This window comes from Thunnus albacares, chromosome 1 (genome assembly GCF_914725855.1).
Source record: "Thunnus albacares chromosome 1, fThuAlb1.1, whole genome shotgun sequence".
NCBI classification, from domain to species: Eukaryota; Metazoa; Chordata; class Actinopteri; order Scombriformes; family Scombridae; genus Thunnus; species Thunnus albacares.
In genome coordinates, this window is record NC_058106.1 from 1,560,210 (window position 1) to 1,685,003 (window position 124,794).

General features: G+C 41.0%; 3 protein-coding genes across 4 annotated transcripts; all 3 read right to left on the minus strand.

Moving 5' to 3' along the window:
• Window positions 1-6,426: 6,426 nt before the first annotated feature.
• On the minus strand, window positions 6,427-82,136 carry chsy1 (chondroitin sulfate synthase 1). The gene is made up of 3 exons (XM_044345576.1): window positions 81,209-82,136; window positions 76,140-76,635; window positions 6,427-9,680 (listed from the first exon to the last, which is right to left on the minus strand). Exons 1-3 carry the CDS (start codon window positions 81,517-81,519, stop codon window positions 8,088-8,090), a joined length of 2,400 nt encoding a protein of 799 aa, XP_044201511.1. The 5' UTR covers window positions 81,520-82,136; the 3' UTR covers window positions 6,427-8,087.
• A 6,210-nt stretch (window positions 82,137-88,346) lies between these two features.
• On the minus strand, window positions 88,347-93,789 carry selenos (selenoprotein S). 2 transcript variants are annotated; one of them, XM_044345790.1, is made up of 6 exons: window positions 93,500-93,789; window positions 92,289-92,417; window positions 90,622-90,728; window positions 90,438-90,527; window positions 89,439-89,511; window positions 88,347-89,007 (listed from the first exon to the last, which is right to left on the minus strand). In XM_044345790.1, the coding sequence occupies exons 1-6, from the start codon at window positions 93,597-93,599 to the stop codon at window positions 88,928-88,930; spliced, it is 579 nt and encodes a 192-aa protein (XP_044201725.1). In that variant the 5' UTR covers window positions 93,600-93,789; the 3' UTR covers window positions 88,347-88,927. The 2 variants fall into 2 exon arrangements, with proteins under 2 accessions (XP_044201725.1, XP_044201646.1); XM_044345711.1 differs by having other exon boundaries at window positions 92,289-92,420; window positions 93,500-93,788.
• A 2,972-nt stretch (window positions 93,790-96,761) lies between these two features.
• snrpa1 (small nuclear ribonucleoprotein polypeptide A') lies at window positions 96,762-108,218 on the minus strand. The gene is made up of 9 exons (XM_044345902.1): window positions 108,025-108,218; window positions 106,788-106,935; window positions 104,396-104,474; window positions 103,533-103,579; window positions 103,332-103,434; window positions 100,416-100,495; window positions 99,769-99,844; window positions 98,615-98,708; window positions 96,762-97,062 (listed from the first exon to the last, which is right to left on the minus strand). The coding sequence occupies exons 1-9, from the start codon at window positions 108,104-108,106 to the stop codon at window positions 96,872-96,874; spliced, it is 900 nt and encodes a 299-aa protein (XP_044201837.1). The 5' UTR covers window positions 108,107-108,218; the 3' UTR covers window positions 96,762-96,871.
• Between the last annotated feature and the right edge of the window lie 16,576 nt (window positions 108,219-124,794).

Genomic DNA, 124,794 nt, shown 5'->3' on the forward strand with positions numbered 1-124,794 from the left:
CATGACATAGCAGGAACAGTAGACCACCTGTTGCTCATGATTCATCTGTTAACACCTTTGTATCACTCCCCAGGAGGATTGCTACCCTTCCAAGGGAGAGTGAGCGCCAGAGGGATTCCAGGTCAGCTCACCCCTCCATAATCCTTACAGCCCAGTCCTGTGTTCCCCAGCATGCTGCATCTTCCACTGGCCCTGCACCTGTAACAGAAGACTTTGCATGTTACCTAGCTCTTTGTGACTTGGTGAGCACAAGTCTCTTCTGTTTTGATGATAGGCCTGAAAGCTACAGTGCATGGCAGTCATCATTCAACAATGCAATAAGAGGTCTCGGTCTCAGCTAGTGAGGAATTAGATCTGCTGTCAAAGTGGCTTGGCAAGGAATCATCTGAGCATGTCAAAAGTATGCGCTCTGTGCATATCAGGGACCCTGAGGCAGTGCTAAGGAAGGCGTGGGGACGGCTTCAGGACTGCTATGCTTCACCGGAAATTAAAGAGAAATTATAGAGAATGCTCTATTCAAAAAAAAAGACAATTTCCCTAGAATTTACATCAAGATTACATCAAGTTAAGGGAGCTGGGAGACCTTCTTATGGAGCTTCAGCATGTCAAGGAGGAAGGCTACCTGCTGGGTTTGGTGTACCTGGATACAGCCCGTGGCATCAGCCTCATCGTTGAGAAACTTCCTTATGGCCTCCAAGAGAAGTGGATCTCCCATGGCTCACAGTATAAAGAAGAGAATGGGGGCTGTTTCCCTCCATTTGGCTTCTTTGCTAAGTTCATTTGTGATGAGGCATGTGTGAGAAATGACCCCAGTTTCTTTCTTCCAAGTAGCAGCAGCGGTACCCTTGGGAAACCAGACAGACCCCCACTAAAGAACTCATGCACAAGGCACCCAATATCTGTCCACAAGACAGATATCTCAAAGGTTTGGGACCCTGACAGAGACACCCACTGAGGAAATGTAGAGGCTTCAGAGCAAAGACTCTTGATGAAAGGAAGGCCTTCCTCAAGAAAAACGGGATATGGCAAGGAGGAAGGAGAACACTCTTCTAACATACCAGCAGTAAATTCCCAGTGCACTGAAGTTTGCGGTGTAGGCCAAGCAGCTAGGTCCTGCTCAAAGATTTGTCTAGTCAGAGTGTATCCTCAGGGTCAGTGCGACAAGGCCATCAATATGTATGTCATACTGGACATCCAAAGTAATCGTTCATTGGCTAGGTCAAACTTCTTTGAGCTGTTCAACATTCAGAGCCACCCATCCTCATACTACTTAAGAACCTGTGCTGGTACTGCCGACATGTCTGGAAGAAGAGCAGAGGGTTTTCAAATTGAATCGCTTGACGGAAAGGTCAGTCTTGCTCTCCCGGCACTTATTGAGTGTAATGAAATACTCAATAATCACTCTGAAATACCAACACCGGATGCGGCTCTCCACCATCCACATTTGAGAAGTGTGGCAGCCAACATTCCAGAGCTTGACTCTGTTGCTGAGATTCTCCTGCTGTTTGGAAGAGACATTGTCAGAATGCATAAAGTCAGGCAGCAGATCAATGGGCCACACAACGAACCTTTCGCTCAAAAACTGGATCTGGGCTGGGTGCTGGTGGGCGATGTGTGTTTGGAGAATGCGCATAAGCCAACTGTGAGCACACTTAAAACTAATGTGTTGGAGAATGGCCGCCCTACTATCCTAACTCCCTGCAAAAGCTTCCTGCAGCTTAAGGAGAAAGTCTGTGATGACGTGGAGTCACAAGATAATCCCTTCAAGCTAAGGAAAGTCACAGAGCAAACACTGTTCAACAGGACAAAATTGGACAATAAGCTTGCCCCGTCCATTGAAGACATAAACTTCCTAAACATTACAGACAAAGAAGTTTATAGAGACGAGACACACCATTGGGTTGCTCCCCTCCCATTTAGAGTGCCAAAGCAGCACTTACCCAACAATTGTCAGCAAGCACTCAATCGACTCGCCTCACTGCAACGCACACTGGGTAGGAAACCCGAAATGAGAGAGTAGTTCATCACTTTCATGGGAAAGATTTTTGAGAACAGCCATGCTGAGCTCCACCGCTGAGGGACAATGAAAAATGCTGGTACCTGCCAACTTTCGGCGTCTATCATCCGCAAAAGCCAGGTCAAATCAGAGTGGTGTTTGACTCTAGTGCCAAGTGTTCTGGTGTCTTTCTGAATGATGTGCTCCTCACTGGCCTGGACCTTAACAACTCTCTTCTGGGAGTTTCTTCAGAAAGGAACAGGATGCAATCCTTGTGTACATCCAACAAATGCTCCATTGTTTTCTCGTCAAGACCATAGGAATTACCTAAAATTCTTTTGGTACAGAGACAATGACATGGCCAAGGATATCATCGACTATAGGATGAGGGTCCATGTTTTTGGCAACAGCCCTTCTCCAGCTGTTGCCGTCTATGGGCTAAGAAAGGCTGTCCGGGAGGGTGAATGAGAATATGGAGCAGACACTGTGCAGTTTGTGGAGTGCCATTTCTATGTGGATGATGGGCTTCTGTCCCTACCTACTGAAGCTGAGGCCATCGACCTCCTACAGAGGACTCAGGCATCCCTCAGTGACTCAAACCTGCGGCTACACAAGTTTATTTCAAACCATCAAGCTGTAATGGGTGCATTCCCACCTCAAGACTGCGTGGCAGGTATTGAGAACCTGGACCTCGGTGGAGAAATCACAACCATGCAGCGCAGTTTGGGACTCTGTTGGGAGTTAGTATCAGACACTTTCACCTTTGCAGTGTCAACTAGTGACAAGCTATTTACTCGGCATGGAGTCTTGTCCACAGTAAACAGTCTTTTCGACCCCCTTGGTCTTGTGGCTCCAGTCACTATCCAGGGAAGAGCTCTGCTGAGGGACCTCATGGCAGACATGAGTGATTGGGATATGCCACTCCCAGAGGAGAAACTCCATAAGTGGGAAACGTGGAGAAACTCATTACAAGATTTGAAACAGCTGTCTGTCCCACACACATACACATCAATCTCTCCTTGTAAGGCAACATATACAGAACTGTGTGTGTTTTCGGATTCTTCCATGAGGGCAATTGGTGCAGTGGCATATCTAAGGGCCAAATATGAAGATGGACGGATGAATGTGGGCTTTGTTTTGGGAAAGGCAAGGCTCACCCCTCTTTCTGAGCCTACTATTCCCAGGCTTGAGTTGTGTGTCACAGTGTTAGCCGTTGAGATGGCAGAGCTTATTCAGGAGGAGTTGGATCTCAAACTGGATGCTACCAGGTTCTACTGTGACAGTAAAGTAGTGCTTGGGTACATCTACAATGAGACCAGGTTCTCGTATGTGTATGTGCACAATAGGGTCCAGCGCATCCACCAGTCTACAAAGCCTGAACAGTGGTCCTATATTTACACAGAGAAAAATCCTGCTGACTATGTGTCCAGATCAGTCCTGGCATCATGTTTGGCGCATACAACATGGTTTACCGGACCCACTTTTCTGCACAGACTCCCTAAAGATGATCCAGCAACGGAAGAGACCTTTGAGCTAGTTAGCCCAGAGAAAGACAGAGATTCGGCCTTAAGTGAGCAGTTCAATTACAAAGATTCAGGAGAGAAATCTTACTCTCAAACGTTTCCAGCGTTTCTCCAACTGGAAGTCACCATCAGAGCCACAGCATTCCTCATCCACATCACCAGATCTCACAAACACTCTAAACAGCCTAACAGATGTAAGGGGTGGCATTGTTGTAACCTTCCTCGTACTCCAGATGAGTTGTCTCAAGCCAAAGATGTCATCATTAGGGCAGCTCAGAGAGAAGCCTCCCCCAAAGACTTCATGTTGGGAACTGTAGCCAAAGACAGCACTCTTTTAAAGCTCAGCCCTAGTCTTGAGAACAATCTCATCTCTGTTGGAGGCCGGCTGAAACATGCATACTTGGACACAGGAGAAAAGAATCCACTTATCCTCTCTAAACACAGTCACATTTCTGTGCAGCTGATACCGCACTACCATGACCAGGTGAAACATCTGTCGTCACCTGACAGAAGGAGCCATCAGAGCAGCAGGGTTGTGGACCATAGGGGGTAAGAGGCTCATCAGCTCCATCCTACACAAATGTGTGACATGATGAAGACTCGGTGGCAAATTTGAGGAGCAACATATGACAGATCTACCCCCTGAGCGTCTTCACACATGTCCACCTTTCACATATGTAGGGTTGGATGTGTTTGGACCCTAGTCAGTCATGGCCAGATACACAAGAGGAGGCCAAGCACAAAGCAAGCGATGGGCACTGTTGTTCAGCTGCATGAGTTCAGGAGCAGTCCATATTGAAGTACTGGAATCCATGGACACTTCAAGCTGCATAAATACACTCAGGCGTTTTTTCACCATCTGTGGGCCTGCAAAACAGCTCAGATCTGACTGCGGCTTTTGTGGGCGCCTGTAAGGAACTTGGACTACAAGATGGACAGCAGAGGGCTGCAGAACTATCTGAGCCAACAAGGCTGCACATGGGAGTTTAATCCCCCTCATGCTTCTCATGTGGGAGGATCATGGGAGCACATGATTTGGGTTACTTGAAAAATCCTTGACTCAATGTTGCTTCAGGAGAACACGCACCTTTCTCATGAAGTCTTGTGCACTCTTATGGCGGAAGTTACAGCAATAAAGAATGCAAGACTGCTAATCCCAGTCTCCATAGACCCCGACTCACCATTCATCCTTACACCTGCAATGATACTCATGCAGAAGGTCAGGGTCCCACCTACTCTTGGGGACTTCATAGACAAGGATCTTCTCCGCAATCAGTGGAGACAAGTTCAAGCTCTTGCCAACAAGTTTTGGACTCACTGGTGCCATGAGTGTCTTCCAACTCTGCAAAGTCGACAAAAGTGGACCGAAGCTTGCAGAAACCTACGTCCAGGTGATATTGGGCTGTTGAGAGACAATCAAACTGCCCGTAATGAGTGGCCTATGGTTATGGTCTGGTCTGTTTTCCCTGAAAGAGATGGAAGAGTCCGCAAAGTGGAAGTCAAAACCACAAATCAGGGCTCTGTAAGGACTTAGCTGAGACCAGTGTCAGAGGTCGCTTTGCTTCTCCCCAAAGACGACTCTTGTTAATGATGTTATGTAATTTCTTGGTAGTGACCTTACAAAGGTCAGGTGGGGAGTGTTTTGCCTTTCAGGCAATTTGTTTTCTAAATATTTTTTGTGTGTTTCATGTAGTTTAGTGCTTTCTACTGTTCAGTCAGACTGCATCACTTCCTGTGTAGACCGGAAATAGGAAGTTGGTGAACAACGGTCTAGTTGAAGGAGAAGAAATAATTTGTAGCTGGGGTTCAGTTGTCAATCTGGTGTCATCTGGTTGTTCCTCCCAGCAGAAGCATTACCCCCCCCCCCCCCCCCCCCCCCCCCGTGATAATACATTGAGTGACCGCTTGTAATTTAATATATTACGGCAGTCCTGTAATATATTAATGTAATATTGTCTTTGTAAAACCTCTTATCAATTTATTATTTATTTAATTTTTGTTGACACTTTGTCAGATAGGTTTTTTTTAATATTTCTGCTCCTCCACACACTTGTAATCTTATGTGCTTTTGTGTGTGATGTTATCACAACTGTGAGTATATGCAGTCATCTGCACTTAATGAAAGAACTCAATCAAACATTACCTTTAAAGTCTGGGTCAGTAGAAACACAGGACTTAGACAGTGCTGACCTAACTCCTCCTCCCTCACTACCCCCTGCCCTGCCTGTCTTTACAGCCCTGCAGCAGACACAAACGCATGGTACTGACTTATCCCAGCATTTGCTTTGGAGGCCCTGTTTTATTGTCCCTGCAGGGGCTTCCTGACTGTCTAAACTCCAGTGGTCCAACTACAAGATCTGGCCTCCCTCCGCACACTCTCCCTAAGCACTGCTAACGGAGGCAGAAGTGTGTTTTGTGTCAGGAGTGCTTCACTCTGCTACCTTTTGTCTTTTAAGGACAGGGGGTTACACACAGTACGACCAACGAGCTTCAACTCAGCTGCATCACACTTTACTTTAGGATTGATGAGATTCATTGTTGTTATAAATAATTGCATAATTATTATTTGTACGATTAGAATCATAACCAGTAAAACTTTACTTTCAATTGCAAGGTGATGGTAATTTGTCTTTGAAGTGGCTCAATTATGGGGATGTCTGTTGTGAAATTATTCTTTTCTGGACTGGTTATGACAGCTGGCACAGGAATGTTCCCAAGGCTGGATTACTAACAAGGCAAAGTGAAGAACTGCCCCACACCCTCAGGGGTCCTGAAGATCCTTGGTTAGTTGTATTTGTGGATCAACTGCGTTATGTCTGGCAATATGCAGCACTAAAGCACAATTAAAGGCTGAAATGATAAGGACCCTAATAATGTGACTCAGAAAAACAACACAAAAGATTTGGATACTTTTCCCCCATTTTATTTATTTTCAAATAGAAAACATTTCCCACTGGACAGAATTGAAAGAACAAAAATTACAAAAAGTCCAAGAAAATGAAAAAACAAAACAAAAAACACTATGACAGATGACAGCAGTCATTCATCATGTCACATCAGTCTTAAAAATCAGCTGTTCATGTTGTAATGCTGAAAAAGGAACATTAACCTAATGGAGTGCTACAACATACAGTACCTGCCTATAGGCAACACAGGCAGGAGCAGGAAAGTGATTCAGGGTGACCATGAGGAAATCTTCTGCCCTCAAACCTGTAATGCAGGACTAGACCAGGCCAGATCAGAATGTGGGTTTTCAATCACAGTTCAATGAAATCAGCATTGAAGCCACACCTATTTAGACTGGGACCAGCCACAACACTTTATTTCAGCATGAAAGAAAGTAATTTATAAAAAGAGACAGTGATGTGTGAATTGAGCTGGTCGACCAGAGCGCTGCTCCCATTTCAGCCCACTAGAATAAAAGCCAGACTGGTTCCCACTTCACCCATCAGAAAGGCCTGGGATATGTAGAGCTTTGGTGTTTACTCTCCATTATACTGCCAGTTTCATGTTTGTGCCTGCAAACCACCCACCACACACACACACACACACACACACACACACACACACACACAGACACATACACATACACATACACATACACATACACATACACATACACACACACACACACACACACACACACACAAACAGAGGCAACATGATACCTAGAGCAGACTGTGCAAAACTCTTTGGTGATAATGAGTTTAAGAAAAAGTACATGAAAACAAAAAACACTGTCCCACAACTGACATGGTTATACAATCTTTCCAATATACATATTTCAACAGTCAGAGAGTAGAAAATGGAGTCTGCAAATTCAATAAATTAGACAGCAAAAGATGATTTGCAGATATCAAATCCAGCAGTTGGGTTCACAGAAATTAATAATAGAAAAATACAAAAAAATCCTGGAGAGACAGTAACAGTGTTATGTCGTATTACCAAAACCATAACAGCAAACAGAAAAGAAAAACATTGTAAATTAAAGAAATCAAATTAAATGGCCCTTAGTAATCATTAAGATAGCTGTGATTTGAGTTTTCATTGATGAAATGTTGTTTAGAATCAGTCTTTTGTAAACATTCGCAATCGGGAGTTTATTTCGAGCACTGCTGGTCAGAGAGTACATGGACACCGGTCTGTTTTCTGCACACAAGACAAATGGAATATTAAAGGACCATGATCGTGTACTTCACTGAGGTACACATCGATTACCCCTGCCTCCCCTCCTCCCACTGTCCTTACAGATAACATTTAACAGTCTAGAGGAACCTCGAGCCCCAACTGTAATCAGGCTCACTGAAGAATATTGCTCAATATTCTTTCTATCATTAATTGAAACATGTACTTCCATATTAGAGCCAACACTGTCTCTATGAATTGTTCATTATGGGGTTTCTGTATATTTTCTTAAAAAAAAAAAAAGAAGACATATTTTCAAAATATATCCATGTTGCTGTGTCTTTCATTCAGTAAAAAATAAATTAGGTAGTGAAAACACCACTAAGAGGAGGAGTGAGGCCAGACCAGGTTCAGGTTTATGATAGTCTGCGGCCTGGCCTTTCTCATGCTGTCCTAACTGAGCCATTATTGCTGGCCAGTCTCCTGAAGCCGTGGTCGTTCTTCTCCAGCCAGAGCTCGGCCAGCTGCTGGGTGGAGCCGTGCGACGAGGCTTTGGAGCCCAGGCACATCTTATATTGCTTTGCCTCCAGGTTCGGGTCACATATGACCGGGTGGTGGACATGCACTATCCCTGTGTCTGTGCTTCTGAACAACTTAATCCCTGACTGGACAAATTTATTAAAGAGGTCCACATCCTCCAATCCCCACCCCTGTATGGAGGTGTCAAAGCCTCCAGCTCGGATCAAGTCCCCTTTGTAGACGCAGACGATCCCAAAGCCGTAGTTCCTCCACAGGCCTGTCTTGGAGGTGAAGACGTAGTGGTTGTTGCTGGGGACCTTCCCTGCGTATACCACCTTGGGGTCATACTGGCTGAAGATGATGGGGAAGTAGGTCTGCACCCCCAGGGCAGTATTGGCCCGGCAACGCTTGAGGAAATCGCTGGTGAAAAGCAGGTCCACATCACAGTAGAAGAGCAGTGAATCGTTAGTGAAGTGCGACGAGCCCACTTCTAAAGCCAGAGCCCTGGAGAAGGAGCCGGCGACCGGCTTTATCTCCATCTCAGCCCGGGGATATTTCATGTGATACTCCCTCATCAGCTCCACCTGCTTAACCCGCTCAGTGTTGTTGTCTGTGCTGAAGAGCAGGATCAGCAATTTGACATTCTGGTTGGGCATCAGACAAACTCTTTCAAAGTTGGCCATGAAGCGCACAAAGATGTCATAGCGTCCTGACAGAGGTACCAAGATGTTGACTTTCTTCTCTTTTGGTTCCCTCTGTTCCTGGCCTGATGTAGCAAGTTTGAACGGCACCAGCATCTTGAGGGAGTTGGACAAGAATGAAAGGGAGTCTGACTCCTTGTTGATATGGCTGGCCAGGGCTCTTGCATCCATCTCCTCCTCCTCTCTGAACTGGATCTGGCTGAAAGTCTGCTGCAGGTAGGCATGCCTCCTCACAGGAACTGTCATGGTCTTTCCTTTGTGCTTCTTGTAGAGCAACAACAGATCTAGCACGTACTCGGCCCCATATAAAGGATTGACCCTCCGGTAGCCGTACTGGATTTCTTTGAAATCGATGACCCGCCCCCGTGTCTTGGCATTGGCGTTGATCATCTCCATTACCTGCATGATGATGTCATCCAGGGCTTGCCTCTGGGAGGAATCCATCCCCCGGCGGGGTGGTTGCCCGTCAGACGATGAGAACAGGTACTTGCCCGTAAGGAACTCCCACTCCAGGACCTCCTCTCTCTGCCGTGGGTGGAAGCGCATAAATGAGGGTGGCATGCCAAGCTGGAGGTCCTCTCGGCTGGGCTCAGCTGCTCCATAGCGCCCCATCTGGACGATCTCCCGGTGAAGCTGAATGGTGCGATGGCGCAGGTCTGCAATTTTGCGGCTGAGCATGTAGCTGTGTAGGCGATACTGGTAGGGAGGGTTCTTGTTGGGGTGGAGGGTGATGGCTCGATGGATCTTGCTGTTGTGGAGATCTCGTATGTAGCCTTTCTTATTTGGTTCATAGTTCTCGTAGAAGAGCTGCTGCATCTGTGGGGACAATAGACAGACCTGTGTTAGTGGGACTGAGGCCATGTTAAGTTGGAACACTAGATGTTCATTACTTCATATGCATATTCCAATGCAAAATATAACTTTTGCCATGTCTGCCACAAGTACACAGTTAATAGTGACATGATAAATGAAGGTACAGGGATGACCTGCAATTTTTGTTCCCAGCTGCTCCAGACCAAGACCATGATAAGCACTTTGCTTTAAGTACCAGTCTGCTGAGCTCCTGGTCTTCCATAAAGCAGTGTTTCTCATGTACATGATTAAGGCGGCCCACCCAAACAGTTTTAACTTAAAAGTATTTCTTTAGACTTTGGCTTTTCTTAGTCATCATTTCAACATTTTAAATGTCTGCTTGGAAAAACAGAGGAGGAGACAGAGGAGGACGGCCTCCTGCTGTCCTCCTTAGGGCAGGATCTCTTACATCAATTATCATCTATGATTGGCCAAGACACGTAAAATGACGCTCCAGGGGAGGACATCCTCCCTAACCAATCAACAACCAGGATGAAATATTGACATCGCATTGGTCCAATGACAGTTTCCACATTTCATCTTCAATTCTCTACCACTGTAACATACGTGAGTGTGATGAAATGGTAAGAGAAGAAGAGCAGTAAGATATAGATTGATTGTTAGAGTAGCATATTAGAAAATAAATTATGACATGTAAATTGTGAACTATATTTTTAAACACATCAGTAAAAGATGACATCTTATTTAGACCCTTTCAACAACCAAATTTCCATTTTTCAGATTTAGATGTTATGTTTCACTTCTTTTATGGAGCAGTAAATAGCTGCTTCTGTTAGCCAATGCAACAGTTGGCTTGTTGCAGCAACCCTGAAGGACTGTCAAAGACTGTTGTTAAGCTAACTAGAGAACGGATTTGGACTGGGCAGTGCAGCAGCGGCAGGATGTGCTGGGGAGCGGCTGGAGAGAGAACCAACTGGAGAAACAACCAGGAGAGTTAGCTTGTTTGTCATTGTTGCTAATGATATCAGACTGGTTAACTAGCAGACACAAAGTTCTGTTAACTAACAAACTAGATGACCAACAGCCACAAATGGATGTTATGACATGAATACTTCATCTACATGAAAGAAAGAAGAAGACATCAGATAACGTCAGATACAGCTTCTTTCTTTCTGTCTCTTTGGTCGCTAGTTTCATCTCTGATGGTTAAATGTCTCTGTGTGGTTGTTGTGTGAATTTATCTCCTTAACAAGAATGCAGCAGAGATCATATAATGTGTTGTAGGTAGTTTGATTTCTGATGTGAACCTACAGAAAGAAAATACACAGGAAACACATGTAAATCATGTGATATGTTGTCTGTTTTTGATGAGAACATAAATCTGTTGTCACAATATAACATTACTATAAATTTGAATTTCACTTTGTTGGTAAAATGACACATTTTATCCACTCCATGGCTAAAATGAGCACTTCTTTGTTTAGAAACAATACGTATATGCTAAATGTCTTTAAATAACCAGCCTATTCACCACTCAGGGGTTTTTGTTTTTGAAAGCAAATTGTTTTATTGGCATATAAAATTGCCAATGGGACAATGATATAGTTTGATGCGCTTTGTTGTAAGATTCCATGTTGGTTTTCCTCTTGCCCTCCCCAATTTTTTGAGTCACCAGCCGCCACTGCTGTAAACCAATGGAAATACTCTTTCCCCTCTATTCTGCCAATGTAAACTCAAAATTAAGGGCCCAAAAGAGTGTGCTGTAAAGCACCCACTGTACAGCACACTGCTGACAACTAGTAGGTGAGTGAGTGTTTACTGGAGACCCGCTGAAGCTTTACAAATCTACTGTTGCTCAAATTGCAGAAAGCTAAAAATGTAAACATTGGGACAGCTGCTTCAGAGCCGCTGGCAGGAACTCAACCGTGGTCAAGAAGGCAGGGTTTGTGTCATTGCCTCCCAATGAAGGGAGCATCAGAACGGCCGCACCCCAAAGAAAGTCTGATTTGAGAGAACAACTCTGGAATGTAGCCACAAGCCTGCTCCCCATAGAAAAGCCATACAGGGGATAAGACAGGACAGCCCTGAGAGCTATGGAAAGTGATACCTGAAGCTGAATACGATCACAGGAACTGACTGAGTAAGTCTTTGCTTTTCTATGGTTTTAACCTGCATTCCACTGCACCTAAGAGAAGGCAGCCTGCCAATCAAAACACACTGTAACCTTGTCATTAATGGAAGGTTTGAGCCAAGCTGCGCATGCAGATGTGAAGGATCAGCCTTCACATTTGAAACCAGGCCACTGCATTTGCAAAGGCTAACAGAAATTCATGTGTAGTATTCTTTCAAACAGAAAACATTTATTGCAGTTTTTTCTGTCAACAAGTAGGCATCATTCTTACACTCTGCAAATAAATAGCTTCCACTTACTTCCACATCTCTTTGCCTGTATTTGTTTTATCTATATGACAAAGGTTGAAGTCATACAACGAACCGAGTAGTTTCCCTCCCTTCCCCACAGTAATCGTCCTGGCTAGTCCAGTTGCTAGTGATGCTGGGGGAGAGCTCTGTGCCAGCTCAGACTGTTTCCAGCAGGGTAACACCAGTGGTCATCAGCTGACTGCTCAGGATGTTTATGTCTCTCTCCTGTGGTTTCATCATCATTATAACCCTTCGTAATTATATGACCTCCACTTTTGTGGGCACCGTTGTAACTTATGACTCATTAGTGCAATTTCTTCACAGTCATTAACCTCATAACACCCCTGCCTGCTAATCAACTGGAATGGTTCTCTAACACAAGCAAGACAAAGATAAGTCACATGTTATTACTGTGATCTAACACCGTGTTATGGAGACAGTTCTGGGACCTGATGATAAGCAGAATGGAGGATATAAGATCTCAAATCTTTTTTTTAAAAAAAGCACTGTTAACACTATATAAGATACAGCCATGGACATAGTCAAGAAAGACTTGTTCTTGCTTTACACTGAATCCTCAGACACTGAAGAGCCATGTCTTCTGTTTGGTAACAACATACTCTACTGCCATACGTCTCCATTAATCAATCAGTATCAATACAAACACAATAATCGATGTAAAGCAAGAGAAACAACATTATCAAACCAACAAAACAGTCAATGACAAAGGATAAAGTTATCTGAAGTGAAGGGAGACGCCAAAGCAATGAGCCTGAGTCCATGAGAAGGGACTGTGCTGTGATTTCATTAGTGAAATGATAACATTATCCTGCAAAGGTTCAGAGCCTAAATAAGCACACTGCTAGAGTCAACCAGATTGCAAATGCCCCTGAAACTGATTCTGTACAGAGAATCCCTCTCCAGCCTGGCAACCCTCAAGACTCACTCAGAACATCCTACTGGAGGAACTTAAACCAACTACTGTACACGACTAAAAAGAAACACCAGATACCAACTCAGTTTACTATTTAAGATCTATTAACACACAAGAAAGATGATCTGTGACTGGTATTGGTTCCCTAAAAGTATGTTCCTCCACTGTAAATTGCAATTTCAATGTTTTCTTTTAATGATCTCCAAAATGCTCCTCAAGATAGGACCACAGGAGCCATATCATAGGTTTATGTTCTGACCATCAAGTTGAATTATTTCATTATGAGTGCTTCCTTGTTGCATCTGGGAATAAAACATGTTGTCATAGTCGCTGAATTCATCCCAAACTGACCCCACTCTTAATTTGCCTGATGTTTTAGCGCGACACATTGGCCGTGTTGCAGCATGTCATGTCCTTTGCTGTCTGTAGCACCAAATGTGTTATATGTGGGATTTGATGATCTGTGTAGCAAATCTGATTGCTGTTTTTTTGAGGTTGACATAAATCGCTGGTGGGACAGTATCCTGATCAGCTGATGAATGTCAAGCCTCATTGACATGCAGCAAAACAACGCTGGTGTGTGGGCTTTCATAGAAAACAATGGGTGTGGGTTATGTGACTCTTTTTTTTTTTTTTTTTTTTTTTCTAAATCAGGTGTCTACAAAGTCAGCTTGCCTTTAGCCACAGACATAACAGAATTTTGAGTTTGCTGAGTGTTATGAGGATGTTTCTTACTGAAGTTAGTTGAAGTTAAATTCTCTCCTTTAGTTTTATGTCTACAAGCTTTTTTGCTGGACTTTTTAATCAAAGAACCAGATATTTTGCCAAATCCATCTCAATGGTAAATGGTGAATGGACTGCACTTTTATAGCGCCTTTCTAGTCTTCCAACCACTCAAAGCGCTTTTGCACTACAAGCCACATTCACCCATTCACACACATTCATATGCTGATGGCAGGGGCTGCCATGCAAGGTGCCAACCTGCTCATCAGTAGGAACTAACCATTTACACACATTCACACACTGATGGCACAGCCATCAGGAGCAATTTGGGATTCAGTATCTTGTCCAAGGACACATCGACATGTGGACTGGAGGAGCTGGGAATTGTACTGCCGATCTTCCCATCTTCCCTGCCACAACCTTGAAGTGCTACAACTATCAGTCGCCAAACATTGTCTATGATAAAATAAAAAACATTTTTACTTCTGGGACCCTGAAGGTTTGAGAACTTACTCCTCAAACTTCACAAAACAATTCAGCTGCCATTCAGATGCCTCCAGTGCTCATACATTTGTCATAATGTGACAGAATCACATCCCAGATTTTAAGACTTTCACTTTGAACAGACAGATGTCCACGTGCCATATCAACTCTGACGGACATTAACCCTATTGTTAATGTTTATATACTTGAATGACATTATGGACTTTCCAAATATGTCTGCAAAAAGAAACCTAATGTCAAGAGCAAGAGTGTTTAGCTAGCTCTTTAAAGAGGTGTAATGTTAAATGATGCTCCAGTAACACAGATACATGCTAGCAGTCAACTATCAGCACTAAAACCCTGTTTACACTTAGCACTAAATGTGATCTGTAACTGGATACATTATCTGGATAAAGGAAAACACATTTTTAATGCAGGTGTAAATGCAAAACTGAAAGCGATCAGATTGACCAGACTCCATTTGGAGGTGGTCAGGCTCGCATTGTGATCTGATCTCAGCAGGTGTAAATGCAATCTCTACACTGTGACCATATTCATAGGAAAAAAAAAAAACAGTCCAGTAAGTTGAAAGGTCACCCTGCTCCACCTCCTCCTGTCAGCTAAAGCAAGCCCTGCAAAAACGACAAGTAGTAACAACAGCTAAAAGTCTTCAGTTGCAAAAAAGTTAGTGAGTTAGAAATTAACTAAGTCCATTTGTTTCTTTGATCTGGAACGTGCCATGTTTGTTAACAAGTCCACCAGCCCCACCTAGCTAATGCGCACACTGAGGTCCAATCTCAATGCAGGCACAGCTAAGAAAATGAGAGGGCATTATGATACCAGGTGTAAATGCAAAGACCCATTGATCTGATATCATTATCCAGATAAAGATCACATTTTAATACCAGGTGTAAATGAGGCCTGCGTGAGTGTTGCATGTATAAAGGCTTGTGTGTGTGATGCTAGGCTTTGGTGCAGCAGAGGAAGTGAAGCCTGTGACTCAGTCAGAGCAGTAGGTGAGGGATGGCAGAGCAGCATGGCTGCAGCTCTGGCTGGGTTTAATCTGCAGGACAATGGGCAGCGCCTGCCTCCAAGCAGGCCATGCAAATCTAATTGGAGACGGCATTATTCTGCTGTAATTGGCTCTTTTGTAAACAAGGGTGGTCTGTCCAAACTAATTTCTCCACTCAGGGAAAAGCTTGTGACACTGAACACAGCTCCACAAAACGTCTGGTATTCATGTGTGTGATGGGAGGCAGTCATAACATTAGGCAGTATCAACTGCATCATGACACCAGATGACTTCATTAATATTAGCTTTCTAGCTTGTTGACTGCCGGTGAGGGAGACCATGCAGTCCACAGATCAGACAGCTCAAGCAGAGAACTACACTGAGCTGACCACATTCCATTAGATCAGAGGTAAGCTGATTTACACCTGACTGCCCCCCATCAACGGCTAAAATCCTCCAGATTCTTTGCTGGAACTTTGGTAAGCGTTCATTATAAGCAGAACTCCAGTAAGATAGATCTTCTGAAAAATTACTGAAAAAATTCTGAGCAACCATTTTTTTTTTCATAGTGATAGTTAGGGAGCACTGCTTTAGCCTCTGTTCACATATACAGATTGGAGAAGTGACAGGATGCCAGTCATTGCACGTTGATTGTTGAAACCTATTTTAAGAGTGAAAAGGCACCCAGCGGTGCGATGTGGGGAAGCTGAAAAAACGTTCAACTTTATGGAAATGTCCTCTGACATGCAGAAGCTTGTCATGCTTGTTTTGATTCCCTTGTGAAATGGAGGCACAGAGTTGTTTTCTACTTCACTCATGTACATGAAAAAACTTCAAACAAAATGGAGCTGGTCAATCGTGTGAATTGACTTAAAAAGTGAATTTTTAAGTGAAATCTTTATACTGAAGGCATATTTGAGATTTCCACTGTAGTGCAATATCTGCAATAAATGACTAAGAATGAAAAGTCATGACTTATATTTTCCTGTTTTTTCTCTGCAATGCCTCATCTAAAAACTGTGACTCCAGCACAAACCAATTACAGACTTTATTTATTCTAGAACTTCTCTAGCTCTTATTTCATGCCTTGTTTGTGTTTAAACTATAAAATGTATTTATAATTCAATCTGAATCATGTCCAGTAACATTCTGTGACACCAGTAATACTATACTGGTAACAGTATTGTAGGTCTAGGCTTAAACCAGTTACTGTGAATTGTGTAGAAATTCCTTCAGTTATCCTAAAAAAAAAAACAAAACAACTGACAGCACGGCCGATGTACAGTACCAAAAGTTTGGACGCGCTTTCTCATTCATGAGAATGGGAAAGCGCGTCCAAACTTTTGACTCATACCGTAGTTCAACTCACTATGAAACGAGAAGGGTCAGAAAAAATATAACACCCATGAAATCATAAAACTGTGGCAAGAGGGTGATTCAGAAGAAACAACTGATTGAGTCAGCAGAGAAACTGGAGAATAAGTGAAAGTTGTGGCCTCAAATCATTTGATGAAGCAGCAAACAAAGACAAGGTGCAGTTTGAACAGGGCCAGGTCAGGATATTACAAAGGCAGCAGGCAGGATATGAAAACAGAACTACAGACTCAGTCCTGCCAAACAGAGAAAGGAAAGCAGAATCACTTTGTTCTAGGCTCATACTTATACTTAAGTACCTCATAGTAGGAAATTCATCCTAACTGGCCCAAAACTGACAAATATGTCTTATACATTTAGGCAGAGGACAATTTTTTTTTTTTTAACTTATGAAAGTCTGCTCCAGGATAGAAGAGCTGCAGAAATGTTCTGGCCTGTGAGGAGTTCCCAGCAGGTAGAAAATGGAAATACAGAATGTAAACCTTAAATTTAAAATAACTAAAAAATGTAGTCAGCTTTTTCTTATTACTGATGAAAATGATTCGGGTCCCAGACAGCTGTGATTGTGTCTGCAGTATCAGACATAGGCTTCGTTCACACACTGTAAGCTTTAGTGCTCCATTCAGATTTATTGCTCTGATCTGATTATTTTTAGTTTTTGTTTGGCTGTTCTTATTATTTTGAAAATGTGGCCAATATCAGATTCCAGCATGAACTGATCACGATTCTGAATTGACCTGCATGCACAAAAGAACAATCACAAAGATGTCACACACAGTATGCTGTAATACGGAAAAGAAACATGGAGGCCGCTGAAGTCAGTGTTTCGGTTTCATTTAAAAGTTGATGTGCAGTGGAAGCCTGCAAATTTGTGAGCAGAAGTGTCACTCCAAATACTTATGAGGTCTAATCGTCGGCTGTGATTGGCCACCGCAGTTTTCAGATGCAGTGACGTCAGGTTGCCAGTTGACTCTGGCTCAATTTTCCAGTCGCAGTCTGGTGCGGTGCCGCAGCGGCCAAAACACCCTCAGCCGAAATGCACTACCTCCATTCAAATGAATGGGAGGACTGGCGTTTTCTCTGCACTGCCTGATTTGGTCTGAATACGGCCTAACACCTCACTGTCTCTCCACTGACTACCTCCACTGCAGCTGTCTTCCATGTCTGTATCCACTCAGTGACTCTTGCCAGAGCTAAATTGTGACGAATGTCAATCTAGAATGACCTAAAAGTCGCATGAATTCAGATATGACTGTGCATTGCAAAACCAAATGAGAACTGTATCTGATTTAGCACCACATATGAAAGTGGTCCAAATCAGGATTAAAAAGATCAGATTCCATGTGATTTGTGCCGTTAACACTGTTACAAAAAAACAGATCTGAGTCACGTATGAGCAAAAACCAAAGATTTGGTTCACTTTTTCCTGCAGTCTGAATGTAACCATACAGAATCATTTCCTCATCAACAAACACTACTGAAATGTTTCAAAGCAAATTGATGGTTTCCTTGCAATTGTGAATGCCATAAGCATCTCCAAACATAAACACTTTAAAGTTACTACAAGCAACATTCATTTTGTGTTGATTTCAGCAGCCCCTGTGGACAAAAGCAGAAGTGTTTTCCTGGAATGAAGACTGCATTTCCCATGAGCACCACTGCCTTGTGTCATAAAGTTCTTGGCTAGTGTGTCTATTTGTTTTGGAAGCAAGTGAAAGAAAGACACTACTTATTTTTAATACTTTTTTTTTTTTTTTTATACACAGCTGTTTGCAGGATGCATGGTGATGAGGTACTGTACCTGTGGCTATGTACGATTAATAATTGTGATATGACAATGGTGAAACAAAGTCAACTTTGTTTAGTATCCTTCATACAGATAGGTTACATGTAAGGCTGCATTCACACGAATGGAACCACTATGAAACAATCAGAAAATGTTTTATATCTCAGATTCCTTTGCCACACCACTGATCGCTCTCTTCATTCAGTCTCTCGCTCGCTTGACCTCTGCTGCTCTCTCTCTCTCGTGCTCTCAGCTCACTTGTTCTCTATCTCTCTTTTTCTCTCGTCTTTTTAAAAATGACTCGGGAAGCTGACAAGTCTAACTTTACTTTTAATGTCATCAAACAAGAGAAGAGAATATACTCCCCTTGTCCAAGTAACGTCTTTGTCCTCACTTATGCTACAATGCTACATGTAATGTAAACACAGGCTCTTTCCGTCTGCGTGCCGTAAATTGTTTCGTCTGATTTTGCAGGGAATCTGATGGTCTCATTTGCTTATGTAGGTCATATAGAGGCATCATGAGACTAATTCATAACCAGTTAAAAACTCCTTGTATTAACTTTAAATAACATACTATCAACATACATAATCATCCTACATGTTACATTATTTTCTAGATGAATACAATGGACACTGGTTGAAAATTCAATCTTTTCCTTTCTTGTGGTTCTTAGAATAACATCACCAAAGCTACTGGGCTACAAACTGCTCAAACAGAGACATTCCAGTTGCAACATTACAACTCGGATGGAAACTGATCAAATTAAAAAAACAAACATGCTGACAAATGTTTATCTTTTCCAAACCGTTTTTCCAGAACATAGCAGCAGTCTGTGTGAGTAAGCAGGCTGTGTTGTTTTTCTAGAAAAATGACCGCAGGGATACGACTCAAACGCTGACATGTTCCTGCAGCACAGCCAGAAGTATCTGACTTATTCAAATCACAATCACTTTATCTAACATTATGCAAGCTTGGTGCACTACACTGTATTGAATTTACTATTGAATTCTTCTACTACAGTCATGTTTCCACTTAGGTCACTGCTAGTCTTGATGATTCAACATATTGGCAGTGCTTCCCAGTCCACATACCAACTGGAGAAATCTAGACAAGGAAACTGACAGAGCAGCACTATCCCCTCCTCCAGCAACTAAACTCCACTGTTTCCATGACAAAAAACCTCTGGGCCTGTATTTTTCTTTTTTATACTTTATTACAGGAGTTACTAAAAATCTAAATTTACTTACATATGATGTTGTTCATATTTACATCATTCCTCCAATATTTATGTATTTTATAGTGAAAAAATAATATTAGTAGTAAAAGTATAAAAAAACAGATTAATAATAATAATAATAATAATAATAATAATAGCAATAAAGAAAAAGGAAAAGGAAAAAGAATGAGAAAAAATGGAATTAAGTAGGCTTGTATAATATACAGTATATATATATATATTTAAAGTATTTTTAGTTCCACTTAAATCTGAGGTTTGCTATAGAATCATCTGTCAGTCGTGTACCTATACATAGAGACTAACTTTCATTAATTTTATCTTCTGAATGATTACTATATCATTTTATTGTTTTCATTAGTTCTGGAAATGAGAGTTTGGGAGAGGTAAGACATAGAATGACATTGTCTGCATAAGTGCTAATTTATGGCGTTCCTGGCCTATAGTTAGTTCCTTTATTTTATCTTGCTGTCTGATCTCTTCAGCAAGTGGTTCCATACACAGGGTGAAGATCAGTGCAGACATTGAATCCCCTTGTCTGGTCTTCTTTTGTATATAAAAGCGTCTTGATAGAGTACCATTGAGTCTCACTCGAGCGACCAGGTTTTTATACATTAATTGTAACCATGAAACAAATGTAGGGTGAAAACCAAATGCTTTTACTGTTGTAAAACTAAATGACTCTATCAAAAGCTTTTTCTGTGTCAAGTGTCAACAAAAGTAGATCTTTCCCATTTTTTTTTTGTGAAGAGTCAATTATATTTAGACTGTATCTTATATAAAAATCTATGATAAAAATCTATTGGAAATAAAACCAGGGCCTGTATTTATCAAACTGCTAAAAGTGACATTTTGGACTTCAAATGAAGGGGCATGCATTTGACCTTAAGCTTCCACTTCCACACTCAAAACCTCAATAAGTCATGTCAATTACACTGTAGTCTTAAGAGGCCAGCATTAAGACATTTAGATCATAACATAGTGCATACTGTATCACTTAATGTGATTCAGAGGGCTCTATTTCCATGGAGGTGCAACAGCCAGCACAAGCAGCGCTTGTTTGGTATTTTTCCTGACCATGAAACTAATTTTGCCTGTCTGTGTGGTATTTTGGTGACCAGCGCAGAGCCACACACACACACACACATCAGGCTGGTTAGTTATAACTTGCCTGTTTATGTGGGAATCATCTGGTTACCAGGGCTCATAATAGCCTCTTTTCCAACTTTCTTTTTAGCAAAAGTAGCGTCTCATGTATCACTCTTGAAATGTGTTGTGGTATGTGAAATAGCTTAAATTTGATGTGATCATATAAATGGCTTCATCAAATTTAGTTATTTATTTCTATCGTCATTGTACAAATCAACATTTAAAAAAACCCACTCTGCCATTGGCTGCAGATTTGTGGTGCTGTGTGTTCACGTCCCGATGCTCTACATTTCCAGACAACAATAATATAACTTCCTGAGGAAGCATATTTCCATTTGATGAACTATTACTGTCATGCTTCACTGTGATTTGCTCAGTGGTTTCAGAGTTATGAGAACAGTGAAGTGACTGGCAGAGAGTATATCTATTAATCACCACACCCTCTGATCTTTATTCACCTTCATCCAGACCTTTCACATTTCGTGCTGCTGCACATACATGAACCAAAAAAGCAGATGCTCACACAGTTGATGCGTCCAAGACCTACCACTTAGCATGTGTCGTTGTGCTTGCGCGGTTAAAATAGGACCCAAAATGTTAAAGTATAATGCTGGTGATATTCTATATTTTACTGAAAAAACCAACAATGAATTGATCTACTAACAAGTATTGTGTATCAAAGCCTGATTTATCTTATTCCTCTGTGCCATAGACCTCCATTGTTGTCCAAAAACTATTCATAACACGTCAATGAGCCACATCGTTGCACGGGGTGACATGTTCCTTCATCAAGTTTATTTTGACTCAATCTCACACACACCGTCCTGCTGCCAGAAATACTCACTGGAACACCAAATGTGGATTAATGCGCCACTGGAAGTAGTGCCCAACAAATGCGCTACTTCCTCCTGTTCGAGATACGTTTGCTAAAAATTTCAGTGGCCAGCTGTTTTAGGAAATTACTTTTGAAAATGAATGTATAATTTGTGAGGTGTTCTTAAAGATTTACATCTTGAGTAAGAAACAGTGGGTTTTGGGCTTAGTCATAGAAATGGATAGAAATGGAACACGTTGGTTTGGGTTTTTTCATGCAATTTGTTGACAATAAGAAACACATAGCACATATAATACCAGTCTTATCCTTTAAACTGTCAGTACATTATTGGAGAAAGGTGAATGTCTGAAAAGGGTTTACCTTTATTTTCTGTGACATTTAATCAGGTCATTTCAGTCAATCATAAATCAGTGTGATCAATCTTCTGATCAAGCTTCATGTATTGTACATCGCAATAAGGAGACAATCACAACCCGATAAGTGTCATTATCTCTTAGTGCTGCCACTGGATATGAGCTCTTATTACCCCGGCATGCTGAGAGCACTAATAAAGGAGGAATGTGAACAGGCACTTTGGTTTGTGTGTCCACTGAGGATTGGACAGGACTGGGTGACAGGGAACAGAAAAGGCCCTTTGTTCCCTCCAGCGAGTTCCTCTATCCAGATGTCTTCTGTAACTCAGGCTCCCAGGGAGAGATGGGAGATATGCACTGTTACATGGATTAAATTACGGAAGAGAATTAAGGCCATGTGAAAAAAATGTTTTCTCAGATTTCTTGCAGTTCTCAGAAAAAAACAAAACAAAACAAAACAACAAATTCTGAGAATAAAGTCTGAAGCGATATCAAAACTGTGAGATGAAGTCACAGTTTTGATGTCCTGGTTACCACCTTCATAACCCATTCAGACCAACCCAGTGACACAAGTTAGACCCACTGCGGGGGTCTATCTGTATGGTGGGTCAGAGGCTACCTGGCTCTGATGACCTTGTTTTGCTACCAAGAATGGAAATAAATTCAATGATACCAGTGTTTAAATGTCATTTGACTGACTCACCGAAAAAAGTGAGAGAAATAGAAAGCATGTACATTTTAAAACAGTTCCTGATGACATCTGTTGACAGCGAGGGTTTCCGTTTACATAAAGACCTTTTATCTGATTTTTAAAAAATGTTATATGAACCAACAGGCACAGATCAAAAAGTTGAAACACCTGTGGCATACAAAAACACTGTAACGTAATAGATAGTGTATATATTCATCCCAACTCTTCATTTTCCCATCCTGTCCTGATTATCGTGACACAGCATAATCCAAACATCCTCCCAACCAGAGGACTCACAGACATACCATCAGATGTCAGCCTCTGGTGGAGGACATGGCTTCAGCCTGAGGTCTCTGCCAAACAGTCCTTAACATAGCAGCCTCTGCAACCATGTCGCTGGACAGATGTGAGTGGAGGCCTGAGGGACAGCTGATATTATACCCAAACACATTGGGAGTGGTTCAAATAAGCATACAGTGTTTGAGTAAAGCTCATTGAAAACTTATCAGTTAATGATGGAGTAACAGCTCTCCTTGTGATAAGTAACATCATCTGTGCAAGTAAACTGTAGAATACCAATCTAGTGTATGTTTTCATGGTATAGTCTGAAAATGCTGCATAAAAAGAGCTTTTGTCCCAATGTCAGTATCTCTAAAGTATCTCCCCTATTTGTTCTCACTATAGGAGTGCTGAAAATGAGCCCTCTAAAAGCTCAGAGGTGAATTTCTACCTTTGGCAAAGAATCCACAGACAAAGCTCAGTCAAGTGTAACACAACAGAACAGAAGAGCCTTAAACTAAAAGGACATTTATACTCAATTCAGACTGACCCAGTGACGTACATTAAACCCATGTTGGACATCTGTCTGTATGAGTCAACCCTCGACTAGGGTTGGATGCCCTCAAAGCTACCCAGCTTTGGTGACCTTGAGCTTCTGCCAGGAATGGAAATAATTCAGTGATACTGTCACTTAAAGCTATAATATGCAACCATTCCGCATTAAAATGTCTAAAAACGACTAGACCTATGTTATATATTTTGTTGACTTGCGTACTTACATCATCCCAAATGTTTCCAACAATTTTCAAACCCAGAGAAATCTGTAATTTTAATCAAGGTAACTGTCCGTTTCATTTGGTCACCTGTCAATGGTGTCACACCCCCTCTACCAAAGAGTATACAAACACAAGATGTATGCGTCAGCGTTGTAGTAGTCCGCCACAATAGCGTCTACCAAAGAGTATATGCCTACAAGATAATATGTCAGTGGTATGGCTGTCATAAGTTTGGATCTCAAGTTATCAGAGAAACAGGCTGAGCAAACATTAGCAGCAGCTCAGCTAACAGCCCTTCTCGGATGTCCTGTGCCTGCCAAATAGCGTTGGAGAAACACTGATTTTTTTATGTGAAACAGCTGGATTTTTTTTGCTAATTTCCATAAACTGAAAAACAGTAAAATAAATAGAACTTGTTACATTTTGACTCTACCAACACCAAATTTGGTATACAGCCTTGCAGGACTGAAATACAAATTTCTATCATAAATGAGCAAGATCAGTTGAAAAACATGGCTGGCATCAACCAAAATATCTTAGTAAAGGGAGGAGCTTGGAGATTATTGGCCATAACTCATTAACTGTTTGTCGAATCTTTATAAATCATACACTTCAGTCCATCACTGGGTACAGGTCTACCAAAGGATTTTGAGCACGACCCATAAGGGGCTCCACAAATGCCACAAACGTGTATCTGAAAACCCGGTGGACAGAATTTCACCAAAATTAGTGTGCATGCTCTGCGGTTGAGTATTAACCAAAATCTAAAGCGCCATGTTGATTGGTACAAATTGGCATAGCCTATCGCATGTGATGAACCAAGTGTGTTATTAGTGCCACTCCTTCTATGAACAGTATTAAAGTAGCCGAAATGAGTTTGCTAAACTTAGTCAAGGGTGAGACCCACTCTTTGCTACTCACAGCTTTAATGGCCGATTGACTGGCTTCCTGCTGTTGAACACAAAAAGTTGTGAACCTGTGTAGTGCTGTTTGCGGCTATATTTATTGGATGTAATTCTATGGTTTATCAGTGAAGTGTATGAACTACACAGTAGACTGCAGTCTCTGCTAACAGAAACAGGGTGACAATAACATACACAGATGGAATTCCATCTCTTTCCTTGGTCTCAGTCATATAATTGACTTCGTAAAGATGAACATCCTTCCAAGATTTATTTCAAGCACTCTCCATAGAAATTTTCCAATACCAAATTCCCTTTCAATTTGCCGGGTGGAAAGATATTGAACTCTCTACTATGAATTATCCCCCAATTCCCATGGTATTGGCTGACAAAAATTTGGAAAGATGTAGAGATAAATTGCAAAATACATGGATCAATGCCCAATTACAAATCTGGAATATGATAATAGAAGAATATAAACTGGACCATAAATTACAAATAATTCAATGGTGTGCCTATGATCTTGAGTTCAAGCCTAATAAAATAGATCATAGATTTCAGTCCTGGATCTTAAAAGAAATAACTACATTCTTTTCTCTTACTGAAAAGGAATACTTAAAGGACTTTGAAAATTTGAGGAAAGAATAGCTACTATCTTGAAAAATTTGATATTTGTAGATACCTACAGATATGTAATCATTTTGAACATGACATTCAAAATAAAACAGACTTTAATGATCCCATATTGAGGATTTTTATTGGTGCCTACAAGAAAGATTCAAATAAGGCTATTATCTCTAAATTTTATAAAGGCCTTATGACAAAAAACCCCACTCTACAGAATACATGAAAGAAAATGGGAATAAGAAAGTTATTTTTCAATATTAATATTGGCTTGATGTATGTAAATTTCAGTGGAAATGCACAAACTTTTAAATGTAGCGGGAGTTCAGGTGGAAGTGTCTTTCTCAATTTTTTTTATTACACCAAAACAGAAAATATCAAATGTTGGAGACAGTGTGGACTTCAAAAAGCCAATCACTTGCATATATTCTGAGAGTACCCAGTGATAAGACCCTTCTGTGCAGAGTTTCACAAAGCATTGAAAAGCATACTGATTTGCCCTTGCAGTTTTCCACGCTATTCTTAGGAAATGCTGAATTGCAGGCAAGACGGCCTGGTGAATATTTATTTGGTATTTTGACATCCACTGGTAAAAAAGTGCTCACGTTGGTTACTTCTTGAAGCCCCCACAATACATGAGTGGATAGATATAGTAAATGACATTTATGTTATGGAACAGATTATATTTTTTCCTCATCTTCAGAAAAATGTCTTCATTAAATTCTGGACCAAGTGGGTCAAATATGTAAGGCCCTTATGGCCAGATTTTGTGGAGGTGTTGAATAATGTTGTTCTACTTTTTTGAATGAATGAAAGAATGGCACTGTAATGTTGTTTGATTTTTTTTATAACTTTATTTTCTCTGAAGTCCCTCCCTGATATACTTTTCATTGCTCTTACGTACATACTTTATACACAGTCAGAGAGCTCACACAACCTCTCTTTCTACCCTCACACACCTTTTCCCTACCACGCATAGGGAACCTTCACACTCTCTACCTTTGCCACACACTGAGAGACCCCTCACACTCACTCTATCATAGACCGAGAACCCTCACATCACCTCTTCCCCGCATAGACTCTTATGTACATGTTACCTCTCCCAAATTGTATAAAGTTTGCTTATTTTTGTATTGCTTATTATTTATTTACTCTTCCTTATAAGTGTAAAAAATCTGGATGGCAGAGGAAAAATGAAACTACAGTGTAAGCTTTGTAATATATACTGCTGTGCTAAAATAAGGAGAGAGAAACAGAGTGACAGCTGTCTCATGAATGGGTCTAACACAGGTCCAACACATGTTGATGAGATATGCATCATATGGGTATCTGCTGTTGAAAGTGGTGAACTGTGCCTCATCACTTAAGTCAACAGATGAGGGGAAGCATACAGCCAAACATGTGGCAGAAGCTCCATGATGGTGTCTCACACCAGAAGCACCCATTAATACAACCCTTCCTTCTTGTAGGCCGGTACCAACAACCTGACTGCCAAGTCATCAGACTGATCTCTGAAAATATCTCTTAGAACTAAAATGTCCTGTTTTCCACAGTGAGAACAGGACTTTGTTTTATCTATAGTATGGCAGCTTGCTAGAAGTGCTGAGTCACCAACACAGACATGTGCTAATTGTGTACATGCTGTACACATGATGCACATTATCAGCTCTATGTACAGAATATGTGCAGAACAGTATATGTTAAGTTGCTTGGTAAAAACTAATTTACACCCAACCCTACATATAGGGAAACAGAGAGAAATGACACACAACCACAATGACCTTACACAAGGCAAAAGCAGAACTAGAGACTTGCTTCACTTCCATCTAGATAAGGCTGCACTAACAGATATGCTAAGTGTTCAGTCAGCTAACAGAGGAGCCAGAATTAACTGAATATTCACCAGCAATAACACCTGTCTGCAGGGAAACCTAGTGCACACTGCACACATTGCATTGCAACTCAACAGAAAATTCAAGACTGTAACAGTTACTGCTACTTCTGATACTGTTGACACTACTACTAAATACTGCTAAATTTCAACAATAACTAAATAAGAACTTTGATATCTGTCAGAAAATGATATAGCTTTACAGTGTACTATTAACCCAATCCCACCTTACTGTTTCTAACCAGTCATATGGCAGTCCTTAAGGTACGGATGGCCTGCTTCCCAAAATAGCAAGGTTAGTTGAGTTGGCTAAATATATGCTACTGGTGTGGTATCACAAGTCTGATAGTTAGATGGGAGAGCAAAGTTCAGGAAACAAGATAGAAAAATAAAGGATCACAGTGCTGAAACAGTATGATGTCATCTGCATAAAGAGAAATGTGATGTTCATGACCATGGTAGTTATACCTGAAATGATCTCATGTGCTCTTATAGCCAAAGCTGAAGGTTCAATAGCTAAAATGTGATAAAGGGCATGTTTGTCTTATCAAATGTTGGAGATTAAATGGTTTAGAGACATTATTATTGGTAAATAACTCAGCAGTTGGATTTGTGTATAAAGTTGAATCCGCTTAAAAAAAACCTATACCAATCACAAATCATGGAAGCACATTGAAAAGCTACACCCATTCTATTCTATCAAAGACTTATCAAACACAGCTGTATCCTTAAACCATGTTTTTCATACAATATATTAAGCATTTAATACTCTAATATTATGAAATCCATGCTTATTTTGGACAAAGCTGCTTTGTGGGAGTCGGAGATATGACTCTAGTCTTCTGGCCATGGCCTTACAAAGTGTTTGAGTATCACATCCCATCAAACTAATTGGTTTGAAAGAACACTCAGTTGAAAGTTTGCCTGCCAGTTATCATTGCACGTCTCAAGGATGATGGAAGTGTCTGTGTCCTCACCCCCCACCCTCTTCTCTCTCTCTCTCAATCCAACCGGTCAAAGCAGATGGCCACCCACCTAGAGCTGGGTTCTGCTTGAGGTTTCTTCCCGTTAAAGGGGAGTTTTTCCTTACCGCTGTCGCTGAGTGCTTGCTCATGGGGGAATTGTTGGGTCTCTCTCTCTGTAAATTAAAGAGTATGGTCTAGACCTGCTCTGTGTGAAAAGTGCCCTGAGATGACTTTTTGTTGTGATTTGGCGCTATATAAATTGAATTGAATTGAATTGAATTGAACTGAATTGTTCCCTTCGCATAGGATTCCTCATACAGAGCTACAGGTGGAGCCAGAGGATTTTCCCTGAACTTCTTATAAAAATCAATAGGAAAGCCATCTGGTCCTGGTGCTTTTCCATCTGTATGCTGAATGGCTTCTAATAATTAATCTGTTGTTAAACTACGGTCCAATTCTTGCTTTCCACTTTCTGACAAGGTCTGCAATTGCAACTGATTTTAGAACAAATTTAGACTTTTTAAGTTGCTTGGGCATTCTGATGTGTGCAGGGACACACAAAAATTCCTGAAAGATTTATCATCTCTGATGGGACCAGCGTCCTGTCACCTGTAGATATCATTATGTTGTTGATTGACCTGTAAGACAATTTTTTTGTCGGTCATGGTTAGACTGTTTAAACCTGCAGTACACAACTTTTTCGTATAAATAAATGCCCGTTACATCCAAGCCCTAAACAAGTTCACGCAATGCTGATTAAGCCTATCACTGCCAGATAAATCTCTCTATATTTCACAGTATACAGAGTTTTTACATCTCATGTTGGGTGCTGGCTGTTTGGCTGTTAATTGTGTGGCTCTTCTAGACTTTCCAAATGTTACAGGACCAAATGGATCAAATTCCGATTCATTTTGTGGGGGTCAGGTGATGCTCAAAACAATTTATCCACCATTTTACAGCTGCAACAATAGGTTACGGCCAGTGTTGTATGGGCATACTGGGTCAAACTTCGGTGGGTCAGTGGACCGTCAAAACATCTGTTTTTACCAGCGCTCTATGTGCCTGTCATTTGGGGTGCGCATGAGAGTGTGCTGCAGCCAAGCACCCCCCTTTACTCTCAATGCCAGAATGGGGAGACAAAAGTCCCACACTCCTGCTTTAAGCCACATAAAACTTTTAGCAACTTTATTTGGCTCTCATAATTTGTAAGTCCTTTATTTTGGACACATTATAATCTTTATACAAGTCTCGCTCCAGCAGCTTTATTTGATTTTCTTAAGTTTCCATATGATGTTGTTTAACCTTGAAATTTGTATAACTGATAATTTCCCTTCTCATGTATACCTTGAATGCCTCCCATCTTAAACAAACATAGTTAGTTAGTCACTAATTGCATATCATAAAAACTTTAATATTGGTCAATAATAGTCAGCGGTGTAGTAGTATTGGTGAAAATTTCACACTCTTTCTCCGCATTACATGTTGACGTAGTTAACACTTACTGGGAAACTTTGATGATTTTGAACTGCAATATTTGGAATTAAATAAACTTAGCACAAAAAGTAAGGAAATTTGTGTTTAGTAGATTATTTCTTTGTTGTAACAATGCTTCTTGGCAATAAATTTTTTACTGTTGGAAAGCCTGTTTAATTCCCTTTTAAATGGGTGCCACATTTGTTAGCATTTGTTGCAAGTCAGCCAACTTGGTTGTGTTGGTCAAACTGGCAACAGCATGCCCAAGCTGATCCCACAAGTGTTCAATTGGGTTGAGGTCAGGACTGCTGGCAGGCCATTCCATCCTCTCCACTCCAAAATTCTGGAGGTAGTCTCTGATAAACCCTGCTCTGTGGGAGCAGCCTTGTCATCTTGGAGGATAGAGTTCCATCCCAGACTGTGGAGATATGGGTTTGCCACTGGTTGCAGAATCTCATCTAGATATCTCTCTGCATTGAGATTGCAGATGACAAGCCTAGTTTTTCTAGTGAGGGAGATGCCGCCCCACACCATCACAATGCGTCCACCAAAAGATGTTACTCTATCAGTGCAGCAATCAGCATAGCATTCTCCATGTTTTCTCCACACTTTGACCCTACGATCCTATTGCCATAGGCAGAATCTGGACTCATCGCTAAACTTAACGTTCCTCCACATGTTCAGGTTCCAGTGCATGTGTTGCCGACACCAGCGCAAACGGGCCTGATGGTAAAGGGCAGTCATAGCAGGCCTCCTGGCAGCCCTATGAGACCGGAGATTGGCGGCGTGCAGCCTGTTCTGGATTCTGGGAAGAGAGCCGTCGGCCATATCGTCCTGCAAACCTTGACTGCAAATCTGTAGAAGACAGCCTATGGTACATAAGTGCTGACAGGGTGAGGAAACTGTCTTCTTGGGGTGTCGTCTTCTTGGGATGCCCACCTCCTGGCCTGTCTCTGACGTCCCCCGTTATATGGAACTTGGCCTTCACTTTGGAGATGGTACTAGGGCTCACTCCAAATAATGTTGCAACTTGGTTTTGCGGAACATCAGCTTGAAGTTGCCTATCGCACAGGCCCTATCCAGATCATGGCATGTCAGTTCTTGGAGCAGACACCTACTGACCACTGTAGCAGGGCCCATGCTCACAGGTGCTGCCAGAAGCTCAAAACAAGAGTCAATAGCAACAGCAAAATAAGCTGTTTGACATTGGCAGAGAAGATTTGGCAAATTTTTCATGGGCGCAACCCACATACTCAGCTCTGCTGCTCATTCCACAAATGCATGTTCATTACAAATGTGGCACCATTTAAAGGGAAATAAACAGGCTTTCAAAGATTTATTGCCAAGAGGCATTGTTATAACAAAGACATAATCTACCAAACACAAATTTCCTTACTTTCTGTGCTAAGTTTAGTTCTTGTGCACAGCTAATTACAGTCTCTCAGTGATGTTGCCATCTCGGTCTGGGTCACATGATCATTTGCCACTGTTGCTCTTTAAATAAGGTGAAAACACAAGAGAGAACCTCATATCAAGCCTCATAAGGCTGTTAAAAGTTGAGGTTGAGAGAATCCCTAGGTTATGGTTGTTAAGTTCCTGTAGTGACAGGGCTAACAGGTCCACATTATGCTAGCCAGACATGAAGGCCTCCCCAAGTGATCTAATGTAAATATGACATCAGTGTAGGTGATAGATCAGGTGTGATCTGGACAAGACCCTTCTGTCACCTCAGGCCTACAGCATGTCACTTGACATTCTACGAAGAAGACAACAGCTGCCAGCTGCTTCATTACTGTCTGACTGCCTCCAGAGCCACCCATGGGCGGATCCACGGCATGAACTGCTCTCTGACATCAAGGCAAAAGCCTAAATTAAGACCTTCCATAAAAACGAAGGGAAAAACTACCCAATAGTGGTCAAAATTTTCTTTTTTTTATTGTTGAAGGTAATTATAGCTGTGTGGTGGGCAGCAGCATACTTGTGGAGTCCTGGTGGTCCATGGAGCTAGCATTTAGTGAGCACCGCCCAAGGAAGCTGGAGGAAGAACAGGAACTGGGATGTGGGTGTAGGAAAGCTTGGAGACAAGTGTTTCTACACACACATCGCCGACTGAAAGTGAATATGTTTATGCAAGCCTATAATCTGCACCTCAGTCCCTGCCCTAAACAATCCCTCCATTCCAAAAGCAAATCTCCCTTTGAAGTCCAATTTCTCACTCTGCCATGTTTAGTGCTCTTATCACAGAGTGTGTAAACGAGGTGAAGAAGTGCATGAAACAGCACTTAGTAAATAAGCAGTGGCCTCTGTGTGGCAGGCACAACCTCTCCAGAATCATCCTGTCTGAAGCTCAGATTTGATTTGGTCTTGGTGACTAGACTACTTCACTGTGAACAGTTCCCCCACTGCCCTGCATGTTGCACTGTGAGACAACAAGGCCATAGCATGAAATGAATCAAAATGCCATAAGAAGGCTGGAAGTTTTACATACAGCCCATACAATTAGTATTTGGACATTTACATGTTTTGTTCTTCAAGTTTTGTTCTTTAGCATATTAATATGAACTGAAGTAATGGATAATACATTAGAGTGCCACGTCTCAGCTTTAATTTGAGTAGGTTTACATCAATATAGAAAGAGCACTGTGGGAGATATAGCCCTTTCAACACATAGTGCACAAATTACAAGGGTTTAAAAGAAATTGGGCGCTACTTAATGTTTGTTGGGCAGCTGTGTGTGTTTCAAGATTAGTTCAGCACAAAAGAGCTCACAAATGGCTCAGAGTTGAGAGTTGCCATTTAGATTGATGTGGAGTTGTCTGTCAGTATGAGGAGTAGAGGCGACCATGCAAGTGAAGAAGATAATAATGAGGCTGGGAAAAAAACAAAAAATCTATCAGAAAGATATTAAAGGTAGTTGGTTTGCCAAACTCAACAGTTGGGTTCATTCTAAAAAAGCAGGTGTACACAGGAAACGAGCTGGTAGACCAAGGAGCACAAATCTTGTGGATGAACAGAAAATCATTTGCATGGTGAAGAAAAAGCCTTTTACGACTGTACAGCAAGTCAAGAATGCTCTCCAGGATGTAGGCAGGTTGCAGTTTTTCAACAACATAGATAACAAAGTTCTGTTGACTGATGAATCAAAAATCAACCTCTATCAAAATGATGGAAATGTCCAAAACTCCATCACACACAATGAAAGTAGTGAGTTTGACATTTCCACTGTGTTTGGAGTAAACAGAGGAAAACTAGTTTGTTTGTGCGTGAGTATGATAGACATACTGAATAGACAGAAAACAGTGCTGTCAAAGGAAAAAGATGCCACACTACTAATAACACTGTGGTGCAAAAACACCACAAAATCTGTTTCAACATCTAACAAATTAATCACAGATTAATTAAAGCAAAGAATCTTGCAGATTAAATCTGTAAATCAACCTGACTTTTAACCAACTGTTTATAATACTTCCTTCTGTAAATGACGGTTCCAAAGATATGAATTTCACTCAGATTTGATGTAAAATATTTATCCTACTGCTCCTTATGATGTTCCATCAATACTATGGCTACTTACACATGTAACCCACTCACAACTGAGGTTGAGTGACATGCGTTTCTTCGCCCAAAGGTATAACTGCCTCAAGGTCCAAACAGCATGTCCATGTTTCTCCTGAGTCCACCCTATGGATGTGTACGAAGCAGTAGGAGTGTTTGGGGAATTCAGCTGTGGAGCTGAAACATGCATACAGTGATCAATCCCTCCCCAGAACCCTGTGGCTTGCCCAGGAGGGGATGGTGGGAGTGGGGTACTAATTACAACCCTGTCACTGTTTGATCCCACCGACAGCATGGCCGTCCGACCCCTAGGTAAAGGGCCAACAGCTGTATACTGATGGTTATGGCTCATGGTCCAGATGTCACCACTGACACATGCAGCATGCCTGGGAAACTATCTAGGATCACCTCAGATTCTCCCCAGCATCCATCTTACAACCAATGCCTGCTGTCAGTGAGGGAAACCTTTTTCCCTTTCGCCTCTTTCACAACCCCTGGCAGTGTGTTAGTTGTTACCTATGAACTAAACCAAGGCAGTCAGATAAACCAAGAACACAGAGTTAAAACAATCTGTATGGTGAAAGAGCTGTTGCTTTGGGGACTTTTTGATCTAAATATCTTGATTCAAATCAGGGGAGGAGTATTTTCTTTGGGCATTTTAAAGCTTGTAATTGTCCTTTGTTCTAAATTAGGAGACATATAGTCTTTTTGTTGCAACACACAGTTTCAGTTTCATTTCACATGTAAAATTGATTGCATCACCTGGCAGCAAGGATCACTGTCAGTTGATCATATTATATTGTACATTGATAAACTGTATCAACATTTATTGAGAGGAAACACACTTACATCCTCATCATGCTCAAAAATCCTGGGGAAAACCCAGAGGTTTCTACAGTGTCATGTACTTTACAGTATGTCTTAGAAGTTCTTGACCCCGAAGCTGACAAAACACAGATCTGCTAAGAATTTACAACATTATTTTCCCTAGATGTGATATGAGAAACTCAAAGCCGATCAGGCCAGAACCACTTTGGTTCCTGCAGAAAAGTAAAGTCTTGGCCTGTGAACTAAAAAGACAAGAAGCTCTCTCTGTAATAAATACTGATGTTAAAGCCTCACAAGCTGGCACCCGCTCCCAAACACGTGCATTCAGGACATGAGTGTGACCACTTCTCAAAGAAGCTGGCCTGTGGTAGGTATCACTGCAATTCTAGTAAGTGAATGATCCTCCTGCCAAAACAGAGATGTTCTGACAGTAATGGTGCAGAGAGACACAGAGCCAGCCCAGGCAAACACTGTTACTTCAGAGCCCAGCTGAAGGGCAGGAGGTTGCCCGGCAGCACTGATGGGTGGCTGTGGGGGGAAGGTGCTGCCACTAACTGGATTTAAGGAGCTTTGTACTATCTTGATAGTGCCATCTAGGAAAAGAGCCTTTCCCATTCACACATACACACACAAACACACACACACACACACACACACACGGCAGGTGTAATGGTGCAGGACATTTGGTTCGGTTCATGATTGCTTATGGTCTGGTATGTCCAAATGAGTTGGTTTGTCAGTTTGTTAACCTTATTAGATCAATGTTTTGTGCCAGACATAAAGTCAAAAGTGGCAGTTCCATTCAGAAAGCCTCAGCAGAGTGTTGTCTGTTAGCTAAACCCAGCTAGTCAGATGAACTCATCTCATATATTTAATATATCATATGCTCTGCTTATCTATAGACATATTCTATATGGAGAACACGAATGAAGAGCATCTCATTTAGGAGCATAATGGCTCTCCAGTAAATTCCTGTCACATCTTTATGTCAAACACAAAGCTAAACTATTTGCACCAGAATCATCCAGGTGTGTCTCTTAGAGCTGCAATGCAATGTCATGTCATCCAGGAACACACTGCACTGGCCAGTCGAATATGTGCAATACACAATCATAAAGTTGCAATCATGCAATTATCATGTAATTATTGTGCTATCAGCTGCACAATACTAATACATCTTCTGAGTATCACAAACACTATTATCAGTTAGGGCTGTGCGATATGATGATATACAGTGGAAACCACTTATGGTGATCACGGTTACAGTAATCAACTGCTTATATGGATCAAAAAGCTCAGGACAGAATCATTCCTAAACAAATGCTGTGTAAATAATTTGCTTATAGAAATCAAGTAGTCCACTTACAGTGTTCATTTTGGGTATTTTCATACATGAAAACATATGGAAAAATTCTGTTTTACTCCCATGACACATGGATGATATGCAATTAGAGGCTATGGCACTGTTATCAGGCGTTGCAGCGCACCTCCGCAGGGTTGTGTGGAGGTGTGGGGTGTGGTTGTAGGCACGTTTATTTGTAACCGCTGTGAAACAATCAGAAATAATGTTTTATTTTATTCTTTTTTAAAATGAGTTGGGAAGACAACAGCAAAGCTTAACTTTACTTTTAATGTTATCAAATGAAGAGGAATGTTCCCCCTAGTAATGTTTTGTCCTCCCTCATGACAGGGTTACAGCTGTAATCAGTCTAATTGCCGGCTGTGATTGGCCACTGCAGCGTTACAGGTTGAGTTTCTCCAAAAGTTGATTCTGGTTCAACTTTCTTGCTGCGGGCCGCTGCAGCCCTCACCCCCGCAGCCTAAATGTGCAACCTGTCTGCTTCCAGCTGGTTATCTGAGGCTGGTGCTGCGTGCACATTGAAATCATGATGGGAAAAAGACAGTCTCTCAATGAAAAATGTAGTCTCCTTGAAACTTATGACATGTTATAAATGTCATGTAATAAATATAAAAATGTCAATTTGACGGTAATCTGCAAATAAAGAAATAAAGAAAAAGAAAAAATTGGTTATAATAATCATCTGCTTATAGTGATCAGTTTGACCCAGACAGATGTGATCACTATAAGCAGTTTCCACTGTATATCGTGTGACGATAGAAAAACATCTATTGTTTTACATTATACTCTACCATTTATTTAGTTGTGTCGCAAATCACGCTCTTTACGGCAATATTTTTTATCATTTGGAGTCTGGCCATCTTTTGCATGGATTACTTAAATAAATTACTCTTCTTGGCTTTTGACAGACCAGAAACTATTTATTCATTGAATTTACAGAAAATATGCTATACTGCACAGCCCTACAATCAGTTACGTCAAAGTAAGAATGAGCCACAATTAAATGTTTCAAAATAAATCACAGCACATTTTTTCCTTTTTTTGTTCTGTGCTGAAAATGTACTTGGTGTCAATACCAAGGTACAAACTAGACCAGGATCATTTCTGTCACAAAATCCATAAAGGCCACCAAGGCCACCTATCAAACAATGGGGATGTGATTGTTGAAGCCATGAGCACAGAATGCAAAAAAGCAATTAACTGAGTTAGTATAATGGTCCTGACATAGCTGCCCCCCCACGCCTGGACTCCCCATCACAGGAGGCTAATTGTCGATTTAATTCAACCTAATGTTGGCTTGTACTGTGAGGTTATTAAGGAAACAGAGAAGGAAAAGACAACATAATCACAGCTTGGCAGCATATCTACAAGTGTGTGTGTGTGTGTGTGTGTGTGCCAGTGAAGACAGTGAAGAGTATCTGTGTCAACAACAGCAAAGCTACTTTTCTCTATTGTCTTCTGTTTGGCCTGATTCCCTAAGTATGTTTCTGGTCACTTATTTTTATGCACATAGTCAACTGTACATAGTGGTAGACTAGATAATAAACAAGTCAATCTCACATTGTATGTGTGGACACAGATAGAGATACCATTTTAGGCGGGAAGCACCAATGAAATGCCACAATTTAATTAGTTTCAGAATACCGTTTAAGTGTGAGAGAGCAACATACAATCGTTAGCAGCTCGTAAGTTCTACCTTTTAGCCAATAAAATCCTTATTTTGATTCCGATCTCATCTTACAAAATAAACATACAACCAAAGCTTGGGGCAGACCCAACGACCTGCTGAAAACCTACAAAGACTGGACAAACCATTAAGCCATAAACCATAAACATAAAGATTTTGCACAGATTCTTTAAGTCTTTGACAGTCAGGTTAACAGTAAGTTGTCAGTCTGGCAGTAAATGTACAGTACAGACTCCAGTGTGTCAGTTAATAAATGCTACAGCTTGTCAAGACCAAGAAGAGTCACCTCTGTTATTTCCCCAACTGCCAGAAAAGCAAAGGGGGTTAGCTCCAAAGTTAGCAACAATGGGTTAGCCTAACCTGATGTCGCTTGACAAAGAAATAGAGAACGGAGAAATGTGTGGCTGCTGAGTCTCCCTACTTTTGCTGAGTTGCAGACATTCAGACACATTCATTGGTAGAAACAGCTGCATTTTAAAATCCAGTGTGAGGAAATCACTCAAGATACATTTGTAAGACATTTAGATGCCAGGAGTGAAATGCAGTCTGTCTCAACTAGATCACTAAACAAACCAGATATATCTGGAGCCTAAACAGTTCCTATGAAACCATGTGCGGTGATCACTGGTACTTCTGCCTAATTAGCTTCATCCACATCCTCATTCAACCTGGCCAAAGAATGTTAAGAGTGACAGCCACCAAAGAGCAAAACAAACAGTCAGTTCACAGACTGTAATCAGATCTCCAACTAATGAAATATTGTTGTTGGAAGAAGCTTGTGCTGTGCCAGAGAGTGCATTAGCTGGGGCTCAAGAGGAAGAAACCTTTTATTGTTCTCAGAGGAAACATCCAGCAGCCACAGTTAATACATGACAGCATCTACTGTACGTGGTTTTATTAGTACCAGCTGACTAGTATGTCTAACACTAAGGAGCAGTAGTGGTAGACATACAGAGCCAAATACCACAGGATAACAAAATGAAATGATGAAAAGTGAGAAGTCACTCAGTGGTGTGACATGCAGTGTGTTTACATGCTCTTAATATGTGTGTATGATGCAGTTCATACATTTCACTGATAAGTCTGTATGTCCATATGCATATCCCTCTCTTGATTGCCCACGTGCACACTTGCTATTTCTTTCTCTCTTTCTCTTGTTTTAGGAGAGTCAGTTAAACAATGTTAAAATCTTGGCATCATTCATTGTGTTTACATGTATTCAAGTAACCAAGTTACAGGCTTTCTTAAAGCTGATTTCTTAAAGGTTCAACATGTAAGTATTATGAAGGGATTTACATGTATTAATATTTTATTGCTGATGAGTGAACAGGTTGTAACGTAACTTAAAAACTGAGAGATCTTTGTTCTGTTAATGTGATGTTTTTATCTTGTGGACATGTTTGTGTTTTTATTTTCCTGAGTGAGACCAAGAACAATGTTCCTGCCTCAGTTGGACAATTAAGTTTATTCTAATCTATTCTATTATAAAATCCTGAACAGGCATGCTTGATTTTACCTGTCTGATATCCTTAAACCTTATACTCCATCTGGAGCTATCCCCTGTCAGAATGTAGGGCTCCTGTGTGTCCCAAGAGTTAAAAAGAAGACAGCAGGGCCTTTTCCTATCAGGCCCTGTTCTTATGGAATAACCTCCCTGCTGATGTCAGACAATCCCAGTCTGTTGAATCCTTTAAATCTAAACATAAACCTCCTCTTTTTGCCTTAACCTACAATTAGTTGCCTTTAATTGGGTCCTTCATGACCTTGTACTGCACGGTGGGTTTGTTTCTGTCTCAATGAATTTACTAAGTGCTGTCCTGCTGATGAGATTATTGATTATTGCGAATGTTCTGCTAACCATTGCATCTCTCTAAGCTTCTGTTTGTTTGTTCCATGAGCAGGTGAGCGTTCGAGCTGTGAGCCCCTCGCTCTTCTCTCCCTCTCTCTCCCTATCTTCTCCTCCTGTCCTCTCTTGTCTCTCGGGCAGCTCTTGCTGGACCAGTACCCATCCTGGAACCGCTCTACTTCCCTGGCTGTCGCTGCCACTTCCCGAGGTTTTGGATCTGGTTCCTCATCATCTTGCAGGAGTTCAGCCTCATCTCATGTCTGTCTTTCTCTGAATTATATATTTATCCTTCTCTCTCTCCTCAGTGAATAATGTCTTTTCTTGTCTCTTGTCCCGTGTATGTGAATGGTGTGATGTGAGTCTCCCGTGTGTGCATGTGTAGTCTGTCCTCCTGCCAGGTCTCCAAGGTGGTGGAGGTTGTGTGGCGTCAGGTCCTCTTCTGTTCTGGTGGCACCTGCTCTTCATCACATTCTTCATATATATATATTACAAATCCATTATAAAAAACAAATTCATTATAAAAAACAAATCCATTGTTCTATGCTGTATTCCTGTTCTATTCAGTACACACAACATCTATTGCATGTCTGTCCGTCCTGGAAGAAGGATCCCTCCTCTGTTGCTCTTCCTGAGGTTTCTTCCTTTTTTTCACCGTTAGTTTTTTTTTTTTTTTTTACAGTTAATGTGTGTTGACTGTATGTAAACTAGCTTGTATACAGAAAATTAGGGCTGTAGCGAACCAAAGAAAATCTTGGTCGACTAAAATCGTACATAATCTTCAACTAATTGATTAGTTGCTCGGGGGTTGGTTGTGTGTGTGGTTGTGTGTGTGTGTCTGTTCTATATTTCTCTGTTTTGTGTCTTCAGGTTAGGCTAACCCATTGTTGCTAACTTTGAAGCTAACCCCCTTCACTTCTCCAGCATTTGGGGAAACAACAGACGTGATTTTTGAGCATTTATTAACTGACACACTATAGTCTGTACTGTACATTTACTGTCAGACTGACAACTTACTACTAACCTTTTCCTCTGCTCCGCCCGCATCCACCGTCACTTCTCTGCTCCTCGCTCTTTCCCACTTGCTACGCAAACACACTCCTTAACAGAGCCACGCTACCAGTGGTTTCCCAGGCAACGACAGAGGTTGATTCGCGTACCAGAACAACGCTGCACAGAGACTCCCAAACGCTGTCGAATATTAACAAATATCATTTTTTTGGCCTGGCGGGGGTTCTCGTTGTGTCATTATGGAGAAACACAGATTCAGTAAACGTTCAGTACGTTCAGTAAACGTTGAGTAAACGTTGAGTACAGTCAGACCCTGCGGTCTCCATTAGGTTGGGCGAGTTCAAAGTTGTGAAAACAAGGGGGGTGTTTTGAATACACCCCCGTTTTCACAGGTAATTTGTTAGTCTGTCCCTCCCGCCGCAGGAAATAATGGATTAATCCTGGAAAGCTGTTGATGTCGCACTTTTCTCCTTATGAAAATAACACAGAGATTATTCAACCAATGAGAATTTAGTCGGACGAGAGCATATCGACCAACTAATCGACCAGTCGACCAGCAGACTACAGCCCTACAGAAAATAAATACATTACAAAGCACAGATGAAGCAAAAGATGACAAAATATTTTACACGCTTAGAATTTATCAAGCTAAGTACATTACGGAAATACACTTTAAATGTTTGCAGATTACTGTATTTTATATGATACATATTGGTGGGAGGAAAGTGGTCATACTTTATAAATCTGCTCCGCTCATGAGTGACAGTATACATTTCTATCTGGTTGATTTTATTTGATTTCTTTAGAAAAGCCCTTTTCAGAAATACCGTGTCAGTCAAAAAAGAGTTCTTAAGATGACTTTTACTATGATCTAAGCTTTAAGATGCTTTTTAGGAAATGGGACCCACATGAACCCCTGTGATTATCCTCCCTCTGGATAAATGATGTCTGCTGTTAGAACTCAAGCATAATTATTAGATGGAAGTGTTTTCTCATGGACTTCCTTCCATATTTGGTATGCTGCACACAACTGGTTTGTTAGGGGTTTATAGAACAGTGCTAACTCTGTGCTAAGCCTGCATCACATGACTTTCTGCTCGGTTTTAACAACTAGCATGATTAATGGTGGCAATGCATCAGTATGAAAGGGCTCTCAGGAGGAGACACGCAAGATGAGTGAAGGTGTGGCATGCGAGGCTAGATATCAGCAGCTGCGTGTGTGTGTGTGTGTGTGTGTGTGTGTGTGTGTGTGTGTGTGTGTGTGTGTGTGTTGGCGTAGTTAAAGTGTTCAAAGAATTACAGCAATTAGTCTCAAAAGACAAATAATTTGACATTAGGCATGCATTCCATCAAGCTTCTGCTACACACACACACACACACACACACACACAAGGCAGAGAGAAGGAAAAGGAGATGTCATGATTCTTGTCTGTTTTGCACTTGTGATTTCAGAGACAAATAATGCAATAAAGAAAACGGTCTCACTGCAGGAGGAATGAGGGAACTGGTGATTCAGCCATGGTACCTCATTCTAACACATCCTTCCAAATGGAATAATAGTTGTGTAGGGGTCTCATTCTGAGACACCAGCACTTCTCCCTGCTCTGAGAAAAAAAAAAGACTTTAAAATGGCTGCGATGAGTTAAAGGTTTCCATTCAGTCAGTTGATTTTGTTGCTACTATCTAAAAAAAAAGAGGCCACTTCTCCCATGGCGATAATATTCATCTCCCAGTCTAATTAAAAGTGTCTCTGTATGCTGCACACTAGTGGGAGAATATCTTGCCTTGCCTGAGGACAGACCGACTTTCATGTCGCTTCTCAAAACCCCGTACAAACAAAAGTGATGCTTCATAATCAAAAACACTGAATTCGCATTCAATCCCTGCTCTAATTAGAACATTCTCATCTACCGGCCACAATAACTGGCACTGCAACATTTACCACAGACGAGGGGGACCAGATTCTGTCAGAATGGTGTTGGATACAAATTCCACGGAACGCTAAAGCGCAGCAGAGCACATACCATCTTTCATCACTTGAATCACTGCTGGATGAGGGTTAGGGTTAACCCCTAACCCTAACCCTAACCCTAACCCTCTAACCCCCTAACCCTAACCCTAACCCTAACCCCTAACGCTGACCCTAACCACCTAACCCTAACCCTAACCCCCTAATCCTAACCCTAACCCTAACCCCCTAACCCTAACCCTAACCCTAACCCCTAACCCTAACCCCAGGTGTATGACTTGCGTAAGAGTTCCTCAACAGACAAGACTTGTGACTTGACTTGGACGTACCCCAAGGGCTTTAGACTAAGGACAAAAATCAGACTTGTCTTGATTGACTTGAGTCTCGACTTGGACTTGTCTCGACCAACCTGAGACGTAACTCAGATTTGTCTCAACTGATTTGATACCTGACTTGGACTTCTCTTTTTGGACATGAGACTTGACTCAGGCATGTCTCAACGCATAATTATCACACATAATTATGTAGGCTATAAACTACACGCTAAATGATAAAGGGTTACTACACACTTAGTTTTTGAGCAGCCTAAATAGCACGGCTTAAATGTAACAGAAACACACCATAATCCTCATGTTCACTACATATGGAATGAAGAACAGCTGTCTAAAAATAAATGTCACTGCCTCTCTCTCTCTCTCTGGCTGTGGTGATCATGATATTAAACAAAGAACATCATAGTTTATTTTTGTCCTCATTTCAAGGCAATTCTCCAATAATAAACCACAGTCTAATAATTACTTAGTAGTGAAATGAATAAATTTAAAGTTGGGTGTCAGGCCACTAACACTTGTACTCTGAAACCGCTGCTACTGTTACATCAGATACAACACTACAATTGTTCAGTAAGTGCTTCAGTAGTAATAATATGGCTGTATTTCAGGGCTCAGTGTAACAGCAGTGACATCCAAAGAATTCTTCATAGTATAGATACTAACAGAAACACAAAAGGCAAGAAATGGAAAGCCAGGATGCCTTGGATTTTGAAACAAGCTCAAGTATTGGGTTTGAGGATTTGCCTCGTCATCACCTGAGGATTTGGTGAGACGACTATTTCCACTGAGGAAAGTAGAGCAGAGAGAGAGAGAGTGAGAAGATGGAAAAAATGAGTGCACTTCTACATAGTCTGCACAGGTTGGAGAGAAAAAGAGAGGAGGGAGCTGAGTGAGGAAGTGGTGGATGGCTTCATTTGGGGGAGTGAGAAAACATGTCATGATAGATGTGTTGAGGCAAAAAAACAAAAAAAAACATATTGCTGCTCCAGGCAAGATGTTTAGCCGGGGTGCCTCCTTTCCTCACTCTCTCTCTCTCTCTCTCTCTCTCTGTAGAGCATATGCAGGCAGTCTGCCAGAGGGAGCTGCAGTCCTTGTGGCTGGAGTTACAAGCTAATAAGTGCTGTGATAAAAACAATTGCATTATTAAATAGCAGCAATACTGAGATATCAGTAATTGATGTGGATATGCACCAGCTGTTGAAGGAGCAGCTTAATGTCACACTACCACAAAAGACTGTAAGGACATACAGCTGCACCCTGTTAAAGATCCATAGCGTCAGAGAAATGACTACGCTCCAAGCAGGACCGCAAATCCCTGCAAGGAGTCATCAAAGCTGCTCACAGTGAATCACCAGGTCTGAACTGCCACCCATGCAGGACCTCTACATCCAGAGGAGCATGAGGGAAGCTGGAAAAATCATCAAGGACCCCAACTACCCCAGCTACAGACTCCAGCAGGCTCAGAGACAGCTTTTCTCTATCAGGCTGTTGAACTTTGGGACTTCTTTGTGAACACACATGCACACACACACACACACACACACATCTCTTCTAGGCAATATTTCTATTTATCAATACAGCACATGTTTACCCAGTGTGCAATATATTGTATATCTGTATTTTTTATTTTGTCTCTTTCTTATCTTTCTCTTCTTTCTCTCTCCTTTTTTTTATAATTATAAATATTTAGTTTGTACTCTACTTGGAAGAGCTTGAAACAGACACATTTTACTGCCTTCAATGTTTCCACCTGCTGTGTTGCTGTGCATGTGACAATAGAAGCTCTCGAATGTTGACCACTGCAAATGGCCATGTGCTGGCATTACACTCTCCCACATAAGAATCCTAGAAGCAACAGCGTGGTATCCTCTGCCTGCTATAGCCAGGCATAGCCTGCATCCCAGTCAGCACAGATGGCTGCGTAATGATGGATCACCTATTCAGGCCCAGCCAGACTGAAATGACAACATGAGGGACAGAATCCAGTCAGCACATAGTCAGTCAGTCCCACACACACACATCCATCACTGTTTGGCACAGTACAGCAACCTAACAGGACACTCAAAGGCTGCACCTCATCATTCACTCAGCTGAGAGGATCATCAGCTGCAAACTCCCCCGCATTGATCAGCCGCACTCCACCAGGGCCAGGCCCGACCCCCCCCCCTAGCTCCACCAGCAGACACAGGAACAGAAGCTGTTGCCCTACTAAACAGCTGAACTGTGCTGTTATCACACTGGACTTTACATCTCACATCCCTCTTTTAATTCCTACACCTGCACCTAACATTGTACATTCCATTCAACCTCCACCGTTACATAATTGAATTATTTATTACACATGTCACAGGTAAGTCTTGCACTTGTCACTATTTCTTGGTCTGTCGCACAGTCCATATTTCCTTTCTATAGTCAATATTTCATTTAAACTTTTATATCCCATATTCAAAACTATTATTATTCCATTCTGTAAATACATTTAAAATGTATTTCTATACTACTTTGTTTATTTCATAATTATTATTACCTTACTCTTGTTATATTTTTATTCATCTATGTTGTGTTTGTGTATATTTATATAGATATATAAATTGTATAATTATATCCCATTTTGTATTGTAAGGAAATCTCTGTGCTGTAGAACAATCCAAACTCCAGGTTTCCTGACAAGAGGCAGCTACATATTTTGATCATGGTTTCATCTAAGTAATTACATACAGTATGACATCTAAAGATGAATGCGATACTGATTGATTGATGTGCAAATACTGCACATAGCCCTCTGACACATGCCTGAAGACAATCGTCTCTTCTGTCTCCGGGCCCTGATCCCTTCCTCTCTCTGTGGCATCCTCACCTCTCCCGTCCAGTCATTCCTACAGCAGTTACCTGAGCCCTGCTCAGCTCCGACCTGCCGCAGCTCACAGACAAAGGCAGCTTTCTAATCCCACAGTCGCACATAGCGCTCTGCACAAGGAGCAAGAAATTCCTTCTCCTTTAAGTGCATGCATAAACACACACACACACCGACACTCTCAACTCCTATATCTAACTTCTTTCCAGTCCTGTATGCTAAGGGCTGCATTTAGAACAAAATCAGCCCTGCATTACAACAATGCAAGGGGCTGCGTTGTTTAAGGTACTGGTGAGAATGAAATACAATCCAGGAAGTTGAGTTGGACAGATTAATGCATTTAAAAGGTTTATAAAATGCAAAACACTGCATCGTAGTTTGCAACACTCACAGACAGGATTTTACAATTCTATAAAGTTATTAGGGTGGCAACCGTTTTATCGTTATCTGGACTTAAACAGCAGAAACACGGTGTTCATGTTACAAAGGAATCCACCAGAAATGTGTACTTGCATGTATGTGAGTGGACAACAAAGCGCCACAGTGGATGATGATGTATTGCAACCACAGTTGAGCCCAGTTCAACTTTTTTGCTGGACGACCCTGTAGAGCTAATGTCGGTCTGAACACCGCCGTAGACCTTTATCCCAAAATCTTATTACGGTCCTCCCCCCCGCCCGCTTAGCCCCCTGTGAGAAGGGACTAAGCTCGCTCTTTCTAACCTACACACACACATACACGTTGACCTTGGTCACCTTTGGAGACATTACAAAGACTGACATTCATTTTCTGGAGACTTACCTAACCATAACCACTACTTGCCTAAACCTAACTCTTACCCTAACCTTAACCTTAACCATTGACCCAAAAATCAGCTTTTTCCCAACTGGGGACATGGATTTTGTCCCCAGTTGAACAAGCTGTCCCCAATTAACTGATCTTTAGATCTTAGTAGCCTGTGACAGACACACACACACACACACACACAAGGTTATCTCCCACCAGCCTGGCCAGTATATAAGCTGTAAGCTAGCTAGCAATGGACAGACCAACCATGTCTGTGTGTTTGTGTTCAGTTTCTAACTGAACTCAGAACTCACCAGACTCCAGTTCTTTCTGTTATTTCCCTCCAGCTTCCAAATGTGTCTACTCACATCTTTGCATTGACTTTGTATGTAATCGCTCTGCAGCTAAAATTTGCTCCATGTTCTATCTGAACACACGGTAAGACAAAACTCTTCTAGAAGAACATGGGAAGAAGTGATAGGAGCTGCACACATCTCTCACTTCTCCAGATGATCCCTGGAAAAACAACCAAGAAAGGCCGCTGCAGAACCCCTCTAGGTATTTAAGAAGAAGCTGTTGTTTTTCCTTACAGCAGCATGCGAACTTTAAACCCATTATGTTCTCTAGAAGACAATAATATAGCTTGGTTTTTTGGGGGGGAGCTGAGGCAAACCAGTTCCTGTCTTGGGGGTTTTCTGCTCAGTCCAGGTTACAAACTCTCTCCAGGCGAGCCCAAAAAACCTTGAAATGGCATTGGTATGGTTTGCCTGGGAAGCTGCAGGAATTCAAAGAATGTCCGCATTTCATTTCTTCACCATGAATTCACACAAATGGCACATTTTTACATTACAGGGAGTAGTATTTCAGTGACAGCTCAAACAGTTTTATCTCCTCAAACACTGGAAATATTCATCAAGGACGACATTTCTTTTAATGTGCTCTCCATACCTCAGGCAGCACTTGACTATGATGTTAAGTACAAGGATGCCTGATCTTCAACAGGATATACCAGAAACTGAAGCATGGGCTAATTCATTTAACGTTGTTCAAACAAATCATTCAGGAGAATTTATAAGTACCCTGCTGCTGACATGCATGGATACGGTGCCTTTGCTATGGAAGGCTGTATTACAGCTTGGCTAATCCTTGCTTTGACATCCAAATCTAGCCCTGTCATCAATTATTTGCATACTAGACATGTTGATGTTCCCGGGAGTTTCCCACCTGAGTTGGGATAGACTACCCTGTCAAGGGGAGCTGACACTATGTGCCCACACACACCGAGAGGAGTGAATAATAATGGTGCAACCAAGTTTAAAAAACTGTCAAGAACTGATAGTTGACACAACATGTCTGGTGAGATTCTTTGTCTTTTTTTTACTTATTCTTTGAATAGGTAATGGGGGACCATAAGTTCATAAGTAGTATGAGCACCATTTTAGCAGTGGTGCTCATAATTCTGCAGTGGCGCAGATATTATGATTATAGGGGAAACACTGGTACAGTCAAGATGGTGGCAAAGATAACAGAAATGGAGATTTATTCATGTCGTATCGTGCCTAACTAGTGGATCATAACACATCAGGTGTGGAATTAATCAGCAGATGCTCCAGTTCAAGATGAGACCAAACTTTTCCATGGATGTCAGTTTTTGAGCCATAACAAAGGCCAAAATGTTGCCTGCAACAGACTAGGTAGGCCTTGTTTTTAGCCTAGCTAATTGCCGAAAATGCCTTTCGCTATGTCATAATGCATATCGTAAAATTCCGAGGACTGCTGACGGAAGACGAAAGTCTTTACTATAGGCTCATAAGGAATAGCATTATAAAATAGATGTCTGTGAAGATTCTCAGTCATCCAGGTCATGGTTATCCAAGGAGGGTTGAATCGAGGGCAGCTAGACTCGGTTGAAGATACTTGAAGATATTTGGCCTCTCATCCAAGAGGCTTCTTCAGTTCTAACTGATTGGTGGTGAGCCCAGGTGTAAGATAGGGTTTTCAAAAAACTGTCAATCACCGCAACCATGACAGGTCCTTGAGCATACAGTAATAAATGCACATGAAAAAAGCAAAACGACGGTGGGAGAAGTGGGCAAGTAATGTAATCAGTATATGACCGAACACCATGCATCAATGGCAACACCTTTACACACGGCAAAGGTACCTCCAGGCTCCAGGTTCTGTCACTGAGTGCAACACCATGAATGTCTTCAGGAAGAGACTCAGACCAGATATTATTAATTAGTAACAATATATATACTGTATATAATGATATTATAATGATAAACAATGAAAGTGATGCAAAAATGTGTCACTGTGAGGAGAGGTGGTCTCTTAAGCTCACTAGTGTCATTAATTCAAATTTCAACAGTAATATAAGTTTTAGAATCCATCAGTGATGTTGCACACCAGGTGCATGCACATTAGTAGCTCTGTAGATACTTCTCTCTGAATGACAAAAAGCCATCACTTTAACAGACAGATGAAGACAACAATATTACTTATTCAATGTTTGAGAAGCATGTGAACCTTTACCTCTATGTCCCATCATGACTGTATTACAGCTTTTGTAAGTGGGGTATGTGGCTGACTGTGCTCTAAAGTCTCTAAGCATCTCTCAGGTGTCATTTCTGTAAAGTCAACGATGACTCAGACATCAGTGTGCAGACAGTGGGTGGTAACTGCAGACTTTACACAGACATCCAAATGTCTGCACTGCTCCTGCTGTACACTGTACATCCCTAAGAGATGTGATCTCTGCTTTAGTTTTAGCAAAGTCAGGTAACATTCCATCAGTGAGAGTGGAGCAGTTTTTCCTGACCATTACTTTGTATCAGAGATGTAAAAATGCATTAAGAGCTTTGGCCAATCACATACGTACATGCCGGCACACATTACTGGTGGTGGTGGACCTTGTGATCATTGCAATGAAAGACAAAATTGCCACTGTGATAACTTTGCAGAGCTGTAAAATCCTGTCTGTGCGTATTATAAACTGCTGTGCTGTGTTTTGATGTGTGATAAACCTTTAAATTCATGGATCTGTAACTCACACTGGATTTCCTGGATAGTATTTTATGTCTCGCAGGTACCTGAAGCAACACATCCCCACCTGCGCTGTTTAACACAGGGCTGATTTTGATCAAAATGCAGAGACAATAACTGATCTGTATTTGTATGACAAAACCTTTCATGAAAGATGCATACTCTTAGATGTCATAACTCAGGCAACTGCTTTTCTTTTTGATTCTTATACACACATTATTCACAGTAACACAAACACGGGGACACATGTATGTTTTATTACACAGAATAAATACATCTAGCTAATGCATACAGTGTGTGTACACACACACACACACACACACACACACACAGTTGTCTTAGCTCTCCTGTATTTTCTACAGCACAGTTATCATCATTTTTCCTTTGTGCATGTTCAAGACCAGTCTTAAAATAAGTGTCATACATGTTATGCACACAATGGAGGTTGTTTGTAACAAAGCTAATTCACCAATATGTGAAGCTCATAGCAACAACTCTGCACACGCACATTTAGTTAACACACTTACACTCAGTCTCTTATTCTCTTCCCTTCACCATAACTGTATGATCAGTCATATCATTCAGATTTGAGTTATGCTACTAAAGAAGATAACAAGAAACAAAACGTATTCATTAGAGTTAGTTATTCATAATAGTTAGCGCCTCACACTGACTTCCTGTGACAGCCTAAATTACATGAGTCTCATGTTTTACCTGTAAGACTTGTGAAAACGATTTCCACACGGAGAAATAAAAAGGTGTGCATCCTGCTATTAGTACAGTTATAAAATCCTGCCAGCTGCTGACAGAGGTTTTTACCAGCGTATGGTCCAAAGTTAGCTTAGCCAGCTTTGCCGCATTCAACACCAGAGCTAAGAGCTCGGAGCAGGAAACAAGTTGATTTGCATCTCGCTGACCTCCGTTTCCATCATCCCTCTCTGTTTCCCTCACAGTTATGTATTTATGTCATTTAGCGACATGACTTAAAAGTTAAAGTGTACAACCTGTCATGCTGCCACCCTGTGTTACTCTGCCTTTTTTTTTTTTAGCTGCATCATTGTAATCATTGATTCGAAAAATTGTGAGTCGATTTCTTCTCGGCTGATGCATCGGTTCATCAACATTTAGGGAGCAGCCCTACAAACATACACATCAAATCCACAATATACAACAACACACAGTATGCAGGTAAAAGGCCATGCTGATGTGAACATGAAGTGGAATCAGTGCCAGCTCCTCTGTGATCCATCTATGAGGGGGAAACACATGGCGAGGACCTGTATGGTCATTGTAAGACTCTTAGAAACTAATCTCCTCTAATTGGATGCTGGAGGCTTAACAATACCGCTGTGATTGACTGTGATGGGTGTCATGATAGATCGAGCACGGTGAATGGACCAGCCTCAGGGCTCCTGCTACAGCTCTGCCAGGCCCCAGCTGCCTGCCTGCCTGCCTGCCTGCCTGCCTGCCGACCATAACCTTGTCTGATCACTGGGGATGCAGCAAGTCATTATTTTCATTATTGTTTCATTTATTGATCCAAAAAATCTGCTGAAACAGCGGAATCAGCTATACCTGATTCGGTATAAAACATAAACATTTTGAACCTAATCTAAAACAGGCCCGAGGAGAATCCTTCCTGAAAAAAAAAACAAAAACAAAACAAAACAAAAAGAAAAAAAACATCTGATCTTAAAGGAACTTGAGGACATTCAGACCTGCTCCAAAATAGACCTGAGGATAATTAGACCCGATTCAAAATGCAGTGAACCCGAACAGAGCAACAGCAACACTGGCAGCAGCATGATGTTCCACCAATTAACAGGAAGCAGTGGTCAGAAAGACCAATAATACGTTATCTTCCCCGAACAGTTCAAACTCTCCTTCTGCCTCAAAAAACACACTTTCTTCTGTGACGATGATGATGATGATGATGATGATGATGCACCATGTGAGTTCACTTGGATCCATCTGGGTATTAGACACTGACACACAGAGCAGTCAGTAGTGGCGATATGCAGCCCAATATGGACCTGTGAAGGAGACCTTTGCAGTGTGTACAAAGTCAACGTAACAATATGACCGGATGATGACATCTAACTCTGCTTTTCATCAACTACTCTTTATCGTCAGTGTGATATAGGAAATAGTGATTTGGTTTCAGATAAGCACTTTTAGATCCGCCTGCTCATTTATGTTTAAGTTCAAGTCAAATAGACAGAATACCCATGTGGCAGGGCCTTGTCTCCACCATGCCATGACATTTCACTGGTTTATACATGAAAACTGAGTGTTGCTGAGAGTTTTATCCTAATTATCTTAGTTCAACATGTAGCCACAATGAGACAAAGTGAAGTTTCAGTTTCTGTGTGTTGGGGGTGATAAAGACATTATGAAAAAAGATCTCACCTGAACCATTTTAGACATGATTTTTGAATGAACCTACAAACAGACCCTTGTAATGGAGTGTGTGTATGGGTGGGCTGCGATGAGGGCAATTAACATACAGCGAATGGACAATGGCTTCTGACAAACTATCATTAAACGAGCGAGGGGCTGTAGCAGAGGGGGATGAGTTATCAGGGCAGGAATGAGGAGGAGTGAGGGGGGAGGTGAGCCGAGACATCCTACACATCCAGATTCAATTCTACAAACTCAAGTTTTCAGTCTGCTAATATATATATATATATATATATATATATATATATACATATATATATATATATATATACATATATATATATATATATACACACACACACACACACACACACACACACACACACACACACACATATATATATATATATATATATATATATATATATATATATGTATATATGTATATATATATATATATATATATATATATATATATATATATATATATATATATATATATATATATATATATATATATAGCCAGAACAATAAGTGAATGTTTGGATGATGACAGGCAGGCAGACAGACAAATACGTCCAGGCATGATGGATAAAGATTATGGCTTACTGATTAGTGTTCTGCCCCCAATGTAGGCCAACGTCAACAGCAGAGCTTAAATCTGCTTTATCTGCCTGGCAGACAAGTAGCTGCTGCTGAGCAGAGAGCTGCTCTGAAGACGAGGAAGAGGAGGAGCCTCTGACCATTTCACAACAACCAGTACTCAAACCAATTTTGTTAAGTTCTTGCTGTTTACGTCAATGGACTAATCCATTGATTTAGTACTGTACTTCCATAAAGTTGGGGGACTCAAAAGAGACAAATTCAACAACAAAAAAGGATCAACATCTGTGCAGCAGAGGCTGAGACATCCTGACTTTTAGTCTCCAATATGGATCAAGCTCTAAAAACACTGCATCCTACAACTCAATAGACTCATCCCGCCAGGTACATGACCACGTCATTCAAACTTAACAGCCGCAGTATGTAAGAAAGTGTTCTGTGTAATCTCAGAGTTCAAGCTGAGATACTCAGAGATGTCACTTGACAAAGCTCCTCCAGAGCCACACAAAACATTACAGAACTGAGTAGTAGGCTACTCATTAAAGGTTTTTGTAAAAAAAATAAAATTCTAATTTTCAGTAAAGTAAGATATCAGAAAAAGTATGGTTACACATATGTGTTAAAATTCAAGTGTTATATTGGTGCTCACTCAAAGTGAATGTACTGTTTACAAGGGTAACACTTTATTTTATAGGTCCATAATAATTTTTCCTAAGAAAAGTTCTAGAAATACATTTGCAGTATGTTCATAAATACAGATGACATTGAGATTGTTCAATTGGTAAAATTCCATATTTGCACCAATTTACATAGATGTATCCTAAAAATATTACACTTACACTAAACAGAAGTATGATGTTGACTGATGCTTGCATCCTGATTCTTAATAACAAATCAAAACCAATCAGGGGACAGGAGACAGGAGCGCAACATGACGGACAACGTTTGGTCCAAGAACACAATGTTAGATGTTGATCCAGGAAGATGTCCTACTTGGCTAAATCACGTCATGCCCACTGCCACAGAGCAGTGATGGACAGACAGAGGGCTGAGGCAGAGGGGATCATGGAGAAATCAAAACCTCTGCTCCGTACACTGAGGCACATGATAACTACCTGAGACTTTTGCATTAGAACAACTGACATACTTTGAATTCCAGGCATAATGCATGCACTTGGAAATGCTCCAAACAAACTGACAATGCACTTGAAGGATAGTACCACACCAAACATAGTCCACATGCCACAAAATGATGTAAGTGTAGGAAATATCCAGAAAAAATAGAAAATAAGACAAGACAAGCTGCCATCAAGACTCTAGTGTTCTAGTACTAAAACTACACTTTAAAAATAATATTGGAGGCTAACTTTATACCTAAAAAAGTAGCAAGACCATCAGCCTTTATGAACTAACTTCAGTCAAAATATACTGTCAGCAAAGCGCAAAACAGTAAGATCAAATCTCTCAGCAATACTGGCTGGCATAAACAGAGAAGTGGCTGCTTTTTCATGTCTAACACAGCTTCTCATCTCCACACAACCAGAGCAACTGAGCACATATTGCTTTGCTCTTTAGTTTGTTCCTCTGCTTGTCGAGAGGAGCAGGAGTGTTGTACTTCACTTCCTTGAGCCAGAATTCAACTTTCCAGCGATCCTGCTGCTGCCGCCGCAGGCCCCAGAACTGCTGGTACTGCTACTGCTACATCCGATATATAAAACTGCCTCTCAGACCTCTCCCAAAACAACTTTTCTGTATCATATGGAAGCTGTTGAATTCAGGCAGCCCAACTCGTGTTACTGTTCACTCACGTGGAATACCCACCCTCACTGTAACATACAGTACATCTAACGCATATCATGGCAGTGCACTGGAGCTGTCAGTGCTCTGCTCACACTTTGCTGACACACCGCTCACACAAGCTATGCTGTTGCTTGCATTCATATAGTGTTTCAAAAACCAGCATCCATCTGTAGCCTCTAAGTCTACCTCCCTCTAGGGGGCTGTGGACAACCCACACTGTCTCCAGTGATATGAAGACTTTTAGTAGAATATTATCCTAGTAGTAGTCAATATAGTGCCAAACATGAAGAAATATGTAAAAATTGTTATTACTCAAATCATGATGCATCCTCATGGACCCCTGACGGGAGAAAGTACAGTATGCTGTTAAGCCTTGAGTCACCCACCCCTTAAACCTTACGTCTAATATTTTAGGTATAAATTCTGGGTCATATGCACACCATCCCAAAACTCTGATAGCATCTTTCAAATGATTTTGGGCTATTACATTGTTCCACAGCTTAAGCGGCAAACAAATGAATGACCAAGCATATTTATTTGAGCTGGACTACATAGAGAGGAGCTAAAACAACTGAAAGAGGAAAAACAAATGGAGGCAGAACTAAACAGTCATGAAAGTCAATGTACAATAATGGTTACCTGAGAGAACCTGCTGTACAATTATTAGTGTTACAAATTGTTTGTGTCACAAATTGTTGTGCGCCATTGTGTTTTGCTGTTAAAGAGAGTTAGTTGTACACAGCTTGACCCGACTGTAGTGCTCTTTGTGGTGATTATATAGTTTGCTGCCTATAGAAGAGTTATTTCAGCTACGCAGTGGTATGGCAGTGTATGAAAAATTCATATTGTACAGGAAATTAAAACTGGTATACCGGATGAATTGGTATACTGCCCAGCACTAGTTTAAGCAAAGAGGACTATGGTCTGACAACTACATAATGCCTAGGTCACAGTCACCAACCCTATGTAAGTCTTTGCCAAAGGTAAAAAAAAAGAATCTATCCTAGAGTATACCAAGTCTGGGTCGGAGAAATATGTGTAGTCCCTCTATTAACCCAATATCATTCATTGCAGAGTTCATTTTCTCGTTTATCGGTTTAGGCTGAGTAATGTGTGCATTTCACAAATCAGGACCCCAAGTTTCTGCTATTATCAATTCAAATAGTTGCCTAAAAAAATTCCATTCAGACTTAGGAGGATATGTTTAGTGAAGTTATCAACTATCCACCCATATTTCATCTTAGCAAATCATATCTCCCTTCTGTATCTTTCTTTTCAAATATGAGTTCAAAACTAACAGATTAGTGTCACCACTCCCCTCCTGTGGCTGACCAAATATGTAGATGATGAGACTGGTACTTAAAGCCCATTCTTTTTAATTTAGCACTCTCTATTTATGTGTACAGACATAGAGCAGGCTAAACGAAGGCCCTCAGCCTCCGACTGGTGGGAGAAGGCCTTCATTTGCTGACAGGCCTTTGTCCAAGCTGACATCCATTTAGGTGTTCGGCTAAAGAACAACCCCTGACCATTACAGGTATATTCTTAGTTATAGCCAACACGATGCTATTTTAATATGCCGTAACTCAACCTCTGTTCCCCTGGCTTGCCAGTAAGCGGCAAATTCCCAGTCATTTCCAGATTACTTACAGTCACACCGGGTCCTGGAGCCTAAAAGTCTGAAGCTTGTAGTCCAGAGTCATGCCAGTGCCTCCCTGGTTTCGCACTTACCTGCTCGAGCGCCATGATAAGCACTGAACCTGTTCCAAAAGAGACTGCGGGTGTTTAATGACAGCTCCTGGGAGCCCCCTCTTTGCCATGTCTTTGGGCGCTACCGCTGCCAATCCTTACAGCACTTTTCCCTCCTGGTAGAAAACTCTTAGCCTAGCCAGGAACAGAGTTTGAAATCAGATTTTCTTCTCCTTTAAGACCAATTTTGCTTTGGTGTATTCCCTTCGCTTCTACAAAACATCAGGTAAATAGTCATGATCTTCTTCCAAGATGTTGAAATCCCTGCTTCTGCCAAGTCAGTCTCAATATTTCTTCTTTCATTCTGTATCTGGAGGACTTGAGGTCTGATTGCATGTCATATTCTCCATAGTCCTGCTAGCCAGGGAAGCATGGTCAACTCCGTCTCCTTCGAGTAACTCATACTGCATTGACTTCTTATTCTTTCCTCTGTAGGCATTTTGCATTTAATCACAAAATCACAATCTTGCATTTAATTGTAGCAAAAAATTTTGAAGATTTGGGTTGTAGTGGGCTACTTTTAACTCAAAGTGTCAGAGGCCAATTTTTCTATGCCTCCATCTCCTGGCTTGCTAACCTGGAAGTCCTTGTGTTAGCTGGGTTTTCATTTGTCAGCAATCACTTATATTCATTTGCCAATTTGACCATGTTTTGTTGAAATACTGCAGAGATTAGAAAAAACTGTAATCTCTCAAAATGAAACAGTGGTTAATTGACTTTGCATCAGTTCTTGTGATTGCAAAATAACACATTCCTGGAGGGCCTGAAGTACACACCAACATGAGAAGAGGAGGAATAAGGAGAAAAAGTGGAGAACAGAGAACAATGGCTCATAGATATGCTGTCTGCTGTCCAAACCTGCCCAGGACACCCTGCCTGGTCACTGATTGAATAGTATTGACACACAGACACACACACCCTCAGGGCTAAACACAGCACCGAGATAGAGGAAGGGTTGCTGACAGATATCTCTACTAGATCAGTCACTGGCCTTCTCCATAACTTTACTAGATCCAGGCCAGAGGGGCTTTGGAACCCCACCACATCTACCCATCCTCATGGATAAACTCACTCCTGCTTCTGTTGATGACACATCCTCTCAATACTATAGTCACCATATATGTAATTACACGCACGCATGCATGCATGCACGCACAAGCAGAGCAGCCATCTGGATGAGACTATCTAGGACTAACCCTCTCATTGGTCATGGAACACATTAAGGTTATCTATATAGGATTATTGATCTTACTGGGGTTTGGTACAATTTACAAAATCACTGATTTATCTCCATCCCAACCAGACGTGTGCTTTCCAGTTTTTGGTTTGGTTTTCTTCTAAGCCCAAATTTGAAATCTGAAACCACTGATACTCATCTTTCTTCAACAGATGTAGTCCCATGTACACAGCAGAGAGGCTGACCTTCTCTGGGTCAAAATATTCTTGTGAGTTTTCTATGATTTCATGTCTTTTAAAGGATATCAATACATAGACATTTATGTATAACTTTTCAGTTTTAGTGAGGTATAAACTAACAATGTTACATTATGACACATTGTGTCCTGAACCAGCTGTGAGGCTTTAAATAGCATGAAAATACAAATATAGGTAGTAAGATTGTAACTGTATGAAAAATAACAGACTACTGTTTGTGTTTGTGCTCTTTTGTCTTATGTTGTTTTGTTGCTACACAAAGAACAAAGAAGTGATTTTACATGAACCTTTTTTTTTGCAACTTGTTTTATTGGGTGCAACATTTTACTGTACATTCCAGATATTACAGTGTTTCATATTGTAATACCTCTATTAGTGCTTTTATAGCCAGTTGCCAGCTGTCTTAGCAGTTCTACATAGGAACGCTCTAAAATACATGTCACATTAACCCAAAACTTTTTAGCAGTTGTGTCATTTTTCCAGAGCAATACTTCAGTGCTATTTGTGTACTTAACAGCCAGACAAGGTCAGCTTATCCTTGGTAAATAATGGTGTGCTTGGGGGTGTAACAGAAAAAAAAAAGGAACAGGGTAGATAGGATTGACTTTGATGAGTTAAATGTAAAATGTTACTAAAATGGGTCATACAGATAAATAAATGCTATGCTATACTTTTAGTTATCTAGGATCTCTTTATTAGTTATTACATAAAGCATGTTTGAGCATCTTAAAAAATGTTCTGTGTATAAAATGTATTATTATTATTATTATTATTATTTATTAGTTGTGAAAACCAAGCAGCTGAAGGAAGAAATTCAGATCTGCACCGCTCCCTATTGTTTGAGTTGTTTTAGGGCCCTAGACATCACAAGACTGACTAGAGACTGGGGCCCGACCGATACTGATGCCAATACTGATAATAGGGAGTAAAAAAATTCCGATATTGATATATATATATATATGTCGGCCAATAATCTTGTATATACGGGATCTATACATGAAACAGATATTTTTTGGGACGAGCCCCCAAATGTGGTTATCAAACACTTGTGACAAAGATATATAATGGTATAATGGAGGCATGATATTATACAGTTTAACAATTAACTTTATTGTATAAAATGACATCAGTGCACTGAAACAGTAAACTTGACAGTGAATTTAACAAATATAAATAACTATAAATTTAAAAAAAACACATAAAACATGTACATACAAAACACATTTGTAATAACACACACGCCAATACCGATATATCTGTGACAGGCCGATAATATGGGTTGACCAATATATCGGTCGGGCTCTACTAGAGACACAGAAACACATAATGAGGAGTAATGGCAACCAGGCTGAACCAGCAGCAAGCTGACAGCTGCTCAGCCCAATTAACCAAACTGAATGGGCTAATCCTCCCCTTAACACCAAACACAGGGAGATGATTGCCTGCTTGGCCAGCGTGCACGCATTTCTACAAGAAGATTATGGATTGGCATTAAAATGACAAGAGAACAGCGACTTGTCAAACCAGAAGTAAGAAACGTATCAGTCAGATCGAACGCTCGCTGAATAAAAAAAAGAAAACGGGCTAGAGAGCAAAAAAAAAGGTTACATGCAGTTTTGAAAGATGACTAAGCGGAGCCAGATGAGACACAGGAAACATGTTAAAAATACTAAGCATATCAAACATCAGGCTATGCCCTCACACACCAGCAGCCCATCTAATTATTATTATTATTCTTGTGTGAGGTCGAGTGGGGTCGAGTATGCTAGCCAGCTAATGCTTCAAAGGGCTAACCCTTAGTAGAGATAGATGGTAGAGGGAAAGATGCTCATGTGTACGACTAGAGAAGGGTGAGTTGCAGTGTGTCACTTGTCTATGGCTGCTGTCTTTGACATAGTGTTCACTGTCTGCTTCACTGTCAGCTTCCTCCAGCTTCACCAGGAACTGATGGATGGAAGGAAGAAGGAGAAATACTAAAGCAAGGTGAGAGAAAGCACCTTAAATCTAGACTGTGGTCAGTAGGAATTAAACAGGAAAGACATAAGACATTAAAATGTTTTATCAGTAAAACTATTGCTTCATTTTGAAAATATGAGTAAGAAATTCCTCTCTGTGACTGTAGGAGTATGACAACAAGGAGCTGACACACTTGGTTCTAGACTGAGACTGAACCTGGATCTGGGGAGAGGCTGACTCCTGTGCAGTCAGCAGATGGCGGAGAGAGGCTGGCCTTCCCAATTGGGCTGCTGGCCAGGGTTTCAACAAACCCATTTACCAGGGCAGCTTGATCCTGGTCCTGAACTAAAGTTTGTGACATTCGATGAGCTAACCCCACACCACAGCAGGCCTTACATGTCCCTGAAGTGTGTTTACTGTCAGTCGGGACTGATGTGAGGATTGAAAAGTCTTTACCATTACTGTTATCTTAGAATGAAGCTATGATGTGCAGCATTTAGTGCCTTTACATTTAATTGATTTTTATGTCTTTACATAACCAGAATTGTCCTACATTTCCCAGCAAAACCCTATAGTTTCAATCTTGTCAGGGCTTTGTCAGAGTTGACAGAGGGAGAAAGAAAAAATGTTAGGAGGGAGGAGGAGGAGGAGGCCATGAGCGTGACGCAGGCCTACAGTGGCAGAGCTTTAGAGAGCTCTAGAGTGCCAGTAAATGCCAGCAGCTTTGGCTAAGCAGACAGGAAAGAGAAGAGGGCTGCTGGGTATAAGAGAGACAAAGGAGGAGGAGGAGGAGGAGGAGAAAGCAGACAGGATCAAACCGGAAGAGAACACGTCTGAGATAAAAAAGAAGGATGAGTTGATTTAATAGTGCTGCAAAAGGTTGAATTCAACACTAAAATTCACAGAGGGCTACTAATTCACTAAATGTGTTCTGAAATTCCTCCTGAGAGTTTTCCTCTCTAGAGGAGGACGGCGTGTCTGCTGACTGCGCTCATGAAAAAAAAAAGCCAACGACTGTAGACAGAAGCAGACACACACACTGTTGCTTGACAGTGCACAGCTACAAAGGCACCATTCACGTTTATCGTTCCATGTGTATCATATCAGATATGATTTAATACACATTCTTTCACAGTTAGACACATATCCAGTGTCTCCATGAGCTTGATAAGAAATCTCAATGCCCTAACCCGCCAAAACATGCAAGAAGAAGCAGCAGCAGCAGCCACCTAACATTTCTGGATAACTTCTGCTTAAAGCAGTCTAGCTAGCTACCTAACAACTGAGCAGCTAACACGAGAAGAACTTGAATGCATGGACTACACTTTGATTCTCCACAAAAAGAAAATCCTGTGTATAGTTGAATAATGTAAGAGCTATTTACTATCACATGTTATTATCATCTGGTTAGAATGTGTCTCAAAACACCTCCCGGGGTTCTGGGGAAACAACTGGACCATTTTCTGTCTTCATTGTTGTATTTACACTTGGCTTTTTGATATTGGATAGCCATCTGTTGTAGTTGTAACACACACACACACAGTAAAAAAAAAAAAAAAAAAGAGTACAAATGCCAGTCATGTGGTTCAACAGTCCTGGCAGAGTTAGTAAGGAGACAATTACAGAGAAAGAGAAAGGAGGAGGTGGTGTAAAAAAAGGAAGCATGAGTCAGCAATGGGTGGACACACAGAGGGGAGCCTGTCTCTCTCTCTGTCTCTCTCTCTCTCTCTAGTGGGTGTTAAGTGTCAGTTTTCAGTCAAGAGGCAGGACACAAAAGATTATGATTTCAATATTTGTTTGATTTATGACACAGCCCCCTATACAGACTGCACACTGTTGCAAAAAGCAGTACATCAGACTACTCAGTCTGTATCGGTCTGTAAAACACAGAGGATTCCAGAGGAACAGGAAGGAAAGTGTTCTGCCTCATTATCTCAATTAAAGATGTGGTGTGGAAAAGAGAAGGATGATAGATACCTACTGCAATGCCATTATAACTCTGAAACTCTGTGTTCACTGTCTGACAACTATAAAGAAATTGAAAATGATAACCATATTTGTATTTTAGTCTACTCCTAGCTCAGATCTGTTCGTTCTATGTTTAATTTTCCATCCTACACTCATACTTACTGATTGGAGGTTACAGGATACGTACAGTTTTTAGTCTCAGGGCCTTACTGAGTTTCCACCTATATGCTTCTTGTTCTGTCTTTATCCCCACCTCCTGTTATCCATGTACTCAGATGCAAAGCTTGGAAATTACATACAGAAATGATACTGAAGTTTAATGATACAATAACAGGTCATTTCTGCAGTCCTTTTTTGCCAATACTAATACTAATCACTTCACTGCACTGCAGTAAATATTAGTTTTTACCAGTACAAACTAATACTTAGTTACTTACTTATCCAGAGTGTATACCATCACTGAGGAAGCCACTCTAATATAGAAACCATGAGACATTTCTTTAGACACAATACTTTCAAAGTCATTGTCTACTTGGGCAGGTGGATCTTTAAGATCAGATTGTCACACTGCTGTCACAAGAAAAAACAACTTTTTGTTCAGTTAGAGACACGTATGTCAAGTAAGTACCATTTATAGTAGAGCCGCAATGATTGATTGACAGAAATTAATAAAGTACATTTTTTAAGGAAAAATAGCAAATATTTGCTGGTTCCAGCTTCTCAAATGTGAGACTTTTATGGTTTTCTTTGTCATCTGTGATAGTAAACTGAATGTCTCTGGGTCTTGGACTGTTGGTCATACAAAACAAGACATTTAAAGATGTCAACTTGTTCTGTGGGACATTATACCAGCCTTTTTTCACTATATTCTGACATTTTATAGAAAAAACAACTTATCCTTAATCAAGTAAATATTTGGCAGATTATCAACAGATAATCAACAGAAAAAATAATTGTTAGTTGCAGCCCTGATTTATAGTGAATGGCTATACAGTTAGATTAGTCAGGAAAGGCTTTGCTCTTTGAGCAGGCTCTCAAAGAATCCAAGCAATAACAATGGCTCTGCAGGGAGAACTAACCCCTTAATAAAACACACACGAACAATTACATCTTCATCAAATCAACAATACCAAAAAACCTGGCATGTAAGGAGGAGGATAGGGTGGTGGAGGGAGTGGCAGTAGCAAACAGCGTTGGCATGAAACATCAGCAGAGTATTAGTGAGAAGTGTCAGGTAATAACATTGCCGCTGTATACCTGCATTAATATGATTGGACATGACTAGTCAGCAGATGGCCAATTAGCTGGAGAATGAGCCACTGATGGTGAAGCATGAATGACGCAAATGATGCCAATTACCTCATGTTAATGCCACTTCACGCAATGCTTCATTAAATATCAGAAAAGGCAAATCTGGAAAGAGAAACTGACTAACAACAGAAATAGCCATTAGATGGTCATGTGATACACTTAGTGTGAGAGGGTCATAACTGATTAATTTGTTATTTCTGCAGTATTTTATGACATTTTTCGTAGACCAAATTGTGACTCTTAGTGATAATCATGTTGGGTACTGAAGTAAATGACAACTCATGTGAAACCTTGGGGGGAACCCGCTTAGGAATGAAAAGGCTATATGAATCAGGTGAATCTGGTTGCCTCCTTGCACATGTTGCTGAGGGGAAAGTCGAACTGAATGCGAGTCCCTCACTCTTAGACATTGAAGGGACTAGATGTTTCAAATGCACAGACAAAAATAATGTTAAGAGAACATTTTATCAAAACCTGTATAGTTCTGAATGTATTTCCTCTGATGACCCCGGGAGAAAATTCCTTGACAACATCAAATCTTCATCTCTTTTGGAGATGCAAAAGCAAGATCTTTGTAAGCCTATCACAAAGGCAACGGTCTTAGAGTCTACACACATTCTTAAAGGATGGAAGGGCCCGGGCCCAGTCAGTTTCAGCCCAGAATTTTTCAAAAGGCTGAGTAGGATTATTGTGGGTACCCTCATGGATATGTACTAGACGGATATGGTTTTGCCAACATTTCTCTCATCTTAAAGAAAGGTAAACCATCTGAAATGTGTGGATCTTTTAGAACCAATAAGCCTTATTACAGTTGAAAGCTAAGTTACTCAGTTACAAATGTAAGGAGGCTCTTGAACATTATTCAGTATATCCCTAGATGCTGAGAAGGCATTCGACATGGTTGAATAGGGTAAACTGTTCGACATCATGGAGAGATTTGGGTTGGGGAAAGACTTCCTTATATGGATACGTGCCATATATCATTCACCTACAGCTACTGGTATAACCAATGTGTGGTAATCTACTCCTTTTCCTGTCGCGGGCGGGGGGTCCGTCAGGGATGTCCACTTGGCCACTTGGCCCACTGATATTCTTTTATTTCTATCCTCCCCAAATGTCTTGGTTCCCGCCATTTTAACAGTCATCAATGGCTACAGTAACATATCTGGCTATAAGATTAACATCCGCATGTTGAAGGCTATGCCACTTTAAGTGAGGTTGATTGCCAAATGGATTTTCCCTTTAAAAGGTCTTATTCTGGTTTCACCTTTTTGGCAGTTAAGGTTTCACCAGATTTAAAAAACTTATAGAAGCTAAATTTCATCCCAGTATATACATCAGTAAAAAAAGATCTAAAGAGATGGCATGATCTTCCATTGTCTTTATATGGCTGAATTAGTTAAAAATGAAAGTTCAGCCCTGATTCTTGTATCCTTTACAGATGCTCCCATTATGGTTACCAAAAAAATAAGTCAGTGTACAGAAAAGTTCAAAGTTCATCTGGCATGGCAAGAAACTCAGGCTGAAAAAGAAAATCCTGCAATTACCAACTAAAAGCAGTGGTCTTGCCATGCCAAACCTAGCCTTATATAATTGGGCTTGTCATGCGCGATTTGTGCATGAATGGTTGCATATGTATCTTAAGGATAGCCCATGCGTAGACTCCTGGGCTTGCTCTCCATATTCTTTGTGGAGCTTGGTGTAATTTAAATAAGATGGATACAGTATAAATGTAATCCAATTGTTTTGTGACAGCATCGAGCCTGGCATAACATAGTTAAATATCTTGGCAGAAAGAATCTAAAATCCACTTTAACTCCTATATCTAAAAACTTCCCTGCAGGAATTAGTTCTCCCATATTCTCCTCCTGGCACACAAAGAGGATTCACTTAATTGGTTATCTATTCAAGGACAATGTATTACTCTCCTTCCAGCAACTATAGGATCATTATGACCTTCCCAAAGAACATTTTTTTTTAGACAATCCTCCATTTAATACTGCTGAGAATTTAATTCTTGAACAAAAAATGTGAAGCACTTAATCTCCTCCTTCTAGTCGCTATTAATTTCATCTGATATGTCCAATACAAGTACTTTCTCTTGCAAATGGGAAAGAATTCTGGGTGTAGAATATTTTGAAGATGACTGAGACAAGGTCATAGACGTGATTAAATCATCCTTTTCCTGTAACAGATTGAGGGAGATACAATATAAGATTGTCCATAGGTTACATATCACCCCTGTGATTCTGAACAAAGCAAATTATACCATCTCACCTTTGTGTGCCAAGTGTCACACTGATCTGGGCACTCATTTTCATTGCTTTTGGGAGTGCAGACTGATTTCAAGGTTCTGGACCTTTATTTCCTGTGCACTTAGTGGAATCTTTGAGGTTAAAATCAAGAAAGACACTGGACTCTTTCTCCTAGGTTTGCCCTCGAGTTAAAATTTATTTTATCATTTCACAAACTTCTTGACAAACTGCTACTAATTGCGAAGAAGTGTATCTCAATTAATTAGATCAAAACCACCCCACCTTCTGTGACCCCCTGGTATTAAGAGATTTTCAACACACTCCCACATGAAATAATACATGCTGTGCTAATGGGCAACAACAATTGCCCATTAGCACAAAGTGTGGTCACCACTCCTAGATTACCTACCTATTGACATTTTATGCATATGCAAAAGGGGTCACCACTCTTTGGAATGCAAAGTCCTTAGTACAAATCCAGATGTCAGACACTGTAGACTAAAAGTTACAGAGTCTGGCACTTGATGAATGGCAAGGCAAGTTTAAAGTCAGGATGGAGAACTCAGGATATCTTCTCCCTTTTTTCATATTTCATCTCTTTCTTCTGTAACTACATATATTATTGTATTTTTAATTACTTATTTTATTATATTCTTCTCTCTTTCTGTATGGTTATGTGTTGGTTGGTTGTTCAGGTGGGGGTAAATGTTCCTTTTGTTATATTCCTGCACCTTCTATTGTCAATTCATATTCAATAAAATTTACTAAAAAAAAAAAAAAAAAAAAAAAGAAATAGCCATTAATGGCTACAATAAATTAAACACACACAATAAACAAAATAAATCCTAACCATGTTATATTGGGCATACTTATGAATCTCAATAACAATAATATATTCTTCAGCAGTTATTGCCTGAACCTGATGAGCTGAATGAAATACTGTGTAGTCCTATTCAGCATTAGAGAACAGTGTACGCTTAAGTAAAGTGGAGCAATCAAGCGATCCCTCAACTACATGGCAGCATTGTTAATCATCTTGCTGGCATAAGCTTGAAGTAAGAAATGGAAAAAACCCCAACCCTGTTGTGTCAAACAGTGAAAGGATATTTGTGCAATTCTCAACAGGTGCAGAGACTACTGGGCAGAAATGAAAAATGCAACTCACGATGACTGAGTTGAGGGGTTATAAGAGGACATTGAGATGCTCACAGTGAATGAAGGAACAGAATCATTTTTGCTGGTATGACATCAGCATCTCATCTGCTGCCAGGTAGACATGCTGGCAAGCAGATAAGGAAGCAGTAAGGATCAGGTGACAGACGTTCATGTTAGAGCAGGCCTGTGATGGACACATCACATTTTAATAATGATCTGAGATTGGTCTGAGGTTTCTATTTAAACTGCACTGCATTTAATCTATGAGTAGTTTGGGGAATTAGAACAAGTTCGTCAAGTCCCAGTTCAAATCCTTGAACTTTTGCTGAAACCTTTTTAGAATCTTAGGGTGTTTTCAAACCTACAGTTCGTTTGCTCTGGTCTGAATAAGTGGATGAGTTGGCGTTTTCCCCTTGGTTCTGTTTCTTTTCACATAGGGAAAAATCCAAGCAAACCAAAAGGCATCACTACAAGTCACCTGAGAATGTTCACTCTGCTCATTGGTCAGCTGTGAGGCGAGAGCAAGAACATAAACACAAGAAGAAGGTCCTGAAGAAGGGCCACTGGCCAAATACAACAAACTACGTTCACCTCGAGTCATTCTCCAGCTAGTTGTTAGCAATTGTTCATTTCGCTCATCCCAGTATATAAAGCACACCTGGCTACAGGAGCTGTTTTGCTAAAACTCCCAGAGTATGTCTAGTAGTTGGGTTGGATCAAGGTCGAATCACGTTCCCACCACAAATTAACCAAAGTTTGTTTGGGTCTCTGTATTGTTGTTTTGGTTCAGACCTGCCCAAACAAATTGCACCAAGAATCCCTAATGCCCTAAGAATCTAGAAAAAAATAGAAACTTGAGATTTCAAAATTGTATCGGAAGAACTTGATTTATATTGTGGTTTCTAAGCCACACTTCCTGTTCATCAAACAGAGCCTGCTCCCAAGGTCATACTTTTGAGAAAACCCAAAACTACTGGGATTGACTTAGAAGCAGTGAATGCTGACTAGTCAAATCCATTTATTTATTTATTTTTTAATCAACAGCCAATATGGACTCCATATTTCAGCAAACTAATACTGGATCTTATACGTGCTTGGCATGGTGTATCTCAGGCCAGTGCAAGCCTGATGGCTTGGAGAGGGACTTGGGATTTACCTGTTGGAGCTTTATATCAACTATGGACTGGACTTGAGTTTGCTATGACTGCTGCATTCCAGCTAGAGAACGTGTTCACCTGGTGTGCTTCATCATGCTGTGATCCTCTTATGCAAGCTCCTGCCGCGGCACCAGAACACATGTTGGAAATAGAAACTGTTTGGGCCGACAACCAAAATGCTAAATGAACCTTTCTTTATTGGGCAAGCTTCAACTCCAGCTGCAGGTACAGTATCACCCCTGGACAGCCAGTCTGAATGGGAGGTGGCACTGCTGATTTCATCCAACTCTCACTTCGTGTCAATAACCTGTGATTCAGCCTGAACATATTTAGTCAATCAAGGAAACCAAGCATAAAATACATCACTGGAAATGATATATTAGCTGATATTAACTTAATGCAGGCCAGTAAATAACAAGAAATTAGAGTACAGCAATGCCAAACCAGGTTTGAAGTCATTAAAAGCAGAGTTTCTACACTGTATCATAGTTTGTCCATCAGAGAGCACTGACAAGTTTATTTTTACACTGTAAAATGTCCTATTCAGTATGTATCTTGGTATGTACACATACGTATGTATGTGTACATACCGAAACAAACATTACTACTCTGATTTCTTTCCATTTACAACAGCAAATGCAAATTTAAATCATACAAAGTTTAAAATATATTTTTGTCTATCATAAATCTGCAGCTCTTCTGCTTGCTTGAACGCACATGTACCCCTGCTTCCTCCACTCTAAAATCTAAGAGGAAGCCACCCTGCCACCACATTTATCAGATTAAGTATGAAGCCATGTGCAGCTGGCTCTGAATGAGAGGGTGATTAAAATGTACAAATTGAATTCAGATAGGAGGGGAGAAATGGGAAGGCAGTTTAAAAAAAAAAAAAGAGGCGGTAAGGAGAGAGTATAATGGTGCTGTTGTTGGCAGGGGAAAAAGCACATGCAGCAGTATACATTGAAAGAGCTGGCCACAGGTTTGGTAGCCCTGCAGGCCATTCAGGAGAAATTAGGATTAGGAGGTGGACTCATAGCTCTCAGCAATGCAGGCTTGTGATTCCTATTAGCTTTGTTGGAGCTTGTTTGTGAGCTGGCATGCAGGGTGGGGACAGGACAGTGTCGATGCTGCTGAGGAAAGTCAGCTATTGCCGTCTTGCCGAAGCGAGCCACAGGGTTATTTCTCTGTGTGATAACTGGAACATGCTATTCTGTCAACATGTAAGTTCATGCTCATAGGTGTCATTTGAATACATCTGGAGGGCTATTTGATATTTTGGGTATTTTACAAGCGTGTGGGTCGGCTTCTCTGAGCATCTGTGATCTATGGTTACTCATAACACCATTCTTTGTGTAGGTCAGCGGAGATGTTTGTGTGTTTTCGCTTAACGAAGAAGGTTAATGATCACAAAACAAAAATGGATCACTAAAAAAAGTCAGACAGGAGTCTTGCCTCTGAATCAGAACTGTCCGAGTTGAGTGTGTGTGCGCTTGACCATCTTTCCATCACACTTTTTTCCTTATTTCTGTTTAAAGCGAAGTCATTTTGACACTAGCTTTGTAAAACTCTGCACCCTGCCATTCTGTCATCCTTTGTTCTGGTTACAAGAACACAGTAATAATAATAAAAGCCTGGCGCTTTGACTACAACATGAGATTGATCAGAACTGGTTCTTGCGATGTGTTGTCAGACCGCGTCGGAAAATTAAAAGTATTTATAGCAAGCGGCGACGACCACAGCTTGAGGCTGAAGCCAATGAGGAAGCACCTTAAAGTTCCACTGACGGCTGCTTAGCTGCTCCAACTGACGCCAATCCAAAAAAACTTCTCTAACAAATACTAAGTCAATCATTGTTTTCAAAGAGTGATTATGGTCTCTAAATTCAGGCCCTCTAATAAGTGTGCTGGTGGTCATTTTGGAAATTATCGCTCCATTAATAAGATCTGAAGACTTCTAGTAGCTTCGATGTCTGCCGTGTGGGCGTCGATTGACACATGTGAACACCACTTTTCACAGATGAATCTTTCACAATGTTGGTTTCAGCCATCTATGGCTTTGTGTCTGTTATGTAAATATTCATTACGGTTTTATTCAGACATGACAGGATGTTTACAGATAGAGCTGCAATACTTGATGATTTGATATTTGGTACCTGGTGTGTTTGTACAAACTGGTCAGACCAGTGCTCCACACTGTGCAAAACATCATCAGCCACAAGCATGCAGATGAAAACAAAACAAAACAAAAATAATCAAAAAACATAAGTGGTGACATTGTAACAGAGCGGAAGACGCCCTGCACTGAGGAAGTGAATTCTTGTGCAGAATGAGATGACTAAACACAGAGTTGAATGTGTAAAAGCCCACCCACAGTGATGGAGACTTTTATAGGTTTCAGCGGTTGCTACTAGACCTATAAAATCTCTATCTCGTTAACTTATCCCCCCCTCGGAAAGTGTCACCATCCTCCTGCATACCAGTTCAGTGCTGCTGCTGCAGCCACACACAGCCTGCACTTCATGCTGCAGAGCTGTAATTCATGGAAATTCAGCACTCCGGCCTTCCGTTTCTGCTTATTTCTGAATCGTGACCGTAAACATTTATTTGCTAATTGGGCCATGCTCACGGGGGCCTACTTTTAGCACGATGCAAAAGGAGCTGCTGACAGAGACAGAGGAGAAGCACAAAGCAGTGGCCACAGGATGTCTGAAAATACACGAGGCTCACCGCATACTGAGCTGTCTGAACACACACACACACACACACACACACACACACACACACACAGATGCAGACAGAACAGTTCATCATCCATCATAGGAAATAGGTCAGAGATATGTGCTGAATCACTTGATGTCTTCAATATTAAAAAGGAAAGAATATCTCCTGCAGGCTGTATGATCTGATGTGACTGACAGACACTTTATTAATCCCCATAGAAATCCACTCATTCACAAAAGTTCACTGGTGTATAGGTAGAATAAAACCATGCAACATATTCTCTGAGTTTCAGTGCTGACACGAAAACAACACATTTTTCAACAATATAGTCACAAGCGGCAATGATTGTAGTCCAAGCAGATTGCGAAAAAAAATCGCAAAATTTGACATTTTTTAGAGCAAAAGACCAGATGCACATGACTTGAGAGATTAAAATGATGAAAGAATTTTGACTATAGGCCAAACCCTATAGTCAAAATAGGGCCAAGTCTGTGTCAATTTTGGTAGCATATGAATGAAGACTTGTGGAGATATAGATGTTCATCGTTTTTGAATACTTTGAAACATACAGAGCGATGGACTTCTAAAATCGACCATAAGCTGCTTCTGTCAGAAAAAGATTTCAGCTCTGTAGAACGTACAGATGATTTATTTTTGATTGTGGATCAGTTTGTGATCAATTTAGTAACTATGGCAACATGTTTTGTTCCAACACTGCAACACTGAAGCATTCTGAATTGTTCTCTGACTGGTTTCTCCTTCACAGGCTGACTCATGACTGTTAGATCCATTCACCAAACTGTCAAACATGATTTTTCAGAGAGGAAGATTAAAAAAAAAAACAACGGTCAGAACGTAAGCCTGTAGTATGGATATTGTATCCGAAGGACTCCTGTGTTGCTGGGTTTGGGAACACTGAGAAAAGAAATATTGCATGAGGAATTTCAACAATCTTTGGCTTCTCACACTTCAGAACTCTACTGACTCAGTCCAGTTAGAAACTACCGAGGGTTAATATCTGGCCCGTCCATGTTTATATGAGACATCAGCCACTTGGCATCCAACAGCGTCAGGCCATAAACAGACATAAATGTGTAACACACACTGATAGGGAGGGAGAGTGTGTGTGTGTGTGTGTGTGTGTGTGTGTGTGTGTGTGTGTGTGACAGGGCCAGGGGAGGGTGCTTGGTTGAGAAACAGCCAGAGAGATAAACACATGTTGAGGCATCGCTCAGAGGAGTGTGGGCGGCCGACTTCCTGTCTATTGCTCTAGCATGAGCAAGCCTGACTGATCTAGAAATAAAAAAAGGCCCTCTGAGAGCAGAAGCACTGAAACTAGAGAAAACAACAACAAAATATAGCCACGGGCGGCGATTCGCATGTTCAACCCTTTTCGCGTTCGATAAGAAGGAATCAGGTTGATCAGCCAAAAAAAAAAAAAAGAAAGATGCGAGTGGCAATGAGTTGGTTTCAGGCTTCACAAAGGGTGAGCAAAGTCACTTCAGCTAGTTTACGTCTGTTTAAGGAAGGAGTGAGAGCAACCACACTTGTTTCATCATCAAAAAGCCTGCAGCATTTCAATAATTGTGCACTCAAAAGTTCCGCCATTTGTCCCCCCCCCCTTCATTGGCTTTAAACGAAACTCAGGATTTTGGTTAACACTCGACCCCAGAACATTCTGCCCACGGGTTCTGGCATATGTGGCACCCCCTATAGGTTGGGTTCAAAATGCTTTGGCAGACCTATTCCTAATCATGTACTGAAGTTATGTACCAACATTTATGATGATTGCACAAACAGTTGATGAGTTATGAGCAATATTCTCTAAAACCCCGCCCTTTGTTAAGATGAGACACTATTGAAGGGTCATTGTCCTAAAGTTCAATACACAGTGTGACTCCTACTGTAGCATACAGTTGAAGAGAACTCATGGATGATGATAAATTACAGAACTGTTTATTTTCTTATTAAACATATATTATCCTTAAACACACAAGATGTCATTTCAGCCGCTAGGGGGTCTCTCAATCAAAACAATAACAAAAGACTAAGTGTGATGACAGTGTGAAATAGCATGGGATCATGGGAGTTGTTGTTGTCATTGCCATTGAGTTGGAATTACTCCAGTGTTGGTGGTTTATCTAGAGAGGTCTCCTCCTCCTCCAGAACAAACAGACCTGGGATTAAAACACTGAATAAAACAGTTTCATGTAAAAACAAAAATCAGCTGTTGGCTGAGCTGCTGCTAATGTTTGCTCAGTTTGTTTCTCTGGTAACTTAAGATCTAGACATCTGATGATTAATTAACTCATGTGTCACTACTTTCAATTCATTTAAAAATTCTAAATGATCCAAGAGTGAAAAATGCAGAGTTGATGAGTTAGATTGGAGTGGAGAGAAGACTTGGAAGGAGTCTGTTTTAGGTCTTGTGAGGAGAGTTGTCCCAGCAGGCAGACTATGACACTGAGCAGATGATTCAGCAGCTTATTTATTGCTTATCCTCTCAAACACTGTGACTTTTATAACTATATGTGTCATTCTATAATACACCAGCACCCTGTCCAAGGTTGCCTCTGGTCCAGTGCATGCTGGGAGTCCCTGCCGTGGAAGTCACTTACCACACTATGGTGACAGAACCAAAAGAACCATTCAGTGGTTCTATATATAGAACTCTTTTTGTCAAGCTGCTGCTCTTGTATTTGAGAGGAGACCGTTTCTTCCACAACTCTCAATCATTACAGCAGGACATGGCTACCATGGCAACAAACTTATATAACACATGCTGGGAGAAGATGAGGCCTTTACAGTCACACTGTGGTAGGGCAGCCATCCTCTCAGAGCCTTGCTGCTGAGCTCTTACTCCCTCATATTCACTATGGTCAACAATAAAAGAGGCAAGGAGAACTTTTTAATGACCATGTTTCTGTCTTCAATCGACCTAAACCACATCTCATTCACTTCAATACTTAGTCGGACGACGGACGCTACAATTATAAACTGACAGTGTCTGCTCCGGGAGTGTCTGCAGCAGCAGCAGCAGCAGCAGCAGAGTTGCAGCAAAGAGTAGCAGATGTCTGTCCTCCGTCCCGCTGCTGTAAACAAACGTAACACTAGCTGTTAGAGAACAGCTGTTCTCACGTCTCCCTGGATCTTGATGCTTGTTTTCGGCAGCAACTCTCCTGCTCTCTGCCTGCTCAGCCTGCTCTCGGTGTGTCTCTCTCTCTCTCTCTCTCTCTCTGTCTGGATGGCAGGCCAGTTGCTCTGGTTCTGGTTCTAAGCAGCGGTTGTCCTCTGGTTTGTCCCCGTCTGTGTGCGCCACAGCCTGTCTGTATACGGAGGACAACACGCCGGCAGCAGCCTGAATCCTGCTGTCGCTAACTCTTGAATAAGAGGAAAATCTACACTAAAAATCTCCTGACGAGCTGATCGGCCAAACGCTCTTCACCTTCAGGCTGACTGACAACACGTATTTACTGAAACAAAACTGTCTTCATGTCAGCTCCAGAGGAAGAAATCTATGGTGTTTGTATTTATTGACTTATCGATTTTATTTCTCCGCCCACCGAAGCAAGCGAGGGGAATGTGCCTGTAGTGAATCCAGCGAGCTCACAAGCCACACCGGGAGCCTTGATCAATCAATATAGATACGCTTAATAAGTTCAGAACATCTATACAGCGGGAGCTTTATGTGCTTTAAAACAGCTGTCTGTGGAGACTAAACGCGCCAGAGGAGAAAAAAAAAAGAAGACTCGTCTCAAGGTGACGATACATTTGATAAAACCGAAGCATATCTGTTCCCGTGAGACGCACGAGTGACAAGATGTCAAAAAAAACACTTTCTATGTAGATTGGTGGTGAGAGTGACATGGACTGTCGTAATAACTTCTGTAGACTGCTTCATATAACCGATGTCATATGGAGGTAACAGGCTGGGGAATGTGTTGTAAACTTGTAAAGCGTTTATAAGTTTATAAAGGAGCGTTTTGTTTGCTCAATAAAAACTGAGCTTATCAAAGTGTCGATCATTTAACCACAATATCTGAGAGATCATCTTGACGTCTGCATTAAAAGGTGTAGTGTGTAGAATGTAGTGGCATCTAGTGGAAAACTCATTAAATATGTTTTAATTAGTGTATAATCACCTAAAAATAAGAATTCTTGTCTTTTTGTTACCTTAAAATGAGCCCTTTATATCTACAGAGGGAGCAGGTCTTCTTCCACAGGCCTGCCACCGTAGGTTCTCCTACATGCTTGGAAGGGGGAGGGCTAACACTGGTCCTTTAAAGAAGGACAAAAGCTAGATAGTGCCTCACTACTCCGTTTCCTCCCTACGACTTGGTGAGACAGAGCGGACGCAAAACCGAGCACATGACGAAGACAGATCACATCTCCCGTCGTCTCGTACAATCACTTCATTAAAGCTCCACATCACTGTGTGTAATTTGCATCCGTTTCAAAAGGGGCTCTGATTCATGTGAACACCAGTCATATGAGCGACGAGTCTATGGCACAGTCGTGTCTAAACATGTCAGAGAGAACATGCTGGTTGGAGTGAATCCACTCTCTCTCCTCCTGATGACTCCGCCGCATTTCTGTCGTTACTCTGTCTCAAAAGTGTCGTGTTAATAACTTTCTCTCGTGTCCGGCACCGACAACGCTCACGCAAGTCTCAACAACGACTGAATGCCGTACGGTCCAGCCAGCGCAGTGCAACCGGTTCAGCCGCCTACTTAAAAGACTGAACTGAAGTGCGGTTAAACTTCACAGTGAGGAGCGTGAAAGCAGGGACCACCTTTTTTCACACCGACATGCACAGCACAATTATTTTTACCCTGAAGTGAACACGTGCCACTTTAGGCTTTTTCCACTCTTGACTGATTCTAGATGCAGATTGATATGAATGGAATATTTATGTGTCTGAGCAGTGAGTATTGTGTGCTTTAAGTGATTTATGTGTAAGCAATCAAATACGCTTGGCAGAAAAAAAAGAAAACATACCTGTGTGTGCCATTATCTAAACAAACAAAACCTTGTTAAGTACACATCACACAACAGTGCAGGCAGGACGCAGTGTGCTGGTTCATGGAATGCTGTCCACATATCCAGGATCCAAAATTAACACTCGGCATTTGCCAAATGCAGGTAAATTTAGTCTTTGGTGAGTAAATTATGGAGACCACTCGCCACCCTGACCAGGTTGGAAAAAATGAATTTCCTATGCAGTGGAGAAAGCTGCTGGTTGGCTGTGTTTGATTATGGGGGGTGGTTCACACTCCCATATAGTAGTTGGTGGTAATGCACCTTAATGCTGGTTGCCATAAAATGGGAAAAAAAAAAAAAAAAAAAGAGGAAGATGGTGCTGCACGGCCAGCGGCAGGCCAAGGAGACACGGCAGGAGCAGGAGAGATGCCTGGAGGAAGAAGAGGACTTGCCCAGGCTTGTCAGGTTGCAAGATAACGTTATCTTCTGCCTTCTGCTTAGAAGAGGTGAATTTACAACTCAGAGCAACTTAATACCATATAGTCTCTGACACTTCAATAACACCTTGCTTATTACCACACAAAGAATACACAAGTAGTGACTAATCAAAAGTATTTTTGTTAATCGTGATCCTTCTGGTAAATTTGGCATTGAGTTGAGACTAAATAGTTCTTCATTAAATCGTCACTGAAACTCATGCTTGTACTGCTGTAGTCTTTACATGAATATGATGGCATTTAATTCTCAACTTGAGCACATATACATGCTCATACATGTCTGCACATTACTTTAATACTGACTGAGAATCACATATGAGACCAAGATGACATGCTAAATAGTAATAATAGCAAATTGCAATAGTAAAAGGCAATTTATTATTTTTGGCTGGTCAATTTTTTTCATCTACCGGCTACCTTGATAGGTAAGCCAAGAAGTTAATTTTGGACCCTGCAACATCTGGTGATAATTCAGTTACACAGAGATTAAAACAAACCAATCTATGCTCTCTAATTCCACTCAGAAAGACACATCTGTCCAACAGGGAAACAAGAGTTTAAAGCAACGTATACTACAGTTGAATCCTCATACTCATACATAGTGTCTACATGCTAACCCTAATCATTATACAGCATTACTAGTTTATTACCATCTATACACCAGTACTGTCTAGTCCTGAAGCTTCTAATGTGCAGGTTTGTTGACACTGTGTTGGATGCTGATTCAACTGTATTGTCATTTTCTAGTGTGGACAGTGTGGTGGTGTTGAATTATATGGCGGACAGAATTCCCTGTATAATGACAAGTGATGCAGCCAAAGCAACGTGATTTGGATCAAGTCGGGAGAACAAGAGTATGTTGTTTTACAGGCAGGTTATAGAGCTGCATGGTCTGTATTAGCTACGAGCGTCTTGAATGAGGCTGCGAACAGGACGGTACTACTTGACTTTGATGGAAGACACTCTCAGGGTGGTCTCTCATCCTCCTCGTGTTTACTGAAGCACACCTGGTCTCAGCAGCATACAAGGCTGCATTTACAACCCACGTCCCATGGCCAATGATCATCAAGCAAAGTTATACTAATGTTATAAATATGCACCACTAACATATGAGACCCAACTTGTGATCATTTGATATCTCTGATTTGGCATCTCTGGCATTAACTATGCATGAGAATGACCTTGTAGGTTACTCTCCATCCTGTACAGTGTGGACAGTTTACAACTTTCTATATTTGGCTCTTTAAGTCTTATGAGTGGTTGAGTTCTTGGTGTAAAAACAATGTGAAACCATCTTACCTCATAGGACCAGACACACTGGACCCCCGCAAACCTCCTGACACACCGGCCCACCTCCACGTCCTCGTGGGTGGTGTACATCTCCTGTAGACACTCTCGGATGTGAGGCACCATTCTCTTGAGGACCTCACGGCTCATGATGACCCCTGGCCCCCCCATGCAGAAGTTCTCCCCAGGCTCCAAGGCCAGCTTCCCCAGCTCGTCCCGGGCCCCCATGCCTGTTTGGCCCAGGAAGATGGCCTCACTGCTGTTAAGGCTGCGCAGGAAGCTCTCCAGCTTCCCACTCTTGATGTAGACGTCGTCATCGGCCCTCATGAACCACTCGTACTTGTCCAGGTAGTGGTCGTGCATGTATTTGAGCATCATGAAGGACTTCTTCTGGGGTGGGTACGAGTCATCCACATTCCTCAGAGCCACTATGGGAATGGGTATGGAGGTGTCAGAGCCTTCGCTGGAGAAGAACTCCACATGACCTGGAATTGTCTGTGCCCATGTCCTGTACACACACACACACACACACACACACACACACACACACACACACACACACACACACACACAAAATGAGTAGATATCAAACACATGGGATTATCTGTAACATGTACTAAAATGTAATAGCAGGAAACACATGCTAAATAGTAAAAGCCCCAAAACAAAGATGACAGCGGACGTAGTTCTGTACAAACTACACTCCACTGGTTCTTCCCAGCAGTGTGCATATTAAACCTTCGTCTCTTCATAGGCCAATGATTGAGAGCTTGTGTACACATGTAAAGAAAGCAGCACGTCAGCAGCGGTTGCATTCCTCCATCAGTGTCACACTGGATACATTCAGTCACTGTGCTGCTGTCGGATTCTAACGCACTCACAGACCAATACACAGTTACTGTAGGTACGCACAGGAGTCAGAAGATTGACTTGAAGCTAAAGCTGGGCAAGATGAATTTGATTCATTTGAAGTTTGTTTTTTTTTGCATGATGTGTAAAACGTCTACATGGTGAAAATCAGGTTGCACAACATAACATCATACACAAGAAGGTGATTTCCAGTCTATTGATTCCCTCTGGCCAGTTGATTCTTGCTATATCACGTCATGATACTTTGTACACTCATCTGCTGATGAGATATTATCTTGAGTAATAAGAGGTGAGTGCAGACCTTTCTGCTCTCAATGTGCTGAAACTGATTCAAGTCCACAGCTCTATGGAACAACCTGTATTTTTTTTTTAAAGTGCATAATGATGACAGTCTTGTAGGTGGTGCAGGTTTATTATTCTTGCTCAACTGTCTTCCACACAAAGAGCTAAAAAAATATGATGCTTCAATTGTGTTTTAGTCTTAAAATCGCACCCAAGCATTAAAAAAAATAAATAAGTAGAGATTTTATTTTTCAGCCATATCTCCCAGCCCTGCCTAAAGCATAGAACCATGCTGTATCGATTAAAGGCAGTTTAAACTATGTTCAGATCCTGCATGCATATTTGTCAGTTCATAAAGTCTGGAGGTCCACAAGGACCCTTGCAGAAGCTACAAGTATAATTTTGGCTTAAAATGTAAACGCATGGGTTTCATCAGACTCACTTGAGATGGACAACAGAAAAACTACAAAAATGCAGCTGAAACACACATGCACAGGCAAGGGTAAGGGCATGTTAATGCAAAGCAAAATCTTCCATTTGTAGAATATTATTTTTCTTTTCCCTTATTCATCCATAGTCCTCAATACACCACAGGAAATGATAGACAACAGCCACACACAACTTCTCTCCATGCATTGCGCAACGCAACATACATCTATGGCTCCTCAAAATCCATGAAATCCAAGTTTGTGTAACGGCCTATGGGTCTGACTCACCGGGCTGAACTTGGAGCCACTGAAAACCCTTGATCAAACTCGTTTTACCACAGAGGAGGCTCACAGTGTAGTCAGACATGTCGAAATGTTTGTGAGATAAAAAGAAGTCTCTGATGTGGGCTTTCTATCAGATCTTACTGACTTTTCTTCACTCCATCTGCATCAGGACAAAATAAATGTTGTGCATGAGTCAGCAAAAGCTGACAGGAGAAACATCTGCTGACACATGTGTCATATGTGTCATACGTGACCGCACTGTCAGATATGATGATTTTTGAGGTCCTGTATGATAAGTGGTCCCAATTGGACCGTTTAAACTACAATAAGAAGCTGCAGCAGGGTGGGAAAATTCTGATTACTTTGGATGAGTCAGGCTTTTCTAAGTAGGGTTGTAAATTAGAGTTTAGAGTCTGGGTTCAAAAATGGTGAAGTTGTGCTTGAACACGTTCACACGACTGAAATTGATTTGTGATGGTTCTTCTACTGAACTACCATCAAAAGCAAAAGAATCTTTAATGTAAGAAAGAGAGGATTGGTCACCTAAGAAGTAAACCTGAGATTTATCTTAGTACTTCTTTATATTTTTCCACTATAACTGAATGCACATTGGTCATTGAACATTCCAGAAAATGCCTTTCATTCATTGCATTCACAGTTACTAGAAGTATGTCTTTCTTCTGTGAGACATGCAGAGACAGTGCTGTTTGTCTATAAAAATGTCCTTTTAGCCTACATGCTAATTTCATTAAAACCAAAAATACATATATATATATTTGGGACTACGGATGGGAATTATTAACACCAGTGCCCTTATTGATTCTGCTTATCAGTCCCATTCTTTATCGATTGCTGATCAATTTTATGTGTGGGAAAAAAAGGAGGCCTACACAGGGTTTCCGTGTCAACGCAACAGCCTCTCTGCTGCACTGCTAGCTCCAGGGAAAGCCATCGCTGTCCAAGGCGCTGAATGGACGCAGGGTTTTTGGGGATTATTTTCTTCTTATTTTCTGTTCTCTTTTCTTTTTCCTCACCTCAGAATTAGTTTAGGCTGTTTAATGCAGCAGTGTGTGTTGGCCGGTGGTCTCATTTGTTACTGCTGATCACTGCTCTGCTCTGCTAACATTAGTCTCTGAGTGACGGCATAGAAACTTCACGTTCGTTTTGCAAAGGTAATTATTTACTCATTAAATCAAAAAATTGTTTGCAACCGCTGCCTTTTTTTGAAGATGAATTACAAGATAGCCAAAGATAACTCTAGCATGTGTGCTGTAGACAGACTGGAGGCTGAGCTGCTGAGTTCCGCCTTTTTCATTCCGTCAACATCACATGACTGGGCATCAATAATAGGAACTGATAAACTCTAAGGTATACGATTCTGATGGATTGGACAATATGGAGCTGGTTCTCAATTATCTCATCCCTTTTTGGCACTTAGTGAAGACACTCTAGTTGTGCCAGAGTAGTACATCATACTGAAATTCCCAAAACTAAAGTAGCCAGAATTCATCCTGAGGTGGCTCCGACTTGTGGCTAATGCAGATGTGCCCCGGTCTCAATTTATGTGTTCTGAAAAACCCTTCTATCAAGGAATTTTAGAAATCAGTCTTCCAAACACTGTCTGAAATTTTAAAATATCCCATTGAGCCAAACCTACTGACTGCAATCAACTGACGTCTCTGAGTAATTAATCTTACTGACGGTTATCATCATTTTTGTCTTATTAGTTCATTATTATCTCCTTTTTATTTTGTATTTTGGGTATTTATGTATTCATTTACTTATATATGTTTCCTAAGTTTAAATATTATTTTCTGGTGTAATACTGCACTTTATCACTATTATCTAATTTTCATGAAACCCTCTTGGTCTTCTTGGTTGGTCACAAGGTGTGGGTATGAGTAAAGCCTGTATTTGTTTTGTTAGTCATTGATATTCAATAATAAGAACTTTTTAAGAAAGCCACAGAGAAATACACATTCATTAAAAAAAAGTGATGGGCATTTGAATTTCGTGGAATTAAAAATGAGTATTTCACTTTCATAAAGTGTACACACTGCAGCCTGATCCTCATTGAAACTCACACTGAATTCACATTGAACTTTGAAACTCATTGAAACAATCTGCTGCACCAATATCAATGGAAAAATTGGCATCAGAGCCTTGGAGGAAGGTTTAGGCCTACATCCAATTCTGTAGAGCCCTTAAAGGATTCCTCTGATGTGAGAATTAGTCTCATTTTCTTACACCGGCATCTGTGTGTAATTAAATTTAAGTTCTTTTTCTTCTGCTTTGGCATGCTGTCTTGGTAGAGCTAGCAGACCCATTATAACACTTTATGTTCACTGGAACAGATCTGACACAAGTTGCCCTGCTTAAGTCTTAAACCCCACTGAGCTGCCAGTGGGTCAGTCAGTACCTACTCATACTGTGCAGCCAAACAAACACCGTTCAAACCCATAGAGCTGTATTTGAAATTCCAGTGGAGATCCCAAAGTAGAACTGAAACAATCAGTCAATTAATAAAGTCATTCAAGAGAAAATTAAACTATAATATATATATAGACATAAATATAGATATATTTGGGTTCTGGACAGTTGGTCAAACGATACAAAACATTTGAAGGTGTCAACTTTGCATGTCTCTATTTTCTGCCATTTTTATAGCTAAAATCTTAATCAATGAAATGGAAAAATGATCAACAGACTGTGCAAATGAAAGTGTAAACGGCTGTTAGTTGAAACCCTATCCTAAAGTTTCCAAAGATGCTAAATATGTCAGACGTGTCGAAATTAATGCAGGAGATAAGTGAATATTTCACTCAGTGCAAACACACAAGTGATGTACAATATTTCTGATACAGAACATAAATCACCGGGCTGTTCTAGTAAATTCAGCACATACAGTGCGACATATCAAACAGCACCTAATTCGGAGCATGTGTGTAATGTAGGTTGGGTGGTAACAGTCACTGTGGACCAATGGTAAAGGACGAAAATGGGTAGAAATAACTGCGACTAGCTAGCAACCTATTAAATGATACTACACAAAAGCCTTTATCGGTCCATGTCCTTCCAGGTAAGCTTCTCAACAGGGCCACACTGCAGTGTTACAGTTTTAAATTGAGATTGAAGAACCGCTATCTTCCATATAAGAGAGAAGCTGAATGGATGCTTTATGGAAACAGCAGAATTCTTATCTAACACATCACATACCTGTGCGCCGCCACAGCTCGGCTGTTCAGGTACTTCTGGGCAGTCATGACACCAACAAACAGGAAATGATTGGACCTGGAGCCAGGTTTCTCGGTCGCCGGTAAACCGTTATCTTGCGGTGGCCATAATACTCCGCCGTATTCCTTTCTGAGAGCCCCGTTCAATCCACAACCGGCAGGGTTTGCTTTTCGTTTTTGTCCAGCCTTCTTCAACTCCGTCGCTTTGGGTAAAATGAGTCTGGAAGCCAGAGTGAACCCGACTACCAGTCCAAGCAGAACACTAAACCATGCTCTTCGGCTTCGACCTGCCATTCCCCAAAACTTCACCAGCTCGCCGTGTATCCTCACTGTATCCTAAGCAGCGTCTCTTTGAAAAAGCTAACAAACAGACACACTAAAAACAGGCGGTTAAACAAAAAATAAAATTATAATAAAAACAAAAACCAGGCCGGTAGAGCTCGTGTGTCTCCAGAAAACCGGGCTCACACACACTCTCTCATGGTAGAAAAACCCTTTTCTTCCAGTTGCCTACGTAGCATCACAGCAGTCTCCTTGAAGCCGCCACCTGAACCGTCTCTGCCGCTACCGCCTCGGATCATCAAGCTGTCCGTCGCTTTCGACCGACCATTGGCAAACATCAACGCCGACCAACAAATACAGCAGCTTTTTTCTTTGCCTTGAATAGCGGCTCCATTCTCGCCATTATCTCGCCATTGGAGGAATGTCGGACTGTCGAGATCGTCGATTGCGAAGGGTTTAACAGTGGTTTGACCCAACGGACTTTCCGTACAAGTGCTCTGACTGGATGAATCCCTTCGAGTCATTCGACCTATCGATGCTGCATTCCATTCACATGGGAAAATCCCCCTGCACAGGACCACTGTGCCAGTTTTCTTAAAATTTGGTTTGCTCTGTGGGTTTTTTAAATAACAATAATACTAAATGAATGATAATTATTTCCACTAATATTTATTAGTATGTGTATAGTAATATACACATACTAATGTGTACTATTAATATGACACATTTATTATGGTTTTCCACTGCTTTACCAAGTAATAGCCCTACACTAACCTAGACGGCAGAAATTAAAACATTAGAAACAAGCCCTGTGAAACAGCTAAGAAATGCAATGTAAAAATGTAGAAATAAAATGGAAACACGTGGAATATATGTTCTTTTTCATATGAGGAATACAAGCAATTGTTGATGTAGTTATTTCAACGTTTGTGCTACATGACGGAAAACCTCAGAAGCAGTAGACTATTTAAAAATCTATTCTGTTATAGTAAAATAATACACATAAGATTATGAACTTCTATTTTAAAAAATAGTAAACCTTCCAAAAATAGGCAATGGGTCTGTAACTGTAACTACATCTATGCAACTTCAGAACAAACACTACACTTAAAACTAAGCCGGCTAAACTGAGAGTGAAGTAAAAGTTTTATAAAAGAAAGAATACAAATTATTTTAAAGAGGTGTCACGCCATGCCCTCAAACGCAGCATGTCTCTCAACCAGCTCTCTGGTCTCGAGCTCCCCCGCGTGCTTGTAGTCCTCTACAGCAACCCGTCGCTGAATGTTATAGACATACAAATCTTTCAAATCCATCGAATTACCTCACTAAAAAATTGTCACCAGACTGTGTTTCTGAACTGCTGAAATGTACAGTGTAGGGAAGACCGGAGTTGGTACACGCCTATTTTCTGGTCCTTTGAAGGTCACAGAAACAAAAATGTAACATCGTAATGCTTGATTTCTTCGCCTACACTCATCTACTATGTTAAAACATCTGAAAGTCGCTCACTTTTTTGGTGAAGGAAACATTTCAGTTTTATAGTATTGAAAGTAAAAAAGTGGTCTGTGGACTAAATGTATCCCATAACTGTGTTAAACAGAGATATTAGATATTGTGTTACTTCTAGTTAATAGATAATAGTTAATAGTGTGTGTGTGTGTGTGTGTGTGTGTGTGTGTATGTTGGGGGGTGGGGAGTGAGTAAGAATCAAAATTTTCATGGTATTTTTATCATTACATGTTGCTATTTCTGTAACGTTCCCACCCAGTTAGGCTAGAATGAAATGAAAATGGAATCACATTTCATAATCTTAAATTATATTTGTTAATAAAGGCTAATCAAATTTCATATTTGCTAGCTTGATCACAATCGCTACCAGTTGCACACACAGCATTAATAGTGTGTGTGTTTGTTTTATATACAGTATGCACACACACACTACTAAAGTTAGTAACTTAGCAACTGGTCATAAACTAGCTTAGCTAGCTAGTGATTTTGATCACATTTTCCTTTATTCAAATTTTTTGAGATTTTGAAATTTGAAAATGTAGTTGTTCTAAATATGATTTTTGTATTTAGAAACATTTTTAAACTTTACAAATGTTCTTGTTGGTGTGACAATAGTGCAAACATTTGTAAGGATGTCTGAGAGGGGAAGACCACAGCTATTGCTTGCAGCAATGTGGCAAGTGAAACTACAGAATAAAAGTATACGCGGTACTGCTATATACAGATTTTGATATTCCCTTTCAGACAAATTGACCCCTGACCAAATTGAGAGTAACAAGCACCTCTCTGCTGGTTACAAAATAAACAGACGACTGTTCTCAATGGAGATGGAAAGGGAGTTGGTCAAATACTTAAAAAGTCAGGGAATATTTATTATGGCCTGTCTCCGGCAGAAGTCAGAAAGCTGACTTACCAGCTTGCCATTACCCACAGTCACCACAGTCCACAGACCAAATAGACTTGTTGCCAAGTGGGGCTCGAAATAAATCAGGCCCCTCACATCTGTGGAGCAAGGGACAGTCATGATCCTTGCATGTGCAGTTTCTGCCACAGGGAACAGCATTCCACCATATTTCCCATTCCCTAGGGTGCACTTCAGGGACCATTTCATAATAAACCCTGTTGGCTGTAAGGGGAGGGGCGAACCCATCAGGCTGGATGAAGGAGGAACGCTTCCTTGAATTTCTGAAACCCTCTGTGGCATCCACAAAGTGTTCAATGAAGACCTCCTTCTCCATGAGTCGCATCTGTCAGTCAGTGGCCTTAATTATGCCAAGAAGAATCGCTTCGTGGTGCTGTCCATCCCCCCACACTGCTCCCATCAGCTGCAGCCACTTGACTGCACCGTGTATGGGCCTCTGAAGAGGCACATAAATACAGCATGCAATGGATTGATACTGACAAAGTCGGGCAAAACCATGTCCATCTATGATGTGCCTGGGATTGTTGCCACAGCATGTCCAGCAGCTGCAACCCAGGAAAACATTGAGGCAGGGTTCAGAGCAAAGGGGGTGTTCCCTTTTAACAGGACATCTTTTCTGACAAGGATTTCACCCCATCCTACGTTACAGACCAGGCAAACCCAACCCTTGTGCTGCAGGCTCACATGGACAATTGTGTGACACCGCTCCACCCAAACCTGGACAATGCTGTGCCTGGACCCAGCAGCACTGGGAGGGTTTCCCCTAAGGAACTGTGGCCTTTCTCCAAAGCTGGGCCTAGGAAAGTGGGAGGTGCTGTCAGGAGAAAAAGGAAAACGGACACTCCGACAGACACACCCATGTAGAACGATTTGGAGGAGGAGAAAGAAAATGCAAAAAAGAGCCAAAAAAATACAAAACAAAACAAAAACCATCCAAAAACAGCAAGAAACAACCCAAAACTCCAAAGGTCAAAGCTCCCGCTGCTAATAAGACAAGATGTGAGTCATCATCAGTCAGAGGAGTAATACTGTATTGTGTGTATTGAGCCCTTCTCCAACAGCCAGCCAGGGGAATTCTGGATTCAGTTAGTTATGTGTAAAAAGTGGGCATATTGTGCACTCCCCATCTCCAAAAAAACACTCCCAGTACCACTGTAAAAAACCCAAATCCCAGTACCACTATGACTCCTGTGACTCAGAGTCAGACTGAGATCAGTCACACACACACACACGAGGAGAGAGAGAGGTAGACAAGGAGAAATAACTATAGGCCTATTGTAGGTTCATGGCTGTGCATTTTAAAACTAAGGGTACATCATCATATTTCAGGGAAAATGTATGTTGTACAAACTATGGTGTAATGGGCTTTTATTGGCTTCATTAGTGTTATGTTTATGTGATATTTACATTTTTTGGAAAGATAATTGTTTATAATGACAAATGTTTTAACAATAGCTTTCTTGTTCATGAACTTGTAACTGTTAATGTATATTTTGTTGGGGTATTTTGAAAGATTAAAAACAATGTTTATATTGTCAGTTAATTATTATTATTTTGAATGGTCAGTGGAAAAAGTAATTAGACATTCTTACTGATGAATTGCTTAAAATGTTTGGTTTTCAAAATGAGCAGATATTCTATTAAAGGTTCATGTTTTTTGGTTCTTGTTTGAATTAAATATTCAAGTTGTTTCAATTGGTTGCTTCATTTTTAGTAACCATAGCATTTTAACATTGTGCCAACCAACCCTGTGATGGGGCTAGTTGGCACTAATGCACAACATGATTTTAATTACAAATCATAGGTGTAATGTGTTCTGTGTATTGGCACATCTCAGAGGTGGGTCTAACTTGTCTGCTTACATGTAGGCTCATACACTTAAAGTATAATGTAGTGGTGATTTTCTATATTTTCTTATTGTAAACAAATCTCATTTGCAGATCCAAACCAACAATGAACTGATCTACTAATAAGTATTGTGTGTATCCAAAGCCTGATACATCTTATTCCTCTGTGTCATAGAGCTCCATTGTTGTCCAAAAAATATTAAAAACACATCAATGAGGCACACTGCTGCACTGGATGACATGTTCCTTCATTAGCGTGAGCACACACAGTAGCCTACCAGTCAAAAGTTTGGACACACCTACTCATTCAAGGGTTTTTCTTATTTTTTAGTATGTTCTACATCATAAAATAACACATACTGAATCATGTAGTAAACAAAAGTGTTTAACAAACCAAAATATCATTCATATTTTTGATTTGTCAAAGTAGCCATCTTTTGCTTTGATAGCAGCTTTGCGCACTCTTGGCATTATGTCAACCAGCTTCATGAGGTTGTCACCTGGACGTCTTTTCAATCAGTCTTGAAGGAGTTCCCACATCTGCTGAGCACTTATTGGCTGCTTTTCCTTCACTCTGCGGTCCAACTCAACCCAAACCATCTCAATTGGGTTTAGGTCAGGCGATTGTCGACGCCCAGGTCATGTGACGAGGCACTCCATCACTGTCGTACTTGCATGGAGATGTGTTTTGGGTCATTGTCCTATTGGAAAACAACTAGTGGTCCCACTAAGCACAAACCAGATGTGATGGCATGTCAATGCAGTATGTTGTGGTAACCATGCTGGTTAAGTGTGTCTTGAATTCTGAATCCCCCCCCACCCACCATCACCACTCCTCACCATCTGTTCACCTTCTCTGAGTCTCACAAAGACACAACGGTTGGAATCAAACATCTCAAATTTGGACTCATCAGACCAAAGTACAGTTTTCCATTGTTCTAATGTCCATTCCTTGTGTTTCTTGGCTCAAGCAATTCTCTTCTTATTGTTCTCCCTCAGGAGTGGTTCCTGTGCAGCAATTTGATGAAGGCCTGTTTCACGCAGTGTCCTCTTAACAGCTGATGTTGAGATGTGTCTGCTACTTGAAGTTTGAGAAGCATTTATGTGGGCTGTAATCTGAAGTGCTGTTAATTGGCGATTTGTGAGGCTAGTAACTAATTTATTAATTAACTTCTAACTTTTGGTCTTCCATTGCTGGGCCGGTTCTCATGAGAGCCAGTTTCATTGTAGTGTTTGATGGTTTTTGCAGCTGCACTTGAAACTTTCAAAGTTCTTGAAATTTTCCAGACTGACTGACCTTCATGTCTTAAAGTAATGATGGGCTGTCTTTCTCTTTACTTGGTTGAGTGATTATTGCCATAATATGGATTACTACAGTAGTGGAATAGGCCTATTTGCTATATATCAACACCACGTTGGTACGCCACAACTGATGGCCTCAAACACAACCTTTGACAAGGCTCACCTTGATTGAAAAGCATTTGAGGTGACTACCTCATGAAGCTGAGAGAATGAGTGAGCAAAGCTGTCATCAAGGCAAACAGTGACTACTAGAATTCTAAAATATAAAAGATATTTTGATTTGTTTACTACATGGTTCCATATGTGTTATTTTATTTTCATGAGACAAACTAACACCATGGCTAACACACTTGGGCTGCGGTCGAATAGTCTTTTTTTCTTAGAAAGGTTCACTGAATGAAATGACCCGGAAGTATCTAAGATGCAGCCATGATAAGAGCTGGTCGCATTCTCTAAATATTAAGGACAGGTGCTTCAATGCTTCCTCTGTAATATCCTTTAGCATAGGATACACCTGGACATCCTTTACCAAGGAAAGGAGATAATTCCGTCCCACAATTCCTTGCGGAAGCAAGCGATGCACCATTCACAAACTCAAATGATTACTCACATTACACATCCACAGCTGCCCGTGTATCCAAAGCTGTGTTCAGCTTGTTTGATAACAGGATAAAAAAATATATGGATTATACGTTTTTCATATGAATTAAAAAAAAAACAACAGAAATTCAAGTGCTTTCCCTGTTTTCTTCTTCAAATCGCCATAGGAATATAAATTAAACCAAAACCAGAAAACAACTTTTTCACTTCTACTGTTATATCTATATTATCTGCCCCTACTGCATCAATATAAAAACACTGTCATTGACTATAAATGCTATAAGATAGATAGATAATAAATGAAGTTACGTTGTTGTGCCTCATGCGTAAATGTTTACTGTATGTCTATACTCTATGTATATGTGACATCATAGCAGTGTATAAATAACAAATTCACAAAAAGCATAATGTCTCCTTTAAAAACAATGAAAAAAAACCAAAAACAGAAGAGACCCCTAAAACTTCACATTGTATTCTTGTACCAGAACAGAACCTGTTTCTGCTTTAATAACAGAAAAATCATGATACTCACATTCCATTACACTTCTCACCACTACTCTTAAACCACTGGATTCCATTCATCACTGTGCCGTTCCACTCATTACTAAAGACAGCTACAAAAGCATTGGATTCCCAACTGGACAATTTCAAACTCCCTGTGACCATATCTTTATCTTTATTGCATAAAAATGTGTGCAACAGTACAATATCCTCCTTACATTCTGACAGATGAAAATGTCTGTAACTATATGATGAGAACATATTAGTTGTTGTAATTAACCATCTGTCCTCCAGCTACAATCGCTGTAGTTACATCAACTCTAAAACTATGGAGGTACACACTGATAAACATATGAAAATATTAGAAAAAATGCACTGACTGTGAAATTTATCAGCCAAACCTGCTGGTTAGGTACCATTTACAGGAAGGGCTTCATTACAAGCTTTCAACTCCACAATACATTTAGCCCTGGACAGCGTGATTCAATATAATCACACAATAAATGTGATGCTTTACAAGGCTGCAGCGCAGAGATTAGACAGTAAATAAAATCAAACAGGACAGCAGGTATATGCTATTAATGATGCAAACTGATCAATGGAGCAAGTTAAAAAAAAAAAAAAAATCTTAATGTGTGGGCTTGGTGAGATTGTCAGCTTGGTTCAGTCAGTCAGTGTGCACTTGAGGATGTCAGAGGTCAAAGGTCACGCAGACCAATGTCTCTGACCTTCTTTAACCTCATCCACCAGATGACGGCCCTCTCCTGCCCGGTCTCCAGGAGCAGGAGCCTCCTCCCTCTCCAGTCAGAGGATTGTAGTCTGGAACACACACACACACACACACACACACACAAGCTTGAAACTTTCAACCAGAGAGGGCAGTGAAATACTAGGGTTATGTTACCTTTTAACACTGATCAAGGTGGCAAAGTAGAGGCCACAGGAAATTAATGTCAATAATTGATGAATGAGATCAATTTGTCTATTAAAGGGAAAGCACAGTATACATGGGTGGAGACCATAGAATTATAATTCCAGGTACATTATAAAAGAGAATGGCTGATATTTTTAAAAATTAAAACCACCATATTAAAAAAAAACCAAAAGCAGGAACTAGCGACACACAATTAAAGGGCAGGTTCACAATAAAAAAAAATTGTGAACCTGCCCTTTAACCCATAATTAAATTCCTTCCCACTGAATATTTAAAAGGAGTGTGTGGTTCAGCTCCAGTCCTGTGAAATACATACCAGCACTGCGAAGTGGCTTTTTGTTGTTCTTTGGTTTCAGCACAGCTGTTGATGAACTGGCCTCTTCAGTGGTCTGCAGTGAAATATATTCATCAGATTCAGCAGTAAGAAACTCAGATCATGTCCACACCAATGTGGGCACATTTGAAAACACACGCTGTTCTGTGGTGCTGTTAACCTTGGTTAAGAGTATTCACAAAACTATTATGATCACTATTCCATACTTCTATACCGGAGTAGTCGTCTAATAACGGAGACATACGTCACAGAGACACACCGAAGTGATGCGAGTCAGAGGAGACCAAAGAGAGTAATGTTATCCAGACAGAAAAATCATTCAACTGGCAAAAAAAAAACTGTGTGCTTCTGTTGTGACAGCAGATCAGTATTTAATATGTCAGGGAGTAACGTGCTTACTGCACAGAAGAGAAAACACAGAAGACGCGTTGTGTGTCCTTTGAATCACTCACAGAGGAAGAATTCCTGTCTGAATAAAAGACGCTGCTCAGCATGATCGTTTCATGTGAAAGCAACCCTAACTGCAATTTTCAGGTGACGCGTGCAACAATGCGTGAAATCCATCTATAGTTTAGTTTGAAGTGTGTGTGTGTTTGCATGGAATATGTTTCAGACCTTAGATGAAGAGACTCCTAACCAACTTCACTGTGTACTGCATGACATCAGACCAATGTTGTGATTATTATTATTATTCTTTATTAAAACAATATGTTTGCTTGCTTGAGCTGTTAACAGATACATCAGCTGCTCTTCTGGCAGAGTACTATCTGAGTGTTTGCTGTAGTATTAAACCACACTGTAACCAAAGCTGTCGTCAAATCAACCAGGACAGAAACCTGACAGATTACAACTTTAAGAATTCAATTTACTCTAAAAACTACAAATGGAGAAACTGAAAACACTTTTTTTTTTTTGCACATTTCATCTCTGTGGAGAGGCATAGCAATGTTAAAAGACAAAGTTACAGGTGATGAAACTCACCTGAGAGACTTTTGTGGCTCCTTTGTAACTCTTTCCCTGTTGCATACTCTCCCATATCTCGATTTTCTGCCTCCTCTTCTCTTGTTCTTGCTGCTCAGCAAACACAGTACACATTCAGTTTAGGTATCGTGGACAGACTCATCATCTTGCTGATGAGGACAAACATCGTGCTTCAGTACCGCACCTGTGTCTGCTTCTCCCTGAAGAGGGCTGCCTTGGCGTCCAGCTCCTCTTGCATCTTTCTCCGAGCTGCTTCCATGGCTTCTTGTCTTCTTGCCACTAACACGGCATCTTTAGAAAAACATTTAAAAAATCACGATGATCAAAACACATGTACACACAGAGGATGAAACTGAGTTTTACATAGGTGCCGCAGTTTCTGGACGTGGATCAGACAGACATCATACGGGGGACAACAAGCCCACTCACACAGGAGGGAAGAGGGATGTTCTTCATGGCAGAGACATGTAGGCCAGGATTCTGCAAAAACACTTTTGTGTATACTGTAAAGGCAAATATCTGATGGAAGTGTGTGAGCAGACAGACAGGAGTATGTGGATGGCATTTACATCATCCCTTATTTACATGCATTTGTTGTGTTTAAGATGTTTGTTTTTACTGTACTTTCATATTTCTCTGTTCTCTTTAGACCTGTTGGCTGCAGAGGATGTTTGACTTTTTCTTTTGGGTGGATGTATGGAAGTCTCAATGAAATATAAGAGAACTTCTGTCATATTGACATAGTTACTTAGACATTTGACACTCTTGATTTAAGCGACGATAAAAAGGGGACGTATCATTTTGGTGGAAGTGATGAAGTATAGAATAGAACAGGAATCCTTTATTTTCATTGCAAAGAAGGAATATACAAAGATGAGTGTTTTAAGAACTGCAACAGTCTTCCAAAAAAACATGCTTAAGCAATTGAGAAAAACTGTAATTGGACAAAAACAATCAACAGATTATGAAGTGTGAAAAGAATCATTAGTGAGTGTTTCCTTACTGAGCCACAGCAGAGAGATACAGCATGTCCTGGTATACATGGACACATATATCAGTATTGGAATATGTGTTGTCCGATATGCGCTGATATATTATTTATTTTTTTAAAGTTATATAGGCAACATTTTATGTATATTTGATCCTTTTTCTTAATTCAAGTTTAAAACATACATACATGTTGTTTGTTCTGTGTTCTATATTTATTTATAGTTATTTATAATGATTCAATTCCCAGTGAAGTTTACAGTTTCACTGCACTGATGTCATTTTATACAATTCAATTTATTGTTAAATATACATTACATATCTTATCGCAAGTGTTTGATAAGCACATTTGATATAATGTGCTAAGAGATAAGATTATCAGCTTATATATCTAGATTGGATTTTTTTTTTACTCCTGATATTGGTATGAGCCCCAAAACTCCAGTAACGGCCGGGCCCTATTTATTTTCATCTCCTTTTTTTTTAAAATCATTTCTATCTTACGTCTTGTCCTGTGAAGCACATTATGACGTCTGATCTAGAAGGATATATAGACTAAATTTACTTCTACATCTTCACAGAAACAGTGTCCCATATATCATAATCACTACACAGGAACTAATTCTTTCTAACTGGTGCCACAGAACCTAACAGCTACATACTCTATATCCAATGAAGCTATTTGGCTTTCTTAAAAGGATTACAAAAAAAAAGTAGACTGCAAAAACCAAAAACATTGTAGTGTGATTTTTTTCCAATACTGCTCAGCACTACACTGTGTTTAAAATGGACCTCTAAAATATGAAATTGTGATCTGATCTGACCTTTGTACAATATAAGGTGTTGGTACATGCTGGTACTGACCTTGTGGTGTTTGTGGGAGTGGGCTGCGGGGGTTCTGGCTGGATCTTCTCTTGCTCAGGTGCTGGATGATCAGGTAGACCAGCACAGTCACAGCCAGCAGGTACCATCCATACTCAGACAGAAGATTTCCTGCTGGGAGGGAAATGAGCAAACACTTCTGACTACCGTATTTGTTTATTAAAAACAGATTGCATTAAAATGATGATTGATGTTACGGCTGTATGTGTACAGCTGTACCTTTAACATACAGCCTTGGTAAAGTAGCACTCATCTCATTTCAAGTGAAATGCAATGCAATGAATAAATAGTATGATGGTAATTTGTCCTGGTGAACTCTGATGTGCTGTACTAGTGCCGCATTGAGTTGTTGAAATGTTTTTGTACTTGTGTGTGATTGTGTGGCAAACTATTTATTCATTGTTTTAAGGGCGGGTGTGTTACGGCTGAATGTGTTCCTGGTGCTGTTTGTCCTTTTTCCTCTCCTGACTCTTGCTCCGCCGAGGTCTTCCACACCTATCAGTCCTCAGTGAGGTGCACCTGGTCCAGGACAGGCAGTGGTTAAATGCTCTAGGTTCCTGTTGCAGGGAGAGGCTTCTTATTTGTGGACTGCTGGTCATGCTGCTTCTCCGCCTAAGATTTTATTTAGTGTTGCTGTTATCTTTTACTGTCGTTTGTAGGATCTATTTAGTGCCTTGGTTGTTTTGTATGTCTCTATGTTGATAAATCTCATGGTATTTTCAAAAGTGTTATTAAAGATTTACTTTGGGTCAATAGTGGACTGTTGTTCGCCTCATAGGGCCGACTGAGGGTAATAATGGAGAAGTAATTAACTATCATCTTACGTGTGATATTTTAGATTTACATTTTTGGTTTGTTGAGCCTCAAGTGGCGCAAAGTACTGACGTTAACATCCTGAGAGGACAAGATACACGGGAATCACATTCATGGATGTAAAATAAGATCTTCTAATACATCCATGATAACAGTGCAGCAGCTGGCTAAACTCAACCAGCTGATGAGTGTAATTCATAATATACAGTGCTAACCACTAGCATACTACTTATTACTTCATCGCCAGCCAAGTGGCCATCACGCCTTAAAACATAAAACTCCCAATCGATAGCACAAGATACTCTTTTCCCGTTAACGTTACTATAAACCACAGTATTCCAACATAAAAATAAATGAGTCGTGTTATCATGCCAACTTACCAGACAGGCTGAGGAAAGTCAGATCCTGGTTTTTGACGGGCGCCTTCTCCACCTGCGGCAAGTCACCGTCATCTACATCTGTAATTTCCACATCTTCCATTTCAGAGCAACACTAACGCTGTCTGTGAAGACCACGAAATACGTGTCCCCCGTGTCGATTAGCAACCCGGCTCTAAAATGACTGAACGTGGTGGGTTCTCCTTCCTGTGTTGCTAGCTAACAGACTAGCTAAACTTAAAACGCTGAGCAACATTTAGGATGACGTGTTTGCCTCGTGCTGCATTTCAGTACTGTGGGAAACCCGAGCATTCAGATCATAGATCGTACATTTTATACGCGCGCGCGCGCACACACACACACATATATGTGTGTGTTCTTATTATTACTCTTCTTCTTTACCATCACTATATGGTGGTCGATTTTAGGAGGACGGGGACCGTCCCATTAAAATCATGGGAGAGGAGGTTGGAAAAGTGGAGCCCTACAAGTACCTGCGTGTCCATTTGAATAACAGACTGGACTGGAGGACCGACGCTGACGCTGTGTACAAGAGGGGGATGAGCAGACTATTTTCTGAGGAAACTCAGATCTTTCAATGTATGGGACAAGATGCTGGAGATCTTCTACCAGTCTAAGGTTGCGAGCGCGATCTACTGTGCTGTGGTCTGCTGGGGGAGCAGCATCAGCGCCAGAGGTGCCAGCAGGATCAACAAACTCATTCCCAAGGCCGGATCTATCATTGGTCAAAACCTGGAGACGTTTGAGTCAGTGAGGAACAGGAAGTCACTGGACAAACTGCTGTCCATCGTGAACAATCCATCCCACTCCAGAGACAGAGGGGCTCATTTTCCAACAGACTCATTTAGCTCCGCTGTCATAAAGAATGATACAGGATAACCCCGGGATTCCACCAGGCGCGTGTGGGCCGTGCTCCGGCTCCGACGCGGTTTTGCTCCGTCCTCTGCACAGCGCCTTATTCCACCGGGGGCGTGTCAGAAGCGGAGCGTCTTCACCGCGGGGCAGCCACCCGCCGTTTAAAGTCAGTTGTACTCCTACTACAGCAATTACAGCAGCTTAGTCAAAGCTTATAGAGTGCCTTAAGGCTACCGTAATTACTGAAGTAGCAGGGCAAATAAACTGCCCAATTTTGTTAACTTGCTCAGCTTTCGTTGATTTGGTCACTTTCCTTGATCTTTATGCTTCTGCTATGGTTAAGTGGTCTGCGTAGTTAAATGCTTTCTTTATTCGTCTGTTTTAATTGCGTTTATTGTTGATATACGACCGGTCTGCACGGGGTATTTTATTTTGAAAATTGACCGGATGCTCAATGCTGTTTCTGCGTCTGACTTCCTGCCCAGCTCCATCTGCTCTGTGCTGCTTGACGCGGCCTCCGTAAAAAACAGACGAGGCGCCTATCTTAACCCCTGGGACACTGCACAACAGCTCACCTCTGTGCGACAGGTGAACACATCATTGCACATCTGTAAATATTGTTTTTCATCAGACTTATATTGAATACAGTGTATGTATTATTCATTGCCACTTTGTCGCGTGCACATTATTAATTTTTCCCTATTACTGTTTTTGATGTATATATTTTACATCCTGTAACTATTGAATGTTTGGTGTCTTGCTATGCACACCTGCAATTCTGCCTTTTAACTTATTGCCATTTGTTGTCATGTTATTGTCAGTTCTTCTTGACTATAGTTGACTATGCTCGTGTAACGCAATAATTTCCCTTGTGGGATTAATAAAGTCTATCTATCTATCTATCTATACACAGAGACAGGTGACACATTAAAGGAAAAACTGGTACAGGTTTGAATGCTTGACCCCTACACTGAGGGGATCTGGTGGCTCTGTTATGCTGTGAAGGCATTTTGCTGGTATGGTTTGGGTCCATTTGTCCCCTTAGAGGGAAGAGTCACTAATCAATACAGAGTTGTTCTGAGTGATCATCTTTATCCTATGATGAAACATTTCTATCCTGAAGGGAGTGGTCTCTTCAAGGATGACAATGCCCCAATTCACAGGACACGAGGGGTCACTGAATGCTTTGATGAGAAAGAAAATGATGTGAATCATATGCTATGACCTTCAGTCACCAGATCTGAACCACATTGATTCAGGTAGGTACTTAAAAGGCAGCAACCCCTCCACATTAGAGAGTGGAATTTCTGTGAACCCTTGGAGATATCTTCTTATTATGGCACACTCCTGATAATTTTGTTAATTGCAATTTGGATTGTTTATCCATGATCATAAACTGGCTTTTCAAAACCAAAATGATTTTTCATTAGAAGAGAGACCTTGTTAAACTCTGTTAATTTGACAGGAAAGATCTAAGCTTGGTTGTTCAAAAACACATACTACCATGCTGATCAAAACGATCACCTCGCATATAAATTCCTGAGAAGATTTTTTTCTTGTTGTTGCTGAAATACATTGTTTATTCCAGATTAATTCTTTATGGAGGTGAAAAAAAAAGTAAAATATGATCTCCATGCCAGAAGACTTGGTGATAGTTTGATAGGCAACTCATATGAAAACAGCATCATACAATAATACATTATTTTCCACGCAGTTTATCTTAAAAGTATTGTTTCCAAAAAATCTAGCAAAAAAAAATCAACATATCAAAACCATCTTTTGTAATATGCTTTTTTCCCAGTAATAACATCCCTTTTCAAGTGCTGGTGCTTATTCTTCCAAAAGAAACTGACAAATGTTTTTTATTCTAACACTGCAAATGAATTATTGGGATATACAAAACCTCCAGCTCTGTAGGAGCTCTGTCAGTCAGAAAATAACCCCAATGATGTCATAGTGAGGTCAACAGGGTTATTTCTGCTCAAGCTTGGAGACTCAACATTTAGAACGGGGAGTCTATGTTAGAAATTGGGGCATGAAGTTTGAAAGATGTGTATTCACCAGGTAAGCATCAGAAGAAATGATGCTATAGGTTGCATTATGGGAAATGCAGGATTCCGTGTTCTATGGAGCATGACCCACACTAGGGACAATAAGTCAGGATATCTTGGCCTCTATTGGCTTGATTTTAACCCCGCCCCTTTTTTTTTTTTTTTTTTTTTTATAAAAAGGTCAATCTCTTGTGTGTCCTCCAACTCTAAAGTGACATACTAACAAGCTGTGACACCCCTTCAAAACATAGGACCATTTAGAGAACATATACCCGGGTGGACTGCATTCAGCTGGGAATGTCAGCTAGCTGCTTAAAGAAACTGGTCCCACACAGGAGTATAAGAAATCAGTTTAATGTATGTCATTGTACTAAATAAAACAGCCCTGATAAATGTCCAACACAAAGAAATCTACAACATAGAAAAAACAAAAATGCTTTCAGGGTACTCAGGAGCCATTAACATGTGGCTCTTCATCCATATCTTCTACATCACCCTCTTCATCTCCCTCATCCATCTCCTCTATAGCACCTCCACTCATATGTGCCACCATCTGTGCAGGGTCACCCTCTTCCTCCTCTTCCTCCTCCTCTTCTTCTTCCTCCTCCTCCTCCTCCTCCTCCTCCATCCCAGCTGGACCTGTACAGCACAAAGAGCACCAGATACTGAAAACTGAGCAGTTTAACTTCAAATTAAATGCATTTCAGCAGCCAAACCGGCCTGTCTGAGTTTAGTCGCTGCATCTATTATTAAGTTTACAAGTGAAAATTGAAGATAGACAGTAATAAAGAGATCACCTCACACCAACTGTGTTTAGCACTTAAGTAAAAAACAATTTAAACATATATAACAATATTTTTTTTTATTGTCAAAAATCCTCACGTGCCGAGCCAAACCAGAAGTGAACTCATCCTACTAAGTATTGGATTTGTATCCAAAGCCTGATATATTTTATTCCTCTGTGCTGTAGTGCTCTGTTGTCCAAAAACAATTAAAAACGTGTCTGGGTGTACGGCAGAAACCACTGTGCATGCATGGAAATGCAGTTCCATTTATAGAGCTTCACTTGCTTGTTGTGTACTTTTTTTGTTGATACTACATTATAAATTTCTCAAAGAACTTCAGTACAAAGTCAAGAGTTTGTGCTATGTAGCACAAGCTAGTGAAGCTGTAAAAAGAACCACATTCCCACAGTGCAGCAGTGTGGCTCATTGTTTCTGGACAACAACGGAGGTCTATGGCAAAGAGGAATAAGACATATCAGATACACACACACACACAATAGTCAGTAGATCAATTTATTGTTGGTTTGTTCTTTTTATTATGAAACATTGTAAAAAAACAAACAAAAAAAAAAACAAACAAAAAAAAAAAAACGACTACTACCGACAATTACTAATCTGAAACTAATACTCTGATAGGCTATATTTCTGCCTCAGTGCACATTTTTGAGTGTAACATAGTAACCAGATTTAAGGAAATTTACACTGGTCTCAAAAATTCACCAGCTTTGACAGTGTTTGTGCTGTATTCAGACCAAATCAGGTTGTCTGGCGAAAACGTCAGTCCTCCCATTCATTTGAATGGGGGTAGTGTGTTTAGGCTGTGGACGTTTTGGCCACACGGGCCTGCGGATGGAAAGTTGAGCCAGAGTCAACTTTTAGAGAAATGCAACACAACATTAGTGTGGCTGAAGGCTGCGGTGGCCAATCACAGCCAGAGATCAGCCTTATCAGAGCTGTAAACTCTACCATGAGGGAGAATAAAGACGTCATCAAGAGGAGGGGAGGACATTTATCTCCATCTGATAATGTTAAAAGTAAAGTTAGACTTTGCTGTGTGTGTGAGTGAAAGATTCATGGATTTTATTTTAATTAATGAATTGTGTTATCCTTGACGCTTTGGCAATATTGTTCATCTGACATTCATGCCAATAAAGCGAGCAAGAGAGAGAGAGAGAGAGAACGAGAGCAAGAAGCTGTGGTTGAGTGAGCTAGAGTGTGAATGACGTGAGGGAGCACTGGTAGTGAGACAGCCAGTGAATCAGATCAATAAAACATTATTTTGTGATTGTTTCACAGCCATTACATTCTAGAGCACAAATAAACACACCCACACCTCTGCGCTGCACCGCCTGATTTGGTGTGAATACAGCCTTAGAGTTCTGGAATAGTATGTGGTCAGCACTGACCTTGTCTGAGATCTCGGCCAGGGATCTGACCAGCCTGCAGCATCCCTTTCAGCCTCTCCACCTCTGCCAATGATGAGGCGTTAGCAATCGCATTCTGAAATACAAACACACGCATGTAAATCTCATGTGATATGGTCTGATAAATTCTATTCTCATGGATCATTTTACATTCAGCAAGTCCACTGTATGAGATATCAATCTTAATCCAGGTTATTTTAGTTTATCAATGGTGCTTTATCTCCAGTGAGGTTGTCTGACAGTTATTTAATGCATTACATTATCTACATCAAACCATGTCATTTCAAACATGCTTCAAAGTTACACTGTGACTAACAGATTAAGAGTGAAATATGACAAAAAGGTTAAATATAAGCATAAATGTTCATTGTTGAACTTCACTCAAGGTTCAGTCCCTGGCTTTTTCTGAAGCTTTCAACCACATCTCACCATCTTCATCAGTGGATGGAGTTTGCTTAGTAGTCATGGAGGTTGAATTGTTATGTGACTGTAACCCCTGTCTCTGTTCAAAGATGCTCTTTGGCTGTATGTGAACACCAGACCAAAACTGCTCACAGCATCTACTGTGTAGAGGTCAAAGGTCAGCCTGACCAGGAGTCGGTGGAGGCCTGAATTCACGTCCAACACCAGAGACCAACTAAACACTAAATACACTGAAATACCACAAAATAGAACAGCTGTGCAGTTTATCATAATGTAGCTGATAGGGATCCTCCGAAACAAGTCCATACATAATTGTTATCTACCCATACAGAGTCCCATCTAATACTTTCTACCAAATACTGAAGGGGTTTCAAAAATATTAAGGTGATCAGCTTAAGTTACTGATTTAATATAAATGACAGTTTAATTGGAGGATGTGACACTTGAAATAAACGTGAAGCTAGAAGGTACACTTCTCACTCTGTTGGAGTTCTTCAAGCTATAAAAACACTCACTCCACTTGCGACTATACAGTGTTGTTACAGTGTGGAGCATCTTCCCTCACAAATGATCTTTGGAGGAGTACAGATACTGGCAGCTGGGAGCGCACAAACCCGACTTCATATCCAAACAACAGAGACAAGGGTTACCCCCCGCCCGGATATTAAAAACACCCCAAAAACCCAGAAATACAGTGCTGTTAGAAAATGAACCTTGATGGCTTCCACATCTGCTTGAGACGGCCCCGTCCTCTTCTTCTCAAGCTGCGCTGCCACTCCAGGAGTGAATCTGAAAGGAACACACCCTAGTTAAGACAACAAATGGACACACATGGGCTTCTCTGACCTCTCAACCAGTGTAGTATCTTTTCTTGTGTCAAATAAACTGATACATTGTCCAAAGACAGCAGTCCTGAGCAACACTGAGGTGAATGTTTCTGGCTTCAGATTTAAACGGTAGAGTTAAGGCCAAATTATAGATTTATCACTTCCACCTAGGAAGGTATGTTTGTGCTGCATTTGCTGGGCCAAGAAAACAACAAATGACAAGCTTCTGGTGCTGATCCTGGATTTTTTTTTTTTTTTTTAAAAAAGGATTTCCATGAATTGTGAAATACTCCTAAATCATTTAAAATATGTTTGGAATTTTGTCATAAATGAATACAAATCATTTAAAAAAAAATATGGCAGATCTCACAATTCACATATGACTGTCTGTCACTATGTGTGTGTTCTGATGTGCGCAGACATAGTGTTTACAATAGGTGGTGTCTTGTTGTTTATTGCATAATTTCACCATTTCATCGGCCAGGATGCAGTGGTTCTGAGGAGCTGCTGTCTAACAAAGACTTTCATCTTACGTTTTTGTTCGCTTGGCAATATCCTTTGCAAGTTGAGCACCTCGTTTGCCCTTGAACATTTTCTCCGCCTCCTGGCGTTCCTATGACATAATCACACAGTTAAAGTGAAAACCTTCATCCAATACACACTGAGCTTTCATCCAAGGCCAGGCAGGAAAATGCACAATTCACCAGAACTCCTCTGGATGTTAAGGGCATCAACTCCTGGGCAGAAGACTTAAACATTTATTAATAAATGTGACTGTATTTGTGACTGTATGTTCAGACTACCGGCGACATAGCAACAGGCTGTAAGTCATTTTCAATGGAAGCAAATGACACTTGTCACTGCATGATGTGCTACAAATCAGAGTTGAACTGGCCTTAACTTTTTTCAGTGCTCCAATGACACAGTGAAGTGTCAACCAATCATATGTTTTTGTTTCACCATTTTCTACTCCCCACAATTCATGTTCCATTCCATCTATAAAAAAAAAAAAAAAATAAAAAAAGGAAGAAAAGGTGATATTTGTCATTAGCCAGTTCCCTGTGCCATTTAATCCTTTTCATTTAAGGTGACACTTAACAAAAAAAAAAAAAAAAAAAAGCAGCTTGGCAGAAGGTGGCAGCTATTGTGGGAGTACCAGGTATGTACATTGTAAACACACAATGGCTAGCTGTGGTAATGTTATTTAATCATACTAAATCGTGTTTACTAGCTATTAAAAGATAATCATAAATTACTATGGTACACAACTCCATGACGACATAACCACATCAAGGAGTGCTTGAGCAACACTTCAACAACACCCCATGAGTGTGTGTGTAGCTCAGTCTCCCCTCGTGCAAACAAGGACTGACAGAGAGCAGAGGAGAGAAGCATGTTTCAAGTGGTATCCCTAGTCTGCAGCCAAGACTCCATGTTATCTAGGGTTGCCCCCTCATAGTCGACCAAATCGTTAGTTGATGAGAAATCATGGTCGACAATGTTTTCAGTCGCTTAGGCCGTATTATGACCAAATCAGGCGGTGCAGCGAAAAACACCAGTCCTCCCATTCATCTGAATGGGGGTAGTGCGTTTCGGCTGCGGCTGTTTTGGCCTCTGCAGTGCCACACCAGACCATGGCCGGAAAGTTGAGCCAGAGTCAACTTTTAGAGAAACGCAACCTGTCGTCACTGCGGCTGAAGGCTGCGGTGGCCAATCACAGCCGAAGATCAGACTGATCAGAGCTGTAAACTCTGCCATGAGGGAGGACAAAGACGTTACAAGGATGAGGGGAGGACATTTATCTTCATATGATAATGTTAAACATAAAGTTAGACTTTGCTGTTGGCTTCTCGACTCATTTTAAAAAAGCGAGCGAGCTAGAGCGTGAATGAAGAGAGGGAGCGCTGGTGACAAGAAAGCCGGTGAATCGGATCAATACAATGTTATTTTGTTATTGTTTCACAGCGGTTACATTCTAGAGCACAAATAAACACACCCACAACCCCCCACCACACCTCCGCTCGACCCTGCGGCTGAACGCTGCACTGCCTGATTTGGTCTGAATATGGCCTTAGTCGCAGGAAAAAAACAAAAAACAAACAAACCTTCAAACTGCATTCAGTACTGCACCTCGTCATTAACAAGACTAGGTCAGAACCTCGTATATAGCTGACTGTGTATGAAACACTAGAGGGCTTTAATTTGAAACGACAGATACAGGAAGCGGTGACATCCGGCCGAGACATGTGATGTTACTTCACTCAGCTGACCAATGGCATGACCTCATCACTAGGTCAGTCAGTCAGAGGACAGCCATTCGCCTTTATAGGGCTGGTTCCTGCAGTACAGCCAAAAAGTTATTAAACTATGTTGGGCAGGAAATCATCCCAAGTGGTGGGATCATTTTGAGCATGTAAAGGACGACCCCCAAGAAGGTGTCAAAGATTTGTTACTACTGTTTTTGCTTCCATCTACAATACATATAACTGATGAGATGATCTGTGACATCTCATGCCACATGTTGAAATACTGTGGAGGGTCAGTAAAGACTGGTCAACAGCTCTGCATATCACATTACTTCACATTTATAAACTTATTTCCCATTTACAAGCAATCAAAGATGTGCACGCAGCAGGGGGACATAACCACATTAGCCACATTGTACAAATAAAGCAACTTGCTGGAAACCATTAAAATGTATTTTCTTTATTTTATTTTTTTTTAAATCTACACACCACCTTTAGAAGACGTCTGTCAGCTCTGAATGTGTCCCAAACCATAAACCGGCAGTACAGGTAAAAACACAGAAGCCCCCCCCCCTCACAAAAGCAACATTAGCATGAAAACAATAAAGTAAAGTTTGCATATAATTCCTGCTGTTTGACTGCACAGAACAGATGTATTCATTCTGGTTATGTTCATTAGCACTAAGAAAAACTGCTGCTGCTGCTGTTGCTGTTTCCCCCTCTTATACTAGACAATAGATTGCAGTGTATTACTGATCAGCCACACAGGATCATGACAAGACTTTCTGAAAGATTAGAAACATAACAATGCATTTTCCACCCAAAGCTGCCAGTTTACACTGACACACATTGAAACTATATGTCAAACTGATCACCACAAATATCACAAACATTCACACCCTTCATTAAACAGCCTTAAACACGCAGTAACAGTACAGTAAAATCATCTCTGAAGCCAACGCTGAGTTCTGAACTGTGAGCTAACCAGAAGTTTTCCTTCTTGAGATAATGAAAAATTTCTATCCGTTACTTCTGCGATTCGTGCGGTTTAAACTTCATGTTGACTTCTCATAAGCTCTCTATCACTCTAGTTAGCTTTCTGCCCCCCCACCTGTGTATGCATCACACTGATGACTTTACTCAGAAACCTGTCTATTGGGACTTTCAAAAACTGGTACGACTGACCTCCTCACTTGCACTTACCTTGAGCTTGACCTTCTGGAAGTCAAGCACACGGATCTGTGGGATTTTGTTGATGACATAGAGCCTGTAATGCTTCTTGTTTGTCACTGGATTCCTTAACAGACTGGAAAATCAGGGATTTATCACAAAACATGTAGAATCAGAATTCAGTGTTGAACAAGTCAATCATAACTTTATCTTTTGAGTATTGATCAGTAATACCTGAGAAGGGTCAATGTCTTCACTGTAGCCAGTGGGTCTAAGTCACCCTAGAGATGAAAAGATAATGATTCAGAAAAACACACCATGGTAAATGAAGCTACCGACTAAAAACAGTGAAACAGAACATCTGTGAAGTTTAACCCAATACAACATCCCTAAAATAAATTCTACCATTATGTGGCTGACTGTATTCAGTTGTTTGTTGACATTGTCAGAAAGATGATAATGCTACTTCATGTTTATTATTGAGGTCATAGTGGGTGGTGGTGGTGGTGTACTGGAGTGCATTATACTGAATGGGGGGAGGTGGGGTATTAGGAACACTTTTCAATATAACATATAGTAATAATAAACAAAATGCGCAAACTTTTGCATACAACTGTACACCAGTTATACAGGTTAAGGCCATCATACATTATACAGCTGGAGTTTCTAGCAGTCCTTCTTTTGTTGAAGATGTAATATCATCAGTACCATACACTGAATATAACTATTGTGTCATTAATTCGATTCGAATCGATTCTGTAGGGGATATTCCTCTAAATCATTGATAAGTGATGCAAAATAAACGTCCTAAAAACTCAGATTTAATACCATTACCAAAAACACATAATTTGATATTTTTGTACATATTCTGGGACTTAACCAGTTTGCACCAGAGTACATCCCTCTGAACTGTACAAAATGCCTTATTGTAATCAATAAAAAGAAACAATACAAATGAATAATATGTTTCAAAAGAAAGATGTGATGGAGTAGCTCTTTTTAAACCTCTGGTATTTCAGTGTAATTATGATCTAAATGTAAAAACCCATAACATTCCTATGGTTCTGTTGTACTGCCTACTGCTAAAATGTACTCACCAGCTCCTGAATATTGTTGTTTGTGAGAACCAGTTCTGTCAGACTAGGCAGAGACTGCTCCAGATTTTCACCTATGCGGCTGGAGAAACATTTGATAGGGTTACAAACATGCAGCCAAACAAAACAAGCCAGCAGCTATGGCGTCACAAAGGTGGCTTTGTAGAAAGGCTGTTAATGCCAACCTTGTGCTTGTCTAAAAAAAGGTACTCACTGTGTGCAAAATAATAAGTGAGCCAGTTAATGTGCCACGTATTTTGTTCATTTTGTTATCCCCTCAATCTATTTCTCCCAGAGTTTGGTTCAGTGTTCAGACCTAAACAGCACTGTGTTAAAAACAGGCTGTGTTGGTGTGGGTGTGTTAGTGAAGGTACTGGTACTGGTGTGAGGTCTTGTCAGACACTAAGACGCAGCACAGACCAACATCAGCTCTGCATGAGAAAAGGTAGCTTTCTCATTCATTTTGAATGGGGCAATGTGTTGATGAAGTGGGGTTGCCAAAACAGAAAGGTTGGCAAAAAATGTAGCAGTTTCCTGGCAAAAAAAAAAGTTGAACCAGGCTGAACTTTTGCCCCAACGCAACAGCCCAGAGCTCCACAGTAGAAGACTGCATTGGGATTGGGATCCTGCAGGACCCAAGGCAAATTTTGCAGGAGCGGGTGGTTTTAAGTTTGCTGCAGGTGGGAGTGGGCAGTCAAAAAATAAACAGCGGGTCCCGAGATTTAGCCAGCACTCCAGACTGACTCTCACAGAGCTGGCCTGAGTGCTCAGTCAGCGCTCCTCCTGGTGCCCTCTGACATCACTATGATACAAATCACACTCTTTACGGCAATATGTTTCGTCATTTGGAGTCTGTCCATCTTTTGTTCAGATTACATTGATAAATTACTATTATTGGTTTCTACTCGCAGAGGTTTTATTGCACTTACAGTAACATAAAGGAGTTTAGCTGTTGTCAACTCTCCAAGTCTACACCGCTGTCTGTATCTTCTGCTGTGCTGCACACATGGAGGGCTCAGCCCTGCCCACACTGAGAAAATGCAGAGAAGAAGAGAGAAGCAGCAAGATAGCAAGCTGTTTCCAAGGCAGTGTGTGCACAGTTTTGAAGCAGCAGGGGTTCTGACTTTTGCCAATGACAAGTTCCTTATTTTCCCCGGCATCAGAACGGGTGAAGATAGCAGTGAAATTTACTTAAATTTCTTTCTCCGCTTTTATTGTCATGAGCTTCGAGGAGACTATGTTTGTCATTGAGAGAAAATAACTTTCTGTCTCCATCATGATTTCAGTGTGCTGTGTTTTTCCATAGGTTATGTATGAAGAGACCCAAAATGAACACTGTATGTGGACTATTTGATTTCTATAGGCAAATCATTTTAAGATCATAAATTTTCTACTATAGGAGTGATTCTGTCTCAAGCTTTTTGATCCATATAAGCAGCTGATCACTTGTAACTGTGATCACTATGAGCGGTTTCCACTGTATACATTTAAGCACAGCTTTTAAATAAAAGGCTTCACTCCAACACAGAAGTGACCGTGAATAAAATAGGGATCAACCTGAAACAGGTATTTTTGTAAAAGTCCCTCACAGTTCTTCTATTTTATGTTTCCAAACATGAGAAAGTGATGCAAGTGCGAAAAGACACTTGATGGAACCGTCTTTCTAGATTTTGTTGCCGTCCGTCAGACATTCTTTGACACGCAGCTAAATTAAGCCTGACAGTTAGCCTGCCACAGAGCAGGCTAGTTCTGCTGAATATGTTACCATAGTTACTGAGCTGGAAACCATATAAGCCGCAGTGATGGAACAGAGCTCTCACTTAAAAAAGCGAGGCTTATTGAAATAAGCCAGGCTTTTCCTTTAGCCAGCTGGATGGAACAGCCCTCAGGTGAAGTTGATGACAACTAAATCCATTATGTTTCTGTAAGTGCAATAAGAGTAATTTAATTTAATCCATGCAAAGGATGGACAGACAAGGGGGGGGGGGGGGGGGGGGGGAGATTACAAGCCTGTTACTCATCAAATCAGATATGGTTTGATCAAGACTACTGTCTGGTAAGAACGCATCCATTCGCTAACATAACAGTCCACTTACACATAAAACGGGCTTCCAATTAGGAATGTGTTTGTTACAAGATTAGATAGGAAATTTTTCTAAACTATTCTGTCATTTCGCCCTAGAGACGGTACCACAGAACTGACAAACTTAAATATCAGCCAATTATTTTAAGACAAAGCAATATTAAAATCACATCCCTAAAATAAACCATACAGTGCTGAAATGCTCCTTGGTTCATCTGAATATGCAACGTCTACGTGATTCTTCTTTTTTTATTGGAACATCATTTATTTTTCCATTCATGACATTTGGGGAATATTGCATCTATAACTTACCAAATCCTGTTGTTGTTCATTAGTAATGTTTTGAGTCTTTTGAGAAGAGGGAAACCGTCCAGTTTTCTGACTTCATTATCAGAGAAGTCAATGGTGTCAAACTGGTCCAGAGTAGCTCCAAGGTTTTCAAGCACTGGGATTTTATAACCTGTGAGATGAAAAAACATCAATGCTGAGGAGAAAGTGACAAAAGGCATTAACAGATTGTTTGTTTAAACTGTTTGTTATTGCTGTTATAGTTTGGTTTGTTAGGGCTGCATTCACACCAAATAAGGCGGTGCGGCGAAAACGTCAGTCGTCCCATTCAGCGGCTCGGCAGCGGCCGACGGACAGTTGAGCCAGAGTCAACTTTTAGAGAAACGCAACCCGACGTCACTGCGGTGGCCAATCACAGCCGGAGATCAGACTGACAAGAGTTGTAAACTCTGCCATGAGGGAGCACAAAGACGTTACGTTACTAGGACGAGGGGAGGACATTTCTTTTCGCTTGATAACGTTAGTAAAGTTAGACTTTGCTGTCGGCTTCCCGAGTCATTTTTCAAAAGACGAGAGAACAAGAGAGAGAGCGCAGCTGTGGTCGAGCGAGCTAGAGAGTGAATGAAGAGAGGGAGCGCCGATAGCGAGAAAGTCGGAGAATCAGATCGATAAAACGTTGTTTTCTGATTATTTCGCAGCGGATATATTCTAGAGCACAAATAAACACGCCCCCAAACCCCACACACCTCCGCTCGACCGCCTGATTAGGTGTGAATGCAGCTTAAGGAATAGGGCAGAGCATACGCGAGTGAGTGGCAAGAGAGCGAGCGTCAGAGAAATGACAGTGAATGTGAGCAGAGCAGAGAAAAAGGTTGTCAGTCTGGCAGTAAATGCACAGTGTGTCAGTTAATTTATGCTGCAGCTTGTCAAGACCATGAAAAATCACGTCTATTGTTTCTGCTGAGAAAAGTGAAGGGCTTGGCTCCGAAGTTAGCAACAATAGTTAGCCCAGTTTAATAGAGAACGGAGAAATGTGTAGTTGTCTGCTAAGCCACCCCCGCCAGGCCAAACCACTCAACCCAGGGGAAACACTGTATATACACACACATACAGTATAGACCTAACGTTACTTTTTTGCTGTTCATTTCAAAGTGCAAAGCAAGCATTTATTTGTCATGTTTTTAATGGAATCGGGGTGAGGCCTGCGTAACGTTAAAGCCTTAACAAGCTCAACTATGTTGATGAAGAAAGTTTGACTAACCTCGTAAATCCAACTCTCTGTCTCTCACAGGGTTAGTATATTGAGCAGCCTGCTCAATTAGCTCCGCAGATAATTTCACCATATCGAAGCGTATAACAGACGTTACAGAGATTCTTTCTTTTGCAGCAGTCGTTCGGCGCGTAATGCTGCAAACACGCTTCTTCTTCTCTTTCTTCCTTCTTCCGCTTCTTTTTCTTCTTCTTTGAGTTTTAATGGCGGTTGGCAAATTAGCCTATAGGCGCGTTACCGCCACCTACTGGACTGGAATTTGGAACAGTAGATTGGCAGAAAAAAATCTCTGTTATTCCTGTTACTGTCAAGTAATTAATTAGAAGATTGCGCAATTTCCATTATGTCTTTCCTAGCAGATTCCCTAATGTAATATTGTGTTTTTCAGCACTTAGTGCTGATATTAATTCCCCTCTTTCTTCATCATACCTGTTGCAATCTATTAGTACATGTTTGACAGTTTCTGTTTCATTACAGTGTGTACATAATCCAGTATGGTGGTTGCCTATTCTATGGAGTGTTTGATTTAAACCTGTATACCCTATTTGCACATGGGTAATAACTATCTCTTCCCTCGGGCTCCTGCCCTGTATTCCACCGTCAACATGTTTTTGAATACTGTAAAGATGTCTTCCTTTGTGAATTAGGTGGTGTAGTATTCCTGCAAAGCTTTGCACATATAATCCTTCATGATAGTTTTAACCTCTACTTCACGTAACGATATTTGTATGTAAATTAACTGTAATTTTAATGTTTAGCCAATATGTCTTCTGTCTCATTTCCTTCCATCCCTACATAAGCAGGAACCAAAAGGAAGGAGACATCCAATCCCCTATTATTAAAGAATTCAGTCAGTCAAAGAATTGACTTTAAGATATTGCTGTTGGTTTATAAAGCACTAAATGGTTTAGGGCCAAAATACATCTCTGATCTGCTGCTACATTATGAACCATCCAGACCTCTCAGGTCGTCTGGGACAGGTCTGCTTTGTGTCCCCAGAGGAAAAACTAAACATGGAGAAGCAGCGTTCATGCTCCACATATCTGGAACAAACTCCTAGAAAACTGCAGGTCTGCTGCAACTCTCAGTTCTTTTAAATCGCAGCTGAGGACTTTCCTGTCTGCCGCTGCCTTTCATTACACCACATTGAGGGTTAATATTTTACATTGCACTGTTACTTTTATTCTCTTGTTTTATCTGTCTTATTCCCTTTTAAGCTTCTTTTTATTTCCAAATGTAACACTTTTTTAATTGTTTTTATATGTCTTTTTACTTGTGTTGCTTTTATATTCTGTTTTAATACCTTTTATGCTCTATGCAAAGCACTTTGAATTGCCTTGTTGTTGTTGAAATGTGCTATACAAATAAACTTGCCTTGTTCCTAACTGAATGAAATGACCCGGAAGTATCTAAGTGGCAGTCATGATGATTGCTGGTCGAATTCTCTAAATGCTAAGGAAAGGTGCGTCAATGCTTCCTTTCTAATCTCCTTTAGTATAGGGTACACTTGACTATCCTTTACGAAAGGAAAGGGGATAATTTCGTCAATTCCTTGCGGCAGCAAGCAATGCACCATTCACAAACTCAAATGATTAAACCCACATTATGCATTCATAGCGGTCCATGTATCCTCCGTCCGAAGCTGTGTTCAGCTTGTTTGATAAGAGGATAAACAAATATACAATGCGTCACACATTTTTCGTATAGATTAAAAAAACAGAAATTCACATGCTTTTCCCATTTTTGTTTCGTTTTTGGGGGGTATTTAAGAATCCTCCCACTATAGCTCAACCAGGAAACACTGTCAATAAACATTATTTAATGCTAGATCCTAACCGGTCCTGTCTGCGTGTCTGGAGTTTTGAATAATCAATGAAGTTAAGCTGTTTTACACTTTTTCTTTCCCTGTACAGTGTTTCCCTGTTGAGCTGCAGTGGAAAGATCATAACAAAATGAGGGAATTTGGCACTAAAACAACTGTAATGTTGCTTGAGTTTATTAAATACTTGCAGGGATCATCCACATTAAGAGACACTGTGCACATTTACGCACCAGGCACAGCAGCGTAACTTCGTTATTTAAATCACCAGACATGCCATTTCTTCACACAAAAAACGGCAACAAAATAATACATTGTATATTTGTTTATCCTGTTATCAAATGAGTTGAACAGAGCTTTGGATGGAGGGGACACACGGACCCACAGCCTGTATCAACCATAAAAACTTTAAAGCACAATCAAGTCAACATTTCAAGGTGTTTGGGTTTGTATGTGTTGGTTCTTAAACTATTGTATGCACAGGCTAATAATAGATCATAATAGGCACATTAACCACAACACAGAAATCTGTTCAAGAGAAAGGGATATGAGACATTTTTAGTCAGATTTAATTCATCATGTTTGAAACTTAAGAATGACGATATGTGCCGTAGTAACATGTTCTGCCTATCTTTCATACATTTAACTTTTATTTTCATAAAATAATTGGGATTCAGGAGGATGAGCCTGAGCAATAATTCTCAATTTGATAATTTCGTTTCAGTTTTGTGACTGGTGGCCTGTATTCCTTTTTTCAGTATAATTCTGACCTTGGTTATGAAGTGATATTTTTCACCATGTTGTGCACGTTTATATAGCCTGCATGAAACAACACGGTAAGAATGACCGAGGCGAAGTATCTAAGATGCACTTTTTGTAGTCCATCTTCAAAACATTGTAGTTTCACCATGGCAGACCCACAAACATCCACCATCACATAATTACGTCGCCCAGTGTAAGTGGAATCGGATTCTCTTAGCACCTCAGTTGTCTTTTCCTAAGTCCTAATAAATTCTCCTTCTCATCTTTCCTTGACCTTGTGACATTTCCCATGGAGGTCAAGGGAAAGTGGTTAGGAAAAGACGATGGGAGGGACTTTTCGACTGCAGCCAAGTTGTAGCCGTAGTGTCACTATTTCAGTGTGTTTTCAGTTCATGAAAGTTAATTGTAACATTTTGGTGGCCTAAAAAAGTCTTGTTCAGTGTTTGGTTGTACTAAAATACCCTCTAAAGAGTAGGATGTTCAATTTTTTCTGGTAGGTTAATTTTGTTTTAATGGTTTTAAGCCTGTTTTTCGCTAGTGAACATTAGTATTAGCATTATCACAATTAACCATAGACTATGGGTACATCTCAAGTCTCTTATTTGATATTTCCTCACTCTTTGATCCTCACTTGAACCGTCCACGAGATAAATGAGAGCAGCCTTCACGGAAGTCTTTTACCGGCTGAGACACTCCCTTATTGACAACCAGTTATTCTCCTCTTCTCATTTCTCAGTTTGTACATCCTTGATTCCTTCCCTCGCCTCCTCTCCTCACGTCTTAGTCCCTCCCACCTGAGATGCAGATGGAGGAGGTGAGGAAGAGACACAAGGGGAGAGGAATTGAGGTAACAGGCATTTAACAAAATGAGACATCCTTGCTTCGGAGCAAGCAGCAACCTCTGGGCTGAAAAATGAAGCCAACGTGGAAGTGCCAAAAATCTGCATTCTATCTAATGGCCATCGGGGGTGATTCCACTGGCTGCAAAAAGAAGTCCAATTGTATAGAAGTCTGAGAAGATGACCCGACTTCTGTCTTGATTTATTACCTCAGTAAACTGTTTCCTAATGAGTTTATGGTCTCAATCGCTAGTTTCAAGTCTTCTTCAATACAGCATGATGTTCATTTTGTAAATTATGGTCCCATTTAGAGTAAAATAGATGATAAAGCAGCATATGCCTTAGGATGGTGCTACTCTGTGATTGACAAGTCACTACTATGGCGATAACGTTGCTTACATAACGTAACCATGATGTATAGGCGTAGCTGCTGCTATTTCACAGTGTGTTTTCAGTTCACTAAATTTGTAACAATTTACACACACACACACACACATATATATATATATATATATATATATGTCTTTTATATATTTTATTGTGTGAAGCACTACAAATGGTTTGTATATTCCAGCTGTGTGTCATGCCTCTTTTATATGTCACAGGATACACCTGTGCATCCTCGCTCATAGCTCCTCCGGCAAGCCTCCTCTATCCTCTCTCCCCCAGATGCTTTTTAGGAATTGAGACATCCTTAAACATGACGCACTGAGATGGATTTCTGGGTCACAGGCAGGAAGACGGAGGAGAGAGGAGATGAGAAGGCATAAAACAGTGAAATGAGAAGAGCCCTTGGGATGTACCCTATGCCAAGGATGCTTCTTCTTCTTCTTTGGATTAGACGGACTAGATGCTACCATGGCGTATTGCTTCCCTCTACTGTTACTGATGTCCCTTTTGACAGTTATTTATATTTTGTTATATAGTCCAATACTGTACAGATATTCCAGCAGTTTCTTCATTTAAGTCCAGTTATCCAAGTTGAGTAAAGTGTGCAGAGTAAAAACTGTTTCTACAGCTGCTCCCAGGTCCCTGAAGAGCTTCCTCTTTTGAAGTGAGTAATTATTGCACTGGATGAGGATGTGTCTCACCGTCTCTGAGTCTCCACACTCATATTTAAGTTTCCCAATCAGGGCAAGCCCACTCCTGAGCCCACAATGCTAAAGCCTCAATCTGGATATGACAACTGAATCTTTTCCTTGACAGGCAATTGCTTTTTGCTTTTTCCACTGTTTTCTGTATTGCAAAGTGAGACCTCCCCTTCTTTTCTTTTCCCATGTATTCTGCCACATTTCTTTGACTTGTTTATGATTGAAGTATATTCTGACAGTCCATATTGTAGGGAAATTTCTACTCTGTCCTCACGAGCAACATTCTTTGTCAAGTTATCTGCTTCCTTGTTTCCCTCCACACCCATGTTTGCTGGTACCCAAATAAAAACCCCTTCACACCCTGCCTTGTGAATTCTGGTATTGTTTGATAAATCAGTAATAATAATAAGTCAATATATCCGGTCTGGACTTGGATTTGATTTCTCAAATAGTTAAAGCTGCTGTTGAATCACTGCGTATGACTGAGTTGTCTGGTTTACTGTCCTCTACCCACCAAAGTTCCCATAATATTGCCAGCATCTCTGCTGTGACTACTGACATCTGGTCTGATATTCTATGTTCCTTTATTCTTAATTCAGGAATGGTTATTCCAAATCCCACTCTCCCACTCCCTGGATCCTTTGATCCACCTGTATAAATCTGTAAATACAATCTCCATTCATGTTGCAGATGGGTCTTAACTTCCTTGACTAAATCTCTTGATTTCTTTCTCTTGTGATTTGGCAATTTCTTTTTATATCCAAATATCATGTATTTTGTTTTGTCTATGGATATTTTGAAGCCCCACTCATTGGCCCACTCAATCACCTTATCCAAAGCTCTTTGAATTTGGGTGAAAACATAAGAGAGATTCCTTTCGTGCTTCCAGATGGCCCCATCATCTGCAAATAATGAAAGACCACATTCTTTTCCCACTCTGCTAAAGATTCCATTGACTAAAATGTTCAAAAGGATAGGGCTAGTAACACTTCCATGAGGGGTTCCAATCTCTACCTCAAGTTACCCAGATGAATCACTTCAAACCCTCACCTGTACTGACCTGTTGCATTTCCTCTAGCACCAGCCCTACCATGTGTTTAAATAGATTATATCCCAATCCATCTCTACCTAGAGTGGTGTCTTTGCCATGATTTATAGCTCTTTTCAATTCCTCTAGTGTGAAAAACACATTGATAGCACAAAAAATATTCCAATTAAAGAAATGCTTCCATCACTCAATAATGATAAAAATGGCTTTATTTTTTCCCAGTGCTCTCCAGTGGATGGAAGATAAGAAAAACTTGACATTAATGTTTTTTTTTGCAGGACAGGCAGGCAAGCAAACAATTTAGAGGTAGACCTACATGTAGTTTACCTGAGTATTTCTGTTTTATGCTACTTTATATTTCTACTTCACTACACTTAAGAAGAAAATATTGTAGCTTAATTTTCCTCCACTATCCCAAGAAGAGACCACATCTCCCCTGCAGGCTATTTGCCACTGGTTACCAGTGAAATACAGAATTTATTTTAAGATTCTTTTATTTGTTTTTAAAGCACTGCATGGACTGGCACTAGCTTATCTTTCTGAATTCCTCATCCCCTATTCTACTGCCAGAGCCCTCAGATCTGCGGACCAATCACTGCCCTTAATCCCACACTCCCACTTAAAATCCAGAGGCGAGATGAGTGTAAAAAAACATGTACATATATATTAAAATCGAATTAGGTGATCAAATATACATAAAATGCTGCCTATAAAAAATAACTTTATACTTTAAAAAATAAAATATATTGGATGCATATCGGACAACATATACACCGATATATCTGTGATAAGCCAATATGGGCTGATAATATTGGCTGACCAATATATCAGTCGGGCACTAATTATATATGTTGATATCAATCCACCCTTTTTCCACCACTTTTAAACTTGTGCTGCCATGTTGTAAAAATCTCACATTGTCACACTGTCACAGAAAATATTGCCTAGTTTAGGGATAAAATGCCAGTGCATTGCAGAGTCAACTGAAGAGGCCATATCAAGTAAATTCAATTTATAGCCCAACATCACAAATCACAATTTTTCATCGGGGGGCTTTACACTCTTTACATCTTCTATCCTTAGTCCCTTGATTCAGATGGATAGGACCTGAGCCATGTGCCCTCCTCTCACCATGGAGACCTGCAAAGGGAAGAAGACTATATACACACACAGGAAAAATTATGTCACACTATTCACACACATAGAAGGAAGAGAGACAAGGAAGCCATACACACAAGGGAGAGAGAGACAGGACATCTGTCCCACAACAACCAGCAGTAGAGTGCTTTACACTGTCTTTTGTGATAACCTGCTGATGTCTGGGATAAAGTGAGCTATGAACTGAAATGTGGGAAACTATGAATCTGTGATACATGTGTGAAACAAAATAAAGCACCACTGCTTCACACACACAAGAGGGCAAAGTTCAGTCATCGCTCCTAGTGGCATCAACACTGAATGCAGCTTTAAATTGACCTTGGTAAGGTCAAATGATCTAATCTGTGTCGAATGCCAATGCCTAATTTCTGTCATGAGTAATTAAGTAATGAGTGTGTTCAACAAGCTTTTTTCTAAATTTCAAAACACAAGCTTTAGTGTAAATGCATGAGGAATATAGAGGAAAATATAAATGTAGTGTGGGAAAATCTAAAAAAAGATCAATTATTAATTCTGCTTAGAATGAGATATGAAAAGTGAGGAAAAATAAAAAAAAAAGAGCCAGTAAAAGAGACATGAGATGAGAGAGTGAAATGAAATTGTTTGTTAAATCAGGTGATTAGTAGTAAAGCTTTTTATTTTGCATGATCATTTTAATGTACATATTTATTAATTTCTTTTTACTTTAATTTTATCAGATAACTAAATGATTTTGTCACTTCTCAGTCGGGGTTTTCTTGATTATCTACCACACAGTAGTTGCAGGTCATGTAGCACTTAACAGGACGGGACAGTGAGGAACAAAATAAAATATGACACCAAGCACAACAAACAATGTTCACACCCAACACACACCCACACTCACAGCTACTCACACAGTGCAAACAGTCAAAGCTGAAAGCCAATTTCAGTTTTCATATCACAGTTACTCATTTGTTTTTGATTCCCCTTTTATTTATTTTTTTGTATAAGTTAATGTACATGAAGCTTTCTTGTTCTTGTTCTGTTCTTGTTCTTTTAAAATTTCCTTTCCTCTGGGCCATTCTACCATTAGTGGACAGCTAACCAAGCAGCATATCCCCTCCTGACACCATGGACCTAACTGATCCACAGGTGATGCCACTGCCTTTGCATATTGCCCTCTCCCACCTGGGCAAGAGGAACACCTATGTTAATGCTTCTCATTAGCCACAGCTTGACATTCAATACAGTCATCAAAACTTATCACAAAGCTCATGGATGTGGGACTTGATCCTGCTGAGGACTCCTCCTCAGCAGGATCTTTGTCATCATCTCATCAAATTTGCTGATGACACAACCATTGTAACGATGATGAGTCAGCTTATGGGCAATTAATTAATGTAATTAATAACATGAATCATGACTGCATTCCTAATACATGAGCAGGTTTCAGGGCCCTCTCATATCGAGCACACTGGCTGCTCACTGGCTTGGCTAACTAGGACACCTAAATGGAACAGAGTCATCATTAGTGTTGCATGTAAATGCACAGCAGAAACATCCATTATGAACAATATTCCTGACATGCCTGGTGCTGTTACTCTTCCATGTATACTTCTTTAAGATTTTCTCTCTGGTTTCTTTTTCCTTGAGTTTTGCTCCCTGTTCAGCACCACTCCTGCTAGACAAACAGTGGCACCCAGCATCGCCCAGAGCTATCAAGCTAACCTGATACATACTGATAACAGCTGATACACCTTAACATCAGGCTTATCTTTCTCGCATGCCGAGTTAAACCATACCTGTGGCTTCTGTGTACCAGGAGACAGATAATCATCTATGGGTTTGAAGCAGTTTCCCAGTTGATGGGGTGGAAACAAACATTTTTTTCTTTTGATGTTTATGAGCAATTTTATATCAATTTGCTGTTGCTGTGGAATGATGTTTCCTGAATCCAAACTGCATAGGATGCAGTGGGAAATGACCGTGATTTAGATGGGCTATGAACTGGTCACAAATTACCCTTTCATTTATTTTAGAAATAACTGGGAGAATACTGTTAGGTCTGTAATTAGTTACATTGGTTGGATTGCCAGCCTTAAAAATAAAGATTGTTACTGCTGATTTCTAGGCATTGGGAAAATAGCATTGTTTTATCAAAAGTTTACAAGATGAGTGATAGGAGTACAGAGGATACTTTTGTACTTTACAAATGCAGGATCACTGTCAAAAACATCTTTGGCCTCGGAGCTTTTAAACTGGCTCAAGATTTTGGTTATGGAGGACTCTGACACTTCAGAGATGTTAAAAACAGGGAGATTATAATTTGGTGGTATAATGACCTTACTTCTTAAGCCAAAATCTTGTGCCAGATCTTGAACTGAATCTATAAAATAATTAAACACAGAAGAAATTGTCTTTGTCTTGCATTAAAATTCCCTGAACTTGGAATTCAAATGCTTTACCTGCTTTGTTGCTATCTTTCTTTAGAACTCTGTTGATGTTTTCCCAAATTTGCCTGCTATTCCCATTAGCCTCATTTATAATATTAATAAACTTCTCAGCCCGATTAATATTTAGATCCTCAACCAGAATTAAGTCTTTATTTCTGTCAAGTTCTTTCAGGGTGTTTCTTAGATGTTCATAAAACTATTCTATGAGAGAGATCTGTATATACTTACAACAGTGAAGGGGGGGCAAAATAATTATTACAGCAATGCATTCCATATCCATAGAGCTGCTGAATTCAGTTCCTTTGCAGTTTATGCAGTTTTTATATATTATAATATAATATATTTATATATTAAATAGAAATCGTTATTAAGTTAAGACCAATAAAAAGAAGGGGCTTCGGAGTTTCACTAGGTAGGATAGTTATGCCACTTGAGGGGGAGTCAGGGCTGGCCACACTATAAAAATTCACACCACCATCCAGAGATGCAACACACAACAGGGATAAGAGCACATCACAACAACTTCAGGAAATGCCTGGGAGCACACCACACTGCACACAGTGGAGTCACACGTCTACTTTAAGAAAGAGGGTGGGGCCAATACAAAACCTCCCCCCGCCCGGGACCCAACTCAACCCCACCCAGCTTCTCTCCTGTCCCCACGACAATAAAATACAAAACAAAAAATACACAATACATACAAGTTAAAATATATACTAAACTTGCGTGGTCGATGAGACCCTCCCCCGGGGTCTGAGCTTGTGGCACCGTCCAACTCCCTGGGGAACCACAGCTCCGTTGGACGGCGCAGCAGGTGAACAGGCAGGGAACAGCGGCGTGCCGGAGGCAGCAGTGAGGTTGAAGAGCAGCGGCGGCGGCTTGCGCTCCTAAAGCCCCAGCCCTAACTAACTAAAGGAGGCAGCAAACCTCCCCTCCTAACACAGGAACTCACTAACCCCCTATCGTACCTGTCTTCGTCGCCGGCAGCCCTAAACAGCTGCGAACGACACCCTCCCGCTCCCAGAATAAACGCAGCCATACCGCAGAGCAGCTCGCTCTCCAGACCTCCACACACGAATGCCCGCTCTTCCCTTCCCCTTTTCCAGAGTCCCACAGCTGCGCAATCAGCCACACCTGACCCTCATTAGTCCATCACTTGTCAGTCCAATCAAGGTATCTTCGCCAATTCACATCACACTTTCCCCTCTCCTAATGAAAAAGACTCGTCCCAAGTCACTGCACTATCATCTGGTAATCTTGCGACCAAACAGGTGGCCTCCGGTGACGTAGGGGGCGACCACCGGAACTACCCTGACCGTTGGACTCTGGTCTCTCCTCTTGACTGGAGCAGGCTGCAGGTGCATCCTCAGGGGAAGGGCCCACAGATGCGGGGGAATCAGAGCAGTTTATAAGAGGGATCCTCTGTGTTCCTCCAGCTCCGGAAGGCACGGGGGCTTGAGCCACATGACCCCTTAGTGGCAACCTCTCTCCTTCCGATGTCCCCAGGTCAGCTGGGCAGCGATGATGGGCCCAGCCCGCACCAAACCGGACCTCTGAATGCTGTCGCCTAGGTCTGGTCAGCTGAACGTCGGGTCTGTCGAGTCTGTCAGCCCTCCTGGACACTGGATCACTGGTCACTGCCAAAGAAGAATTATAGGGCTTAAGCCGGTTGAAATGCACAACACACTCAGGGCCTCCCTCCACTGACATTAGTCTATAGAGCACATCTGTCACTCTTTCGACCACCCTAAAAGGGCCTTTATACCCCCTCTGTAACTTGGGACACAGTCCTCTCTTCCTAGCCTTGTTCTGCACCCAGACTAACTCTCCCTCAGAGTAGTACTGAAAATTGGCCCTAAAATCATAAGAATTTTTCTGTTTCTCTGAGGCCCTGGACTGATGTCTTCTTACTGCCTCTACAACTGTTGACAGTATTTCTCTCATCCTGGACACATAGTCATTAACAGAAGAAAAATGTTCCTGGGTGTCTAGGTTTAACATGATGTCAATAGGCAGAACAATTTCTTGCCCAAACAAGACTTTATAAGGAGTGAATGCAGTACTGGCATGAACACTACTCCAATATGCCAACATCACATAAGGCAGCAGAGCGTCCCAGTTTAACTGGTTGTCCTCTACAAACAATGACAGCATGGACAACAGGGTACGGTTAAAGCGCTCTATGAGGCCATCTGACTGGGCATGATAAGGGGATGTACGAGACTTGTGAATATGCAAAAGCCTACACACCTCCCTGAACAAAGTAGACTCAAAATTTTTGCCTTGATCTGAATGGATACTGTGGGGAACCCCAAAACGACACACCCACTCCTTTGTCAGCACTTTAGCGATAGTGCTAGCTTCCTGATTAGGAAGAGGAAAGGCCTCAGTCCACTTTGAAAAATAGTCCCCTATCACGAGGATATACTTATTCTTACTAGGGGTTTCTGGAAGAGGGCCAAGGATATCCAGAGCCACCCGTTCAAAAGGTCTTGATCTAACTGATGGTTGCAACGGAGCACATGGAAGCTTACCCTGGGTCTTGCGGGAGGAACAATCTACACACTCTTTCACCCATTTCTTAACATCCCCAAACCACCCTGGCCAATAAAAACGGTCCTTTACCGTCCCTTGTAACTTGTGCACCCCCAAATGACCCCCCATGGCGTCATTGTGTAGCTGTGCCAAAACCTTAGGTATCAAAGAACAAGGGAGGACCACCTGTCTTTGAGAAGCAGCGTCAGAATGGGCAGGGGGGATCCTCACTAACCTAGATCCTTGCACATGCAGTTGACTCCAAACAGGAGCATACTTATGTAATTCAGGGTCATCTGGCATATGACACTCATCTGCCTGCTTTTTACAGTCTATAATCTGCCGTAGCTCTCTGTCATCCATTTGGGCTTGGGCTAGCTCATCTATCTCCCTCCCTTCGCTAGGGGGGACCGTGAGGGATTTCCTGTACAGCACACACTTTAGAGATCTCCTTGCTTGTCTCTTTACTGGCTGGCAACTCCTGACCCTGTCCTCCCCCATCACCGAAGGCAGGCAACCTTGAAAGAGCATCAGCATTTGCATGGAGTTTGCCTGGCCAATGTACGATCTTATATTGGAAATTAGCAAGTTGTTCCACCCAGCGAGCTAGCTGCCCCTCCAGCCCCTGGAAATTATGTAACCACCGCAAGGAATTATGATCAGTACGTAACACAACCTCCTTACCTAACAGGTAATGTTTGAAATGTTTTGTAAACATGACCATGCTCAAAAGCTTTTTTTTTGATGTAGCATATTTACGCTCTTGCTTAGTAAGCACCCTGCTGGCATATGCAACAACTCGTTCATGCCCCCCCCATTCTTGAGATAGCACTGCTCCAATTCCCACATCACTGGCATCAGTGTCTAAGATGAATGTTTTGTTTGGGTCTGGATACGCCAACACAGGCGCAGTAATAAGGCTGGCTTTTAGCTGATCAAATGCTCGTTGACAATATTCAGTCCATTGAAAACGCTTCCCTTTCTCCGCCAGCTGATGTAAAGGACAATATCAGCAAAACCCTTCACAAAACGCCTAAAGTAGGAGGCTAGCCCTACAAAACTCTGGACCTCCGACTGGTTTCTTGGAACGGGCCACTCCCTCACTGCAGCTACCTTAGCAGGGTCTGCCATCACCCCTTCAGCAGAGATGACATGCCCTAAATAATGAACCTGAGTAGAGAACAGATTACATTTAGAGGGTTTAATTTTCAAGTTGGCCTGCTGAAGTTTTACAAGAGCCAGATGTTCTTGAAATGTGCGCCCAAACACAATAATGTCAATAGCAAGATGGCGCTGCCTAGAGGTTGGCGTCTTTAAACTCACCCAATCCAGTGTAAAACACACGTGTCTGATGGTAGATGACAAAAGGCAGAGCGGTTCTGTGTCTCATGTTATCGGAATGTCACACGTGTAAGAAGATGTGTGTATGTGTTTATGTGTGTGCGTGCGTGTTTGTGGGTTAGTAACACAAGAGAGAAGAAAGAGGAAGAAAAGCGACCGTGGGGGGAAAGCAAAGTGGTTGCTTTGTCCACAGAGAGCGCATGTACAGACAGCATTCATGTCTGATTTCTGATCAACAAAGCAACTTACTTTTTCACTCACCGTGGCACAAACACAGCAGTCCCGAGTGGGGACAGTTTAGCATGGTGAACACAACTAAACAGGCAGCAAACTTCAAATACTTCTCAGAGTAAAGCAGCACAAAGGGACTCGGCGGTCCGTCAATTCACAACAACAAACAACAGCACTGAAGCTGAAGATAACACACAATATAACTTATCTCTGCCCAGACTTAAGCCCCTTACTTGTTCACTTCAGGAAGTGAGCAGGGTGTGTGTTTCACTCCATCTTTGGTCTGGCTCGGTTCCTCGGTGCGGATGCTGATGGGGCCATCTTCACGCTCCGTCGGCGGGTTTGACGGCAAGCTGATCCTCAACGGTGTCGCGGAGAAAACAGCTGAGTTGACTTAGTTGAAGAAGGGTGGGGCAGAGAAGTTGTCTGTGTCTTTGTGAAAAAATCCTTTTCTTCCTTCTGCAGGCAGTGAGAGTGCTGGGTTGCAGCAGAAGTCACTCTTGGATCGGGTGATCGTGTTCGGGTGAACATGGGCAAAGTCTCGCCTCGTCCAGCGGGGGGAAAATCTTCCAGTCAGTGGGGAAAAAGTACACGTGCATGGGGTTATCTCCTTTAGTAAACTGGCTCACTCTTGCTCGGTTACAATGGACAGGCAGAGATTTCTTGGTGCAGCCGGTACTTAAAGGGGCAGTGATGTCACGGCTGTGTCACCATGACTTCCTCTGGTGTTGGAGCGTCTCTGCCAATGAGAGCCGAGAGTTTCCAGATTTAACACCAAGGTGCAAACTGAGTAGAGCACGTTGGGAGATGGAGTCCGTTTTGGACTCCCTTTGTTTTACTGAGCGCCTTCCTTTTATCAGGCTTTGTGACTGCATGCAGGCCTACCTTTGTCTCATGCACATGGAGTATGAGACCCAACAAGTTATCACAGAAGACAGTCCCATTGTTGGAGTATCTCAGTCATACCCTTAGAATGGACATTACCTTGTCTGATGAAAGTGTCAGGAGACTGTGGGTCGCTACAGTTGGAATTAGGTCCTAGGTTTTGGTGGATGTCACCTACGAGCAAGAGGGTGATGGCTAGATAGCTGATTATTCTCTGGAACTATTGTGATGGTTTTCCTTTCTCTGTGGACCGCAGCTGCTTTGTCAGAGAAGTCCGAGAAGGAGGTGAACTGGCTGGTGAACTCGAAAACTTGGAAAATTATCTACGGACTTGAATGTTGATTTCCTTTGTTTTTCTGAAATGTGGCTAACGGACTCATCACCCAACACTGCATACCTACTAAAGGGACGTATTGTCTTTAGAAAAGACGAAAAACTGGGCAGGCGTGGTGTCCTTCACTGTTGTTGGTATATACACACACCCCCCTCATCAAATAGTAAGTTTTATGAACATCTAAGAAACACCCTGAAAGAAGCTGACAGAAATAAAGAGTTCATTCTGGTTGGGGATCTAAACATTAATTGGACTGAGAAGTCAAATAGTAAAAACCTGAAGGACATGACAAGTCAGATTGAGCCAAGTAATCAAAGACCCCAGTAGAATCACCCAATCATCTCAAACCCAGATTGATTTAACATTCAGCAATAGACCAGAAGAGTAACTAAATCATTCAATTTACTGACCTGGCTGAAATTGGTAGCAAGGAAACTAACAAAACATAGGTTCATATAGCGGCAAGAAATTAAACGTGTGCCAAACATCATACCACTCATACCACCAAGTTTGAACTAGCCTGAAGTGAGATCTTGTCCAAAGACGATCTAGAGGTTGCTTTTAAGTGCTTAATGACCACAATGAATAGGTTAAGAGTGAATTCAGTAAAAATGTCACACATTCCTGAAAGAAGTAGAGCTTTCCCTGGTTATATGCACAACTGTGGAATCTAATGAATGAGGGATCATGCCTTGAAAACCGCACTTAAGTCAGGGTTAGCCCATGACAGGAGGACTTTTCAGCATCTACATAATAGTAAAAGTTGTAAACGAATTGAGAAAGGCAAAAGAAAATTTCTTTATTGATATTATAAATGAGGCTAAAGGGAATAGCAGGCAAATTTGGGAAAACATCAATAGAGTTCTAAAGAAAGATAGCAACAAACAAGGCAAAGACTTTGAATTTCCAGTTCAGGGAATTTTAACGCAAGACAAAGACCAAATATCTTCTGTGTTAATAATTATTTTATAGATTCAGTTCAAGAACTGGCACAAGATTTTGGCTTAAGAAGTAAAGTCATTATACCACCAAATTATAATCTCCCTGTGTCTATATCTGAAGTGTCAGAGTCCTCCACTGGCACTGCCTGTATGTATCGAGCTAGGGTTGCAATATCATGATCTTCGTTATATTTTATGTGTTAATGTCATGTATTTTAGATTACATTTATATTGCAGTTTCAATAATGCTATATTGTGTCTGAGCAAGGCACAAACAGTGCGGTGTGCGTGAATATGGGTACATCTGGTAAGGTGTACGACAGTTTTGCTGACCAAATTACTACTACTCTTACTATTCCGGAGGACAGGCTGTACTAGGAGTGAGCTCCTGATTACATCTCAAACTTGGACCTAAAAAAGTGGAATATTTTGCAAAATAACCTTCAATATTCTTCAGAAAGGACTCTTAAGAAGAAGTTACAGTGTTGATCAGCAAGAACAGAAGAGAAAATATTACCTTTGGATATATTTTTCAAATCAAAACAACTAGCTAGCTGTCAACTGCTAACTGCTACCTGCTGTTACCAATATTTCATACAGATACAGCACTAAAGAAGCTAACAGAAGAGTTATTTTATGAAAACAAGAAGAAAAATTAAAGGATCCTTGGTGGTAATGTAACCTATGCTAAATTTGTGCACTTCAGTAAACTTTTTGTGAACAATATTAGACATCATTGGACAATGATAACATATGGATATCAGACACTCATCAGGATAAGGAAATGGTCAGCTCCTGCTGACTCTGCTACCAGGCTAGTCTAGATTTTCAAATGTAAACATTAGATTAAACATCAAGGAAAAGATGGAGAGGATAAACAACAGCTGCGATCCTGACCACATGAACAAGCAAGACCATCTGTACATCGATCTCAACATCAAAGGAAACGGTCCTGGCCATATGGATCTTCTGGGGAAGTGCCCGGATGGCGGCCTTTTCTCCCTGCTGAGGTCGAGAGGAGGTTCCGGGTGCACTGGGCTGGTAATGAGGGGCTTAAGAGGAGCTTCTACCCTCTGGCCACCTGGATCCTGGATGGAATTGCTACGTAGGACTGTCCTCTGAGGCCGTTTATCATACCACAGACTGTGCCTGTCAAAAACTGCATCAAGTTGAAAGTAGTTTTTCATCAGCAAAAAGACCTGGGCTGTGTTTCATGGAGTGCTTTTTGGACTACTGTTGGTACTCACTGGTATTGCCTGTACGTGTCTGTCTGGCCAGAGCAATCAATGTTGATGGAAAACAGCTGGGACAACGAGTGATTGAGCTTGGGACAAATGCTGGCTCATGGCCAGTTGATGCTCCT

What these genes read in the sequence shown, in the direction of transcription:
- chsy1 (XM_044345576.1), bottom strand. Translation starts at nt 81,519, where the DNA reads ATGGCAGGTCGAAGCCGAAGAGCATGGTTTAGTGTTCTGCTTGGACTG. An exon ending in CGAGCTGTGGCGGCGCACAG is followed by an intron (nt 76,636 to 81,208) that starts GTATGTGATGTG and finishes GTGTGTGTACAG; the next exon opens with GACATGGGCACAGACAATTC. An exon ending in AGTGTGTCTGGTCCTATGAG is followed by an intron (nt 9,681 to 76,139) that starts GTAAGATGGTTT and finishes TTGTCCCCACAG; the next exon opens with ATGCAGCAGCTCTTCTACGA.
- selenos (XM_044345711.1), bottom strand. Translation starts at nt 93,599, where the DNA reads ATGGAAGATGTGGAAATTACAGATGTAGATGACGGTGACTTGCCGCAG. An exon ending in GACTTTCCTCAGCCTGTCTG is followed by an intron (nt 92,421 to 93,499) that starts GTAAGTTGGCAT and finishes TTTCCCTCCCAG; the next exon opens with CAGGAAATCTTCTGTCTGAG. An exon ending in GAGCCACAAAAGTCTCTCAG is followed by an intron (nt 89,512 to 90,437) that starts GTGAGTTTCATC and finishes ATTTCACTGCAG; the next exon opens with ACCACTGAAGAGGCCAGTTC.
- snrpa1 (XM_044345902.1), bottom strand. Translation starts at nt 108,106, where the DNA reads ATGGTGAAATTATCTGCGGAGCTAATTGAGCAGGCTGCTCAATATACT. An exon ending in AAGACATTGACCCTTCTCAG is followed by an intron (nt 103,435 to 103,532) that starts GTATTACTGATC and finishes CTGATTTTCCAG; the next exon opens with TCTGTTAAGGAATCCAGTGA. An exon ending in CAGATGTGGAAGCCATCAAG is followed by an intron (nt 98,709 to 99,768) that starts GTTCATTTTCTA and finishes TTTGTATTTCAG; the next exon opens with AATGCGATTGCTAACGCCTC.